Source organism: Pistacia vera, unplaced genomic scaffold (assembly GCF_008641045.1).
Source record: "Pistacia vera cultivar Batoury unplaced genomic scaffold, PisVer_v2 Contig412, whole genome shotgun sequence".
In the NCBI taxonomy this organism is placed as follows: Eukaryota; Viridiplantae; Streptophyta; class Magnoliopsida; order Sapindales; family Anacardiaceae; genus Pistacia; species Pistacia vera.
In genome coordinates this window covers 591,163-733,534 of record NW_022196238.1, presented here as the reverse complement: position 1 = coordinate 733,534, position 142,372 = coordinate 591,163, and the positions used below count along the sequence as shown (strand labels likewise).

General features: G+C 35.2%; 12 protein-coding genes and 2 pseudogenes across 19 annotated transcripts in view; 8 read left to right on the top strand and 6 right to left on the bottom strand.

Moving 5' to 3' along the window:
* Window positions 1-11,150, bottom strand: part of LOC116142537 (probable inactive ATP-dependent zinc metalloprotease FTSHI 5, chloroplastic) — a 13,281-nt gene extending 2,131 nt beyond the window's left edge. Inside the window, exons 1-16 of the mRNA XM_031427969.1 lie at window positions 10,065-11,150; window positions 9,089-9,560; window positions 8,567-8,767; window positions 8,195-8,488; window positions 7,809-8,078; window positions 5,710-5,799; window positions 5,488-5,619; window positions 4,984-5,157; window positions 4,484-4,605; window positions 3,535-3,736; window positions 2,892-3,020; window positions 1,815-1,997; window positions 1,591-1,710; window positions 498-683; window positions 334-408; window positions 31-90 (exon numbers count right to left, since the gene is read on the bottom strand). Coding sequence (XP_031283829.1) covers window positions 31-90; window positions 334-408; window positions 498-683; window positions 1,591-1,710; window positions 1,815-1,997; window positions 2,892-3,020; window positions 3,535-3,736; window positions 4,484-4,605; window positions 4,984-5,157; window positions 5,488-5,619; window positions 5,710-5,799; window positions 7,809-8,078; window positions 8,195-8,488; window positions 8,567-8,767; window positions 9,089-9,560; window positions 10,065-10,996 — 3,642 coding nt within the window. The 5' untranslated portion in view covers window positions 10,997-11,150. The remainder of the gene's footprint in view (window positions 1-30; window positions 91-333; window positions 409-497; window positions 684-1,590; window positions 1,711-1,814; window positions 1,998-2,891; window positions 3,021-3,534; window positions 3,737-4,483; window positions 4,606-4,983; window positions 5,158-5,487; window positions 5,620-5,709; window positions 5,800-7,808; window positions 8,079-8,194; window positions 8,489-8,566; window positions 8,768-9,088; window positions 9,561-10,064) is intronic.
* A 1,293-nt stretch (window positions 11,151-12,443) lies between these two features.
* LOC116142581 (probable inactive ATP-dependent zinc metalloprotease FTSHI 5, chloroplastic) lies at window positions 12,444-15,820 on the bottom strand. Its single transcript, XM_031428015.1, has 5 exons — window positions 14,721-15,820; window positions 13,751-14,222; window positions 13,229-13,429; window positions 12,857-13,150; window positions 12,444-12,740 (listed from the first exon to the last, which is right to left on the bottom strand). The coding sequence occupies exons 1-5, from the start codon at window positions 15,650-15,652 to the stop codon at window positions 12,444-12,446; spliced, it is 2,196 nt and encodes a 731-aa protein (XP_031283875.1). The 5' UTR covers window positions 15,653-15,820.
* A 9,398-nt stretch (window positions 15,821-25,218) lies between these two features.
* LOC116142536 (protein CHROMATIN REMODELING 20) lies at window positions 25,219-44,746 on the top strand. Of its 3 annotated transcripts, none has more exons than XM_031427968.1 (27): window positions 25,219-25,349; window positions 27,161-27,297; window positions 29,510-29,677; window positions 29,844-29,906; window positions 29,981-30,076; window positions 30,154-30,246; window positions 31,005-31,195; window positions 31,276-31,519; window positions 31,958-32,071; window positions 32,573-32,656; window positions 33,151-33,720; window positions 34,873-35,162; window positions 35,417-35,507; window positions 35,591-35,806; window positions 36,232-36,351; window positions 37,129-37,295; window positions 38,972-39,113; window positions 40,136-40,285; window positions 40,376-40,431; window positions 40,520-40,820; window positions 41,421-41,538; window positions 42,270-42,331; window positions 42,502-42,728; window positions 42,834-43,037; window positions 43,141-43,219; window positions 43,289-43,557; window positions 43,989-44,746. In XM_031427968.1, the coding sequence occupies exons 3-27, from the start codon at window positions 29,558-29,560 to the stop codon at window positions 44,380-44,382; spliced, it is 4,461 nt and encodes a 1,486-aa protein (XP_031283828.1). In that variant the 5' UTR covers window positions 25,219-25,349; window positions 27,161-27,297; window positions 29,510-29,557; the 3' UTR covers window positions 44,383-44,746. The 3 variants fall into 3 exon arrangements, with proteins under 3 accessions (XP_031283828.1, XP_031283826.1, XP_031283827.1); XM_031427966.1 differs by having other exon boundaries at window positions 34,870-35,162; XM_031427967.1 differs by lacking the exons at window positions 25,219-25,349; window positions 27,161-27,297 and adding an exon at window positions 27,927-28,039 and having other exon boundaries at window positions 34,870-35,162.
* Window positions 44,747-44,856: 110 nt separating this feature from the next.
* On the bottom strand, window positions 44,857-48,837 carry LOC116142535. The gene is made up of 2 exons (XM_031427965.1): window positions 48,363-48,837; window positions 44,857-47,020 (listed from the first exon to the last, which is right to left on the bottom strand). Exons 1-2 carry the CDS (start codon window positions 48,469-48,471, stop codon window positions 45,420-45,422), a joined length of 1,710 nt encoding a protein of 569 aa, XP_031283825.1. The 5' UTR covers window positions 48,472-48,837; the 3' UTR covers window positions 44,857-45,419.
* An 18,885-nt stretch (window positions 48,838-67,722) lies between these two features.
* On the bottom strand, window positions 67,723-68,886 carry LOC116142580. The gene has a single exon (XM_031428014.1). The coding sequence runs from the start codon at window positions 68,884-68,886 to the stop codon at window positions 67,723-67,725; it is 1,164 nt and encodes a 387-aa protein (XP_031283874.1).
* Window positions 68,887-70,217: 1,331 nt separating this feature from the next.
* LOC116142530 (plasmodesmata-located protein 3-like) lies at window positions 70,218-71,530 on the top strand. Of its 2 annotated transcripts, none has more exons than XM_031427962.1 (3): window positions 70,218-71,022; window positions 71,158-71,275; window positions 71,369-71,530. In XM_031427962.1, coding segments are annotated over exons 1-3 (885 nt in total). In that variant the 5' UTR covers window positions 70,218-70,256; the 3' UTR covers window positions 71,370-71,530. The 2 variants fall into 2 exon arrangements, with proteins under 2 accessions (XP_031283822.1, XP_031283821.1); XM_031427961.1 differs by having other exon boundaries at window positions 71,149-71,275.
* Window positions 71,531-73,895: 2,365 nt separating this feature from the next.
* LOC116142556 (histone-lysine N-methyltransferase SUVR4-like) lies at window positions 73,896-83,060 on the top strand. 5 transcript variants are annotated; one of them, XM_031427995.1, is made up of 9 exons: window positions 73,896-73,946; window positions 76,224-76,494; window positions 76,672-77,155; window positions 77,864-78,864; window positions 79,213-79,478; window positions 80,170-80,236; window positions 80,344-80,394; window positions 81,389-81,530; window positions 81,855-83,060. In XM_031427995.1, exons 2-8 carry the CDS (start codon window positions 76,309-76,311, stop codon window positions 81,485-81,487), a joined length of 2,154 nt encoding a protein of 717 aa, XP_031283855.1. In that variant the 5' UTR covers window positions 73,896-73,946; window positions 76,224-76,308; the 3' UTR covers window positions 81,488-81,530; window positions 81,855-83,060. The 5 variants fall into 5 exon arrangements, with proteins under 5 accessions (XP_031283855.1, XP_031283853.1, XP_031283852.1 ...); XM_031427993.1 differs by lacking the exon at window positions 73,896-73,946 and adding an exon at window positions 74,478-74,806 and having other exon boundaries at window positions 81,858-83,060; XM_031427992.1 differs by lacking the exon at window positions 73,896-73,946 and adding an exon at window positions 74,478-74,806.
* A 6,423-nt stretch (window positions 83,061-89,483) lies between these two features.
* Window positions 89,484-89,989, top strand: LOC116142579 (serine/threonine-protein phosphatase PP1 isozyme 7-like). The gene is made up of 2 exons (XM_031428013.1): window positions 89,484-89,678; window positions 89,820-89,989. Exons 1-2 carry the CDS (start codon window positions 89,504-89,506, stop codon window positions 89,987-89,989), a joined length of 345 nt encoding a protein of 114 aa, XP_031283873.1. The 5' UTR covers window positions 89,484-89,503.
* Window positions 89,990-99,043: 9,054 nt separating this feature from the next.
* LOC116142578 (serine/threonine-protein phosphatase PP1-like) lies at window positions 99,044-101,399 on the top strand. The gene is made up of 5 exons (XM_031428012.1): window positions 99,044-99,374; window positions 99,517-100,079; window positions 100,170-100,358; window positions 101,043-101,279; window positions 101,394-101,399. Exons 1-5 carry the CDS (start codon window positions 99,200-99,202, stop codon window positions 101,397-101,399), a joined length of 1,170 nt encoding a protein of 389 aa, XP_031283872.1. The 5' UTR covers window positions 99,044-99,199.
* A 4,430-nt stretch (window positions 101,400-105,829) lies between these two features.
* On the top strand, window positions 105,830-107,424 carry LOC116142558 (serine/threonine-protein phosphatase PP1 isozyme 1-like). Its single transcript, XM_031427999.1, has 3 exons — window positions 105,830-106,166; window positions 106,322-106,884; window positions 106,970-107,424. Exons 1-3 carry the CDS (start codon window positions 105,992-105,994, stop codon window positions 107,132-107,134), a joined length of 903 nt encoding a protein of 300 aa, XP_031283859.1. The 5' UTR covers window positions 105,830-105,991; the 3' UTR covers window positions 107,135-107,424.
* Window positions 107,425-119,352: 11,928 nt separating this feature from the next.
* On the bottom strand, window positions 119,353-121,045 carry LOC116142552 (annotated as a pseudogene).
* Window positions 121,046-128,076: 7,031 nt separating this feature from the next.
* LOC116142553 (salicylate carboxymethyltransferase-like) lies at window positions 128,077-130,173 on the bottom strand. The gene is made up of 4 exons (XM_031427990.1): window positions 130,075-130,173; window positions 129,573-129,977; window positions 129,239-129,496; window positions 128,077-128,694 (listed from the first exon to the last, which is right to left on the bottom strand). The coding sequence occupies exons 1-4, from the start codon at window positions 130,141-130,143 to the stop codon at window positions 128,335-128,337; spliced, it is 1,092 nt and encodes a 363-aa protein (XP_031283850.1). The 5' UTR covers window positions 130,144-130,173; the 3' UTR covers window positions 128,077-128,334.
* Window positions 130,174-134,521: 4,348 nt separating this feature from the next.
* LOC116142543 lies at window positions 134,522-137,402 on the top strand. Its single transcript, XM_031427979.1, has 3 exons — window positions 134,522-135,625; window positions 136,059-136,491; window positions 136,699-137,402. The coding sequence occupies exons 1-2, from the start codon at window positions 134,561-134,563 to the stop codon at window positions 136,275-136,277; spliced, it is 1,284 nt and encodes a 427-aa protein (XP_031283839.1). The 5' UTR covers window positions 134,522-134,560; the 3' UTR covers window positions 136,278-136,491; window positions 136,699-137,402.
* A 1,290-nt stretch (window positions 137,403-138,692) lies between these two features.
* On the top strand, window positions 138,693-139,971 carry LOC116142577 (annotated as a pseudogene).
* The last annotated feature ends 2,401 nt before the right edge of the window (window positions 139,972-142,372 follow it).

Below are 142,372 nucleotides of genomic sequence, written 5' to 3'. Positions count from 1 at the left end.
AGTAAATATACCCTATCAAAATAAGGATACCTTTTCAACCTTGCAGGCCATCTCATACTCATGGTTGTTCCCCATGCTCATTGCTGAAACCTGTTTTAGAGAACAAAACTATCACTTGATTTGTATTTTTTAATAAGATAAATAATCATTTGATGATTTTCCTACAAACAGAAAGACATGCACATGTATGCACATTGTCTCTGAGCGATAATTACACACATATTACACTAGTAGGCAACCAACCAACAAACTAGACACCACAATATGATAATCGTAGAATAAATTCCTTTGTTGATCAACATGTTAACTAAACCAATAAAGAAAAGTAAATACCGCATTACTAGAGTAGTAAATTGCAGGGCTGTCATCAGGTCCCCACCCATACTGAAGCACCATCCGTGTAGCTATCTGTAGCAACTTGTAAATAAGTAATCATGCATGTATGCTAATAATTAAATTTTCTAAATTCTCTCTACCATGAGCAGGATGATACCAACCTCCTGAGCCTGCATTAATTCTGAAGAAGAAAGAAAATTTTCTTCAGCAAAAGGAAGTAGCAGTTGAGCCGCAATATATGAACCAAAGCAAAATACAAGTTTCTTTTCAAGATACGATCTTGATTCTGCATTCCCACTCACAAAACCTTCATTTTTCACCTTTGAAATTTTTGTGCAACCAATTCCCTGAAGGGCAAATAAGTAGTCAGTCAGCACTAATCTGTGGATAATTCCCCATAGCAATTTTATTTGAACTATGATTCCACAAAATTGATTTTCCACCAGCTTCTGGGAGCAATCAGTGTAATAAGCATATATATGGAAGTGCACCGGAACTAGAACCAGGCAAATGACCCAATATAAATATATATGTGAAAAATATCAGAATTGTGAATTTTAAAGGACTTTATGTAAATAACAGTGGCATTTTCCTATTCCCCGAAGCGATTTGATCTGACCTATGATTCCACAAAATTGATAACTGAAACGGCTTTGATGATTTCACTAGTTTCTGGAAGCAACAAATATGTATCTAGCATCTTAATTGTAAGTGTCACCGGAACGAGAATTGGACAAATGACCAAAACTAAATACATGCCAAAAGAAAATAGAGTAAAGGACAACCGTGAGCTCTCAGAGGCCTATGTATAGAAAAAAGTGTTATTTCCCCTCCAGGAAAAGAGGCCTAGACCTGAATTGATCATTAAGATTTTGTTAGAAGCCAAAAGAAAATTGTGTGAATGACAACTGTGAGTTCTCAGAGGCCTATGCATAGAGAAAAGTGGTATCTCCCCTCCAGGAAAAGAGGCCTGGGCCTGAATTGATCATTAAGATTTTGTTAGAAGCCACCGGAATCTGCCAGGGTTGTTTCACAAGTATCTCTACTATAATCACTTGAGAGAGTAATATACACAAGATATCCTCCCTCCAGGAAAAGAGGCCTGGGCCTGAATTGATCATTAAGATTTTGTTAGAAGCCACCGGAATCTGCCAGGGTTGTTTCACAAGTATCTCTACTATAATCACTTGAGAGAGTAATATACACAAGATATCCTGTAGAAGTATAAAACCTGAAGATATGGCAATGACTAACCTCCCATGAACATGGCTCAAGCCATAAGTTATCTACTACATCAAAGTTTGGTAACAGAAGTGCAATGAGACCACGACCAGCAGCCCAAACAGCATGTGGGAACTTAGTCTCCCTTGTCCACTGGCAGGAAAAAAAAAACTATTAATTGAGTCAAATTTACAAAATAAAAGAATCAGAGAACCTTAGGCATCAGAACAAAGAACCATCATGGAATGGTTTCTTACATCAAGTGGAGGATTTAAAAGTTCTACTCCATTGCTTATCTGACCATATGGTTCCATAAGATCAACCACATTCTGCAGATCCTCTTTAGTCAACGTTAATCCAAGATGATCCACTAGCACTCGGCTTATCTTCCTCACAATTTTAGTTTTCCGCACCCAGTTGGGGACAATACAACCAAATGTCTATGCATAAACAATAACAATCTCAAAATGCAGATAATTAATCATTTGGTCAAATCAAACTTCTAAGTACTGGCATTTGAATATCGATCTTGCACAGTTAACAGCATAATAAAAATTCAAGCAAAATTCGAAAGAAAGTTCAGTCAATTAGTTTCCTAGGACTTGAAAAGGGTTAATCATATTTATATTTTCCACGCAGGATGCCATAATATTTGAATGGGCTATGTATCCAGCTCTTAGGTGAGGTTCAAGATTCCCTTCTTTATTAAATTTTTTATATTTATTCCACCCAAGAAACCAAAAATTTACAATTCTCATAGCCCACACCAAAGGAGAAGGAGAATATAAAATCAACCAAACCAGGATCCCAAATTGTATAAAAATACCTATCTTCTTTGTCTTCTTTTTGTCATTTGCTTTCACTTAATTATTACTACAATTATAGCTTTCTATAGGATTCCAACTCATAAAACAGCCCAGCCCTAGCATTTGGTAATTTGGTTGTTTATCAAAGCAATATTACCATATTCTCCAAGCCACACCAACAGTCTTCTTCTGACTGTAGTTAATGAAAATATAATGGACCTGACACAGGACCACAAACTCGCTCCATATCTAATACCTAGTTGATGCCACTAATTCAACCAAATAACTAAACCTACAGTTCTTTTTCTTTTTCCTCTTTTTCAATTTTTATAAGAAACTATGAGTTTGTATTAACAGTAAATAAAGGGAGATCTACAAAAGCAAACAAGATCTGGCCATAAAAAGGGCTAGCCTGTTAAATCAAAAAGATGTGAACATAAAAAGGACTAGCCAGTTAAATCACAAAGATCTGGCCACTCCTGAACCTCAGTATCTAAATGGCCAAAGAAATTTTCTGTAATTTCTTACCGCAAACCAACTAGTATAACTCATAAGTTCATCTGTATCAAGAAATTTGCTCCTGAAAGCACTGCCTTCTAAGGCAACAGGAACAAGTTTTAATTCTACAGGCCGTAAAAGAGATGTCTTCTCAGCAACCTGAAGGGTCAATGCACAAAGAGAACATTAGTATAGAGTAAATTTGAACACAATAATCATAATAATTAATGATAACAGGAGAGGAAAACAGTAATGCACAATTGGTCGAGAATTTGGTCTAAAATAAACCGCTTTCAGAGTATAATGATGGGAAATTTTTTTTTTTTTTTTTTTTTGGTATAGTAATTGGCCACCTCTTGGTACAACTCGAACTCAAGACTGAGGGGCGCTTTCAACCATGCGCCCCTCTATCCATCTGGCCACAAGTGGGTGGTTATGATGGGAAATTCTAGATGGCAAAAGAGAGCACAAACATTCTGTAAATAAGCACATAAAAACAATAGTTAATGATGAAGAGATAACATCTGAAGTTCAAGCAACCAAAAACCACATGATTAACAACAGATTAATAACATAGCATTTAAACATACATTAACAATTGTGCAGATATCTACTGTACGGCCATCAAGTTCAGATCTGAATAATAATTACATTCACACATGTATGGAATTACCTTTCTCCAGTCTACTAAATCAATAAGCTCATCATCCATGGTTTCTTTAGCAGCAAGGCGTAATATGCTCTCCCTTTCTCTTTGAGTTGGACTTTGGAGATGAAATACTCTATCCATTCGACCAGGCCGCTGTAATGCCTCATCAATTTGCTTGATATTTTTTGTAGTAGCCATCAAAACAACCCCATCTTGTTTCTCAAACCTGCAAAAAAGTATAAGGTAAACTGGGAGATAGACATCAACTGAATGCTTAATTACTCAACGTCAGAAGGACAAGAGTTGTGAAAGGTATGACAATCAAATCATAAGAATAGATAAACTGATGAAACCTTGTGATAATAAGTTAAAGAGTACATGCAAAAAAAAATTAAGAAACCCAGGTTAAAGTGCAAATTTTATCTTTTGTTTTTTGAACTATATTAAATTATAATTAAAATTAAAAAAAATAACCAGCTGCTGTGAGAAGCACATAAATGACAGCCACAGCGCCAAAGGAACAACAACTAGCACTTCACTGTCACTCAATTGCCAGCGACAGCACCAAGACACAAACCAATTTGCGCTGTCACTGTCACACCATTGACAGCGACAGCGACAGCAGGGGCAACGATGAGACGCTGTCACTGCCAAGGCAGCGACTGATTTTAGAAGCCAAACATGAGCTCTGCCAACGATAGGCACGTCACTGTCAAGGCAGCAACAGCACCAAGACCCCAACAGTAGTGCACTGTAGCTGCCACATAGACGACAGCAACAGTGCCAAGATATTACGCTATGTTTGCTGTCACTGTCACATATATGAAGGGACCGCCAACAATGGGCGCTGTCACTGTTGAACTGCCGTATTATATGTTATATACTTCATTATAATATTACACCAAGGCATGCTAAGCAATTTGCTCAAAGCCAGCAGGTATGCCAATGAATAACAAGAGAAGATGAGTATTACCCATCAAGTTCCACAAGAAGTTGATTAATGAAGGATTCATGATCCTGCTGTTTAGTATGAATAAATTGGCCACGAACACCAGCAAAGAGGTCAAAATCTTCCACAAATATAATCACAGGTGCCTGCAAATTCAAATATACAACACTCAAAAAATATTGGTCGCCACACAACTAATTTAATTCACTTCTTGTTTCAACATCAAATAAGACATTTTTCAGTCAACTTATATTTAATGTCAGACTTTAGATACATTAATTACTTCCTCTCATTTCAATTAACAAACCTTCACTTCAATTCAAGTTCTCTAAAGTAAAAACTGTTGACCGACTAACAGAAGTAAATTTATCTACATATTAGTACCCAAGTTACGAACCCTATAGAAAACTTTCGGTTCAGTCTCAGCTATCTTGGATCTAAGCAGAAGAGTCATATAAATACTTAATTTCTGGTATTGAAATAAATTTGACGGGAAAAAAATAGAGAAAGAAGCTTATATATACCAAATCCCTAGCTGTTTGAAACAGCTCCCTAACATTTGATGCACTTTGGCCAACCCACAGTCCAGCTTCCAGCTCTTGAGCATTAACATTCACAACAGGCACCCTAGCTTCTGCAGCTATAGCCAGTGCTAGAGATGTCTTTCCAGTACCCCTCTCACCAACAATAAGAACTCCCTGCAAAATAGAATAAGCTACCTCAAAAACCAACCATACCACATTAAACATAAAAATCTAGACCAGGAGTGCAATACTTTTTTTCTGAAAACATGTAAGTAGTTACACTGTACAGCATAAGCTACCAGCTGAACTGGCATCAAAACCAATTTTGCAAAACCAGCTGTAGCAGATTAGACAACAACTTTTTCAGATCCTGTTTGTTCTAGTTAAAGAGCCTCAGCAAACATATAAGACATGAGGACAGATATTAAGAGAACAAATCATACCAAATATAATTAGGTAAAGGAAACACAATCATATCCATATAAGAACTTCAGAATAACATACCCGAGGGGCACGGGCACCCATTTCTTGGAATGCACCGGGATTCTGTAGAAATGCCACAACTTCATTGATTTCCTCTCTCATAGACTCAATACTAGAAAAGTCCTTCAAAGGGATTGGAGGATTCTTCACTCTCTGCAGACCAGCCATGATTGTGAAATTTGTTTGATCAAATAATTTAAATATTATAAATATATATTAAGAGACCTAGAGTGTAGTATGAACCTTCATTCGGTCAAAAGCAGTTCTTATGGGATCAATGCCAGCCTTTTTCTTCCGTTTGATTCTTCGCACCCTAAACTTAAAGTAGGCTTTCTGCAAGACAGAAACGATATCTATAATCAGTCAGCTGCACCTAAAAAAAAGACTGATCAATAGAATGCACTATGATGCAATTAAGCTAACCAAAAAAAAAAAAAAAACCAAGATCCACTTAAAGATCACAACAAACACACTTCCTCACTCACTAAAAGGTAGGGAGTCATCCCTTCAAACACCAAAGGTTATGTTCCATGAGCAGTAAGGATCATTTAATGAATTCAATTAGTAATATACAAGCAATATAATCTCTTTCCATGCAGTTAATCCACATGAGAAACATCCAGACAAATGTTGCTTAAGTTATACTGTTATGAAACCGTTGCTTAAAAAAATCAGTTTATCATTTTACTAAAAATAAATTTAGGATGAATTTGCTGGGATGTGGAAGGTTCTTTGGCATTCATCTTGGGCAAATCTCCATTTCACCATAATTACTGCATGATTACTCAGGTTGATTAAGAACTTCAGAAACAAACATTCCCTGGTGAGAAAAATAACTTCAATTTTTTTATACAGATGTCAGTCAGAGAAAGGTTTTAAACATCAAAACTTTAGGAACTCTCCAGAATAAAACAAACCATCCTCCAATCTTACAGATCATGCATCACAAAAACTCTACCATAACCAATACACCTATTAGTCAATATTAGAATAAGTCTTTAGATGAAGAAAAAACAGAGTAGTACCAATCTGCGAAATTTCCGCATGTTTGGATTTCTACGCAAAGGTCCAAAACCAAGAAGTATTGGAATTTTTCTCTTCATGAACCGCAAGACATGAAACACAACAAATCCATATGTAGCACTTCTAATGAGGAACCAAAGAAACCACTTAAATTCATCTGTCTTTCTAGAGTTAAAGTTAATTTCGGCTTTAGATTGCCATTCCAAGTACCATGTTGAGCCAACAGATTGATCAATATACTCTGGCCATGCCATCCCCAACCGCATCCTCAACTGTAATTTGAATGGCAATAACAATCAGAAAAATAGATAAAGAAAGAAATATAAGGAACAAATAAGATTAAAAGCTAAGTACGTGTCTAAGTGAGGAACCATATAATGAGTTATACCGGGTAAGGAATGATAAGCTCAAGGAGAGGAAACACAATCAACATCATTAAGTCATCATTTGTATTTCTAATATTCTCAGAAATCCAATGTCTCCAAGTTGATACAGTTCTTGACTTCCGAACTCCATTAAAGCACTGATGAACCAGCCTCACTGCCAACATGAACTGTTGACCAAAATCCAACTCTGATAAGGGAATCCACATCAGCTGAATGCTAGTTGGAATATTACAGGCAAGCATTTTCATGTAGAGTCCATCAAACCCGCCAAAATTCTCAAATAGCATTTCAAACTCCTGCAATAAGAATTATATTAGAAACATAAGAATGATAGCTCATAAGGTGATATAGAGCAGATAATATACAAGTACAACCTTAAGGTCAACATATAATTCCTTATCATCCCCTTTTAGTGCAATATACATGGCACCCCAGTCATGCCTGATTCTGGCATTGTCTACTAGCTTTTTGGACACAGCATAAGGAACAGCCATTGGATCCATTTCCCACCTGTCTTTCTCTTCATTGTACCATGTATTTGAGACCACTCTATCTCGATCCAGAAGAATACGTTCCTGGAATGACAAAATAGTAAATGGTTAATAAAATAAAACCACCAAAAGAAATTAATATCAGACACAAATGAATGCTTTTGACATTAGCCCAAAAAACAGTCAACAGGAAAAAAAAAAAAAACTGTCTGACTGAATACTATGAATAAGCTAAAGAGAAAACATAAAGCAGCTATTATCATTACTACTTTAAGAAACCATGGGCAAAATCTCTACGTGAGTTGCAGACGCTTCAAGTAAATTGGACTTAATTTGTTCGTCCAAATTGGCATTCCTTCGTGGCAAACTAGGTCATATAACATAGANACCTATTAGTCAATATTAGAATAAGTCTTTAGATGAAGAAAAAACAGAGTAGTACCAATCTGCGAAATTTCCGCATGTTTGGATTTCTACGCAAAGGTCCAAAACCAAGAAGTATTGGAATTTTTCTCTTCATGAACCGCAAGACATGAAACACAACAAATCCATATGTAGCACTTCTAATGAGGAACCAAAGAAACCACTTAAATTCATCTGTCTTTCTAGAGTTAAAGTTAATTTCGGCTTTAGATTGCCATTCCAAGTACCATGTTGAGCCAACAGATTGATCAATATACTCTGGCCATGCCATCCCCAACCGCATCCTCAACTGTAATTTGAATGGCAACAACAATCAGAAAAATAGATAAAGAAAGAAATATAAGGAACAAATAAGATTAAAAGCTAAGTACGTGTCTAAGTGAGGAACCATATAATGAGTTATACCGGGTAAGGAATGATAAGCTCAAGGAGAGGAAACACAATCAACATCATTAAGTCATCATTTGTATTTCTAATATTCTCAGAAATCCAATGTCTCCAAGTTGATACAGTTCTTGACTTCCGAACTCCATTAAAGCACTGATGAACCAGCCTCACTGCCAACATGAACTGTTGACCAAAATCCAACTCTGATAAGGGAATCCACATCAGCTGAATGCTAGTTGGAATATTACAGGCAAGCATTTTCATGTAGAGTCCATCAAACCCGCCAAAATTCTCAAATAGCATTTCAAACTCCTGCAATAAGAATTATATTAGAAACATAAGAATGATAGCTCATAAGGTGATATAGAGCAGATAATATACAAGTACAACCTTAAGGTCAACATATAATTCCTTATCATCCCCTTTTAGTGCAATATACATGGCACCCCAGTCATGCCTGATTCTGGCATTGTCTACTAGCTTTTTGGACACAGCATAAGGAACAGCCATTGGATCCATTTCCCACCTGTCTTTCTCTTCATTGTACCATGTATTTGAGACCACTCTATCTCGATCCAGAAGAATACGTTCCTGGAATGACAAAATAGTAAATGGTTAATAAAATAAAACCACCAAAAGAAATTAATATCAGACACAAATGAATGCTTTTGACATTAGCCCAAAAAACAGTCAACAGGAAAAAAAAAAAAAACTGTCTGACTGAATACTATGAATAAGCTAAAGAGAAAACATAAAGCAGCTATTATCATTACTACTTTAAGAAACCATGGGCAAAATCTCTACGTGAGTTGCAGACGCTTCAAGTAAATTGGACTTAATTTGTTCGTCCAAATTGGCATTCCTTCGTGGCAAACTAGGTCATATAACATAGAAAATTTCATTACTGTTTACCTGTCTTTGGGCCACATACTGTTTACCAAATTCAACATTTTCTAATAAGCTCCTTTTTAGGTCTGCTTTAGCCTCTTCACGCCATGTCTTCCAACCATGGTACAAATGAAGGCCAATGGCTTTAGGAACCACAATTTCTTTATCACCAAACATCCATTTCAACTCAACTTCTGGAAATCCCTTCACAACCTCATCTTCAGGTGTTTTTACAACAGAACGATTTTCATTGCCAAATTTTTTCATATCTCTTCTTATTCGAGCCTCCAGATCCCTCTGCAGCTCCCTTGAATCTTCAAGACACTGTTTAATACGAAGAGCAAAATCAGTTGAATCCTGATCAAATAAAGGTCCAATATCTTCAATTTCGACAACACTAGGCAAAATCACTTGCTCCAAGTGTTTTCTTTGTGCAGTCTCCAATTCTTTCTGAATTTCAGACCTTGAAAGCTTTGTAAAAGAGTTCTTCTCCTGACTGAAACCACATAAACCATGCTCACATAAGGAAAAGAAACTCCAGAAAGCACTAGAGGAGATACACATATAGCTGTATACCCTGATTTTCAATCAAGCAAGACTCTAGAAGGACTAATAAACTGATACCAGTTCATGATGATCGAAGTCCAATACTGAAAAATAACAAAAGATAAATAAATAAAGTCTTCAGTTTCACAATATTCACAGAGTCATTCATGATATAAAAATTCCAAATGCAAGAAACACACAAAGATACCATAAATTAAAACATAAAGCAATGTAAACTCCCTAGAACACATACTGATCAGAGTTTACAGCTCAAAATCGCTCAATCTCATTTTAACCATTACAAATGCTCCATCTCATTAATAGAACTACAACACAATCAAGCCAAATGGAAACCTATGAGGCCATAATTATATTTCATACAAATATATCTTAAACAACGCCACTAAAAGAAAAACCCCTCGAAAGCAAAATACTGAATATCATCAAATTTTACCTTTCAATGCTCTTTCTCCTCATTTCACGAATAAACCTCTCAACTAAATCCACACACTCTCTCTCAATAAAACTAATCTCCCTCACCCCAACACTGAATGCTAATGTCTCTCTCCTCAAAATCGCATCCTCTATCTCGCCAATTCTCTCCCATGCGTCCCCATACTCCCTGTCCATCCTCCCAATTCTCTCCAACTTCTCTGCCCTTTTCTCCCCTTTTGCCTTCTCAGCCTCTCTCTGAACCTTCGAAACTTCATCCACAATCTCCTCTGTTCGCTTCATTAACTCTTCCTTCTCGCTTTTGAGTTCCCTCAATTCCTTATACAATCCACCCATAATCTCATCTTGCAATTCATCTTTTCTCACCTTCACCGCCTTCAACGCCAATTTCGCACCTTCTATGCCCCCATTTCCTCTTCTAACCTCCTCTATAACCCTCAACAAACTCGATACCGTCTCCAACAATCTTCTCGTACAGTCTGAGTACTCATGATCCTTTGATTTCAACACCACCGCAATTTCCTTCCCTTTATCTTTTTTATTCAAAATCTTTTCAGTCGCTACCGGGGCAGCAACTGCCGGAACCTTAAATGAAACAACCGGAGAGAAACTAACAGCAATACAAAATATCGTATACACTATACACTTGGTAACAGAAACAACTGATTCTGCGCTTCCATTTGAAGTTCTGGAGGCTTCTAGACTCTTTATTTCCTTTCCCTGGCAACATTGCGGGGCTCTGGATGTCTCCGGAGAGCTGAATCTGAAGAAACTACGGGCAAATGGAAAGAATTGAGGGGTTTTGCATGAAAAAATTCGGACTTTGGAGCGCAGTTTCGGGGAGAGTTGGCGAAATGTGGGGGTTGGCTGCGGCGGAGAGAAGTGGGAAGCGAACGGAGAGGGAAGTGAGGAAGAAATGAAAATAGAGTCCATGGGAGAAGGAAGCTAGGGGAGGCGCATGGATAAAAAGGTGAGGGGAAAGTTGGGGATCATTTTAGAAATTTGGTGAAGATTTTCGCGGGGAAGACTGAAACGGAGAAGTTCTGAGAATTAGGGAGGTTTAGGAGTGAAGATGAAGAGTGAGTGATGATGGGTCAGGTTTTGAACTGGACCGGATAATACGAAGTTGGGTATGTTCGGGTACTAGGACAATCCTTACTGGCCCGGTAACCGTAGTGCACAGTAGGTTATAAACCGGTAGTTTTTTTGTTTTTTTTTTTTTTTTTAAAAATGAAGAAGAGTGGCATCCCAGCTTACGTACACCTCAATTAATATCTAAAACCTTAAAATTATCGATCAAGTAATCAAGAAGATACTCAAACTTAATACATTTTAAGTGAAAAATTCTCATCAAAATACTCAATCATCCAAAGATAGTTACGATCCGTTACTTTATCATTCCATTATCTTTCGTTATTAATCCCTACTTTTATATTTTATTTTTGTAATAAGTTTTTTATGTAAACCCCCATTTGTTTAAGCTTTTGTGAGGCACCCGTTTGTTTCAAAAATTCAATTTTAATCCCTATGAGTTTCGCTCTTTTAGTGAGTACCAATTACTTTTGAAAATCCACCTAACACCCATTTTTTTAACGAATCATTAGGTTATTCTATTTAACTTTGAAGGAAATAACGTTTACACTATTCACCCAAATTTGATTAATCTAACATTCAAATACGTCAACAATGTTGAAAGGTTAACATATTTTTTAGAGGTTGGATTAATGAAATATTTGATAAATTTAAAGGTTAAATTGATTATATTTTTGAAATCAGTAGGTTATCACTATAAAAAAAAAAAAAAAAAAAAAAAAAAAAAATTAATATGTATTTTAATATTTTTTATATTTAAAAATGTGTTTGATATAAAATTTAAAAACTGTTTTAAGATTAAAAACTATAGAAACTTTGAAAACATCTTTTAATCGTTTTCTAATTTTACATTAGTTTTTATTCGAAAACTGTTTTTGAAAAACATTTTTACTCATTTTTATAAAACACATTTTCATAAAATTTGTTATATCCCTCGTTTTCAAAAACAAAAACAAAAAAATTATATTTAAATTCTATATCAAACAGATCATTGGTGTTCCTAATATAAGAAACCAAGTTAGGATTCTAACTTTGTATCCCAAACTATGTGTAATGATTAAGTTAGATCTCCTTGATTATAAATTGATGAGATATGTTCAACTTACGACGTGTTTGGGAGCCTTTGTACAAACAAGTATTTTATGGAGAACCGACAAAGGAATTCAATTAATAACTTGCTATTTTGATTATTTAAAGCAACTCGATGAATTTTGTAAATCTTTTTAGGAAAACACAATGCCCATAGATTTAACTTATCAAACTTTTACAATATAACACAACCAACAGTTTAGATGAAGAAAAAACAGAGTAGTACCAATCTGCGAAATTTCCGCATGTTTGGATTTCTACGCAAAGGTCCAAAACCAAGAAGTATTGGAATTTTTCTCTTCATGAACCGCAAGACATGAAACACAACAAATCCATATGTAGCACTTCTAATGAGGAACCAAAGAAACCACTTAAATTCATCTGTCTTTCTAGAGTTAAAGTTAATTTCGGCTTTAGATTGCCATTCCAAGTACCATGTTGAGCCAACAGATTGATCAATATACTCTGGCCATGCCATCCCCAACCGCATCCTCAACTGTAATTTGAATGGCAACAACAATCAGAAAAATAGATAAAGAAAGAAATATAAGGAACAAATAAGATTAAAAGCTAAGTACGTGTCTAAGTGAGGAACCATATAATGAGTTATACCGGGTAAGGAATGATAAGCTCAAGGAGAGGAAACACAATCAACATCATTAAGTCATCATTTGTATTTCTAATATTCTCAGAAATCCAATGTCTCCAAGTTGATACAGTTCTTGACTTCCGAACTCCATTAAAGCACTGATGAACCAGCCTCACTGCCAACATGAACTGTTGACCAAAATCCAACTCTGATAAGGGAATCCACATCAGCTGAATGCTAGTTGGAATATTACAGGCAAGCATTTTCATGTAGAGTCCATCAAACCCGCCAAAATTCTCAAATAGCATTTCAAACTCCTGCAATAAGAATTATATTAGAAACATAAGAATGATAGCTCATAAGGTGATATAGAGCAGATAATATACAAGTACAACCTTAAGGTCAACATATAATTCCTTATCATCCCCTTTTAGTGCAATATACATGGCACCCCAGTCATGCCTGATTCTGGCATTGTCTACTAGCTTTTTGGACACAGCATAAGGAACAGCCATTGGATCCATTTCCCACCTGTCTTTCTCTTCATTGTACCATGTATTTGAGACCACTCTATCTCGATCCAGAAGAATACGTTCCTGGAATGACAAAATAGTAAATGGTTAATAAAATAAAACCACCAAAAGAAATTAATATCAGACACAAATGAATGCTTTTGACATTAGCCCAAAAAACAGTCAACAGGAAAAAAAAAAAAAACTGTCTGACTGAATACTATGAATAAGCTAAAGAGAAAACATAAAGCAGCTATTATCATTACTACTTTAAGAAACCATGGGCAAAATCTCTACGTGAGTTGCAGACGCTTCAAGTAAATTGGACTTAATTTGTTCGTCCAAATTGGCATTCCTTCGTGGCAAACTAGGTCATATAACATAGAAAATTTCATTACTGTTTACCTGTCTTTGGGCCACATACTGTTTACCAAATTCAACATTTTCTAATAAGCTCCTTTTTAGGTCTGCTTTAGCCTCTTCACGCCATGTCTTCCAACCATGGTACAAATGAAGGCCAATGGCTTTAGGAACCACAATTTCTTTATCACCAAACATCCATTTCAACTCAACTTCTGGAAATCCCTTCACAACCTCATCTTCAGGTGTTTTTACAACAGAACGATTTTCATTGCCAAATTTTTTCATATCTCTTCTTATTCGAGCCTCCAGATCCCTCTGCAGCTCCCTTGAGTCTTCAAGACACTGTTTAATACGAACAGCAAAATCAGTTGAATCCTGATCAAATAAAGGTCCAATATCTTCAATTTCGACAACACTAGGCAAAATCATTTGCTCCAAGTGTTTTCTTTGTGCAGTCTCCAATTCTTTCTGAATTTCAGACCTTGAAAGCTTTGTAAAAGAGTTCTTCTCCTGACTGAAACCACATAAACCATGCTCACATAAGGAAAAGAAACTCCAGAAAGCACTAGAGGAGATACACATATATACCCTGATTTTCAATCAAGCAAGACTCTAGAAGGACTAATACACTGATACCAGTTCATGATGATCGAAGTCCAATACTGAAAAATAACAAAAGATAAATAAATAAAGTCTTCAGTTTCACAATATTCACAGAGTCATTCATGATATAAAAATTCCAAATGCAAGAAACACACAAAGATACCATAAATTAAAACATAAAGCAATGTAAACTCCCTAGAACACATACTGATCAGAGTTTACAGCTCAAAATCGCTCAATCTCATTTTAACCATTACAAATGCTCCATCTCATTAATAGAACTACAACACAATCAAGCCAAATGGAAACCTATGAGGCCATAATTATATTTCATACAAATATATCTTAAACAACGCCACTAAAAGAAAAACCCCTCGAAAGCAAAATACTGAATATCATCAAATTTTACCTTTCAATGCTCTTTCTCCTCATTTCACGAATAAACCTCTCAACTAAATCCACACACTCTCTCTCAATAAAACTAATCTCCCTCACCCCAACACTGAATGCTAATGTCTCTCTCCTCAAAATCGCATCCTCTATCTCGCCAATTCTCTCCCATGCGTCCCCATACTCCCTGTCCATCCTCCCAATTCTCTCCAACTTCTCTGCCCTTTTCTCCCCTTTTGCCTTCTCAGCCTCTCTCTGAACCTTCGAAACTTCATCCACAATCTCCTCTGTTCGCTTCATTAACTCTTCCTTCTCGCTTTTGAGTTCCCTCAATTCCTTATACAATCCACCCATAATCTCATCTTGCAATTCATCTTTTCTCACCTTCACCGCCTTCAACGCCAATTTCGCACCTTCTATGCCCCCATTTCCTCTTCTAACCTCCTCTATAACCCTCAACAAACTCGATACCGTCTCCAACAATCTTCTCGTACAGTCTGAGTACTCATGATCCTTTGATTTCAACACCACCGCAATTTCCTTCCCTTTATCTTTTTTATTCAAAATCTTTTCAGTCGCTACCGGGGCAGCAACTGCCGGAACCTTAAATGAAACAACCGGAGAGAAACTAACAGCAATACAAAATATCGTATACACTATACACTTGGTAACAGAAACAACTGATTCTGCGCTTCCATTTGAAGTTCTGGAGGCTTCTAGACTCTTTATTTCCTTTCCATGGCAACATTGCGGGGCTCTGGATGTCTCCGGAGAGCTGAATTTGAAGAAACTACGGGCAAATGGAAAGAATTGAGGGGTTTTGCATGAAAAAATTCGGACTTTGGAGCGCAGTTTCGGGGAGAGTTGGCGAAATGTGGGGGTTGGCTGCGGCGGAGAGAAGTGGGAAGCGAACGGAGAGGGAAGTGAGGAAGAAATGAAAATAGAGTCCATGGGAGAAGGAAGCTAGGGGAGGCGCGTGGATAAAAAGGTGAGGGGAAAGTTGGGGGTCATTTTAGAAATTTGGTGAAGATTTTCGCGGGGAAGAATGAAACGGAGAAGTTCTGAGAATTAGGGAGGTTTAGGAGTGAAGATGAAGAGTGACTGATGATGGGTCAGGTTTTGAACTGGACCGGATAATACGAAGTTGGGCATGTTCAGGTACTGGGACAATCCTTACTGGCCCGGTAACCCTAGTGCACAGTAAGTTATAAACCGGTAGTTTTATTATTTTTTTTTTTTTAAATGAAGAGGAGTGGTCATCTTAGCTTACACACAACTCAATTAATCCCTAAAACCTTAAAATTATCGATCAAGTAATCAATAAGAGACTCGAACTCAAGACTTTTTAAGTGAAAAATTCACATCAAAATACTCAATTATCCAAAGATAATTATGATTCGTTGCCTTACCGTTCCATTATCTTTCGTTATTAATCCTTATTTTTATATTTTATTTTTGTAATAAGTTTTTTATGTAAACCCCCATTTGTTTAAGCTTTTGTGAGCACCCGCTTGTTTCATAAATGAAATTTTAATCCATATGAGTTTAGCGATCTATTTTGAGAATAGGATTGAGAATATGGATAATAATGGGTGCGTTTGGCAGGATATTTTTATCCATATTTTGAAATAAATTTTGGAAATAGCGTTTGTTTCATTATTTGGACGATGGAATCTTTAAAATCTTATCCTGCCACTTTTCTGACGGCTTTTAATGCATGGACAGTAAAGAGAGAAGAAACCCAAATGCTTTACTAAAATTTTCTCTAAGTTTGTGACCATGAAATTGTATAATTTTCATAATATTTATTTTGTTAGATGAAAAGAAACCCGAGAAAGTTTAATATCAAATGAATCTACATAATCTAAAAACCCATAGTACCCATCTATTATCAATACGCAATCATTACCTATCCTAATTTAGTCCAACTTCATTAAAAATGTATTTAAATTATTAAAAAATGATTATAAGGGTTAATAATTAGTACTTTTGTCATATATATATATATATTAATGTGATGTTTTTAAATAGTTAGATTAGTACTTGAAATTAATTTGAGTTTTTATTTTTTAATATTTACGAGTGACAAAATTACTAATAAAATGTTTAATATTATTAAAATGTAAATTGATAAGTTATATATATAATAATACCTTATTTTAACAAAATGCAACAAAATATTATATCAATAAATCATTTATAAAAAAACATATTAATCAAATATTCAACACAAATATCAAGGTCAAAGTACTCTACCAAACACATATTCTGTAAATCATATTCTCGTAATCATAACGTCTTGATCTAAATCTTTTGCTAAAATAAAGGTACTTTTAATACAAAAATTTTGTATACAAATATGGGCCTTGGATAATTTATAATTAATGTATTGTTGACTATTTGCTCCGTATATCTCTCTTTTGTTTTTTCATAATATTGGTTGGAATTAATCCTTCTCTTATCCAGTTTTGATCTGCTTCAGTGTCTACTAGGGCTTGTGTAATAATATTAACTCATGATTAATTGATCCTAATTAACATGTCATTTTTGAAATTGAATTCTAGAATTTCATTAATAATGCTTCTTCAGTTTCTTTAATCTGTAATCCTGATTTTGAGGTTGATGGTTGTCCTCCAGTTTCTTTGGAGGCTTTTAAACATAATAAACCTGTCTTGATTTCAATTTATCGTTTTGTAATTCTTTAACTTGATTTTTCAGAATATTGATTTCTTCTTGTAAATCACTTAATGACTTGTGTGGGTTTATCAAATCTTTTTAATATGTCTTTTAAGTTATAAGAATCTACATCTTTTTGTTTTTTGTCTGATAAAATTAATTCTTTGAGTTTTAATAAATATTCTCTTTTAATTCTTCGTCCTATTTTGTCAATAATTCTATAAAATTCTTTTGATTTGGTAATAACATTTATTGACTTAGATTTAGATTTTGATATCTATTTATTGATTTCATTGCGATACTATTATGCAATTTTGTAAAGACTGGCTCTATATATCTAAGGGTTTCCTACTAAAGAATTATTGATGTTTGTGTCAGAATTATCTTGACTTAGGCTTATAATTGAGGGGTAAAACGTCGTTGAGTGGTAGTAGTTCAAGGATACTTTGGTGTGAGATTATGTTGGGATTCTAATGTCAAGTTTTTACTTTGTTTTTAGTGGGACATTTAAAAGCACGTGTCCTACTTGTTTACATTCCAACATTTTTTATTCTTTTATTTTTTTATTATAATAAGAAAGTTTTCTTTTTTTATACCTTTGTTCTTTATTGGGTTGATTTGAAAGGCCATTAATGTTTGATTTGGAAGATGATAATTCACTAAGTTTTTACTATTATTTCTAAAATATTATGTGTGATTATTAAATTTAATAATTTCCTCTTTGGAATGTCAAAGGGTTCAAAAAATGGTTTAACATATTTTTGTGAATAAAGGGGTGTTGAAGTTGATGTAAAGTTGATGTGATTCCAAAGTTGGTGAATTTGTTGAATTTTCTATATCTCCTTCCGGGGGTTTTTGAAATTTTTGTAATTATTGGGGATATTATATCTATTCTATTCATTTGTTGACTAATGGTGTGGAGAATTTGATTAAGTAATTGTTTTGATGTTGAATATTTTAATGTCTCTAAAGTTGGTTGCTTTTGATCATCATCAATTCTATTAATTTTTTTAAATGGTGATGCTATTATTTTTCTGCTTGTTGATGTTCATTTTAATTTCTTCTAAGGATAGATGATAGATGTAATAGTTTTATTTGTTGTTGTTTGCCAATTTTTTTGTTGCATTAGTGGTAAAAAAATAGTTTTCTTTTCACTTAAATCTTGATAACATTTTCTATTTCTAACCAATTAAAGAAATAAATATTTGTTTTAATTTTTCTTGTGTATTGTACCATCAGATCTAAGTTATTTTGTTCTTTTGGACTAAATTTTGTAAAGAATATTTGTCGTTTTTCTTTATTTAATCTTGTAAGAATTCTTTTTAATAATTCTTTGTCAATTCAAGGTTTGTTATTGTGTTATTTGATTATAGTTTCCTAATACTTCTGATTGTGTTGGTGACCTGAGTAGACTGATTGTGTTTTCGTATGCAGGTTTTGGTACAGGAGTGGATAATTTACTCCTACTAATTCACTTTGTGAAGTTGTTTGACGAAAGGCTAGGTGTTGTAATTTCTTCAATCCTAGGGTTGTGGTGATTTTTTTAGTAACTATGGGTTGATTTTGTTCTAGGATGTTTCTCTAAATTTTAATTTTATTGTACCGTCTGTTCTTGTATTTTGTTGTATTTCAGATTCATTTCGATCATGTAAAGGTTTTGGAGGGCATAATTTTTCTAGTTTCCAATCTTTTGTTTAATAATTTCATCCCAAGTTAATCTTTTTGGTGTAAAGTTTTATGTTTTGTTTTATCGCTCCATAATAACAGTGTTGTCCTGGTGGGGACATCCTAAGGCTCTTGGATTTATTGTGGTATTCATAACTTTGTAATAATCCTATATATAATGCTACTATGTTGGGCTTTATCTTGATAAGTAAGATTAGAAGCTTTTAATTAAGTTTAATGAAGATAGTATTGTGGGATCATGTAAACCTACTGTAAAGTTTGGGTAACATAAAAATAAACGGGACCACTTTCTAAATTAGAATTTAATACTGCTAATAAGATTATTGAAGTTTAAATTCTCTGCGTCCTAATATTACTAATATTGGAATGTTTTTGTCCTAATCTAAATATGGTTTTACTGCTACTGTACTAATCCTATGTGTAAAATTTATAGTTGTTTTGTCTATGTCTGTGTATTGCTTCTTCAGAAAGAAGTTGAATTTCTTCAACCCTTTCTTCGGTTATCATTATTGTATCTTCTGTTGTTTTAATAGAGTAATCTGACATAAATTCAAAACTACCTATTTGATATATTGTCTTTTTTAACTGGTGGTATCCAGAATTTTGGAGGAGGAGGAGTATTGATTGAAATTGCCAACTCATTCGGAAATTAAGAAATTCTGGAAAAAGCTAGCAAGGGTCTTCACTGTTGTTGAAATTTTTTGTAAATAAGTGATATCTTTCCAAGACCGAAGGTGGAAAGATTTTTTTCATTTAAACCAAAAAATTAAACCATTGTTGAAACCATTTTGGAAATGTTTTTGGACAAGTTTTTTCAAAAATGAAAACTAGAGTGTGTTGTATGAGTTAAACAAAAAAATTCAACACCAATTCAAAAATCACAGAAAATTTCAGTGAAAAGAAAACTATCTAATTATGTAGCAAGATTTTTTCCAAGACCTTAGAAAATTAGGTGAACCATTATACCAAATAGTTAGAAAATCAAATCCAAAATTAAATTTCTTCCTTGTCTTAGTATATTGAATCCACAGCCTATCCTATTTAGAAACTGATGCCTCTGATATAGGTTATGGCGGAATATTAAACAAAATTAGAAATAAAAAGTCTAGTTAGGTTCCTTCTGGAGTCTGGCTCGGTGCTTAAAAAAATTATTCAACCATAAAAAAGGAAGTTTTATCAATTGTTTATTGCATTACAAAATTTCAAGATGATTTGGTTAATAAAGATTTTTATTCGACAGATTCTTCTGCATCAAAATTTATTTTGAAAAGATGTAAAAAATTTAGTTTTCAAAACAAATTTTCGCCAGATGGCAAGCAATACTGTCTTGTTTTGACTTTGAAATGAACACATCAAGGACACAATAATTCTTACCTGATTTTCTTTTTCCGTGAATTCTACAGGGAAAGAAAAAGTTGAGTGATAAGAGAGTGAGTGACGAAAGTAATTAGTGAAAGGCACTCCCATCAAAGTTATAATTCTCAAAGAGAAAAACCCTTAACAATTTTCAAAAATCAAAAAATGTTTTTACTATTGTCCAAAATCGTCATCTTTCTCAAAAGAAAAACAATCACAGAAAATTTCAAAAAATGTTTTTACTATTCTTCATGACTCCCAATTGATGATTTTTTGGCATTATCTCAATATCTTAAAACCAACACCAATTCAATTAGCCGAAGCCTTACCCATTTCTTCAAAAGCCATTGACAAAATAATTCTTGAAACCGAAATTCGTGCCAAAAAGGTCCTCATGAAATATAAGACGCACATCCACAGAATCATTTAGTTTGTGGGCTTCTTCTCTTTTTATAACCTTCAACATCAACATCAGAAAACAATAATTATATTCAACAATTAATCACAGCTGAAAGAGGCAGCTGAATTAGTCGAGGCCGATGATTACGAAGGAGAGATGATTTTTAGTTCTTAAGTTCGAGACAATTCTCAACACTTTGAAGACAGTGATTCAGATAATTTTCTTTCGGGCAATTCTCAAGAGTCTCATTTTGAGGATTCTCAATTTAAAGATGACTAAGAGGCATGACTCAGCATTGCCTTTGTCCAATTTTCAACATTTGCAAGATTTTTTTTAGACTATCTTTATGAAATGTTCAAAGTTTTATCACGTAGCTTCTGCAATAATTTCATATCTCAAAATTCAAAAATTTCGGCGTTGACAATTCTTCCCCAGTCAACTTTATCTCTTGCCCAGAAGCAAATTAGTCAAGATTTTCTGCAAAAATTAAAAGACATCAAGACTTCTTCAAAACAAATCCTTTCACGTGGCTTTTGCAAAGATTTTCAACAATTTCAAGACATATTTTGTCAAGCTCCCCTGACAACAAGCAAGACTTTCAAGATATCTTTTAATGAGCCTTATCAGTTTGTCTACCATTTTCAGAGTAGATCATCAATAATTCAAGACACGTATCCAAGACAGCTCATCACTTATCAACAACTTTATCTTTTTCCTGTATTGCATTAATGTAACGGATTCAAATGTTTTTGAAATCCGATCGTTTGTAGTATAAATATTGATCACTTCCGTTGTAAGTGTCAAGTTTTTTGGAAAGTTTTTAGGAAGTTTTTTAAAAGTTTTTTAGAAGTCACAAAAAGTCATTAAGTTTTAGAAGTTTTCAAACACTTGAGAGAGAAAGTTTCCTCTCGTGTACAAACTATCAAAGCAATAAAGTTGTAAGTTTCTTCAACATTTTACTTGACTTATTTTTCTTTGCATTTATTTACAATAGTCTTTGCATTTACTTTGTTTTTATTAACTTGACTTCAATTTATTTTAATTCATTCATTTACTTTTCTTTCAATTACGTTGTTTTTTAAAGATCCTGTTATAAATGGTATCAGAGCCAAGTAGTGTCAATAGAAGTTCTGAAACCAATTAATACTCACTTAAAAGGATCAAACAAATAAGTGTTGATGTTGCATTTTCAAGACCAACGGGTGCTCACTAAAAAGGCCAAACATACAAGGTTTTATTAAAAAAAATAAAAATAACTTTTTTAAATATAAATAAATTAAAAGAGAAATTCAGGGAGGGTGAAATGTAATAATATATTGAAAGAGGGATTGAAGTGATCTAAAAGAAGAAGAAAGGGGCCTGTTTATGATTCAAAAACTATAATACTATTCAAAATTTTAATATGTATTTTAATATTTTTTATATTTAAAAATGTATTTGATATAAAATTTAAAAAGTGTTTTAAGATTAAAGACTATAGAAACTTTGAAAACATCTTTTAATCATTTTCTAATTTTACATTAGTTTTTATTTGAAAACTGTTTTTGAAAAACATTTTTACTCATTTTTATAAAACACATTTTCATAAAATTTGTTATATCCCCCGTTTTCAAAAACAAAAAAAACAAAAAATTATATTTAAATTCTATATCAAACAGATCATTGGTGTTCCTAATATAAGAAACCAAGTTAGGATTCTAACTTTGTATCTCAAACCACGTGTAATGATTAGGCCAGGTCTCCTTGATTATAAACGATGAGATATCTTTAGCTTACGACGTGTTTGGGAGCCTTTGTACAAACAAGTATTTTATGGAGAACCAAAAAAGGAATTCAATTAATAACTTGCTATTTTGATTATTTAAAGCAACTCGATGAATTTTGTAAATCTTTTTAGGAAAACACAATGCCCATAGATTTAACTTATCAAACTTTTACTTGGTCATGGATTAGTTGTACCTACCATTTCTTTTTTGGGGTCAATATCAGCAATGCAATTTGTCCAACAATAAACCTAATATGAATTAGAGAGCCATGACACAAATCAAACCTAAACAAACAAAATGTTGAATTGAATCGTACAAGTCTCTACGGGGGGAGTTGTTACTCATTTTCGTCCGTTTTATTTTCCAATTATTTCTTCCCCACAATTTCAAAGACACTAATACCATATCAAAGCAAATTATCATACCACAATGGTCTATGTTATTTCTAAAACCTTAGGGGAGATTTCTGTATTATATCATAGTTCAATGGTCTATGTCTTTAACGTTAATATAATTATTGCATAAGCTATTCATATTAAACAAAAATAAATGTCAACATGAAAATTTCAAGAATAGCGGGATGAAGACCCATTTTTAGGTAAAAGGCCATAGTAATAGTTATTTATTTTGTTATTTTAAATTGGTTAAAATGTAATTGTTATGATAAGTAACATGTTATATAGATTAAGGATGTCACATTTTACATTATAACATGGACGTGCACATCACATATAGTGATTTTAATTAATCTAAAAAGTTAGATAAGTCGGTAAAAATAAAATAAATTCTTTAGGTTTTAAAATGATTCAGTGGAAGAATGTCTGTAAGAAAAACCTAAAATTTTCATTATTGATCTATTTTAAGCTATCGTGTGCCCTCAACTTGGTCGTCATTTATTAACGAGCAAGCAATAATTGTTGTCTAAGATTTGATCTCTTCCAGTAAGTTGTGATCACATAGATTTAAGGTTAAAATTCAACTAAATAAATAAATTTTTGACATTTAGTTTACACATTTAACGGCCAAATTTGACATAAAGGGGTGTATGTGGTAGTTTTCGGAGTTAGTGGTGGTCAAGTGGGAGTTTGTGATGTTTTGGGAGTGAAAAATTACCCGATTAGATATTTGTAAAAGAGTAAACGACATGCTCCCACGCTAACAACTGCGAATCGCCAAATTCCACCCCTAATTTCATAAATTCCAAATTCCTACCCTTAATTTAACATAAAATTATTTAATATAACAGTCAAAGGATAAAATGATCATTTGTTGGGAGAGAAAGAAGAGGAAGGATCCAAAAAACTCCTTCAACTCAATCTCTTCACCTTTCGCTTTCCATCATCTTTGCCAACATCGTCGACCGTTTTCCGATCCTTTCCGGTGGTTGTGTCTGCCCAGCCACTGGTCGGACTTGCCTAGCCTAGATCTAGTCATGACTATCCATCTTCCTCTAGCATTTACCCATTTTTTTCTCTTCCCACGCGACTTTCACCTTTGTCATGAGTGCAGTGCACCAACCGCCTAATTCAGGCGTTGTTAGACAACCCCCATCACCACACACCAAATCCCCTCTCACCCCTACCCACGATAAACCCTCAATCGTCAGCCACTGCACATCTAAGGTTCACTTGATTTTGACATTTTTTGGTCGATTCCGGCAATAGAAATCCCTCCTATCATCGCCATTCACCTCACGAGTCTCCCCTCACAAAAACACCTTCCATCCCCTGACAAACGTCTGGTTGCCGGTCACCATCTGTCACTTCCCCATCTCTTTGCGCAACAGTTGGGTTTGGGTTGGTTTAGAGCCTTCATTTGGAGTTCGATTTGCTGGTTTTTTGTTGTGTTTTGGAGTGAATTTGATATGTTGATTGATTGTGGGTTTTTTCTATATGTTTTCCCGTCGCCAGCTGTTGATTTTCCTTATCACTATCGTTGCCTACAACCTACTTGACGTATTGTCCCAACCAACTCCCAGCTAGCTCTACGCGCAACTCTCCCCCTATGCGCACAACTAACCAAGGGTAATTAGGTAATAACACCCTCTAGTCATTGATGATGTTCGATTAAGGGTGGGAATATGAAATTTATGAAACTAGGGGTGGAAATTCCAATTCGTGATAGTTAGGGTGGGAGCATGTCGTTTACTCTTTATAAAATTAAAATCTTAATGAGGGTAGATGATATTTTATATTTTTTAAAGTTATTTAATAAGTTTATATTATAGAAAAAGGTTGAGCATGTGAAGTGCACTTAACATTATGTCAGCCTACTTTGTATTAAATTAAACTGCATTTGATAAGAACTTTTCTAAATTTGGAATTCAAATTAGATTTAAATAACCATAATCCATTAATCGAATGTCAAATAATATTAACTTAAAATTTCCATAAATAAGTATAATACAATTTTAAAAATATTACATAACTTTATATTGAAGAAAAAGCAAAAAATAGTTGATAATTTAAAAAAAGAAATTAATTTCCGTTAAAAAATAATAATCATATAATTAATAAATAAATGGAATTTAAATCTAAACTTAAAAAAAAAACAAAACAAAAACACTTGGAAAGAGTTACCAAAACCCGACCAAACAAACAAATACAAGAAAATCTTCGTTTTCTTAACAAAAATTTCTCTTTCCCAAGTTTTGTTCACTGTAAGAAAAATATTAAAAATAAAAATTTTCCCTCCTCTGACTTCTCAGCCGAGTCGACTCACTCTGCCTCGCTCAAATCCCTAGTCTCCTCTCTCTGTCTCTCCGGTGAGTTCATACTTTCAGTCAAACTCGCACTCCTATTTTCGGTATTTATTTACTTATTTATATATTTATTTATTTTAGTTGTAGTCCTCTTTTTGATTCATGTTTTTCGTACGGAGTTTAATTTCGTGTAGTTGAAGTCTATAAAACTGTCGTCTTATTCTTCTGATGGATTTGTTGCTGTGATTTTGTTTTATGTGGATCTGTTGAAGTTAATGTTAATGGTTTTAGCGGGAGCAAAGTGGAGTATATGGTAATTGGTGTTTTTTAATTAGGGTTTAGGAGGTAGTTTGTTATGCTTTTGAAAGCGGATTGGGGTTTTTTTCCAGAAGTGTGCATTGCTTTTGAAAGCAACAAGTGGGAAATTTTATTTACTAATAAAAGTGAATGGTTTCTGTTAGTAGCAGGAAAGTTGCTGGGATTGTGTTATTTTGACTAATAGAGATATGTATTTACTGTAGTTTAGTGGTTTATATATAGTTGCATTTTGTTTCGTGAAGTTTAGAGGCATTTCCATGTGTTTTCAGATTAAGTGTTGCAGTTTCTTTAATGAGTTGGTTCACGAATGTGTGAAGTTTAACTCGGATTTATTGGTTGGTCTGTTAAAACTTTAAAATTTCGTAGTTTTTTATGGTAGTGTTCATGAAAAATTTAAGAGTCAGTTAAACTAGCTGATATTGTCATGGCATTTTGGAATTGACATGGCTTGAGAATGTTTTCTTGTGCGTTATAAGCATTGTGGTTCTGTCTTTCACTTCTATGTCTTATCCACATTGACTAGTGTAGCTTTATCTGAGTGTCGCTAACAGTTTAGCCATGTAAAGGAGTAGCTTCACATCTTAGAACCTTAATTGACCAATCCAGAATGTGATTCACAAATTTTCTTGTTTCCTAGCTAAAAACAAAAAAGAAGCTTTCTGTAATTCTTAGAAACAGAAAAATGGCTTCAATTTGATTTACTAGTATAAGAAGACATACAAATGAACATGTGCTGGTTCATGGGGCTGGAATAAGATAATGATTAGCTTGCAGAATAAATCGGGTATGGCAAGGAGACCTACGGTGTCTAGTGACCTGGCTTGGACAGCCTAGGGATTCTCCAGCGAGTGGTTTCCAAGGATCAGGAAAATTATGGAAAAATGTGAACCTTCTGTACCTAGTTTGGGTATTGATTGAGATAGCACACCCTCATTTATCTATGTTTTAGAAATGATGGCTCATGAATCCTTGAATCCTCTTACAACAACGAGTAGGAGAGAAAGAGCAACTCATCTCATTGTGGGTGGACTACATATATCATAACCACTTTGCAAGGACCTTTATATTGAACAATAATAACTCATTGGAGGACCAATGACACAAATTAGTTCACCTTGTGATTAGAAACAAGGAAATTTGGGGAAAGGGGAGAACCGTGACATTTGAACATGTATGCCTTGAATTAATTGGCAGTGCCTTATACACTAGGCCTTTTTATTTTTCGTGTTCTTGGGCCTAATTTAACTAAAAAAGGGATAAAAATCCAGGTCTCGAATAATTTGGGACCTTCCTAGGTCTTACTCAGAATCAGACCTAGACCTAGACCTAGCATCCTTGCCCCACCTTAGGTGAACCTTGTGTTGGGTCTAATGATTAGCACTTGAGTTGTGGTTTTGTCCATTCCTAGTGGAATTCATTTTCATGCATAAACTTTGCTTCAGAAAGTGTAGAACGACATTTATCTTGGTTATGATAGAATTCACTCCCTTTGCCTTTTTTCCTTCAAAAAAGTGTTGTATTTTTATTTTATTTTTACTTTAAATAACTTCTCTCAGGAACATAAGAAAGGTAGCATTTTACATGATCCATTCCTTTGGATCCTGGCCATTGCTAATCCATCCTTCTTCCATACCCATCCAAGGGTGAGACATCAGCCAATGAGCACCAAAGTAGCTTGGAAAAACTACTCCAGGTATGAACGTGAAAATGCATTGAACTTTGAGGATTTTTTTTAAATTTTTTTTGAGAAGAAACAAATAAATATCATTTGATCGAAAATGAATTGAACTTTGAGTAAACAAGCAATTTGTCTATTCTTTATATGATGAGAAACTGAATTACTTGAGACGAAAGTTTACAAGAAAAAGTTGAACCATGATTCTATTTTTAAAACAGAAAGAAGACACTTACAAATACAATCAACTATTGTCAAAGATAAAAAAAAAATCATTTAAATGATAAAAAAAAAAAAAAATTTCTGAAAATAAAAACATGTCAAACTGGGAAAGTCACCTTAATAGGATTGTTTGGTACTTATAATACCTTAATATGATGGTAAAGCGTAAAATGGCTATTATCATTGTTTATATTTATAAGAAACTGAAAATGATTTAATTTGTAGCTAAGAGGCGTCTTAAAGTGTGCAAAGTGATGGTGAAATTTTTATGTAATAATGCTTTATGAGGTTTGGAGTAGTGGATGGCTTAGGAGTCAATATCAGGATCAAATTTACAAATAAAAAACATACAAAAGTCGAATTGATCTAATGTTGAGGGTGAATTCAATGGCGAACTTTAACTTGTCGTAATGCTAACACGTCAAGAGCAAAGTTTGTTTTGCAACTTGCTGGACCCACCTGCCTCATTAAATAAAAAGGACTTATTTTGGAAGGAAACAAAAAGCAACAGCATGAATCCACAGAAATACTGAAATTGGTGTGTAGCCTGACCTCATCTTAAGCGTTACTGATTCTCTTTTCCTTTTAAAACTTGCTTTTTGACATCATCCCGATTTTCAATTATTTTTTTTCCCTTGGAGTTGTTTGCTGTTCATCCAAATTCTATATTTTGTAGGTGAGTTATAGATCAAAGCAATTTACATCATAAGAATTTTCTCGTTCTTTGGTGAAATTTGATTTGTTTTGCTTGTAGAATATATTTGCTTCTAGAAATTTCCATTTATTTTTTTGATTGTCTTTTTTTTTTTTTTTCTCTATTTGAGGGTTGAGAGGGTTCATCTTGATGTTTTCCTTTTATCTATTTTTTGATAGGAAACATATAATTTTTTCTTGATTTATTAAATGTACCTTCTTAGGTGCCATTTATCGTTTTCATTTTTGAATTCTAAGATTTTGACATCATCAATACTCTTAATCGTATTGTTTTTTTTTTTTTTATGATTTTTTTATTAATTTTTTGATTTGATGAGGTTGAAGATGCCAATTTTTGTTTCATTTGATGATTATATATGCATTGCTTTCACCTGTCATCACGTGGAAGGCTTTGTTTTTTTCAACGAAATGCTTCTAACTTTTCACTTATATATATATATATATATATATATTAAAGAATTCTTATGTATGCTATCTTGGGTGGGTGCACTTGCCGCAAGTGGTGCCTAAAGCTAACTTTTATATTTTCATTTGGAAACTTTCTCAAATTACTATTTTAGGTTTAAAGAGTTCAATAATACACAATTTGATGGCTATTATAAATTCAAACACCTTTATTAATATTTTTGATGGCTACTATTGTTGGCCTTAAAATTTCAATATGATTTACAGCTTTTGTAAAATTAGTAAAGAATGTTGAATGTTTTATATTTAATTGAGTAAGTCGGATGGTAGGTGTAGCACTCAATTAACTATAATTTCTTTTCTGATATGGGAAATGTATAGATGATTCCCCTTTTCTCCTTTTGGTTTATTCATATATGCTAACATGTTCAGATGCAATTGGATTGTTAAAAGATGTAACATTTTGGCCTACATTTAAAATGATGCAATCTAAACTGTGGATATGGATATATATAGATGTAAAATATGGAATATAATCAACTGATTTAACTGAGGTGACTTAACATTTATTATCATATTTACATACTGTTGGTTAAGTAATAAAAAACGACGTTTGCAAGACGGATAGTAAATTGGAATTCGGTTATCCTTGTTAATTTATATTGTGTACATGTAGAAGAAATGGTCGTGTTGGTTTATATTTTTGGATGCTTTTTTTTTTTTTTTCCAAAGTCTAAATAAATGCTTCAATATTTATTTGTACAAATCGTGGCATTTTTTTAGTGTCCTTCAATCAATGTTATAATTGGTTTCATTTTGGTTGTCCTGTGTGTTTCATCTGACAAAGGATATTAAGTGATTAAGATATGCCTTTCTATTTTTTCGCCAGACACTGTTTGGAGGGTTGCTTCTTTTGTTGATGTGACTTGATTAAGAGATGGAGGACAAACATGAGGAAGTGGAGGATATCGAGAGTGCTTCTGGTGACTCTTTCATTGCTGACTCAGATGATGATGCACCATCAACTTCCGGACAAGATGATGAATTGCATATTGAGGCTAGTTGATAAATATGTTTTTTTTTTTCTTCATAGTTACACTTTTTATTTTTGTTTGGCAGATTATTAAGAACTATTGTTTATGTGATATATTGATGTTCTAATTCTGACTTGCTGTTGGACCTCTTTTTGCACTTTTGTTTTATTTTCCATCTTTTTTCTGCAGGAACATTTGACTGAGGAAGAAATAGAAGAGCTAGTTGCTGAGTTTTTGGAAGTTGAGAGTAAGGTATTATATATCATTGTTTGAATTTGACTTCTATTGGGTATTTTACTTTGATAGTTTTCTCATACTCTTTTTAGGCTGCAGAGGCTCAGGAAGCACTTGAACCCGAGTCCCTTGCCAAAGTGGAAGGTGAGGTTAGAGAGGAGTTGGCACAAAATCTCCATAAGGATGCTGTTAGTTTTCTTCCCCTATCTCCCTCTTTTGAATCTTGTGGCCAGGGCCTATTACTGACTTTTTTAGTTGACTACAGTTGGAGGTGGCCGTTGAAGATGAAATGACTGCCTATAGAGAGCAGTGGGAAGCAGTGCTGGACGAACTCGAAACAGAGAGTGCTCACTTGTTGGTCTGCTTCTTTCTTCAGTTTTGAGTAAAATTTTTGGTTCTCAATGTGTATTTTATGCTCGCATACATTTTGAGAAATTTTTTTAATTTTTTCTTGCAAATCAACATTTTGTTTAAATCTACTTTTGTTAACTAATAAGGCCCCAACTATGTGGCTTTCTGTTTCTTTTTTATTTCTTTTGAGGGAGTTGAAAAGGCGATTTTGAAGTTTGTTATGCACTATTTCTTATTCTATTGCTTCTTTTATGTTGAGTCAAGATTGTCTTTCCTCAAGAAACTTGGTTTGTTATTAGTCACTTGTTGGATTTTAAATTGTGGATTTGGTTAAGCTTAAAGTAAATCCTGCATTTTGCTTCATTTAAGTATTTCGGTCGCATTTTTTGTTTTTAATATGCCACAGATTCTTTTCTGAGGAAGGAATTTAGTCTTGCACTGGTTGATAGCTGCCATTTAGGACATTGAAATTTAACCAGAAATGTGCACAGATCTATTGAGTGTTTCAAATTTTTTTTGCTTAGCCTGTGTCCTCCAAGATGTCCAGGTTTGATGAGAAATATTCTTTTTTGCCCTTTTTGTCTCCATTTGTTTAGTGGCATACTTACTCGATGAATAGCTTATTTGGTCACACATTTAATGAAAATTATCATAGAAAGAGACATTCAAATGTTTCTGTTGCAATTTTTCTTTTTTTTTTTTAATGCTTTCCCTGTAGTCTTTGAAAATTGTAATTAAATTATAATTTGTTTTGCTTTTATGCAGGAACAACTTGATGGAGCTGGTATTGAGTTACCAAGCCTATATAAGTGGATCGAAAATCAGGCTCCTAATGGTTGCTGCACTGAAGCTTGGAAAAAAAGAGCACACTGGGTAGGATCTCAGGTGCCTAGTGAAATGAACAAGTCGATAACTGATGCCGAGGAGTATCTTCAAACCCAAAGGCCTGTAAGAAGGTATGATCGTACCTTGGCATTATGCATTGTTCAGGTGCATCTGTTTTCTTTTTCATATGAATATACATTTGTGGGTTCAGGCGACATGGTAAACTATTGGAGGAGGGTGCCAGTGGATTTTTACAGAAAAAACTTGCTAATGATGATAGCAAGGAGGCTGTAACAGAAACTAGAGACCTCGACTGGAGCTCTGTGAACAAAATATTTTCTGGTGATGTTTCTGATGAGTGTAAATTTGGTGGCAAGCATTGGGCTTCTGTGTACTTGGCCAGTAATCCACAGCAAGCTGCTGCAATGGGACTCAAATTTCCTGGAGTTGATGAGGTGACTGATTTTGGTTTTAATTGATCATTTGCAACCTTATGACATGATTGCCTTCTGCATTTTGGCCCAAACTTTGATGTTACTGCCAAATGTCATGACATCTTGGTTTTACCTACTTGTGACTACTCATTCAGCAAAGTTTATAATCTAACTTATTTTATAGACTGTTGTAGATTCCAGAGAGTGTGTTTAGTTTTGAACAATATTTGAAGTCAGTGAAGTCCCATAGCTGATGGTCAAGAGTCGATGGGAGTTATTTTGTGGCACCTAACTCTCATTGGTTGTTGCCCATGAATTAAGAAGTTTTCTGGTCCATGATTCTGCTACTAATGTTTATGAGTTTGTCTATCAAGCTTTTGGCCTTGTGGGTTTTGTGCAACTTGGTGCTATCGGTTTTAATGCTTTGTTTTAAGTCAGTTTGAAAAATGAATTTTTCAGGTGGAGGAGATCGAAGACATTGACGACAATTCCAATGATCCATTTGTTGCAGATGCCATAGCTAATGAAAGAGAATTGGTTCTTTCTGAAGAGCAAAGAAAAAATTTTAGAAAGGTATGTCAGTATCCATTCAACTAACGGTTTTATTTGCCGTTTCCTGAAAATTAAAAATATCAGTCATGGAAGTGTTGCTTCTGTCTCATTTGAGATCCATTTGGCTGAGAAATTCATCCATTTTTTGCTGCATGTTCAAAACCAAACACAAGTTCTGGAAAAAGTGGGATTTAAATCCACTATGAGTAAACTTCTTAAAATCGAGAGTTGTGTATGTGTCTATGTTTTTGGTTTTTGGTTGGGGGGGGGGGTGGTGCGTGGGGGTGGGGTTGTTGGGGGTTTGGTGGGTGATAGGAGTATATTAAGTGAAAATGTCATTTTTTAAATTAAGGCAGTTTTTATAAGAAACACAATGATGCAGTATCAAGACGATGTGAATGGAATAACTTTTTGGGTCTATTTATGATCACTCTCATAATAATTAATGGTTGAGTTTTCTGTTAACAACTGTTTAGACACAAGTTTTAAAGTTAATTTGACTGTATCTTTGTATATTTGAAGGTCAAAGAGGAAGATGATGCAAATATCGATCGCAAGCTTCAACTACATTTGAAACGAAGGCGGCATCGAAAAAGATCAAAACAGGTATAATGTCTCTACCCATTGGTTCTTTTGTTCTATACAATTGGTTTAGCCTTAGTTAATTTATAAGAAATTTGTGAACTATCGGTTTTCAATAAAATTTTGCTGCTCAGAAAAAAAAAAAAAAAAAAAGAAGAGGAAAAATTTGTATAGCAATCTTGTATAATCGCAAGAGTGATGCTGAGATAGGTTCTTAATTGATCTCTTTGTACATATATGTGACAGTTGTTTATCTTTCGTCATGTTGATGATTTTCAAGTTTTACAGTTTACAGTATTCAGACCAGTGGCACCTATTATGGATGTGTCATTTATTAAAGAGTTAAGGCCTTAAGTTGCATTGTTTAAGAGTGTCATACTTTATTACATGGGTTTCTCACATGCTGTGGACATGGATACGTTTCTCAATTAGAGGAGCTAATGTTAGGTGTCAAGCCTTGAATAACTTAACCTTCCTCCTTTGTGATATCTATGTACTTTTTTCTGTTACTGAATTAGGGAGCTACTCAGAAAGAAGTTTTCTCTGTTGATGGTGTGGTTGAAAGTAATTCAGATGAGGCCCGGCCTTTTGTTGATTCTTCTAATTGTCTTCCAAGCAATAAATCTCAAGAAGATGAGGAAGGCATGCCTGACAAAAACAATGAGGTTAAAAGTTCCGGAACTTCAGATAATTTTGACAAGGCAAGGCCAATTAGTAATGGCACTTCTTCAATGTCGGATTCTGCTTTGCCTGATTCCACTGAATTAAGAGGGTCCAAGCGTTCCAATGAGAGTGAGGAGCCAAATGATGATATAAAACGGATTCGGCCTATTATCATAGATTGTGATGAAGAAGCTAATGTGATGAATGATAAATCTGTTTGCATCAAATTGGAAGATCAATCTGTCTTGCATGAAAATGCTAACGTTTCTGTCACTGCTGACTCTCTTCCTTCCCAGATTTCGTATGAAAAATTCTTTTGTACTGCCTGTCAAAAGGTGGCCTCCGAAGTTCACTCGCATCCGCTTATGAAAGTAATCATTTGCAAGGATTGTAAAAGCCTATTGGAACAGAAGATGCATTTGAAGGTATGGACTTAGTAGTTTTTGTACTTCTTAGTAGATTGATTCCTATAGACTATAAATTTGGGTAGTGGAATAATAATTATGTTGGTAATTATTTCATTTTCGAAAATCCAACTTTGAAGGAAGCACCATTTAGGGCATTAGATTTTACTAGAAAAACGTAAGAAAAATCTCAGAATTAAACTCTATTCTCATTTTCTGATGCATCTACATCTTGTTATTAGGATCAAAAAAGGATAATTGAATAAAGTTTTTTGTATCTCTGTATGTGTGTATGTATGTGTACTGAGTATGTATCTGTGTATAGTTTTCAATGGAAGTTCGCACCTGTATGTGTCTGACCTAGTGACTAGTGTTAATATTACTATGACTAGTGACTAGTGTTAATATTACTATGTGTACACCATAACCTGATTACGTTTGATGATTTAGTGAGATAGAATTTCTTTTTGAAATTTTCTTTTGTGCGTTTATTCACCATGTGCTAAGGATAAAAGAAAAAATTTGCTGAGAAGCAATAAAATGCATGATAAATTTGCTTTTTTTCCTTTTTTTTTCTTTTTTAATGTACATTCTGCTTACTAGAATGGGTTTCTAAAATTTGATGTCATCAAGTGTATAGAATTGAAACAAACATGATGTTGCAGCAATGTATTAGTTGTTTAACTTTCTTTTGATATTCACGAAGATCTTTAAGCTGTTGTAATTAGTACTTACATCTAATTACAACAGTATTTGTTGATTATTGTTCTGCTTGCTTGTTCTCTGGAAATCTTATTCCAGATGACCACTCTCCCAAATTGGTTTTCCTCCTGAAGACCTGTTTGCATTCTCCATTAGTAGCGTCATGCAAGCCAAATTCACAGGTTGGGAATACTGCTGATTGGGGTTTGGAAGTGGTGAAATGATTGAGGGGGGTTGTATATGGTCTGGTCATGATCATAATAACCAAGTTCAGCATTTTGTTATTGCAATTTTTTTTAACTATTGTGGCCTTATTGTTTAGTTGTTTATTATTGTTGATAATTTTATTAGTATGACACCATCTGCCTAATCTACTGAGTTCTAAAAAGGTTCATTTGGAATGTTTTTATTTGATAATCTGAATTCAGTATTTCATGTTGAAATTTGTATTGAATTAATTGATTATAGCAGGATGCTGACTGCTCTGAGTGTTTCTGTGGATGGTGTGGACGAAGCAATGATTTAATAAATTGTAAGTCGTGCAAGGTATTGTTCTGTACCACTTGTGTGCAGAGGAATATTAGTGAAGCATGCTTGTCTGAGATTCAGGCCTCTTCCTGGCAATGTTGTTGCTGCTCTCCAAGTCTCCTGCAAAGATTGACCTTAGAATTTGAGAAAGCCATTGGTTCTGGAGACCTTACGGTTTCTAGCTCTGAAAGTGACTCAGAGAGTTCAGATGCCGACAATAATCTCACAGTAGGGTATGATGATATTCCTCTGTAAACTGAGATAAGGATGTAATCTTTAATTGGTTTCATTGATGGTTTTTGCTGACTGTATTTTGTATTGTTTTATGAAACTAAGATCAACTTTTAATTCCTTTGATTTTTCATTTATAACAAAATTGTTACACATGCTACTGAACTGACTCTTTGACTATTAATTTAGTAACAAAGTTCTTTCGTAATGGACTTCTATGGGCTCCCTCACTTATTTCTATCTCTCTCCCTCTCAGCCGTAAGAGAAAGCAAAAGAAGAAAATTCGGAGGATTCTAGATGATGCTGAATTAGGAGAAGAAACCAAAAGAAAAATTGCAATTGAAAAGGTACCTTTAAATTGCTAGATTTGTTTAGTCCATGCTGATTTTTTGCAGAACCAAATAACATATTGTGGTCAAAATTTTTGTAGGAGCGCCAAGAGCGTCTAAAATCTTTGCAAGTGCAGTTTTCTGCCACATCTAATATGACAACCGCGGCAAGTTTTGAACGGGACTTGCCTGCTGCTGCTAGTACTGAAGTGCTTGGTGATGCTATTACTGGGTATATAGTGAATGTTGTGCGGGAGAAAGGTGAAGAAGCTGTGAGAATTCCACCAAGCATATCAGCTAAACTGAAAGCTCATCAGGTTTTCCTTTTATGCTTGTAGAGTGTTTAATTATGAGCTTTTCTTTTATGCTTGTATATAATTTAACACGAAATAATTGTCTGGAAATTGCTGTTTGGCTGATTCTTTTCACTAATTGTATCATTATTTTGGGTAGGCCTCCTATCTCAAATTTTAATGATGTTACTGTATTATAGTTGTACTCTAGCTTTAGCACTGATGCTATATATAATGCATTTCGAACCTGCAAACTCTGGCAGTGTCTGTTTGTTAAAAAATTGAATTTGGGGCCGTTTGTGGGGGAAGTTTGAAGTTGGGATGTGAACCTTGAAGATATATAGCTTGTTTTTATTTTCTTGAAATTGTTGGCTGATGCTATCTGTTGCAATTATTTTATTTTATGACCTTGAAGGTGTTATGATGGAACTCTTTATTTATTATTGCAGGTAGTAGGGATAAGATTTATTTGGGAAAATATTGTACAGTCAATCAGAAAGGTGAAGTCTGGAGATAAAGGGCTTGGTTGCATTCTGGCTCATACAATGGGCCTTGGGAAAACATTCCAGGTATTACCTTTGGTATTTCTCTTGGATATTCTGTTTCTCTGCTCTCTATGAATAACTATATTTTCATTGTACAATGGACTTTGACATAACACTGTGTTCTCACCATTGTAGTATGAGCTAGATATGCAAGAAAGCAAATATTTTCTGGATAGCTTTAGCATCATGTGGTGCTCCACACATGTAGAACATTTTTGCTCTCTCAAAAAGGCAAAAACTTAGTGGAAGTGATATGTCCTCAGTTTTTTGTGGGTGATTTGGCAAGAAACTAATAGTTTATGTTTGAAGGAAAAGAGAGGAGGATATGAACTACCTATGGGATAGAATTTTCATATTTGCTTCTACATTGGCCTAGTTTTAAAGAATTTTCGAGCTTCTTTGTTTTTCATAATACATCTGGATTGGGATGGGATGTAAAGTATGTATTGGGTTCTCTTCCGTAATCTGTTACAGTGGTTTTGGGCTGATATAATATACCAAAAATGGAATTGTTTATGAGCTTTTGTTTTGCTATGTATACATATATGATACTCATTGAAGTGCTGTCTTGTTTTTAGTTTTGACCCTCTGGTTCACTCCTGTAAGCCTTGCACACTGTTCAAAATAATCTTTTCCAGTTTCCCAAAAGAAGAAAACAAAAAAAATAAAAGAGAGAAGTTAATAACTGTGCTTTTTGTATGTTTAAGTTTTGATAATAATTTGTAGCATCTTTATGTGGCTTCTACATATTTTAATAGCTTGATGGATGTGTTTGCCTGATTTGTCAAAATATTTTTTCAGGTCATAGCCTTCTTGTACACGGCAATCAGAAGTATTGACTTGGGATTAAGAACTGCACTTATTGTCACCCCTGTAAATGTACTTCATAATTGGAGGCAGGAATTCATGAAGTGGAGGCCTACAGAGGTGAAACCTCTCCGTGTCTTCATGTTGGAAGATGTATCAAGGTCTAATTATGATTTTTTTTGGTCATTTCTAACAAAAACTTGTATTGATCATGAGGGGCATTAGTTCCCTTTTCCAGGTTTACTGTTGAATTTCCAAATTCTGTGCATAGTGTTTCCCTTTTCCAGGTTTACTGTTGAATTTCCTAATTCTGTGTATAGTGTTGTCATATGATGCACATGTCCTGACTTTTATCTTTTCAAAATTTTGATTATACTCATTTTCTTATCAACTGGCCAAAGTTTTAATTTCCTCTATAAATATGGTTGCTGTTTTAGTAGCGTGTTATTTAATGCTATCAGGTTGAATTTTAATGTCAAAACTACTCTGCTTTCTGTGATGAGGAAAATTGTGTCCACCAATGCAGTTTGGAAACTCAGGTTGTCTAATAAATGGATACAAGAATTCTTTTGGTACTGACTTCTGGATAGTGGGTTGAGAAGGATTGACTTTATAGGTCTGTGCTCAATATCTAATGACTTGTCATCAAATTGGATGGTCAGTTTTCTTTGTTACCCGAAATCCCTTGATCTTACCTACATGCTCATTGAGTTCCAAACTGGGGGCTTGACTCTACAGCCTTTGTTGTCAAGAAACTTGTGGGATATAATTTCCCAAATAAGTGGCCCCAGGAAATTTGATTCATTTGAAACCTTGAACTCATTGTTGAAACCTAGGGCTTCTACTACTAAGCACAGTCCTTCAGGTTACTTGGGTGGTTTATGCAATAGTTATTTAAATACGTAGGTGGAATGGGATCAAATGCATTGTAGCAAATGGGTAAGATGTCTTGAAGTAGGATTCTTGGAAAAAGAAAATGCAGTTGAAATAGGATAGGTGTGAAATTTTTCTTGGATGTGCTTACAAAGCTATGTAGGCAGCAATATAGGAACATTCTTTTACTTTACTCTTTCTGGATTGTCCAGATTCTTTGAATTGTAAGAGAATTGTTGTCTTTGGTGGTTTTTGCAGTGAATTACAAATTCACTTGATCTGAACAGAAATAATGAAAAATGGAGGGATGTGATTTTGAGGATTAAAATTAGGAGATTTATGGGGTTGATCTGGTTTGTTTCGGATAATATGGTTGGGATCTTCTTATTGTTGGTTCTTTTGGTGGAGTGAGGTGCTAGCTGAGATGACTCCTTGCCTGTTGTGCATTATCTTGAGTTGTTATGGAGCACCATCAAGTATTTTGAGTAATGTGATATCATTTGTCATTGTGAACTTTGCAATGTTGATTTTTGAGTGGAAAATTAGACTAAAGGTTTTAGCTGGCTAGATATGTTGATGTTGGTGCTCTGGCCAATGTAGTGGTTTTCATATTTTTCCCTACCTGTGGATGAAGATCATTTCGTAATATTGTTCAATTACCTAATTTTAAACATTGTATGAGAGATGGAGAAGGATGTCACTTTGAAGTTCTGCTGGAAAGCAGGAACAGAAGAAGACAATATAAGCTTTTCATATTGATTTAAGATTTAACCGTTCCATTTATTTTCTTTTAGCTGTATGGAATACATAGTTTTTCTTGTCAAAAATTGGATTCTAGTTTGATAGACATTATGGATTTTTGTTCCTAAACAATTGTCTTGCATCTCACTGTTTTCACTTCTATTTTTTTTATTGTTGCTTACCCTCTTGTTGATATGCTTACTGCTGTTATTACATTTTCCAGGGAGAGAAGAGCAGAATTACTTGCAAAGTGGAGGGCCAAGGGTGGTGTATTTATAATTGGCTATGCTGCTTTCCGGAACTTGTCCTTTGGAAAGCATGTGAAGGATAGGCAGATGGCTAGAGAAATTTGTCATGCCTTGCAGGTTCTTTTCAGTTTATAATGTCTTAGATATAACATATTGATAATTTGATTCCAGGTAATTGGAGCTGAATTGACCTGTGTCTTCAGTTTAACTGTTACCAATAGAGGCACCTTTGGAATCTAAGATCTTGCTAAGTCTTTGATATAAACTAGTTTCTTTTTTTTTTTTTTTTTTTTTTTTTAACATTATCAGTAAGAAATTAATTATCTCATAAGAACTTCTGTTTGATATAAAATTATGATTTTGTCGTCTTGTCAGTGTTATATTTCAAATATTTTCAATTATTTGCCAATAATTTCATGGTTTAGAGAAATATAAATCACTGATTTCTTCAGTGCCCTATTTGCTTTATATTTGTGGCAAACATTGTTTCAATTAGCGAATTTTGCTTGTGTGATTCTAGAGTCTTGTGTTTCCTATAAAGAGAATTTAAATGTCTGTGGGGAAGAAAGAAGGTGAACATGTTGTGGAAATTTTGTGTTATGCCGTCTTTTTTATGTTCTTTGGTTGGAAAGGGATTCAATATTTTTTTTATGATGCTGGGGAGGAAGGTGCTGAATTTTATGGGATAGGGTTTATTTCCTTGCTTTCTTTAAGTGTTGGTTTCTAATGGTTTGAAGGATACTCCAGTTTCTTATTTAGGAAAGTTGAGAGGTTGTAGTAGATGTTTCTGTTTTGGGTTGTCTTTTCGTGAATGTAGTGGGTCTTTTTTAGTGGACTGCTGCTCTACCTTTCTGTAATTTTTTTTTTCTTTTATTATAGAACTTACTGTTTCTTATTGAAATTTAAAAAAAAAAAAAAAATGAATAAACATGATTCTCGTATGATTGGTAGTTGAGATGTTTGGATGCTTGTTAGTAGGAATTTTCTGTATCATAATTTGCTTTTTTATTTTTTATTTTTGGGGTTATTTTATCCATAGTTTCATGCAATTCTCAGACATCTTAAATATTTCTTATTTTGTGCCATGTGTTCTTTGTGATATTGCAATCCCTTAATAAAATTTTCTTTTCCTATTCTAGGATGGACCTGATATACTTGTTTGTGATGAGGCCCATATGATTAAGAACACCAGGGCTGACACAACTCAAGCCTTGAAACAAGTGAAATGCCAAAGAAGGATTGCCTTGACTGGATCACCTCTTCAAAACAATCTCATGGAATATTATTGCGTAAGTCTGCAATAAAGCTATGAATTCTGGTACATTAGTTTTTATTTCTTATTTCTTATTATGATTTTTATTGGATTTATTTTGGAACAGATGGTTGATTTTGTAAGGGAAGGTTTCCTTGGTAGCAGTCATGAGTTTAGGAACCGGCAAGATTTCGTCACTGAATATTATTCTGATTGCTATATACTTTTTACTTGGATCAGTTTACCTCAATCATGCTTTTCTTGTGTGCAGCTTTCAGAATCCTATCGAAAATGGTCAGCATACTAATTCAACATCTGAAGATGTTAAAATTATGAATCAGAGGTCTCATATCCTCTATGAACAATTAAAAGGATTTGTCCAGAGAATGGACATGAATGTGGTGAAGAAGGACTTGCCACCAAAAACTGTCTTTGTAATAACAGTGAAGCTCTCTCCACTACAGAGGAAACTATACAAGAGATTTCTTGATTTGCATGGGTTTGCAAATGACAAAGTCTCTAATGAAAAGATAAGGAAGAGCTTTTTTGCTGGGTATCAGGCCTTAGCTCAGGTATTTTTCAAGGCTTCATATTTATAAAGTTTTGCGCACCCACCTGTACATAGATATAAAAGGCAGGTGCATCTAAGCATATTTGTCTGAAGCATGTCATTGATCCATGCAACTAGTGTTATAGTTGGTAGCATTAGATTGTTATGGTTAAAAGTTTCGAGAGCCAATCTTAGTTTTAAGGAAGAAGAGAATGGAGAAGACAAATATATCCATGCTTTTCTGATAAAAGTTTTGGAAAACTGGGGTTGTTAAATGTTGGACTTGGTTCATGTCATGTTAATATTTATATTTATGGAAAGTTAGAAGTTAAAACAACTAGGCTGCTGCATACAGGCATATGCTATATTGAATTCGAGATGTGGTAAGTGTCTTGATAAGATATCCATGCGGATACTTCGCTTGTATGGATACCAGTACTAATAGAATGTGCATGCATCAGTATTGCAATTTGTCTGTGTTATTTAGATTTTGAAGAGCGCATGAAGATAATAAAATGAATCAATTACTTTTTGGTATAATCCACGTGACAATGCATTTCATATTATTTACATTTATCCTTCTTCATTTTCTTTTGATGGAAGTGTTTTTCATCCCTAGTAGATATGGAACCATCCTGGCATCTTACAATTGAAAAAAGAAGATAGGGGCTATCCGAGCCGGGAGGATGCTGAGGACAGTTCCAGCGATGAAAACCTAGATTATAATGTGGTGATAGGAGGTATTCTTCTAATTTTCCTTTGCTTTTATGTAAAAGTTATGTATCGATATTGTGCCTGGAATGCTTTAGCTTTTGGATTTATGGATTTGCTATATTTCATTGACGTGGAGCAATATTTGAAATTGATAACTGGGGTTACTTGGCAGTCACACTTGGTGACCTTTAGAGTAAACAAAGCCAGACGGGCTGATTTAGTAGTGTGAGCATGGTCTGTCATAAACTGTGCTTTAGAAGATGCTGTGAACTGTAAGGCTTCTTTTATGGTGAATAGAATTGATTTATGGGGTCATATAGAATAAAGAAAGTAAAGCAAACAAGTAAAGATGAAAAAAAGAGGATGGAAAATCAAAGAATCTCACAAAGTCCTCCCACAAGTCTTGCCAAGCATCTTACTGATATCATACCATTATGCAAAGAAAAATTACCCTTCAGTTTTCCAATACGTAGGCCATGTCTTACAGATGTGTTGAGGGCTTTAGCTGCTGATTTTTTGACCCGGATAATTGCTTAAGGGAACTATGGCATATTGTTTTCAAGAAGATTTAGACAACACACCTGTAGGCATCTGTAACCTAAATAATAATTCATATTGTCACTGATTTGGAATTTTTCCTTACATAATAATTTCTTGAGACTAATGTTTACAGTGCATGTAACCATTTGTCATATCTTCATTGTTACAGAAATGTTATTGATTTCATGTTTTAATATTAATGCTTCATGATTGACAGAGAAGCCAAGGAATACAAATGATGTTCTGCAGGGAAAGAACGACGATGGCTTTTTTCAGCAGGTTTGAGTTTGGACAAATTTGATCATCAATTGTTAATTTCCTGTTTTACTTGTTTTGGGGTGAATCATTCTGTAGGAAGTTTCTGGTACTATTGTTTGTAACAGTACCATTCTGTATGCTGCTGATATGTTATTTTTCTTTAAGGATAATGGATATTTATTTCTTAACAGGATTGGTGGAAAGATCTTCTGCGTGAACATACTTATAAAGAGCTCGACTACAGTGGCAAAATGGTTTTGCTGCTTGATATTCTAACCTCGTGTTCTGACATAGGTGATAAAGTATTGGTTTTTAGCCAGAGTATACCAACATTAGACCTCATAGAGCTGTATCTTTCAAAGTTAACTCGATCAGGCAAGCAAGGGAAGTTTTGGAAAAAGGGAAAGGATTGGTATAGGTGGGTATTTTTTTCTGCAGACTTTCACGCTGTATTCCATGTGGGAATGAAATTCTTTTGTAATTTTGATAAACCTTTTTTATTTTCTTGTAATCTGCTGGACAGGCTAGATGGGAGAACAGAGAGTTCTGAAAGGCAAAAGTTGGTAGAGAGATTTAATGAGCCCTTCAATAAAAGGGTGAAGTGTACATTAATTTCAACTAGAGCTGGATCTCTGGGGATAAATCTTCATGCTGCCAACCGGGTAATTATTGTTGATGGTTCCTGGAATCCGACATATGATCTTCAGGCCATATTTCGTGCTTGGAGGTATGTTTCGTTGTTTGTTGGGTATGCATTATGTGCTTGTGTATGGATTTTATTTAATTTGGTTTAGAACTTAGGACTCATTATGCTTTTTCTGCTTCTGCAGGTACGGGCAAAAAAAGCCAGTTTTTGCTTACCGATTGATGGCACATGGAACCATGGAGGAGAAGATATACAAACGTCAGGTAACAGAAGAAGATTTTTCTATTATATTATAAGATTTCTGTTGTCTCATGAGGAGAATGCTTAAATAGGTCACGAAGGAGGGGCTTGCCGCAAGGGTGGTTGACAGACAACAAGTACATAGGACTATCTCTAAAGAAGAAATGTTACATCTCTTTGAATTTGGTGATGATGAAAACCCTGATCCTCTACCTGAAGTCTGTCAAGAAAATGGACAAGAAAACAGTCAAACTACAACTTGCAAAATAGGAAATTCTCTGAAGCATAAGTTGCCTCTTTCTCATGGAAGCTGCCTTTCTGACAAGTTGATGGAAAGTTTACTTGGCAAGCATCATCCAAGGTAGTTTATTTCAAATGTAATTGACCCTGCATTTTTAATATTTCTTCAGCTTTTATTTGAAAGGTTTAATGTGTTATGTTACATTGTGATGGTTACTAGAGATGCACAGTCTAACTATTCTTTCTCATTTAACGCGATTCTTGGTGATCAAATTTAAGCAGTATGGACCAAGTAAATCACCTATATAATGATTCAAAACTGATTAGAAATTTCTTGTTTATTGTTTTACTTAACCAATATCACATTCGAAACAATGTCTTTTATTTTCAGAATCGAGAGTAACTCTAGGTTTTCGTTATCATTATTTATTAAGCAGTAATATTTTCTATTAGTAGGGTTATGGTCTACATACTGTCTGAATATGAGCATTTCATTCTTGGTATTTAAAAAATCCATGACATGTCACATTGTTCATTACTTTGTTTGCTTAGGTGGATTGCCAATTACCATGAACATGAGACCCTTTTGCAAGAGAATGAAGAGGAAAGGCTTTCAAAGGAGGAACAAGACTTGGCCTGGGAAGTGTACAGGAGATCATTAGAATGGGAGGAAGTACAACGTGTACCACTTGATGAATCAGGACCAGAGCGAAAACCTGCTGTCACGTCAAATGTGGTTCCTCCTGCACCAGGGACCAGTGACACCACAATGCAACCCAGAGGCATTCTGAGGAGTCGTGTGGTGCTACGGAAATGCACTAATCTTTCTCATTTGCTTACTCTTAGAAGTCAGGGCACAAAAGTTGGTTGCAGCACAGTATGTGGAGAATGTGCTCAGGAAATACGGTGGGAGGATCTAAATAGGGATGGCAAACCAGCTAGGTGAAAAAAAAAAAAAACAGGAGGCTTCCGCCAATTTGTTCATATTTTTGTTTTTAGCTGATGTAATTAGTTATTGATTGTACATTAAAGTTGCTGTAAGTTCAATATCCTTTTGAACAGAATACATTCTTTTTGGTAGGTCTGATCTCGTTGATACATAAGCATAGTGAATCATCATGTGTCAAGTCTTTTTCAATGAGAGGCAAGGAGAGAGGGATTTTCTCTTTTGTCATGGAGGGTTGAGGGATTTTGAGGGATTTTTTCTTTTGTCATTAAGGGTTGAGGGATTTTAAAATGGCAGAATTAGGCCTGTGTAAATTTGAATCATTCTAAGTTAATCAAGGAAAACGCATTTTTATTTGTTGTAATGTGATTTGAGTCAGGTTGATGGTTGTGCATCTCTCTTTTCATTCATGTCCATGCCAGAAGCTATGATAGTTTTAAAAAATTTCTGAGGAAATCCATACTCATTACTATAACTCATATTCATAGTACATATTACTTGACCAACATTTTTATGTACAGAATCAGATAAAGGACTGCAGAGCAAACAAATTTTATACAGTGAGACAGATGCAGACTGCATTTGACAAATTGAGGGAGAGAGCATTCGTATCTTTGATAATGCACTCTGTTTAATGTCTTCAATTCACCTGCAAATTCTATACCAGCACTGAACTCCGACCCCTGCCAAGGTTTAATTCTTCCAATCAACATCCTCCCGTTCGCACAAATGTAACAGAAGATTCTTTCATCCAGAAGTCGACGGCCAAATGTTTAAGGGAAGCACCTGCTACCGATGTAATTGTTGCCAGTTTGTGTTCTGGTCTACAGACACCTTAGATTATAACAGTAACAATCTTCTTACTCGTCTAAACGAAAAGCACCCTCCACATTGCGCTCAGTGCAATGTTCTAGACGACGACCCAGACTGAAACAAACTGTATAGCTAGGCCTAACCCTTGTACAGAATTACGATATACAGAAACGTGAGAAAGGTCCTCAAACATGAGAGCATTGATTGTATGCACGATGAAAGTGCTACCATCTTTCATCACCCACCCAATTATCCTTCTCTTTCGGTCCAGTTGGTCCTTCCTCACCATAAAGCTCCGTAGGAAACAAGTCAAAGAGGTTTTCCACTGAAAATCGAACAAAAAATGGAAGAAGATTGATTATCTTATCCAGCTCAGATCGTGAATCATACACAATGGTTGGACCCCACTCTCTCATATACTGTAACCAACATGGTTCAGTGACAGCTCCATCCCCAAGATACTCAGCTGCAATAATCTGATACTTAGCGCTTGAATCGATTGAAAATTTACTTCGAGCACAATCATTCTTCGCTCCTATCCCTAGCTTCGATGACCCTTGAATGTATGTTCCAGGATGTGGAAAACTAGCATGCCCATGTTTAGATGAATACACAATTGGTTTATTCCCTTCAATAAACTCCAAGTTAAAAGCATCCACCCATCCACCGCCACTGTGCTCTGAAAAGTACACTTTCCAGAGTTCTCCAGAGAAGTTGTTCACGCGAAGGGTGAAGTGTTCCCAGTCACTCACATGTTCCCCTATCTTGGTCATTTCAATAGTCATTAACCCAATTTTGAGGGTGGCTGGTCCATTGAAGGGGCAAAAGACCCACATTGCTATATCCGTAAATGTTCCTCCTAATATTGGTTTGACATGAACATAAAGTTCCGCGCTCTCTAAGTTTCCCTTCTTGAGATAATTACTTGCTTCATCTTCCTCTGGTAAATCTATCCAAAATGCACCATCATTTTCCCCACCACAAGGCAAGTTTGAGCCCCTATAATCAATTGGTTCGCCTTTCTTCTTCCCATCTTGGTATAAGACTGCTCCATTTTTGAAAAACCACAGTACTGATGAGGGCATATACTCCTCATCAGGATGAAAGAACACAGTTGGTCCATAGTGCTTGATGAGTGCATGAATCTGGTTCAAATTTGGCATTGCATGCAGTGTGGGGTCAAGATTCTTCAAACAAGCAATATCTAGCTGTTCTTCAGACCTTAAGTAGGTACCACAATAGAATGTCCCGACAGAAATACCTCCAGCAAACATTCCTCTTATGCAGGGTCTATGGCTCCAGACTTGAAACGGGAACTTGGAATAATTTGAATCCATGCTAAGTATCACATCACAAGTTTCACAACTGTCTGTAAGATCTTCCCTGACACACCTAACTTCCTCATGCTCAGGCTCCTCTGGCGTGTTGGTAACCACAATGCCCATAGCCTTATAACCAACTGGTGGGTTTGGTAGCCAAAAGTAACCACAATGACCATATTGTGGATCCGTAGTCCAAATTAATGAGTAGTTAACAGGCTTACTTAGAGCTGGAAGATCTAGTAGTGAATTATCCAAATAACCAGCTTCCGTCTTAGAGGCAGCAGCATCATGAGCCACAAGAAGAGACCCTCTCAAAGGCTGATCGTTGGGCTGGCAATAGTGACCAAGACAGTAAAAGCCATCTGGGATTCCTACAGGTTTATAAAATGTGACACCTTTTGCTTTTCCATGCAATAGATTGCAGCTCCAAATGCTCTCAAACTCAGTAACTTGGAAAACTTCCAACTCTCCTAAGTGTATTCTTCCAGTACCAAAACCTCGGCCTGTAAAGATGATAAATCATTATTTCCCAAAGTTAAAATATAGTCAGGACATTTACAGGACTATACTACAGGACGAAAAGCAAAACATTAGTTAAGAAATCAGTAGAAGGATATATTCCTGGATTCTGTAAGCAATTAAAAGAAATATATTCTAATGTTGCGTAAGATTGAAGTTCACATTGCTCATAAGAAACCTTATAAAATGTGGTACTTCCAAGAATTCAAAATAAGTATACGCAACAGAAATATAAAATTGATCATATATCACAAGCTCAAAAGCAATCAAAAGTCTTCAGCTACCTGTCGAAGGTCATAGACAATGCAATAGTAAGAAAAGTAAAAAGGCCTCTGTCTAATACCATCCCAACCAATTTCTATCCATTGAAAAGAGGAACTCAAAATAGGTACTAAATAGTTGAACAAACACCAAGCATAAACAATTCTCATTAAATTTTTGATTTATTCTATCAAGCAAAGAACAATTACTTTTCCATTTCTCATGCTCTAACCATAGAAAACTTCGAAAAAAAAAATAATAATTAGATGCCATCATAGATAAAAGAGTATCGTCATAGTGTAAATTCCCACATTTCATTCAAGCTTCAATTTTCTAGGTGTTCTAACTTTCTACTTGTCTACAATTTAACCAAGTTGATGGATATTGAACAAATTTTTCTTGATTTAACAAAAAGTTCACATTGATCCATACCCAACTAATTAAATAAATCGATATATTTCAAGTAAAATGCCCTTGATCCATTAAATTTCATGCTTTCTAGTAACATAACAAGAAACCATTTCAATTTCCAGAGGTGCAAACTCCAGCAGAATTCCATACTGCTTTTTATTATAAAGAAGCAAATTCATGAACCAGAGCGTCAACAGAATCCAAAATGTTTAAAAAAAACTGTGCCACTTTAAGGATAATTCAGCAGGATCCATTGATTTACACAAAACAAAAGCCCCAAGTCAGTCAGGTCGGGAGGGACCACCAATAAAATTTATATAAAAGAGAGAGAATGGATATCCACGGCATATTCTGATAAAAATTAATTTAAGGACCCATTCATCATCATCTTCATGATAATCATAACATCTCGAAAATGTAAAAACTAAAAAGAAAGATTATATGAAAATTAGAAGAATATCTGAAGATGAAAGAAACACTACCAGAAACCAATCCCCATATGAGCTATTTTCAAACAAAGATCATCATTTAAAATGTAACAAAATAAAAAATTTACAAATTAATAACCCCAAAAAAATTATATTTTTTTCAGATAAAAAGGGAAAATAATAAACCAAAATTTGTACTTTGAAATAGAGGGGTGCATGTGCAAACCTGGTGGCCACTTTGGAAGTGGGTTAGGCAAAGAGAAAGGCTCTGGCTCGGACGAGTTGTAATCAAACTCAGTGAGCCGGTTCCAGTAGAAGCACTCACAAGAAAACATTTTGATCACAAAAGCGTCTACAAAATTAGAAACCTAGCAAAACCCAGAAATTATTTTTCCAGAAGATGATATTTAACCAAGTCTCTCCAGCTCTATGCGCATACAACTCAACACAGAAGAGAGAGAGTTTTAAAGTTAAGTAAAGAAAAAAGAAACGAAAAAAGAAACCTCAACTCTCCCTCCAAAACTCTCACTCAACCAACATAAATTTGAGTGAAAGACAGAGAAAGACAGAGAGAGGGGAAGAAAGAATAAGCCTTTTATTGAAAGATCAGGAATGATTAGCAACAAATAGAAAAGGGTTTTTTAATTTATCATAATTGGTTTGCTTTTCACGTAAAGAGAGAGAGAGAGAGAGAGAAAGCAGAGATATTTTTGTTTTTTATGGTGTGAAAGAATGATGAAGAGAGAGATGGTTTGGTTTACTAGACTTTCTTAAAAGGAGGAGGACTGAAGGAGAAGGAGGGTTGAGTAAAAAGAGAGGAAAATGATCATCAATAAGTGAGGTAGATGAAGAGACCAAAGTAAAAGGTTTCTTCTACAACAATTCCCTCACTCCCTTTCTTTCAAGTTACAACCACGCTCTCATTTTGATTATTATTTTTCAATTATTGTATGAGTAAACTGCTTTTTTCCATCCAAAAAGTGTTGAAATACTACTTTTTCACCCAAAGTTTATATTCTGTTACTATCTAAAATGCATTTCACTTTTTCAACCGACGTTCAACGAGTTAACAAGAGTCAAGATGAGAGATGTTTTATTGATTCGAGGCAGGTGGATCGAATAGTAATAATCGATTGAATATTCACCGTTAGAATCAGTCAGAAATCAGCTAAGAACAAGAAATCTTAGTTTTGCGATTGTTGACAATCGGCGAGAAATCAGGTGCCGAAGTAAATAAAAATGGTTTTGAAGAGAGGAGACTGAAGATTTAAATGGTGGTAACAGAGAGAATTTTCGCCGTTGAAATCAGCTTTGGATAGTAACAGAATATAAACTTAAGGTGAGAAAGTGATATTTTGAAACGTTTTGGGTGAGAAAGTTATTAAGTCAAACCTTGGGTGGGACGTATACTATAATCCCCATTTTATTTAAAAAATAAAATAAAGTGGGTGTTGCCCATACTCTCATTAATATGTTGCATAACTTTTTCTTTACTCTTTAGACCCATTCTTTTTATTATTTTTTATTATTAAATGTTAATTAAATTGAGATGATGTCTAATCTTTATCCACCTTCAATTCTTATCATTGTGATGTATAATACAATAGTATTGGCACTATAATTAATTATAATGCAAAATATCAAAATTTTAATATAATAAGTTATTTTATTTAATATATAATAACGTTTCATGAATATCTATACTATGAATATAATGTATTGTATTTTATTTATTTATTTATTTAGGGTGAAAACGAATGACGTGCTTCTCACGCGCACGCCTCTCAATATAAACCATGCCTTTAATTTAAGTTAAGGATTTTGATTGAACTTTGAAGTCTAAAGAAAAGAAAGTGCCGTGGTTACCTTAGGGGTGAGCGGTTTCGGGTACCCTGCACTTTTCCAGAGAACCGGAACCGGAAACGCACGTACAGGTTCCCAAAAAAGGAACCGGAACGGAACCGCACAATACAGGTTCTTCAATTAAGGAAACGGAACCTAAAATGCAGGTTTCGGTTCCTTTCCAGGGTACCTATAAAAAATCAATTACCCCCTATTAGTTAAAAAATAACAAAAAAACCTTATAAGTTTACAAATACACCCCTAACAAATTTTCGTTATTCATTCATTTGTGTCCAATGGAACTATACCTGTAATCTCTAAGCAACACTTGAATCAATCAATCATCACAATCACTAATATTCGTCAATCAAAACAAAAAAACAAACAATTATTCATCACAATTCACATAAAATAACTTCACCAAAATCATTTAAATAAACAACAATTCTTATACTAATTACTAACATTGCCATTTGCCAGGGGTCTATTTGATAAGTTAATAATTATTAATGTTTATAAATTTATTAATTTAATGTTATAATTGGTTAATTGGTATTTATAATATACCAAATATAATTTAGTAAATTTAATATTAGAAACAAGTAAGTATAATAAATAAGTGATCATACTCAATGTAAATTGTAATGTTATATTAATTAAGTGATCATACTACAATGTAAATTGTAATGTTATAATTAAATAAGTAATATATTATTTAATTATAATGGAATATTATAATTAATTAAATTGTTAATCATTAATTAAGTATTATAATATTGTTTATAATAGAATGTTATAATTAATTAAATAATCATACAATAAATTTATAATATAATGTTATAATTAATAAAATTATAATAATTCGATTAAATATTGTGACAAAGTAAATTACTAATGTTTAAATATAATGTCATAATCAATTAGTAATCATTTAATTATGTAATGTTATATTAATTATATGATCATACTATAATAGTATAATGTAATGTGTATAATGAATTAAGTAATCATACTACAAAATATAATTTAATATTATAATAATTAAAATTTCAAATCATTTAATTAATATACTAATGTTTATAATGGAATGTTATAATTGATTAAGTAATCATATTACAAATATAAAAAGTATGTTATAATTAATTAAATTTTTAATCGTTTAATTAAGTAATGTAATAGTATAGTAGTTACTAATGTTTTAATGTAATGTTATAAATTCATAACTAATTAAGATTATGTAATCATTTAACTATATAATGTTATAATTAAGTAAGTGATCATAATATAATGTAATATAAATATTATAATTTAATTGAGTAATTATTTAACTATAATGTAATGCTTAATTAATGTTTATAAGGTAATGTTATAATTATTAAATTTCTTTCATTTAATAGTATTGTGCTAATGTTTATGTAGTAAATTAGTAATTACTAATGTTTAAAATATAATATCATAACTCATAATCAATTAAGTAATTATTTAATTATATAATGTTATATTAATTATATGATCATACTATAAATAGTATAATGTAATGTTATAATGAATTAAGAATCATACTACAAATCTATAATTTAATATTAATTATTAAATTTCAAATCATTTAATTAATATACTAATGTTATAATGGAATGTTATAATGATTAAGTAATCATATTCAAATATATAAAGTAAAGTTATATAATTAAATTTTTAATCGTTTTTATTAATAATGTAATAGTATAGTAAATTACAATGTTTATTGTAATGTTATAAATTAATAACTAATTAAGTAATATGTAATCATTTAACTATAATGTTATAATTAAGTAAGTAATCATAATATAAAGTAATTTATAATATTATAATTAATTGAGTAATTATTTAACTATATGTAATGCTAATTAATGTTTAAATGAAATTTATAAGATAATGTTATAATTAATTAAATTTTTTACATTCAATTAAGTATTGTGCTAATGTTTATATAGTAAATTATTAATTTAATGTTTAAAATATAATACAAACTCATAACAATTAAGTAATTATTTAATTATGTAATGTTATAACTTATATGATCATACTATAATAGTATAATGTAATGTTATAATGAATAAATAATTATACTATAAATCTATTATTAATATTATAATTAATTAAATTTCAATCATTTGATAATATACTAATGTTTATAATAGAATGTTATAATTGATTAAGTAATTATTATAAATATTAAGGAATGTTTTAATATTAAATTTTTAATCGTTTATTAAGTAATGAATTATAGTAATTAGTAAATTACTAATGTTTACAATGTAATGTTATAAATTCATAACTAATTATGTAATTATGTAATCATTTAACTATGTAATGCTATAATTAAGTAAGTGATCATAATATATAATGTATATTAATAATTTAATTAATGAGTAATTATTAACTATAATGTAATGTTTAATTAATGTTTATAATGAAATGTTTATAAGTAATGTTATAATAATTAAATTTTCTTATCATTCAATTAAGTATTGTGCTAATATTTATGTAGCAAATTGTAATTACTAATGTTTAAAACTAATATCATAACTCATAATCAAATAAGTAATTATTTAATTATGTAATGTATAATTAATTTATATATCATACTATAATGTAATGTTATAGTGAATTAACTATTAAATAATCATACTATAAATTTTTAATGTAATATTATAATTAATTAAATAATTTTTAATCATTTAATAAGTTTGTACTAATGTGTTATAATAAAGTCAATTAATTAAGTAGTATCAATTAATGTAATGCTATAATTATATACTATAAATCAATTAAGTAATGTTATAAAATATAATTAATTAAGTAATCATTTAACTATAATGTAATTTATAATTGATTAAGTATGATATAACTAGTAATTAAATTTATAATGTTTATCAATTTATCATATATAATTAATAATTACTAATTTATTTAGATATATTAGAACTTGATAATTGAAGTAAATAACTAAATATATATTACTCAATCAAATATACTATTTTATTCAAAAATAATTCTTTTATAACATTAAAAATGTAAAACACTTTTAATGGATCATAATTCCAATTATTCACTTAATTGATCAAAACTTTAATATATATATTATAATTATTAAAGCTTTTAATATGGTGTAATTATATGTAATAAGTATAATTGTATTCGTATATATTTATTTAATAGGTTATTCTAAAAATTTAATTTTTTCTATTTTAATTTTTTTATATGTAAAATAATAGAAACTCCCCCATTATTTACATTTCACAAATATTCATTATAGTCCAGGTTCCAAATAGGTTCTAAACAGGTTCCAAAAACAGGTTCCAATATAGGTTCCAAAACAGGTTCCAAAAGGTTCCAAAACAGGTTCCAACAGGTTCCAAAACAGGTTCCAAAACAGGTTCCAAAACAGGTTCCAAACAGGTTCCAAAACAGGTTCCAAACAGGGTACCCCCTACAGGTTCCAAACAGGGTACCCTTTTTACGGTTCCGGTTCCGGTTCCGGTTCCTTCGGGGGTAAGAACGGAACGGAACCGGAACCGCACAGTAGCGGTTCCAAAAAATTGGAACCGGAACCTACCCGCACAGTGCAGGTTCTGGGTAGGTTCCGGTTCCGGTTCCGGTTCTTACCCCCGGTTTCAGTTCTACCCACTACCCGTGCTCACCCCTAGTTACCTTGAGTAGAAATATACTGTATTGGCAATCCTACAATAACTACTCTACACCCCTACATCAACCAATAGAATAATTCCAAAGAAATACTAAATCCAATCTCTTTCTTATTCTCTTCGTCATGCTTATTGTTTTAATCTATTATTCAAAATCATATTAAAAAAAAAAAAAGGCTTATTTTTATGAGTACTAGCTCTTACAATCAGAATAAGCTGCTATTCATTTATTATAAATCAATGAAAAAGACTGAAAATTTTGTATATTTTTAATTATTATTCTTATACAAATTAGAATTTTTATTTTGATATAGATTTAATTTGAAAATATGACAATTTATGTCATGAGATTGATGATTTATTTTTTCAAATGTATATACGTACTTTCTTAGGAAGTAATTTTATAAGAATATATATCATATGTTGATGTATGTCGGATCCAAACACATGATAGGTAAATTACTAGAAGTATTGTCCGCTTTGAGCATCTTGAAACCGGTACGATTTTGTTTTGAAAATATGTCTCTGAATAGTGAGAGTGTCCTTATACTATATAAGCGACCAAAGCCGTTGTCTCCTAACCAATTAGACACATGTAAGTATTGTTCGCTTTAGGTCATGAGGCATACACGGTTTTGTCCTGAATACGCACTTCTGCATGATGAATGTGTCTTTGTACTATCTAAGCGACCAATATTCTCGTCTCCTAACCAATATGAGAATTTGGCACCAGCATCATATTTTAGGAAAAAAGTTAGCAAAACAATGGAATTAGTGAGAATGAAATAATCAAATAATTAGAAGCAAATAATAATAACTATAATAAGTTAAATATTGGAAAGTCGGCATATTCCAGGATAATTTACCAAACACGACACAACCCGACAAGTTTTTATCCGAATATCCGATTCCTTGGAAGAACCAAACAAATAAAAGCATAATAAATGTTAAATATTATATATTCATGAGAGTTGTTTTGAAAGGAGGTGGCTAATTTTGACTTATAATCTTCCGTAAATTAGGTTATCCTCCTATTAGAATTATTCTATTATTTATCCATCAAATTAAGCCGACTTTCCTACCAACTAATTAAATTATTCATCTGCCCATTAAAATATATATATGTTTAAACAATTGGGTATATATCATGAGATATTTTTTAAGATAAAGATATAAATTAATTGTGAGATGGTTCATAGTTATAAACTACAATATTTTTAAACTAGACTCGGGTCAAGGGGCCAATTCCCATGTTGACTGATCTGACTGGTTGGACCAACAGTTAATGTCATATAAAGCAAGTCTAGTAAACACACCCTTATGATCTGAGTAGAAAACCGCAAAGCAGATAGGTAATGGTGATGACAATCATAGGCCAATCAAAGTTTGGAATGATAGGGGATAGTTGGCGGCGACAACAATTAGTAGACAATCGGAGTTTGGGATGATGAGGGTTTTGATGTAGAGATGAAGGTGCTGCTGATGGTGGTGTCATATGGACTAGTTGGCGTTGGAATTGCTGATTTTTGGTGACTCAGTTTGTCATTGGACTGGTTGGACCGGCTGTTCGCTACTGTTCTGCCCGTCTAACCATAGGTCAAAGCAGGTTAACTGCTAAAAATAATTTTTCTGTTGTAACCAACCCGACTAAGCCCCCAGTTCCTAGTTCAACTGGGTCAGGTTTTAAAGCAATGATAAACTACAACGTAATAAAATCACATAAAATTTATACATGTACCGCTTTTTTTTCTTTTTATATTTAATATCAAATAAAAAGTCTACTTGTCCATATATATATATAAAATAGCATTTTCCAAGTCCATGAATACTGGTGTGATACAATGATCCACTAAGATGAAAATGATTGTTACATTTGTATTATATCTTTTTCTTCTTCTATGAATTGTCAATTGTAATGTTCATATTATATTAAATTGGATCCACAACTTCCCCACCATATTATGTGTTTCAATCTTGGATGGAAATGTCAATATCAACTATTAAGATGACCTTTGAGCTTTTGTGGGGGTGGGTTTATTTGTTTTGATTCAATGAAAGTTATAGAACCGCTCCATTGGACTTCAAAATTTGAACACTTTATGCTAAGGACAAATCCATCCACAAATGTAGAATAGTAATACTAGTATATCTTGTTTGGATGGCTAGAAAGTTTTTGTCGGTACCAAGAAAAAAATAGATACGTGGAGAAGAAATATGGTTTAAATGAATTAAAGGGCACGTTTTCCATGAATTATTTTGCAAAAATATAAGTGTTTGGTGAGAAATGGCCCAATAAAGGGTTGCTTGTAAGTTCTGTCCAAGTAGTTGATAAATTAAGTTGGCCTCTTTTCTAATACAAAAATATAAAAAATTTGTGAATTACAAGAATTCTATTTTAAATAAATTGTTGGTAGTGGAAATATTTTTATGGTTATTGACAAACATTTTCTAATAGTTGATAACAAAAACTTTAGGGTATGGTTTTCAGTTTCTTTGCTTTGAAAATTGGGAAATTTGCTTTGGTTTACATTTTGGTAAAATTCAATCCCCTGAAATGAGAGGAAAGAGAATATGGGCCTGAATAATCCCAAGGGGTTAGCTTGAGTCCTAACGGTTAAGAAAGTTTGCTCTCTTCATTGACTTCTTGGATTCAAACCATCTTAGTGTCATTTATTACATTTGCGACTTAGCTTGGAACATTGAGTTTTTTGGTGTTCAATGGACCCTAAGATTAGTCGAGATACTCGTAAGCTAGCTTGGACATCTTGGTCATCAAAGAAAAAAAAAAAATATGGGCCTGAATATTAAATATTTTATTTTATTTTATATATTATTTTTCTCTTTTTTAAAACAAAAACAAAATTGTTCTAAATCAAGATTTTTAATACAAAATTATAAACATAAACTAATATTTGACATATTTAAGACCAACTCTACGATATGAACAAAATAAGTAGTAATTTAAAGGGTTTCATCGATTTTGGAAGTGATAAATTTCGTATTTTTCATTATTATTTTTTTACGTTTTTAGGTGAGAGATGTTGAAAACGTTTTTATTGAACAATGCTATGCTTATAATTGAGTCATATAATCAGACATACAATTAGGCAAAAAACATAGGACATGATAGTCATTTTACATGAATTTTGTAAAATTTTTGTCTAGTTGTATGATTCAATTGTAAGCATAACATTATTTTTTTTATTTTTCACATTTTCAAATACTAAACTCGTCTTTATTTTTCTATTTTTTCAGTCATTTCCAAAAGATTTTTTTTTTTTTAATATAAAATTCATAGAAAAACACACACCAAGTGTATAAGCCCAAAATGAAGACAAATTATGAGGTACAAGTTAACTGATAAAGAAGGTGATAAGCCTTTAAATAATGGCGGACAAATTTTAGTTGGAAGGATTAGGAGAAGAAGGTTGGGACATAGCCATAGGAGGTTTCGATGAATTTTGCCTTTTTTCTGGAAAGAAATTGAATTTTCTGGTTGGGCAAACTTAATCAATACACAACAAAACAAAGAAGACAAGAGAAGAACAAACAAAAAGCACAAACCATTATTTCTAGCTAATGAACGTAAATTAAACACAACTTCAGCTCAAGAAGCTGAAGCTGCTCAACCGTGCGTATCATAAAAAATATATTAATCTTATTGTATGAATGTATGGATAACATGAAATGTGTAGGATATCAAGGTGATGAAGAAATTTGTTGATGCTTGATTTTGACACCAACGACTTGCACGTACAAAATGCTAAGCGGACTTAGAAATCACATGTGATAAGGAAACATGAAATGATACAATGAATAAGAAGCGATATTTAAAGTGATTCGGATTCTCAAAAGCGAATCCTACATCCATTGCAATTGTATTAATAAATGGGTAAAATCAGGTCACGTGTAATGACCTGAGTTATAATCTAGAGAGAATACAAAGAGAGAGAGAGAGAGAGAGAGAGTGTGTGTGTGTGTGTGTGTGTGTGTGTGTGTAAGCTATTTTAGACTAAGATTAACCAATCCCGCAAATGAGAGGGGTGTCCTCTATTTATAATGGGAGAGTTCAAGGTAATGATTACAAATTTGCAAGTGGGTAGGTGCCGTGCAAATCTTTCTTTGCGTCTCATTGGTGGTCTACATGAGAAATATCCTCAAATTGCATAAGGCTTGGGCAAGTGGCTAATTCCTAACCACTCACAAGCTTGGCACTTATCTACTACACTGACAAGAACCATACCCCTTGCGTCACTGCGCGACGTGGCAGTACCTGGACGACACAAAACCTTCCTGAACCCTGATTGGCTCTTGCTGACGAGAGTCCACGTCAGTCCTAACTTTTTAGGAATAACAGAAGTCCCCTAATTTTTATGGTTTAAGGATTGAACCTTGCGAACTTCATAATTATGCCACGACCTGATCTGTCCCGAATGACGCTTGGTTGAGCTGACCGAGCTGCAAGGAGGTCGCAGCACATGCCTCTATGAGCGACTTGAGGTGGCTTTCTTCCGCAAAGTCGATGACCTGGATTAGACCCTATTCAGTGCCGTACCGATGCGCTTCAAATCTCATCTGCGGTCTGTGACCTGATAATACTTATCATATTTTTACCAAAGACAAGGAATTGCATTGTCTCATAATCGATACGCGACGAAAAGTGTTATGCCCAAACGACCTCTTCAAATGTTATCCGTTGTGCTTGACAACTAATCCGTTTAATAAAATAATCTTTATTCTGATAGACGCGTCTAGTGCACAATAAGTGCCAGCCATGCACATTAAATATAAGTCATGCTGAAACGACATTCCCTTTCAAGGCATTAAATGAGGATGAGGGCGCATTTAATGTGGAGGAGGTAATCGAGTCGTCGCTTGGTTATTCCAATGGAGGGAAACATCGATTGACATTCTCGAAGCGTGGCGATTACTTCTTCTCGCAGATTGATGACACGTGGTCGCAATCAAGGGCGAGAAATGTATTCCGCCCAAGCATTGCTTAACTTAGGGAAAATCAATCGTCGCTTCCTCCCCCTATAAAACCCTAGGCTCTCCTCAAGCATTGTCACAAAACTTATATTTCCAGAGAAAGAACAAAGCTCTCACGAGTCCAGTCTCCTTATTTTCCAGTTGGTGCACACCTTTTGTTTACAGCAGGAAGTCCGTTCCCCACAACCAAGAGGTAAGGAGGATTTCTCCTTTACTTTTATTTTCTGCTCTGTAGATAGCTTGTCTTGATGATAATGATGGGTGTGAACTGTTTGGTAAACCTTTGTGGTGCGTGTTTATAGGCAGTGGTGAGGAGAAGGCTTTTTCTTTCATAAAGAGTAAGCATTTAGGGCACGAATCCTTGGGGGTGGTCCCCAAGGGTTTTTTTTTAAGGTTTTTCTAAGGTTTAAGGAAGGTACACTAGGGTTTCTTTTATTCTTCCACATCGTCGTACGAAATACTATACGAAGACTGAGTTATCTCTACGTGTCGGCCCTTTTTTAGACCGCAGGAGCAATGGATGCCTCAGCGACCAGAACAATCAAAGGGACGAGCTCGTAGGCATAGGATGCTCCAGCGGGTCCCGTGCAGGAGATCCTGTCAGTGGCCACCCGAGATGAAATACAGAAGGAAGTGGACCAATATGCACTTAGCGTGGACGTCTACCAACACAGAACGTATACAGCTCGGAATCCCTTAGAAGGAATGGATGTGATCTTCAAGGCGGTTTTCAAATGCGGGACATTGATACCCTCTCACCCCTTTATTAGGTCGATCCTTGATCACTTTGAGGTCGCATCACTGCAATTGATGCCCAATACGTATATGATAGTTATGGCTATGTATATCACATATGGCGAGAATAGCCTCGGCCAGTTGATTGTGCTGGAACTTGTATGCTCCTATTATCTGAAAAAGAGCAAGGACAAAGACTCTGTCTACCTCTTGAAGCGATCCACGATCGCGGTAAGCATATTTGGTTACCCCAGTAATGTCAGGGCCTAAGAAACTAAATTTTTCTTTTTTCAATATGATGGCGTCTACCAATTTAGGGAACCGAGTAGGTTTTCCCCTATTTTACTTTGCTAATTTTTTCTTTTCCTTCAGTCTTTGCTTTCTGACGAACTTTTCCGTCTCTTTGCAGGAAACAAGATGACTAGGTTGTCGGCGCTAACTGATTTCAACTGAATAGTAGCATTCGGTAATCTGCTTGAGTAGAGTCATGACACGAGACTGCTTGTGACAACTGCCAACCTGAGGAAATACAGTTTCTTCAATTCTAAAGCGTCTCTAGAACCTTTAGTTCGTAAGTGTTCGCGCACTGTAAAAGTTCTTTCTTTTGCATGCAATGACCTTTTTCACTAATCATACTTTCATGCAGCGACCATGCCACCTAGAGTCCTAAGACCGTATATAAAGGCCAGGGGGTTTGTTTTTCCCTGGGTCACCCCCACTAAGCTAGCTGAGGTGATCCCTGGCGATTTCCCTATCAGAGGGACACATGAGAGAGCGCGAACACCCACAAATTGACCAGGGGAAGCTTCCCGGCTTGCGCCCTTAGGTAGAAAACTATAGGACAGAAAACTAGGAAGAGAAAGCAGTTGCGAGCTGAGGAATCAGATTCTGAGCTAGAAGGTTAGGGGTGCAGCCCAGGAGGTCGCAGCCTTACCAGGCCTCTTGCTCGAGGGTGACCCTGAGGCCCGCACCTGACATTACAATAGTCCTAGAGCGCTCGCGTAGGGGATAGGGGGAGGCTGCGGTCCCTCGAAGGAGAGCGGGTAAAGAATTGGTTGGCGAGGTGCTAGCTCCTTCAGGGGCTGACACACCCATGCTGGACTTCATGGGACAACTTCTGGAACACTTGCAGTCTGTGGTGTACACCCTGCTGGAGTGCTAACTTGCTGCGGCTTTTGAAGAGTTCGTGGCCTCCCGACTTGTGGACTTGATTACTGCAGCGCTCCAGCTGTAAAGCCAGGTAATGCAGCCCGTCCTCGTCGAGGATTTTCCAATATCGATTGGTTTTTATGCCCTTTATGTTTTTTCAGAACAATAGAGTTTAACCCTTGTTTTCTTTCCCATGCAGTCCCTGCTCACCCTGCACTTGGCCCAATAGAAGACCGACCTAAACTCTGCTGGGGGGCTCTATGAGCTGAGGGAAGAAAATGTAAAGCTGAAGCAAGACCTAGTGGCTGTGGACACAAAGGCCAAGGCATATCACATCCAGGCGAACCAGTACCTGGTAGAAATGAACTCTGCCCTTCGTACAATAGAGTTCCAGAAGGCCGAGTTTGAGAAGAGATCAAAAAGCTTAAGAGGACAATGGCTAGACTCACCAAAAAGTGTGGCGAGAAAAAGCAAGAGCTACAAGCGAACTCCGAACGGGCTAAGAAGTAAGAGAAAGAAAGAGCTCGATTGTGGGAAAACACCGAGAAGCAGAAGAGAACACTGGAGGCGGATCTTGAATTTTCCCAAGGGCGAGTCACTTCATTAACTGATCAAATGAAGCGACAAAGCTTGGAAATTGAGAGGAAGGTCGCCGATTGGGCGATCCAGGCCATCTATAGCTTGCGGCCAAGGAACCCGGGGATGAACCTTTCCGACCTCTTGATCGAGTACCAGGACATCCTCACTTCCATGGCGGATGCTGATGATGACGTTGGGGAGAAAGAGGAACAAGAGCCTCCTCCAAAGGGCGATCAGCTGGAGGAATATGTCCTAGAGGACCCAGTAGCTGGCTGGGTGGTCGGCGACCAATCGAGGGATACCGAGGTCGCACCTTTAGGGTCTGGAGATGGACACCAGTGATCACTTCTTCTTGCTTATGCACAGCCTTGCTTTTAATCTCATTTCCGCATATCCTAATTTTTTCTGTACTGATCTCTATTACATAATAAAAGAAATATTTTTTTAGCCATTTGTGATAGCACTTATAATTTTGCGTACTCTACAAGACTAATGTTACATATGCGAATAGAAAGCTTGTAAAAACATTGCGACGAACAAGATCATATAAGATAAATTTGCTTAAGAGCGATCTTATTTACAAAGTTTACAAGGAAATTAAAAATTAAAAGCGAGTTCGGAATTACTGGTAATAAGGGCGAAGATGCTCAGCATTCCAAGCTCGCGGTACTTCGGAACCATTAAGTCTTTTAAGGTGATATGTTCCTAGCCGTATCACATTGGCGATGTGGTATGGGCCTTCCCAGTTTAGTCATAATACCCCTGCGCTCGGTTCCCTTGTACCGAGAATGACTTCTTTCAAAACTAGGTCACCGAATTGAAAGTCTCTTTTCCTGACTTTGGAGTCGAATAACCTTTTTGCATGCTGCTGGTAAGATGCTATCCTTAACTGAACCTTGTCGTGGAGTTCTTCAACTAAGTCCAGACTTGCACACAGAAGTGCTTCATTGTCTGTTTCATTGAATATGTCTCTCCAAAGTGAACCAGTCCCTACTTCTACTAGGATCATAGCCTCGTAACCATACGCTAGGGAGAATGGTGTTTCTGAAGTAGAGATTCTCGTAGTTGTTCTATATGCCCATATAACTTTTGGGAGGTCGTTGACCCAATTGCTTGTGTAATATATCGACCATTGGACTTTGCTTTCCTCTCGAATGAGAGCTGCACTGACCGCATGCTGAGAGACGGACAAGTTCAAGAGCAGAATTTCCTCGGGGAGAGGCTTGGACAAGAGAGGTGGTTTTCTGAGGTGCTTTTTTATGCTCTGAAAAGCCTGCTTACAGTCTAGGTCCATTCAAACTTTTTGTTGGCCCTGAGTATATTGAAAAATGACAAGCAGCGATATGTTGCCCTTGATATAAAGCGACTGAGAGCCGCTATTCTCCAATTGAGACTCTGAACTTGTTTTCGGTTGGTCGGGCTTTTCATATTAAGGAGAGCTTGGATCTTTTCGGGGTTTTTTTAATCCCCTTCTGGTTAACCATATACCCTATGAATTTTCCCGAGGATACTTCGAATGAGCACTTAAGAGGATTGAATTTCATTCTATACCTTTGGAGTACGCTGAACATCTTAGCAAGATGCGCTATGTGATCTGAAATGACATACGATTTGACAAGCATGTCATCAACATAAAATTCCATCGATTTTCTGATCTGCTCGGAAAACATTTGGTTAACCAGCCATTAGTAAATCGCCCTAGCATTTTTTAAGCCGAAGGGCATAACCTTGTAACAATACATTCCCCGATCTGTAACAAACGAGATATGCTCTTTGTCCGAGCGTACATTAGAATCTAATTATATCCCAAGTAGGTGTCCATAAAACTCAGCAGTTCATGCCCGGAGGTGGCATTGATGAGCTGGTTGATTCTTGGTAAGGGGAAGCTGTCCTTCGGATAGGCTTTGTTAAGGTCGGTGAAATCAACACATGTTCGCCACTTACCGCTAGGCTTTTTTACCAAGACTAGATTTACAACCCAGCTCGGGTAGAGCGCCTCTTGGATGGACCAGTTCAAAAGGAGCTTATCTACCTCAATTTTCAAGGCTGCATATCGTTTAGGGTCCATTGCTCTTCTCTCCTCACAAATCGACTTGACCACACTGTCAATATTCAGTGTATGGCATATGACATTCGGACTGACCCCGATCATGTCAACATGAGTCCATGCGAACACGTCGACATTTTCTCTAGGGAAACTTGTCAGGTCTTTGGCAAGCTGGGGGTTGAGATTACTTCTGATTCTCAACACTTGGGTCGGCTCATTTTGGTCAATCAAAACCTTCGATAAATCCTCGACCAGCCCACTGTGAGGGCATTCCTGGATACGAGGATCCATGTTATCCTCTATCGGATCGGGTTGTGGCTTGATCCTACTAATCGCCATTGCCTGTTCGGGGATGCCAACTGGTATTCCTCTTTCCTTGCATGCCATTTACACTGCTCTTATGTAGTAGACGCGAAATTCGCGTTAAGATCCGCTTACTTCCCCCATCCCTATCGGGGTGGGGACTTCATTTTCAGATGGTAGATGGAGGTGACTATCTTGAAATTCCTCAATAGAGGTCGTCCTAAAATTCCATTGAAGGAGGACGAACAGTCTACTACTAAAAATTTCGTTATTTTGGTCATTTCGTCGGTTTCTCCTAACGTGACCAGAAGCGAGATCGTTCCCCTAAGAATCAGATGATCCCTGGTAAAACCATAAAGAGGGATGGAGGTAGGCTTCAGGTCTGCCTCGTCCAATTGCATTTTCTCAAAAGCTCACTGAAACAGGATATTCACGGCGCTCCTATTGTCCACCAACATCTTGTGGATTTCGCACTAGCCTATTTCAGCATGATGATGAGAGCATCCTCATGGGGATGATGTAATCGCACCGCGTCTTTCTCAGAGAAAGTGATCTCCTCCTCTCTGCGAACCTTAGTGGGTCGCGACGCCGTGCTCATTACACTCACGAGGTCATGATGGGCTTCCCGAGCATACCTCTCCTAGGTACCTCGTGAATTCCCTGCGAGGTGTGGTCCTCCAAAGATGATTCCCACACAATAATGTCCTTTGCGGCCACAGTGCTTTTCCCCTTGTTCCTCTTGATCTTTCTCCCGAACGGGAGTTGGGCCATTAACATATTCTTCGAAGTGCCTCTACTTGATGAGGTCTTCGATTGCTTGCTTGAGAGCTCGACACTCATCGATGTGATGCCCATTATCTCTATGATAGTGGCAGTACTTTTTATTGTTTCTGATTGAGGGGGGATTTTTCATGGGATCTGGCTCTCCGAGCAAATTGGTCTCCTTTGACTTATCCAGAATGGCTAATATTGAGGCGTTCAGAAAGGTATACTGATTCTTGTCACGATCGCGACGAAGAACGGGGGCATAAGATTTCTTGGCTCAAACCGCTACTTCTTTCCTTTCCGCTAATCGTCATTAGCCCATCTGCGATCAGTCCTCCTATTCTCCCTCTAGTTGGGAGCACTGCTCGATGGACCAAGGTCGTGGCGATTGAGAGCAGCCATAGAATTTTCAATTTGGAGGTATTTTTTGGTAAGGTTGTAGAAGCGAGTAAGGGAAACATCGTCCTCGGATTGCAGTTCTTTCCACAAATCTGTCTGCGGGCGAACTCTTGCAATAATGAGAGTCCGAACGGACTCTTTGAGAGTATGAACCACTTTGTGGAGTCCCTGTGGAATCTGTCTATGTAAGATTGGAGGGATTCATCCCTCTTTTGTCGTATGTTGCTCAGATAGCTCAACGACATTGAGAACTTCCTATTCACCTAGAAGTGTCTCAGGAATTACGAGCTCATTTGGGGCCACAAGCTGACTGATGCCGTGGGAAACGACCTGAACCAGTGCTTGACATGGGCAGTTAGAGTTACTCCAAGCAACAACATTTTGCCAAGTTAGAGACTTGGTGGAGTTCCATGAGGTCGTTGACCTCGTATAGGTGATTCTGCGGGTCTGAATTCCTATCGAATGCTCGCATGTTGGGCATTCTGAATCTCAATGGGAGAGGAGCAGCTAACACTATTAGAGAAAAGGGAGACGTATCTACGACCTTCCCACGCTCATTCTATTGAGCCTTAAGCTGATCCAATGCTCGATGTAGTTCCTCAATCTGAGGCAGCGAAGCTGCCTGGGGATCACTTTCTGCAATATGGGTTCGACCCTCACAGTTGCAGTTGAGAAAAGACCAAAAATCGGGCTCTTCCTCGACTCGGTTGGAAGCTCCGGCAAACCTTGACACCGTTGGCTGGAGCCGTGTGACGGTATTGAGTGATTTGGGGAATTTTCCCGATCTCTGCGGTGGTCTGAACCGACCCACAAACGACAAGAATTTCCTGCATGACGACGGTCGAGGTCGTTATTTCGGCGATATTAGAAATCTCCTCGCCTTGCACTTTTGTGGGAATGCCCATGCGATGTGGCGTGGGATGACTTTTACTGTGACATGTCGCCGAGTCGTAGTGCCATGGGTATTCTACCCATGGCATGACTGATGTTTGCTGGTCTCTCGGAACCCTCCAATCCGGTGTTTGCCACTTGCTTTCCCTTTCTTTGACGCTCTGTAATGGGCGCTGTGTGGGCTTTCACCCTTTTCCATGCTTTCACGCGACTTGCAGATGTGTTTGGCAATAGCACCGCCTCATTAGATTCTGGTGGCACGACTCGATCCAAGCGGTCTAGCCTTTGGCTAACCATCTGGAGAGTATTATTGAACCTCTCCAGGTAACTCATGACGGTTGGGTCGAGCCGCGAGCTTAAAGAAATATCTGCCATGATACTCTGCTGGGCTGGCGGCACTTCGGGAGAAGTGTCTTCTTGTACCTGAGGGATTTCCTCATTGTCATAGTTGGTTCGCTCAGGTTCGAAACCACGAGCCATTTGTTGATTGGTAGGGCCGATTAGTCAGAGATTTCTAATGAAGAGCAGATACTAAATCACGCCCTCCTTCTAGCACCAAACTGTTGATGCTTGATTTTGACACCAATGACTCGCACGTGCAAAGTCCTAAGCGGACTTAGAAATCACACATGATAAGGACATGAAATGATACAATGAATAAGAAGCGATATTTAAAGTGGTTCAGATGCTCAAAAGAGAATCATACGTCCATTGTTATTGTATTAATAGATGGGTAAAATCAAGTCGCGTGCAACGAACTGAGTTATAATCTAGAGAGAATTCAAAGAGAGAGAAAGAGTATGTGTGTAAGCTATTTTAGACTAAGATTAGCCAATCCCACAAATGAGAGGGGTATCCTCTATTTATAGTGGGAGAGTTCAAGGTAATGATTACAAGTCTGCAAGTGGGTAGGTGTTGTGCAAATCTTTCTTTGCGTCCCATTGGTGGTCTGCATGAGAAATATCCTCAAATTGCGTAAGGCTTGGGCAGGTGGCTAATTCCTAACCACTCACAAGCTTGGCACTCACCTACTGCACTGACAAGAACCATACCCCTTGCGTCACTACGCGACGTGGTAGTGCCTAGATAGCACAAAACCTTCCTGAACCCTGTTTGGCTCTTGTTGACGAGAGTCCACGTCAGCCCTAACTTTTCAGACATAACAAAATTAAATATTTTCTACCTATACTATACATATTCATCTCACCCTTCATAGCATTTGAATTCAATTAATTGATATCAACGTTTAGATTATATTATTATTTCTATATAAAAACCATTGACCTATTTTTTGATTTAACAATCTTGATATGGAGTCATTGTAGTCACTTTTTCCATATTCAACTTGATGAAGGAATGGGTTAATTCATGGGTAAAGGGTAGACCTGGAACTAGGGGGTACCTAGACCGCCAGTTCTGAGTTCGGTTGGTTCCCTTACAGGGTATGTTTCGATTCTGGAAAATTGGAATCAGGAATTCCCGGGTTCGGTTCTGGTTCTTGCAATGTTGGAACCGGGAACTGGAATCAAAGACTACATTCGAGTACCTTGTTGAGAGCTGGTTTAGGAATTGAGGGTGTATGGGTGTTTGTGAACTATTGGGTGTATTTGTAGTTATTTAGGGTGTATTTGTAATTTATTAACTTAATAGGGGTAATTAAATTTTATAGGGTACCCAAAAAGAAACCTGAACCTACATTTCAGGTTTCGATTCTGTGAATCGAATAACTGAAACCAATTGGTTTCGATTCCGATTCCTTTTGCTAGGAACCGACCAGTTCCAATTTTGGTTCCAATTCCTAGCAATTTCGGCGAGTACCCAGAACCGCTTCCCATATAAGTGTTATATATGACTAAATAATTTTGGCAAGAAGAAAACAGAAACAGGAATTCCAGAGATCATATTTCTGATGAACAAAGAACAAACAAATATTATTAAATTAAATCTTGGCTATACATACAAGCAGTGTCAATGGATTGTATGTCTAAAAGGGTACATTGAAGTTCGTGCAACTAAATTAATCTAGCTACCAACCTCAATTCCTTACACCAAAAGACAGACACGACATAACTTAATACTATATCATCATCATGTTCTTCAACATGATTTAATTTAATTTAAATAACATTTAAAGAATATCTTATATAAAATCAATTCTTCATCTAAATTAATTAAATTTTAATTAATTCCTGACTCCCTCTCTAAAACCTCGCAACGTATGATTGAAGAATACTAATACTATCATCAACCGCGCTAAGGTGACATACCTTCCCATTTTGATACCTCTTTTTGGTGTTTCCCCCTCCTCCACCACAGGTAATCGAGATTTCACACCCAAATGCATTACCAAAACACGAAAACAACCCTCCGCCGTCCCTCCTCCGCCGCGCACGCCCACCGCGTTTACTATTAGCTCTCATTTTAGAATGATCATAAATTGGTTGAACCTCATTACGCCATCCATCAAGCCTAAATTTCAGGTTTTCTTCATTCTGCACCTTCCCCGTCCAACCATCAGTCAGCAACCCAATATTCCCTCCTTCATTTGCTGGCGCCGGCGCCGTCTTCGCCTGAGCCGGTGTCTTATACAACCCTTTCGCTATCGCTGCCGCCACCACCGACGCCGAAGGCCCCACGTCCGAGGAACATAACGACTCGTTTACCATGCTGCCATTGTTATTGTTTCCTTTCACCACCGAACCATTGCACATTGAGCCAACATTAACGACACCGTGTTTCGCGTAATCCTCGCTGGTTAAATCCGTCATGTCGCTTAAAGAACGACGTAGTTTCACGTTCTTTCTGGCTTTATTATTGATATTCAATTTCCCAAGTTCTAGATCATCCTTATTTAACTTCTTCGTTTTCGCATCGATCGAATTTCTTATCGATGAAATATCGCTAAAAGTTCCACCCATCGCGCACAGCTCGGTCAAAAGCGGCAAGCTCCGCATTGTGTTATCCAAAAGCGTGATGCCCATGTTAAGGATCCCCTGAGGCCGCCCCGACGGACGGCGAACCTGCAACGCGACAAACCGCGTGGCTGACGCGTTGTTCGAAAGAGAACCAAACAGGTGGCTGATGAGAACACGAACGGAGCCAATGAGGGCATCTTTCAACCAGGCTGCCGCGTAAATTTCGATCATAATAGCCGAAGTTTCATCGGCAAGGAACCTGTCATCTACCCGAAACACAAATTTTTCATTCCAATTCGGGTTATTAAGTCCACTTTGATCAACCCTCGTGGTGACCTTCCGGTCAGAATGGATCCATGCAGTTACGTAAGTTTTCATGCTTTTAGAAACGAAGGCCAAGTCATGGGCGGAAATTACACTGATTTCAAGAACGCGGGAAGGAGCCACCATTGTTTTTTAATATAATTGCAGTGGTAGTAGTGGTGTTAGACGTAGTAGCGGTGGTGTTGATGATGAATGCGGATAATGTGACTAAAATATAGCGCCGGCGGAGTTGGAACTGCTTGTGCGAGGGTTCCTACTCACGGCCTGGTACGCTGTTTGTGAGGGGGCTAAGGTTTTTGCCTGTGAGTTAAGAGTAAATTGAGGAGTGAAGAAATGGGAAATATTAGAGGTGAATTTGATGGGGATGTAGTTGGCGAAATGCAAGGGAGATCGGTTATATGAGAAGAGTTTTGGACCAAGAAATGGTTACATGGTTACTTTCCCAGTTCAAATATTTGTGTATTTTTGGGATTGGTCTTTTATTTTTAGAGGTTAGGAATGGATTAAATTTCAACGGGTAATAGTTTTTAACTACCTTTTCTTTTCCGAAGTTGGAAACAAGTAATAACTTGGGCACACATGTTTAACAACCAAATCCAGTTGGTCTTAAATCTTTTCACAAATATATTCAACTCATTATGTAGGTCAGAAATTGGTCTCAAGATAACATTTTAATAAAGAAAAATGTTTAATTATAGTAATGATATATATCTTAGTTTTTTGAGCGGATCAACTAACTTATAATAAATGAGAGTATATGACTTTAGAAACGAAATATGTTGATTAGATAGTTGAGTGATTTAACTCTATTTTTGGAGAAGAGTAAACGACTTTTTCCCACCCAAAGTTTGCCTTAATGACACTTTCTCACCCAAAGTTAATATTCTGTTACTATCCAAAACCAATTCTAGCTGATTCTGATTACGAAAATTATTTCTGTCATTACCATTTGAACCTCTGATCTCTTCTCTATAAAACCCCTCTTACTCTAACATTTGATTTCTTGTCGATTGTTGGCTACCGCAAAACTAGTGTTTTCTGTTTTTGGTTGATTTTCAGTTGATTTCGACAACGAATATTCAATCGGTCACCATCATTCAATCCACCTACCTTTACTATATAAAACCACTCTTACCTTGCCTTTTGGTAACTCGCCGAACACCGGTTGAGAAAGTGAAATATATTTTGGATAGTAACATAATATAAACTTTGGGTGAAAAAGTAGTATTTTGAAACTTTTTGGGCGAGAAAGTGTCATTAAGGCAAACCTTGGGTGGGAAAAAGTTCGTTTACTCTTTTGGGAATTAATAGGTGAAAATTTACGCTAAGTTGGTTAGAATTAGGCAAGAAACAAACCCAACTTCCCAAGAACTTTGTTTCCAATAGCTTTGTTTTATTCTTGCACTTAGAAATTAAAGTACATGATCTCTGAAACCGTAAGAATAAGTTGAACTGAATCAGCTATTCACTTCAACAAAAAACACCCTACCCTCCAAATGGATTCAACCATGAAACCATTCTCTCTTATTCTGCTTCTTCTGTTTAACCTCTTCTTGCCATTTGTCAAAAACAGTTCAGATTTTAACACTTTAGTCTTCAAGAATTGTTCAACCCAAACAATCACACACTCAACTGATGATGATGCTCACTCACAGACACTTTCTTCTCTTTTTCAACAATTGGTGCCTCACTCTTCTCATTATAAGTTCTTTAGAGCCACTGCAGGTCGTGATCTGGAGAATAATAACAATGGCGCCGGCGTCTCCGGTCTCTTTCAGTGCAGAAGGGATTTGAGCAACGATGATTGCTACAACTGCGTGAATTCCCTTCCGGAAATATCAAACACCTCGTGCAACAAAGCTGCAGCGGCAAGGATTCAGCTTCATGGCTGCTACTTCCGCTATCAGACTAATGAGTTAAGCATTCATCAGACTTCAAAATTCGAGGTTCTTCACAAGGTTTGCGGCGAAAAGGCGGAAGATGTCGGATTTGAAGACTTGAGAGACGAGGCCTTTGCAAAAATGGAGAATGGTATAATAGGTGGTGGAGGGTTTTACTCAGGAAGCCATGAGCATGTGCATGTCATGGCGCAATGCGAAGAAGATTTAGTGGGACATCGTCAGTGTGGTGCTTGTGTAAGTGATGCTGTGCAGATTATTCGCCAAGAATGTGGCAACACAATTTCAGGCCAAATTTATTTGGATAGATGCTTCATTAGCTATGGTTTCATTCCAAATGAAGAGCCAGGCAATTCATACAGAGGTAAGCTAAAAGAATTCATGGAAAGGGAAACACAAACATTGTGTAACATCCCATATCCACTTCTTTCATTGAAGCTCTGTCAGTGAACTTACTCACTTTTTCTAATATCGAAATTGTTGTGGTTAGAGCACGAAGGACGAAACAGCAGTACAGGAAAATTAGTAGCGATTGTTTTGGGAGGTGCAGTGGCTTTGGGATTAGGGTTAATCTTTCTGATGTTTCTCAAGTCATGTAGAAAGAAAGATGATATATGGTAATTGCTATAAACTTTGACAACTTATATGATTTGTTTTTTCATAAACTTATTGAGTTGATGCTTTTATGTTTGGATGTTTGCTTTGAGCAGATTTTCTGGATTGTGCCCATTGATGATCTCATGGTTTCTGGTGGGTTGGTGACTATTGGTGTCCGACATTAATATTTAACTCTTGCAAGAAATCATGTGCACTATACCTGGAGGGTGCATATTGGTGAAGGAAGTGGAATTGTTGGAAAAAGAAAATTGTATATGAATGTTAATTTTTACAGAATTAAAAGATTAATATATGTTTCTTCCCATATAATATTTTTGTTTTATAGGGATGATACTTTGAATATCAATTTGACATGTAGATATTATAGTGAAAGAATGTGGACCAAGAGTGGTTTTAACTTTTTGTTAATATTTTTTTTTTTGACCGAGGGTGTTCGGATCAGTTTGTGTATACATCAACTAATTTTTTGAGACATTAGAACTACCACCCTAAAACTACCGGCAGGGTAAGAGTTCCAATGGCCACCCCTATTAGGGGTGGTGGAGACTCGAACTCGAGAAACTATTTTAGATCCTTTTTTTGCTCTTTTACCATTAAGAAGACTCGAACTTGAGAGACTATGTTTGATCATCCTTTGCTCTTTTACCATCAGACCACTTAGTGTGGTTAACTGGTTATTATCATTTTTTTTAATATTCCTAAAATATTACAAGATAATCATAATATTTTTTGTTTTACACTAGAGAATGATTAATTATATACTTCTTTCATCAAATAAATTGGAAAAATATTACAACTTTTAATTAATGTTTGCTTTGTAGAGCTGAAACTTGAAACATATTAAAATAAATAAAATTAGGGCATTGAGAAGCTGACAAATATTCAAGTGACATCAAACTCAACGTATTTTATTCATAAAAACAATCAAAACTTGGATTTCTTATATTCTTTCTTTCTTTATTTTTTATGATCGGGGTGTCAATGGCTGCTTACGCATACCTTAATTAATTTTCTGAGACTCTGGAATTATTAGTTAGGTAAGAGTTTCTGTGGCTATCCCAATTAACAACTGAGAAATGACTCACAACATCTAAATTAATCCTTCTAAACCCTGAAAAGACTGACAGGGTAAGAATTCTAGTCACTACCTCTATTAACAATCGAGGAGGGGTTTAAAGTATCTCAACTAATGCTCCGAGACCTTGGAAATACTAGTAAGGTAAGAGTTCCAATGACTACCCTTATTTACAATCGAGGAAGGACTCGAATTCAAGACTTCTTGAGTAATACTCTCTCTGTTTCATTTTAATTGTCCTTTTTAGACAAAATATTTGTTTCAAATTATTTTGTCACTTTGTAAAATCGAGGAGACATTGAATACTTTTTTTTTACCAATTTTACCCTTATTCTATACTCAATAGTTGTCCACATGATCTAATAGTCAACCAATGTATTTTTTTCCTAAGTTCAATGAGTTCACGGTGGTGTTTAATATTCTTTTCCTTTCCAAAATTTATTAATGACAATAGTCCACATATACACTATAAATTCAGTTTCCAGAAAAAAACTTAACATTCAAGAATTATTACTTCTCTTATAGAACAACTTTTGGTGGGAAATCACAAATATTTGTAATTTTCAGATTGAAATTTTTGGTGAAAAAAGAATTGAAAATTGAAAGAAAAATGAAAACTATTCCAAGATTAATGGAGGGAGAGAATAAAAAGATAATTTAGTCATATGTATTAATTTTTTCCTAAAATTGATAAGTTTCTTAACCTGTCTGCATTAACTAAAAAGGATCGTTAAAATGAAATAGAGAGAGTATAAGATAAAAATTCCTATCAAACTATTTAACCATCCAAAGAAAATGAATTATTAATATGTCCCTTTGAATCAATTATGTGTCCTTTTAAATATGTGGAAGAGACTAATGTAAATGTGCCCCTCAATAGGGACACATATGACATACGCAGGCATTAAAGTTTACCCTTAATTAAAAAAATATATTAATATGTATAATTTCTGAATTTTGATATAGCTTGATAGAAATATTAATGAACAAAAATATTAATATGTAATAGTTTTTATTTTGTTTTACCTTAAAGAGAAATTTTTAGACTTGGACATATCCGAATAATAAATAATAAATTATGTATATAGTATATACCCTTCATTGTCTCCCACCTTTGACGAATCAGAAAAGCTCTTTTAACAGTGAGATGAGTCCATTTAGGTCCATGAGGTTTGAACTAACACTAAGAGCAGCAGAATGAGAAAACAGTGAGATGAGTCCATTTAGGTCCATGAGGTTTGAACTAAGACTAAGAGCAGCAGAATAAGAAAGTAAACAGCATGACCCTTGTCATGTCAACAGCATTTTCGTTAAACCCTAGAAACTTCTGAAAATTAAAAAATGCCAGTATTTTTTGTTTTACGTGATTTAATAAACTAGTTACAAGATTATAAACCAAATTTCGAAAAACAAAAATAACACATAAAAACCCAATCGCCTCACATTACCACCCCCTCGCATTCCTTGCTTCCACCCCGTCGCGGCTCCAATTTCCCCGGCTTCCACACCCCATTGCAAACCTTCCTTTCCACCCCAACGGACTTGGCTGCCCCACCCTCACCGTCGCATCACACAGCCAAGATGCCCACCTAATGGTGAGAGATTGGTTTTTTTTTTTTTTTTTTAGTCCTTTCTCTCTTTCCTCTTTTTTCCTTTGATTTTTGTTTTGTAGGGAATATGGATTTGGTGTTAACGACACTTTATCACCGACGGACTTATAAAATACCATTTTATTATCTAAATTTATATTCAACTGAATAAAGATCAAAGTCGTTTAGACTGTCGGGAACGATCGATGAGTTTTTGGTGGTGAAATATTAGATTTTAATGATTAAAATTGATAGAAAATTGACTTGAAAGCGGTGATTGTGTAAACCCTAATTGTTTGATTGCTGTCGATTAACGGGGTCAACGAGAATAGAGTTTGAGGAGTTTTGACGAATGATAATCGAAGAAGATCGAAGAAGAGAATAATGATAACATGAAGTCGCAATAATATCGAAATCAGAAATAAAATATAAATTTAGATGCGAAAATAATATTTAAAAATTTATGAGTGAAAAAGTATTATTAACCCATTATTTAAGTGGGAAAAAAGTCTTCGCTCTCTTTTTGGCTGTGAAGCTTTGTTGGATAATCACAGTGGTTGATAAGGTTTGTGATGGAGGAAGGGTTTTTATACTTTTTGAACAGGGAAAAATAAAATAAACCCTGAAAATTATACGAGGGAAAAATGGTTTTGCTCAAAAAGTCTTGTGGGTAGAAGTTTGTTTTTCATAACGTCTGTCAAAAAATGTGGACAGTTTTACTACTTAATGAAATGTTTGGGTGTCTTTGTACTTTTGTTACCCTGGAGGAGGTATTTGTTATTGACTCCTGCCAGTGTAAAACTAACTAAGGCAGTTTTCTTTTGGTGTGTTGTGAAGAAGAGAATCCTCTGTTCCGTTACTAATCCGTACGTCTCTCTATTCATTTTCAGCTGTGTTTATGTTAACATATTTCGTCTGCATTTGTGTTTTTCAAATTTGTTTCAGTTTTTGAAACGCTGGTCTTCCGTTCTGCCGTTTGCTTGGTGGGTAAGTAAGTTTACAGGGCATTGAACGGTGATTGTTTTATATTTTAATTTAAGGGTGTTTGGTTGCTGGGAAAACAGATGAAAGTTTTTGATAGTGTTAGGGTAGGTCGTGTTACGGCTTTGATTCTGACGTAGACTCATTTTTTTTTCTTTTTTAACTTTTTCCAGAGTTCTATTTTCTTCGGACCAGAAAATCAAGAACTTTTAAAAATAAAAGTAATTGATTCTGTTTAGGTTGAAAGTGAAGGATGTTGTTTATTTAACGATTTAATCTTGTTAGTTTCTTTAGTTATTTATGGGTTGAATTTGTTTAGTCGACTTCATATATATATATATATATATTGAAATAGAATCATTTGATGATCGATTGTTGGGGTAACTATAATTCTCTATGGTGAAAACAATTGAAGTGAAGAGATGTCTGATTCTGATTTGTGATGTGTGTGTGTTTTTAATGAATTTGGTGGGTCCAATTTTTGGGCATCAGTATTTAATTATGTGATTACTTGGGTTTGATTTGTGATGGGTTGAAATTAGTCAAGGAATTTAGTTGGTAACTGTTTGGGTTTGTTGTCGACAGAACATAGAAATAGAGTTTTGAGTTTCACTGTTTTGTGTTGTTTTGCTTTCCAAAGTTCGAAAGTTTCACCTCATCTAAGCTGAATAAATTGGTTAGGTTCTACTTGGTTGATGCTTCACCTTCCTAGCTGCCAAAGAGTAAATTTTGCTTTGTTCTAGAGTAAAAGGTGGTAAAGGTCCTTGCTATAGTGATAGTAGAAGTTGTTATGGCAGAGTCGTTCTGTTGAAATTTGTGCTGGTGGGTGTGCTGAAGGGTTTTTAAAGGCACATGTGGCTACTTCATTGTAATGCCATAGGTGGAGCTGGTGCTAGGACAGACATTGTTAGAAGAATTTTCCAATTAAGTGAATCAGTAAATGTATGTTGTGTTGTTGGAATGGCACATACAGTTCCATTCATGAAATCAATAATAATTTTTTGTGTTCTGTGGGGCATTTTCAATGCCTACTATTTTGATTTCCTTCTTTTAGCTTTGCTGTAGTTCTATCAAAGAGAATTTGATAATTATGGAAGTTATTTCTCTTGGACCCAATATGTATGCATAAATGCTGGTAGTTTTATCTATGGAACAATGGTGAAAGGTAATTGTGCCTTCAAATGCTGCGGTCTGAGGGAAAGGTCATTTTATCTGACATTCAGATTTCAGATCCCCATTGTAAAATATGTTGGATTATATCATATGTATTTTATGCTTATCTGACATTTCCTGTTAATGCAGATTATATTTTGCTATGAAGTAGAAGAATAGGTGGTCACGGAGTCCAGAACAAGGTTTTTCCAAACTTTATTCATTGTTGAAGGCCATGAAAGACAGAGAAAGACAAGTCAGAGCTTTTGGTGCAATGAAGGCCTTAGGTATTCCAAATAAAGAGTTGAAACCAGTGTTGTTGGACCTTTTGGAAGTGTTTGAATGGAACTGGGAACCTCTAGAAGCAGAAGATTACCGAGCACTAAAAGATGCATACTTTGAGCTCAAGGAAAATCAGAATGTCTGTTCTTAAATCTTTTAATGCACTTTTACACGTCTTTTATTTTGTTCTTGTGTGATTTGTCTTTATATTCTTTCTAGAATATGATGTTAATGGCTTGAGTGACTATAAGTTATTGTTTAAGATTTTTTTCTTTAACTATTGAATGGATTTTTTATTCTAACTTTTTGTCAGTAGGGATTAGAAGACAAAAACGTAGGTGTTGTGGAGCATGATGAGTCCGATGTACCTCCTAAAAAGTTGCATTTGGGACAGCAGGAAGATAAAGCTTCATTAGCAATGGTTAACTCTAGTCAAACATTACCTCTAGAGGAGGATGAAATGCCTAAAACTAATTCCAGACATGGAATTATGGAGTCACCGTGGGCACATTTAATGAACAGAAGAACTGCATCTAAATCTGTAGTTCCGAATACACAGCTCAGTTGCAAAAGGAAGGAGCGAAGTTCTTCACTTGTGGTCCTTAGAGATAGAAAATCAACTCAGAATGGGGAGTCTGCAATTTGTTCTAAACAGCCATTGGATGCACATGGTTGTTCTCATAGATTGAGAGAAATTACACCCGATTCTCATTGTGTAAAAAAATTGATAAAGCCAAAAACTGATCTACCTGTTGGTAAGATGGCACATGTTTCAGAACCTATTCCAGTTGTCCATCCAGGTACTTGTATACTCTACTATGTGGTAATATCTTCTGTTTTGATAATATTCCTGTATTTTAGTGCCAGAATTTGTTGCATTGCATGGGCTAAAGCATTAATTTTGTCCAATATCAACTGTCACCAAATGTCTTTTCTTCTTTTCATTCTTAGACATGGAAATGGAAGCGGAAAATCAAGCATTAAATAAAATCTTTCAATGTTTGCAATATGATATCTACATCAAAGCTCCTGTAGAAGAGGAGGCAAAATAATTGGTTACATATCATGAAACTTGGAGCTGTGAATGGGAACCTCTTGCCTGTCTTGCAATTATGCAACTGCTAAATAGTCATTGTTGACCATCCTCCGAAATAAGTATAGGTGCCGTTCCACCACTAGGAAAATTTAAACATTACTGTCTCGAATTTCTGTAATGTCACACACATTGGTAACAGCTGACCATCCCCCAACATGTTTAAAGAGGTTGATAATGATCCCTTAGACCATGATCCAAGGGTAGCTAAGGGGTAACATTAACTCCCCAGTGTTGTAGTAATATCTTCGTTTCTGCTTCTGTGAGGAAATCCATACCTGTAGGTGTCAGATTGTGTTGTTACTCTGGGAATTAAATGTTGAATTTTTTGTCAGCTGCATTTACATATAGTAAGTGTTCTACTCGATCATCTTTTTATTTGCTAACTATGTTTCTTTGGCTCTTCTGGACACAGTGATGGGCTCTTCAACAGGGAATCACAATGAAGACGATACTTCAGCATGCAGTGGCAGTACAAGTTGCAAGAGAAATCTTGAAATTGCTTCATCAGCTATGGGAGAGGTGAAGTTATCTCTGAACTATAATTTTCCCCCTGGTGAGGGAAACTCCAGGGGTCCAAATATTGATGCAGTTCTGAAACACTTGGAGCATAAATACCTCAGATTAGACAAAATCGTGGGGCCTCAATTTTCTGTGAAGAAGTTACTGAAAGATTTGTGTGATAGTTTTTCGGAAGTGCATAATAAATTCACTAGTGGTTCTGGTATAAAACATTCTTCTCATGAGGTGTATAGAAATGTTGGGGATCATTGTTCTGCTACAGGGAAGAAGAAAAAAGGTTCTAAAATTGTTCGTTCTGAAACTGATCTAAGTAAGAAGGTTTTAAATTGTTCTGGGTCTTCGAATTCATCCAATCTGGCAAATCAGCAGCTTCCTGTCAGCCGTGACAAGAAGAAGCCCATCCAAAGCATCAGTGACATAACAAAAGGTGCAGAAAATGTGAAAATTTCATTGGTAGATGATACTGGGAATGAGAATTTGCCAAAATTTACATACATCCCACACAATATAGTCTACCAAAATGCTTATGTACACATCTCACTAGCCAGAATTGCGGATGAGGATTGTTGTTCAAGTTGTTCAGGAGATTGCCTCTCATTTTCAATACCATGTGCATGTGCACGTGAAACTGGTGGAGAGTTTGCTTACACACCACAAGGTCTGCTGAAAGAGGAATTTCTAAGAGCTTGTATGCAAATGGAAAAGGGACCTCTTGAACAACATCTTGTTTATTGTCAAGACTGCCCTATAGAGAGGTCTAAGAATGAACACTTTCCTGAAAAATGCAAGGGCCATATTGTCAGAAAGTTTATCAAAGAATGTTGGAGAAAATGCGGTTGCAGTATGCAGTGTGGAAATCGAGTTGTACAGCGAGGTATTACATGCAAATTGCAGGTATTATCTACTTGAAATTCCTTGCTGTTGCTTTGCACAAGTTTTCTTTTGTCATTATTTCTTTTTTCATCATTTTTTTAGTTAGTACTTGATTTATTTTCGTTGTTGCAATTTTTGGAATATGGTATTCACGTATAATCTGTTGGTCTTTCTGAATTGTACACTGAATCAGTTGCAAGATCCATGCTATCTAAGAAAAGTCGTTCTACACATTGTAGAAATTTTTTCACTAAAGTGTCTTGTGTCTTTTAAGTTAGCTTTGTCTACTATTTGGTGTGATTTAATCATATTTATTTATTGTTTGATTTCTTCATAATTCACAGATGGTTATTATGCTTTATGCTTCAGGTGTTTTTGACTGACAAAGAAAAAGGATGGGGTGTTAGAACACTTCAGAATTTGCCTAAAGGAGCCTTTGTCTGTGAGTATGTTGGGGAAGTAGTGACCAACACAGAATTATATGAACGGAATATGCAAAGTGACGGCAATGAGAGACATACATATCCAGTTACATTAGATGCTGACTGGGGTTCTGAGAGAGTTTTACAGGATGAAGAGGCACTTTGTTTAGATGCAACATTTCGTGGTAATGTTGCAAGGTTTATAAATCATAGGTAATTCTTTTTTACTTGCATGTTTAGTTGGTTTATAATCTCTGCATGTGTTCATTTAACAGGATCTTTTATTTCCCATTTATCTATCTAGTGTGGCAATAAATTTCCTTTTGTTATCTTATTTTTTCTGTGAGAAACTTTCATAGTATTTTAATGCCATTTTAACTGATTGTTAAGTTGGATAAATCCTAGTTAAGTTGCATTGAAAAATAAGATTATTGAGTGGTAATATTGTGGCTCACATTTTTGTGGCAACCCTTGTTACCACAAAAACAGAGGAGCATTTTTACATAGCCTCTTAAAAAGAACACATTCAAGAAGTCTCTTTGCTTAATAAGATTGACTTCGATGACTTCCTAATTTGACTTTGACAATAAGAATTATTTGGGGCTTCAAATGACACTGAGGTATACTACATTCTCTGAAAATCAAACTTTACAAATACAAAGCTGATTTCTTTACTTTTATGTTTTTGATTCCTTATAATAAAGAAATAGTAGTATATTGCTTTTTGTATAGTCTTCCGCATGTTTCATAGTTATTTTGATAGTTTGCCTAACTTTTCTCTTCAAAGATTATACTATTTTCAGTGATTCTAAAAATGATCCGTGCACTCCATGCCTCTTTTCCTTCCATGATTTTCCTCTTTCACTGCTCTTTGCCAATATAATGTTCTTGTTAATATTTTTAGATGTTTTGATGCCAACTTGATTGATATTCCGGTCGAAGTGGAGACTCCTGATCGTCACTATTATCATGTATGAATCCGAACACTTTTTCTTTTTGGGCATTTTATACATGCTTACAACCAGAGATTTTTTTGAAAAGTGCATCTATAAAACCTGCATGTCTCCCATGTATGCAGCTTGCCCTTTTTACAACAAGAGAAGTGAGTGCTTTAGAAGAACTGACCTGGGTAAGTGTGTTTAATGCAAGTTCTCATCTATGCTTATTAAAAAATTATTTTTTGGGCACAAATTAATGTGTGCGATTTTGTATTTGTAGCAATATGAGATTTGTCTAATTGAATATTGCAACTGTGGTGCTGCTTTAACGTTCTTCGATTAGCAATTCATGGTTGTTCATCTTTACTTTTTATAGAGCATCAGCTTTACATGGTTTTTTTAGTTATTTCTTTTATTATTGTTTTGTTGAGGTTACACCTTGCAAAACTAATAAAATAGTTTTTTAATTAAAATATGTTTTATTATAGGATACAGTAGAAGATATTTTTGCTTTTTTATGAAAAGGGTTGAAGAATAAGGCAAAAAAGAAATAGAAATATCACAACTTGAAATTTATAGTACTTTTCAATGAACTTTTTCTAGTTATATATTCTTATGGTCTGGAGCCCCCATTAATGCACTTGTAGAGATCTATACACAATTAGTTATATTCACTGAAGTTGTTAAAGACCGGGTTAAACATGGGATGATTGTTGGGTGCATATTCACCTATTCTTGCAGTGTGAGAGTGCCATTGCCTCTTAATAAGTTCTCTCTACTTAACAGATTAATAAACAACAAAAGAAATTGATGGATGTTAGGTTGCAGGTTCATTATATTTTACAGGGAGGTATCAATACAGGAGGATATGGATCATTTGGATGAAGTATCCTCATCCTTAAGTCCTTATTCTATCCTAGGTATTATAGAGACCCATCTCAGTATTTCCCAATATATGATAGAGACTTCCTAAGTTCTAAGCCACGGTCTGGATATTTTTAATTACTTTATTCATTTTTTGGTAATACCTTTTTAAGGTATAGCACTTCCCACTACCTGTAATTGTACTTTCTCGGGGCAACAAACATATAAAAATTTTCTTGTAGCTGATTAAATACTTTTTGATTGAGTTGAGATTTGGAAAAGAAATCTATATGCATTTGCTCATTGTTTAGATGGTTGCAGGATTATGGTATTGACTTCAGTGATCATGATCATCCTATAAAGGCATTCCAGTGTTGTTGCGGAAGTGCATTCTGCCGAGATATAACACAAAATAGTTAGTGTATAATTGTTTTGGTGCTGGGCTACTATCATTTTGGTGGAGGTAATAGACATCATCCTTTTTTTTAGTATAATTGTTTTGGTGCTGGGCTACTGGCTTCGTCCCTGAGACCAATTTTAAAGACAATATTAACATTGATCAAAGAAATGTTGATGCCAATAAACGGCTTCTTCACATCATCTGAAAGTGAAGAAGAAAAATGCCTCTTCCAATGCAAATAGTGTACAAAAAGAGAAGTGAAGGTTTTAGTCTTTCAAAATAAGCCATAATATTAATATTTAGTGCTTGGATCCTGTATTTAAATTTACAGTTTCTTATGTTTTTTGCACTTTTGTTGGTGCTAACTGTTGCTATTTTCTGGTTCAGTAGGTTAATTACTTTCTTCAAAATGCTGGGATGAACTGACTTATTGAGTAGAAAAACTTTGCACAGACTGCCGATTCTTGTACAATACTCCCTTGCTGTACAAAATCCGAGAAATTTAAACACAACGGTGACTATTCCATTACTCCTTGCACACGTCTGACTACACAAGGATTTTGGAAGTATTTTGCTTAGGAGATTAGTTTCTTGTTGAAGTTCTTAAACAGCAATTTGTTTAAATGAATGTTTTTCTGTTACTTAAATAGAAGGCAAATTTCCATGAGGGAAATTATTATGGGGTGAGCTAAATTTTCGGGTGGACCTGAAACCGAGGGGTACCCGATGTTTCGATTTCGGTTCTTATCCGAAACTGACACTGTGCGGGTTGGTTTTGGTTCTCAAATGTATGGAGCCGGTATTGTGTGGTTCTGGTATCGGTTCCACCAATTCAAGAAATCAAAACTGAGATCTGGGTACTCGTGTTGGAACCGATTTAAGAATTGGGACTTAACTAATATTTTTAGGATATTTGATGGACTTAATTAATATTTTAAGATATTGCATTCGGATTCTCACTCTTCTCCTCCTCTTCCACCTTAGTATCTGCTTTTGCTTGCTTTTTCTTCTTCTTATCGGATTTCAAATTCACAGGCTCTCCTAATTCTGAGCTCGTTTCACTTCTTTCTTCGTCATCTTCTTCCATAACCTTTAGCTTCTTGCTCTCTTTCTTCTTAGACCTTTCAGAGTCATCCACCTTATTCTTCGACTCTTTTTTTTTTCTTCGGTCAAAAACTTAGTTTTGTCTAAGCTTTGAAGAGTTATTTTCTTTATCTTCTTCTCTTCTTTCATTCTATTAACATCAAAGAGTGCTAAAGAAGGCATGTGGAGAGAGGTATAGAGAGTTTCTCCTGTTTCACAAAATTGTGGAAATGAGTCGTAAAAGTAGTATATGGAGAGAGAGGAAGAATAAGAGTCAGGGTTTGAGTTTTTAATGTTTGGGGGTAGAGCTATTTTGGGTTGTTGGATGCGAAACCCTATTTGTGTTTGGATATTTACTGTTAGATTTAATTTGAAGATTTGCAACGGAACACTCGTTCTACATCAAGGAATGCTTGTTCCTCTATCCTCCAAGCTGTTCTAGGCAGGAACGACATTGTTCCTCTAGTCGTTCATCATTATGTCAAGTTTGTAACTTTAATTATATGAACAATTTAGGGTACTCGGAACCGGAACCGGAACCAGAAGAACTTATTTTGGTTCCGGTTCCGATTCCAAGATTTAGAAATCGCATAGTACTAGTTTCGGTTTTAGTTCCTAAAACCTAGGAATTGAGATTGCGGTTTTGGTTCCTTAATTTTAAGTCGGCTGCTTGAAATTTTCTAGCCTTCTTTTGATTGGTAGATTGATTCAAGGTTTACCATTGAAGAAAATAGATTTTAGTATAGCACATTTCCTATATTTTTTATATTTTGATTTCTCATTCATGGAAATGAGTTTCATTGGGTGATTTAGTTACACTACTTATTAAATTAATCATATTGCTAGTTTTTGGGGTTTTATTATTATTATAAGATCTCTCTTAAAAGATTTCTTTGTAATTTCACTTGACAATTATTAAGCTACCCTTCATTGGACAGAAAAAGGAAAAATATTGCAAGTTTTCAAGAAATTTTTATAAGAAATCTTTCCAATGAGTACTTTTTTTTATTGGTAGCCGTTCATTTTCCATAAAGAGATGGCATCAAGAGATCCACGAGGCCAACTAATATATGTAATCTCTAATGCGAACGGCTTCAAGTTTTTAATATACGGATCAAAGGCTAAAGACTAAATTTTTTTTTTTATTTTCATTGTTCTCTTATATATATAAAAATTAAACATAGTTTAAATAGGGTTAATCATAATTTCCTAAACAAGAACAAATAATTAGAATGTTCATTATTATTTTATTTCCCTTTTTTGAATCCATCTTCAAAAATGTATTAATCATGATTAGAGGTGGGAAATTTGGCTTTGGCCCAAAAAACGGAGTCAGGACTGGTCCTATAAGGCTCGGGCCAAAACCCGATCCCTCCGGGCCAAAACTCGGTCCCTCCGGGCCCAAACCCCCTCCCCAATTTTATTTAAACTCCTAACAAATATCAATAACCTCCTATGTTATATGAAATTAACAATAAATAAAAGGATTAAAATGAAATTTTACAAAAAACAAAAAAAGAAATTAAACCGTTGCCTTAGTGGTCAGCGTCAACGGTCAAAATGGAAGTGAAGGTTTGTTTTCTTTCACTTTCCCTCCGGACCTAAACTATAAATACTCCTTGTGTCCACCCATTTCCTCACAACTCTCAACTCTAATTCTCAAACTCTCTTCAATTTATATTTATATTTATTTATCTATTATTTATATTTTTCAATTTCTTCTATTTTTCAATTTCATCTATTATTCATATTATTATTTATATTATTTAATTTCTTCAATTTTAGTTATTTATTATTTTATTATAAATTTATAATGAATTCCCAAATTCTACGTTCGGAGGATCGTCATTCCCAAATGGGTATTATGTTATAGTTTCTCCATCCATTGAAGAAATGGAAGGGTTCTATCCATTTTTACCTTTTCCAAAAGCATCAATTCCACAACTAGAAACGACCGAGATTACGTTCAGTTAAACATAAGCGAGCTGCGACACCATGGGAAGATCCTCAAAGAGGGCCGTGTCTGGGGTGTGGCAATTCTTCATAAAATCAAAACGGGCAAAGCCATATGGCTAGGGGGAAGAGATATGTGGGGTATGTAATTTTTGTCCAACCATTATCGACTTTGAGCACAAGACTTCGACGATGCGGTGACACTTGGAGAAGAAGCACCCCCAATATAAGCAGTTCGATTCAACTTTAACCAGACCCGATAAGCAAATTCAATCTCAACTTAATTTTAATCTACAATCTTTAACTCTCTCAACCTGGCAATATAATGCACTCCATGCACGAGAGAAAATAGTAAAATACATAGTTGCTATGAACTCTCCCATTTCTTTATCTAAAAATCTTTTCTTTGTTGATATGATTAAAACAGCTTTTTGTCCACAATATAGTCTTGTTAGTAGAGGTACAAATAAAAGAGACATACTAAAACTTTATACTAAAATAAGAGATTTACTTATAAAAGAATTTGAAAATTTTAGGAATATATCTATTGCACTTACTTCAGACATATGGTTGTTAGATCAAAAATAGATTTTTTGAGTATCACAATGCATTACCTAGATCATAGTGGGTGTTTACAACAAAAATTGATGGATTTTAAACCATTATATGCTAAACATAGTGTTGAGACTATTTATTATACAATTATTGAAGTTTTGTAAGATGATTTATTAATTGAGAGAGTTGTGGCGTTAACGCCTAATAATGCAGTTGCTAACATCATGATAATTTCTTTATTTGAAAAGAGATTGGATCCGCTTGATGAAGACGAATTTTTTCACTAGATATGTGCTTGCCACATCATCAATTTGATTGTTAAAATAGGTTTAGAAGTTATACATGCGAAGATTGAAAGGGTGCACACAACTATCGGGTTCATCGTTGGTAGCAATACAAGATGAAATGAGTAAGTAAAATATTGTCGTCAAGAGGAGCCGCCGGTTCGACCAAAGAATTTATGTTGTGACACGCTTGTCTGTTGGAACTCCACATACTTAATGTTGCAAAGAGCTATGCCAATCACAACACAAATTATAGAGTTCGTCAACTAGAAGAACTATTCGGACGATGTTGTCAATGATGGTGATTGGATGGTTTGTAGTATTTTTCATTAATTTCTTAAAGTTTTTTATGATTCCACTAATATATTAAGTGGTATGTATTATCCTACTACTAAATTAGCGTTAGATATTTTACTTCAAATTTCTAAAACTTTTGTTAAACATAGATTTAATCCAGACTTAATGGATATTGTTTCAGACATGGAAACAAAATATCGAAAATATTGGTTAGATATTTTATTCTTATATGGATTAGGTCTTGTTGTAGATCTTAGGTTTAAATTAAACGTATTTAATTGTATGGTTATTGAGATAGACCAGCATTTAGGACATAACTATAATTCTTATTTGATAAAATTTAATAGAAAATTGGAAAGCCTTTTTTCTTTATATTAGACTAGGTACAGTGGAAAGCCCAACAGGGACGACTAATAGGAACTTGATGAAGACATTTATCAACAAGGATTGAGCATGTGGACGTATATGAAACTTAGTAGCGGTGGTGGTCGAAGTAGTAGCTCTAGCTTGTACAGACATGGACCAAATGAGTTGCAGCGGTACCTACAAATGGACATGTCCTACATGACCAAGAAGGAGAAGTGCGAGATGGATCTACTTCAATTGTGGAACCAAAATTCAAGTCGATTTCCCATTGTAGCCTAAATGGCACGTGTCATTTTATCTATGTCAGTTTCGACAATTGCATCCTAGTGAACATTCTAATTAGTGGCCGCATTATTGAAGATAGAAGATGCTCTTTAGCTAATGAGATGGTTGAAGTCATAACATATTTATGAGATTGGATTCATGCAGACAGAAGAGTACAATAGCATCCTGAAGATTTCGAACTCTTCAAAAACATAGATTTGGACGATGTAAATTAATAATTTAATGAAAATAAATTTATTTAGTTGTTTATTTGTTTAAGTTTAAATTAAATTTGTATATTGTAAAGTGTGAATATTATATTTATGTTAAAATTAAAACCATATAAATTTATAACCAGTTAACCATTCATTTATATTTAGTTGCTAATTAATTAAAAAATTTACAAACCACCCTTGAAAAATTACATAAATAAGTAAATAACCCCACATAATTTTCAATTAGGGCGCTAAATATAATTTTTTAGGCCCATAGGATCGGCCCTATGGGCCCATGACTAGTCTTAGGGACCGGTTTGGGCCTTGACAATTTTCATGGGCCTGGGGCGATCCCAGCCTAATTGGGACCGATCCTTGAATTTGGGACCAATCCTATTGGGCCTAGACCTGGGCTCGACTGCCTCCAGGCCTTGCCCACATTTAATCATGACAATATAATTTCCAAACAAAGGATTCAAATTACAGTTTTTAGAAGAAAAAAAAAAAAATGAAGGGTTAAGATATTAAGAAAAAAAGTTATTTAATACATGAGGTGTAATAAAATTATAAATACCCTTCTTGGTAATTACTAGTTTAAAAATATATATTATTTGAAAAATATTATTAGAGCTAGAAAAAGACTTAATAACTTCATAATTTGGACGTTTTGAAATTTTTAGTATGTAGACTAAAGATTAGCATCTCTTCAATAAAGATTAGTTCACAACTCAATATTACAAAATTCTCCCACAACCTCAATGTGACAGTTCGCAACTGGTCAACTTGCATTGGACAAGTGAGATCTATTGCAAGCAAGCGGAACCTATTTGAGAGCTGATCAATTGAGAGATGTCACGTTGGGGTTGTAAGAGAAAGTTTATAAGATTGAATTATAAGTGTAGTATTGCCCACATCTCTTTGGTAACTTTTTGATTTTAGGGTGTTGAATCCAAAAGATGCATAGTCAATATGATTGAGAGAGAAAGAAATTACTCAACAATCGATCACTCTTTCAAGAGAGTTAGCCAATACCTGTGTCTGAGAAATGTAGAATTTACTTTGTTTTTGTTTTTCTAAATTTGTAGCTCCTGATATTCAATTAATCAAATCGCCATGACTTTAATTTAAATAATTGTCCACTCATTCCAGAGGATTAATTGTTACAGAAAGTGCCCATGTTAAAATCTTTAAGTAATGCTGAGCAGACTTAAAAATTTCATCCCTGTATATATCAATGTCAACTTGTCAAAGTAGGAGGGAATTAGCGTGTCCTCACATAATAAATAAATAAATCAAAAGAATATTGGCAGTAGTGTTGTCATGCCCTTGCTGGCATATAAATGAATCAGTGACTAAGAAATTAATAACTAAGAGTAAAAGACATTTTCCCACCCAAGGTTGGCCTAAATGAAACTTTCCCACCCAAAAAGTTTCAAAATGCCACTTTTCCACCCAAAGTTAATATTCTGTTATTAACCAAAGCCGATTCTGGCCAATTCCAACGGTGAAAATTCTCCCCATCACCACCATTTGAACCTCCAGTCTCCTTTCTAAAAATCCCTCTAACTCTGACACCTGATCTCTCTTTGATTACCGGCCATCGCAAAATTAGAGTTTCTTATTCTTAGCTGATTTCCAGTTGATTTCGGTGGTGAATATTCAATAAGTCACCACCATTAAATCCATCGTCCTCCACTCTACAAAACTCCTCTTACCTTGGCTCTTGGTAACTCATCAAACACTGAATGAGAAAGTAAAGTGAATTTTGAGTATTAACGGAATATAAACTTTGGGCGAAAAAGTGGTATTTTGAAACTTTTTGGGTGGGAAAAGTGTTATTAATACAAACCTTGGACAGGAAAAAATTGTTTACTCTAAGGGGTCGTTTGGTTAGCGGTAATGGAAGATTACGCTGGTAATCTATCTCAAAAATGGGATATTATCATGTTTGGTTTTAGGAAATCAAAGATTAAGGTAATCTTTCAATGCCAACAATGTTTACTGCACGCTATATTGGGGGTAATTTGATTACCGAGTGAAAGGCTGTTATTTTAAGATTACCAAGGTAATCAAATTTTTATTCTCATTTTACCCTTAGTTAATTAACATTTCAAACACAAATGTCCTTATGTCTGTCAAATAACAATTAGTCTAATTGTGCAAAATAAATTTTGTAACCCCTTACATTTGAGAATTTTCTAAAACACCCTAGTCACAATAAAAGTTTAAAATTTTAAAAAATACCCCCACCCATCTAAGACGATTGTCGACCGTCGTTGGTAGTTGCCAGAATGACGCACGTCCGGCCAGATCTGACCAGTCGTGTGCCGTTCAGGCCATTTTCGACGGCGGTCGATGACCGAAGTCGCTTGGGTGATTAGAGATATTTTGTTAAATTTTAAAATTCTATTATGGTTGGGGTGTTTTAGCCTAATTCTCAAATGTTAGGGGGTAAAATAATAATCTAAATAATAAAATAATATTATGATAATATTTTAAAAAAGGGCAATTTAGTAAAAAGGTCTTCTAGAATTCTTTGATTCCTCCTCACTCAAACATATTAATTATTTATACATATCAATCTAATCAAACATATATTATAAAACATTTCCTTTAATCTTCAAGATAATCTATCTCATCAGTAATCATATTTTTTCAGTAATACAATATTCTCTAGACAAAACTGTTACTAAGAACTAATTAATTAATTAGAGTTGGTGGTATGTGCTACTCATTAATATAAAAAGACCAAGGAGGTTCTATTAATGTGAGTCTCAACCTGTTCTCTTTTTAATGTTTAAGTTCAATCATATTCCCGCAGCCATACTTTAATAATCCATTTCTATACTGGGGGATGGTTTCTTGGTATGAATAAGGTTAAATCTTCTTCTCTCTTTCATCAAAGAATCTTCAACAACCAAAAACTGAACTCAGACTTGTTCCTCATCTCGGCTATCTCACCTGATACAAAATCGACGTTCTCTTTGATTGGTCTCGATTGTTGTAAAAGCTGAAGAGAATGGAGCAAGGACTTGTTGATGATATAATCAATCGGCTATTAAACTTTCGGGACAGACCCGGAAAGTACATTCCATTATTGGAGTTTGAGATTTGGCAACTGTGTTTGGTTTCTAGTGGGATTTTCCTGGAACAGCCTACTTTGTTAGAGCTTAAAACACCCATCAAGATTTGTGGTACTTTCTATTTTCCATTTGATCTTTAGAGTAATTTATGTGTGCGTTTGATTGTATTGCTTAATTCATTGAGTCGAATTGGTTGCTCATGTCGATATTTGTCCTGATTCCTGATGATGATAACTTCTTTATGAAATTCAGGCGACATCCATGGTCAATTTTCTGATCTCTTAAGGCTTTTTGAGAACGGTGGTTATCCTCCAACAGCTAACTACTTATTTCTGGGCGATTATGTGGACCGTGGCGAGCAAGGAATCGAGACAATGTGTCTTCTTCTTGCCTACAAGATAAAATATCCTGACAAAAACTAGATTTTTTGAGTGTCACAATACATTATTAGATCATAGTTGGTGTTTCAACAAAAGTTGATGGATTTTAAACCATTATATGCTAACATAATGCTGAGACTATTTATTATACAATTTTGAGTTTTGTAAGTTATTTATTAATTGAGAGAGTTGTGGCACTAACGCCTATAATGCATTGCTAATATGCGACAATTTCTTTATTTGAAAAGAGATTGATCCGCTTGGTGAAGGCGATTTTTTCACTAGATATGTGCTTGCCAGATCATCAATTTGATTATTAAAATAAGTTTAGAAGCTATACATGCGAAGATTGAAAGGGTGTGTGCGACTATCGGGTTCATCGTCGGTAGCAATACAAGATGAAATGAGTACGTAAATATTGTCGTCAAGAGGAGCCGCCGCTCGACCAAAGAATTTATGTTGTGACACGCTTGTCTGTTGGAACTCCACATACTTAATGTTGCAAAGAGCTATGCCAATCGCAACACAAATTATAGAGTTCGTCACCTAAGAAACTATTCAGACGATGTCGTCAATGATGATGATTGGATGGTTTGTAGTATTTTTCATTAATTTCTTAAAGTTTTTTACGATTCCACTAATTTATTAAGTGGTATGTATTATCCTACTATTAAATTAGCGTTAGATATTTTACTTCAAATTTCTAAAATTTTTGCTAACATATTTAATCCAGAATTAATGGATATTGTTTCAGACTGGAAATAAAATATCGAAATATTGGTTAGATATTTCATTCTTATATGGATTAGGTTTTTGTTGTAGATCATAGGTTTAGATTAAACGTATTTAATTGTATGTTATTGAGATAGGCCAATATTTAGGATTGACTGTAATTCTTATTTGATAAAATTTAATAGAAAATTGGAAAGCCTTTTTTCTTATATCAGACTAGGTACAGTGAAAGCCCAACAGAGAAACTAGCAGAACTTGATGAAGACATTTATCAACAAGGATTGAGTATGTGACGTATATGAACTTTAGCGATGGTGTTCGAAGTAGCGTTCTAGTTGACAAACATGGACCAAATAAGTTGTAGCGGTATCTATAAATGGACATGTCTTACATGACCAAGAAGGAGAAGTGCAAGATGAATCTACTTCAATTGTGGAACCAAAATTTAAGTCAATTTCCATTGTAGCCTAAATGAACTTGACATTTTATCTATGTCAGTTTCGACAATTGCATCTGAGTCAACATTCTCATTAGTGGCCGCATTATTGAAGATAGAAGATACTCTTTAGCCAATGAGATAGTTGAAGTCATAACATATTTACGAGATTGGTCATACAGACAAAAGATTACAATAGCATCCTGAAAATTTGAACTACGACTCTTAAAAAACAGATTTGGACGATGTAAATTAATAATTTAATGAAAATAAATTTATTTAATTGTTTATTTGTTTAAGTTTAAATTAAATTTGCACATTGTAAGTGTAAACATTATTTTATGTTAAAATTAAAACCATATAAATTTATAACCAGTTAACCATTCATTTATATTTATTTGCTAATTAATTAAAAAATTTACAAACCACCCTTGAAAAATTACATAAATAACCCTACATAATTTTCAATTAGGGTCTAAATGTAATTTTTCAGGCCCATAGGATCGGCCCATGGGCCCATCACTAGTCTTAGGACCGGTTTGCCCCTTGACAATTTTCATGGGCCGGGGCGATCCCTAGCCATTGGACCGATCCTTGAATTTGGGACCAATCCTATTGGGCCTAGACCTGGGTTCGCCCAGGCCTTGCCCACATTTATCATGACAACATAATTTCCAAACAAAGGATTCAAATTACAGTTTTTAGAAGAAAAAAAAAAAATGAAGGGTTAAGATATTGAGAAAAAAAGTTATTTAATACATGAGTGTAATAAAATTATAATCCCCTTCTTGGTAATTACTAGTTTAAAAATATATATTATTTGAAAAATATTATTAGAGCTAGAAAAGACTTAATACTTCATAATTTGGACGTTTTGAAATTTTTAGTATGTAGACTAAAGATTAGCATCTCTTCAATAAAGATTAGTTCACAACTCAATGTTACAAACTTCTCCCACAACCTCACTGTGACAGTTCGCAACGGTCAACTTGCGTTGGACAGGTGAATCTATTGCAAGCAGGTGAACCTATTTGTGAGCTGATCAATTGTGTTTTTCACGTTGGGTGTAAGAGAAAGTTTATGAGATTGAATTATAAGTGTAGTATTGCCCACATCTCTTTGGTAACTTTTTGATTTTAGGGTGTTCAATCCAAAGATGCATAGTCAATATGATTGAGAGAGAAAGAAATTACTCAACATCAAAATATAATACAAAACTAAATAAATGCATAAGTTATATCAAAATGTTCACGGTAAAAAACTAAATAAATGTATAAATTATATAAAAATCGTTATTAACCTGAACAAATCTCTCTAATCTCCCTTTGAACAAATCTCTGTAATCTCCCTTTCCTGTATCTCTCTTTCGACTGTAAAAAATTAGCTAAATGAAGTTTGATGCAATGAAGTTTGATGAAATAAACACATGATAGCTTTTGTTATTCACACGGTACCTGGAAAATAAGGAGAAAACCTTTGCTGCGGGAAGAAATGGCTGAGGAATGCAGACGCTGAGACGAGGAACAGACGGCAACGATGAAGCAGGGACGACGAATTTTGGCGCTGGTTTTCTTTCGCTTTAGCTCTTGTAATTGGAGAAGCGTATTGGAGAAGCTAATATAAACAAAAAAAACAATTTATTACTGAAACGCGAAAATTTTTTTTTTTAAAAATTTTTAATAACATTATGGACGGGCGTCCATAAGTAATGGACGCTCGTCCACAATTAATGGACGGCCATCCACAAGTTAGGGACGACCGTCCAGTGTTAAAATTAATTAAATTAATTTTTTTTTACGAATTACTTTTGGACGGGCGTCCATTACTTATGGACGCCCGTCCACAATAAAAGGACGACCATCCAAAATTTATGGACGGCCGTCCATAATGGAAATTTATTTTATTTTCATATTTGGGTGAAGGACGGGCGTCCATTATTTGTGGACGCCCATCCAAAATTAATGGACGGCCGTCCATAATGGATGGACGGCCGTCCCTAAGCTTTTACAAATTTTTTTATTTTATTTTAATAGGGACGGGCGTCCATATTTGTGGACGGGCGTCCAAAATGGATGGACGGCCGTCCATAATGGATGGACGGCCGTCCCTAAACTTTTACAAATTTTTTTATTTTATTTTAATAGGGACGGGCGTCCATATTATATGGACGGCTGTCCCTCGCATATGGACGCCCGTCCATATTTGTGGACGGGCGTCCAAAATGGATGGACGCCCGTCCATCAAATATGGACGGCCGTCCCTAAACTTTTACAAATTTTTTTATTTTATTTTAATAGGGACGGGCGTCCATATTATATGGACGGCTGTCCCTCGCATATGGACGCCTGTCCATATTTGATGGACGGACGTCCATGTGAGTGAACGGCCGTCCAAATTTGATGGACGGCTGTTCACTAGAAAAAAATTATAAAGAAATGGGAGAACGCGTTCCACGTCGGCTGGTACAAAAAATCGGTGTAAAAATTTCGGTGTCCGTAATGTTATTGGTCAGGACTGGTTCTATAAGGCTCGGGCCAAAACCCAGTCCCTCCGGGCCCAAACCCCCTCCCCAATTTTATTTAAACTCCTAACAAATATCAATAACCTCCTATGTTATATGAAATTAACAATAAATAAAAAGGTTAAAATAAAATTTTACAAAAAACAAAAAAAGAAATTAGACCGTTGCCTTAGTGGCCAGCATCAACAGTCAAAATGAAAGTGAAGGTTTGTTTTCTTTCACTTTCCCTTCAAACCTAAACTATAAATACTCCTTGTGTCCACCCATTTCCTCACAACTCTCAACTCAAATTCTCAAACTCTCTTCAATTTATATTTATATTTATTTATCTATTATTTATATTATTTAATTTCTTCTATTTTTCAATTTCATCTATTATTCATATTATTATTTATATTATTCAATTTCTTCAATTTCTTCAATTTTAGTTATTTATTATTTTATTATAAATTTATAATGAATTCCCAAATTATGCGTTTGGAGGATCATCATTCCCAAATGGGTATTATGTTAAAGTTCCTCCATCCATTGAAAAAATGGAAGGGCTCGATCCATTTTTACCTATTCCAAAGGCAGCAATTCCACAACTAGAAACGGCTGAGATTACGTCCAACTAAACACAAGTGAGCTGCAACACCACGGGAAGACCGTTGAAGAAGGCCGTGTCTGGGATGTGGCAATTCTTCACAAAATCAAAACGAGCAAAGCCAAATGGGCAGGGGGAAGAGATGTGTGGGGTACGTAATTTTTGTCCAACCATTATCGGCGTTGAGCACAGGACTTCGATGATGAGACAACACCTGGAGAAGAAGCACCCCCAATATATGCAGTCCGATTCAACTTTAACCAGACCCGATAATCAAATTTAAACTCAACTTAATTTTAATCTACAATCCTTAACTCTCTCAACTTGGCAATATAATGCACTTCATGCACGAGAGGAAATAGTAAAATACATAGTTGCTATGAACTCTCCCCTTTCTTTTTCTAAAAATCTTTTCTTTGTTGATATGATTAAAACTGCTTCTTGTCCACAATATAGTCTTGTTAGTAGAGGTACAAGTAAAAGGGACATACAAAAACTTTATACTAAAATAAGAGATCTACTTATAAAAGAATTTGAAAATTTTAGGAATATATCTATTGCACTTACTTCAGACATATGAGTTGTTAGATTAAAAATAGATTTTTTGAGTGTCACAATACATTATCTAGATCATAGTTGGTGTTTACAACAAAAGTTGATGGATTTTAAACCATTATATGCTAAACATAATGCTGAGACTATTTATTATACAATTATTGAAGTTTTGTAAGATTATTTATTAATTGAGAGAGTTGTGGCACTAACGCCTAATAATGCAGTTGCTAATATAGCGACAATTTCTTTATTTGAAAAGAGATTGGATCCGCTTGGTGAAGGCGGATTTTTTCACTAGATATGTGCTTGCCAGATCATCAATTTGATTATTAAAATAAGTTTAGAAGCTATACATGCGAAGATTGAAAGGGTGTGTGCGACTATCGGGTTCATCGTCGGTAGCAATACAAGATGAAATGAGTACGTAAAATATTGTCGTCAAGAGGAGCCGCCAGCTCGACCAAAGAATTTATGTTGTGACACGCTTGTCTGTTGGAACTCCACATACTTAATGTTGCAAAGAGCTATGCCAATCGCAACACAAATTATAGAGTTCGTCAACTAGAAGAACTATTCAGACGATGTCGTCAATGATGATGATTGGATGGTTTGTAGTATTTTTCATTAATTTCTTAAAGTTTTTTACGATTCCACTAATTTATTAAGTGGTATGTATTATCCTACTATTAAATTAGCGTTAGATATTTTACTTCAAATTTCTAAAATTTTTGCTAAACATAGATTTAATCCAGAATTAATGGATATTGTTTCAGACATGGAAATAAAATATCGAAAATATTGGTTAGATATTTCATTCTTATATGGATTAGGTTTTGTTGTAGATCATAGGTTTAGATTAAACGTATTTAATTGTATAGTTATTGAGATAGGCCAATATTTAGGATATGACTGTAATTCTTATTTGATAAAATTTAATAGAAAATTGGAAAGCCTTTTTTCTTTATATCAGACTAGGTACAGTGGAAAGCCCAACAGAGACAACTAGCAGGAACTTGATGAAGACATTTATCAACAAGGATTGAGTATGTGGACGTATATGAAACTTAGTAGCGATGGTGGTCGAAGTAGCAGTTCTAGCTTGTACAAACATGGACCAAATAAGTTGTAGCGGTATCTATAAATGGACATGTCTTACATGACCAAGAAGGAGAAGTGCAAGATGAATCTACTTCAATTGTGGAACCAAAATTTAAGTCAATTTCCCATTGTAGCCTAAATGACACGTGACATTTTATCTATGTCAGTTTCGACAATTGCATCTGAGTCAACATTCTCATTAGTGGCCGCATTATTGAAGATAGAAGATACTCTTTAGCCAATGAGATAGTTGAAGTCATAACATATTTACGAGATTGGACTCATACAGACAAAAGAGTACAATAGCATCCTGAAAATTTTGAACTACTCGAACTCTTAAAAAACACAGATTTGGACGATGTAAATTAATAATTTAATGAAAATAAATTTATTTAATTGTTTATTTGTTTAAGTTTAAATTAAATTTGCACATTGTAAAGTGTAAACATTATATTTATGTTAAAATTAAAACCATATAAATTTATAACCAGTTAACCATTCATTTATATTTATTTGCTAATTAATTAAAAAATTTACAAACCACCCTTGAAAAATTACATAAATAACCCTACATAATTTTCAATTAGGGTGCTAAATGTAATTTTTCAGGCCCATAGGATCGGCCCATGGGCCCATCACTAGTCTTAGGGACCGGTTTGGCCCTTGACAATTTTCATGGGCCTGGGGCGATCCTAGCCAAATTGGGACCGATCCTTGAATTTGGGACCAATCCTATTGGGCCTAGACCTGGGTTCGCCCAGGCCTTGCCCACATTTAATCATGACAACATAATTTCCAAACAAAGGATTCAAATTACAGTTTTTAGAAGAAAAAAAAAAAAATGAAGGGTTAAGATATTGAGAAAAAAAGTTATTTAATACATGAGGTGTAATAAAATTATAAATACCCTTCTTGGTAATTACTAGTTTAAAAATATATATTATTTGAAAAATATTATTAGAGCTAGAAAAAGACTTAATAACTTCATAATTTGGACGTTTTGAAATTTTTAGTATGTAGACTAAAGATTAGCATCTCTTCAATAAAGATTAGTTCACAACTCAATGTTACAAAATTCTCCCACAACCTCAATGTGACAGTTCGCAACTGGTCAACTTGCATTGGACAAGTGAGATCTATTGCAAGCAAGAGGAACCTATTTGAGAGCTGATCAATTGTGAGTTGTCACGTTGGGGTTGTAAGAGAAAGTTTATGAGATTGAATTATAAGTGTAGTATTGCCCACATCTCTTTGGTAACTTTTTGATTTTAGGGTGTTCAATCCAAAAGATGCATAGTCAATATGATTGAGAGAGAAAGAAATTACTCAACATTCGATCTCTCTTTCAAGAGAGTTAGCCAATACCTGTGTCTGAGAAATGTAGAATTTACTTTGTTTTTGTTTTTCTAAATTTGTAGCTCCTGATATTCAATTAATCAAATCGCCATGACTTTAATTTAAATAATTGTCCACTCATTCCAGAGGATTAATTGTTACAGAAAGTGCCCATATTAAAATCTTTAAGTAATGCTGAGCAGACTTACAAATTTCATCCCTGTATATATCAATGCCAACTTGCCAAAGTAGGAGGGAATTAGGGTGTCCTCACATAATAAATAAATAAATCAAAAGAATATTGGCAGTAGTGTTGTCATGCCCTTGCTGGCATATAAATGAATTAGTGACTAAGAAATTAATAACTAAGAGTAAAAGACATTTTCCCACCCAAGGTTGGCCTTAATGAAACTTTCCCACCCAAAAAGTTTCAAAATGCCACTTTTCCACCCAAAGTTAATATTCTGTTATTAACCAAAGCCGATTCTGGCCAATTCCAACGGTGAAAATTCTCCCCATCACCACCATTTGAACCTCCAGTCTCCTTTCTAAAAATCCCTCTAACTCTGACACCTGATCTCTCTTTGATTACCGGCCATCGCAAAATTAGAGTTTCTTATTCTTAGCTGATTTCCAGTTGATTTCGGTGGTGAATATTCAATAAGTCACCACCATTAAATCCATCGTCCTCCACTCTACAAAACTCCTCTTACCTTGGCTCTTGGTAACTCATCAAACACTGAATGAGAAAGTAAAGTGAATTTTGAGTATTAACGGAATATAAACTTTGGGCGAAAAAGTGGTATTTTGAAACTTTTTGGGTGGGAAAAGTGTTATTAATACAAACCTTGGACGGGAAAAAATTGTTTACTCTAAGGGGTCGTTTGGTTAGCGGTAATGGAAGATTACGCTGGTAATCTATCTCAAAAATGGGATATTATCATGTTTGGTTTTAGGAAATCAAAGATTAAGGTAATCTTTCAATGCCAACAATGTTTACTGCACGCTATATTGGGGGTAATTTGATTACCGAGTGAAAGGCTGTTATTTTAAGATTACCAAGGTAATCAAATTTTTATTCTCATTTTACCCTTAGTTAATTAACATATCAGACACAAATGTCCTTGTATGTCTGTCAAATAACAATTAGTCTAATTGTGCAAAATAAATTTTGTAACCTCTTACACTTGAGAATTTTCTAAAACACCTCAGCCACAATAAAAGTTTAAAATTTTAAAAAATAACCTCACCCATCTAAGACGATTGTCAACCGTCGTCGGTAGTTGCCAGAATGACGCACGTTCGGCCAGATCTGACCATTCGTGTGCCATTCAGGCCACTTTCGACGGCAGTCGATGACTGAAGTCGCTTGGGTGATTGGAGATGTTTTGTTAAATTTTAAAATTCTATTATGGTTGGGGTGTTTTAGCTAAATTCTTAAATGTTAGGGGGTAAAATAATAATCTAAATAATAAAATAATATTATGATAATATTTTTAAAAAAAGGCAATTTAGTAAAAAGGTCTTCTAGAATTCTTTGATTCCTCCTCACTCAAATATATTAATTATTTATATACATCAATTTACCCAAACATATATTATAAAATATTTCTTTTAATCTTCAAGATAATCTATCTCTTTAATAATCATAATTTTTTAATAATACAATAATCGCACGACAAAACTGTTAGCAAGAACTAATTATTAATATAAAAAGACCAAGGAAGTTCTATTAGCGTGAGTCTCAACCTGTACTTTTTTTAATGTTTAAGTTCAATCATATTCCCGCAGCCATATTTTAATAATCCATTTCTATACTAGGGGATGGTTTCTTGGTATGAATAAGGTCAAATCTTCTTCTCTCTTTCATCAAAGAATCTTCAACAACCAAAAACTGAACTCAGACTTGTTCCTCATCTCGGCTATCTCACCTGATACAAAATCGACGTTCTCTTTGATTAGTCTCGATTGTTGTAAAAGCTGAAGAGAATGGAGCAAGGACTTGTTGATGATATAATCAATCGGCTATTAAACTTTCGGGACAGACCCGGAAAGTACATTCCATTATTGGAGTTTGAGATTTGGCAACTGTGTTTGGTTTCTAGTGGGATTTTCCTGGAACAGCCTAATTTGTTAGAGCTTAAAACACCCATCAAGATTTGTGGTACTTTCTATTTTTCCATTTGATCTTTAGAGTAATTTATGTGTGCGTTTGATTGTATTGCTTAATTCATTGAGTCGAATTGGTTGCTCATGTCGATATTTGTCCTGATTCCTGATGATGATAATTTCTTTATGAAATTCAGGCGACATCCATGGTCAATTTTCTGATCTCTTAAGGCTTTTTGAGAACGGTGGTTATCCTCCAACAGCTAACTACTTATTTCTGGGCGATTATGTGGACCGTGGCGAGCAAGGAATCGAGACAATGTGTCTTCTTCTTGCCTACAAGATAAAATATCCTGACAAAATTTTCCTCCTGAGAGGAAACCACGAATGTGCATCTACAAATATCAACTATGGCTTTTACGAAGAGTGCAAGAGAAGATTCAATGTTAAGCTATGGTACACATTCATAGAATGTTTTAACTGTCTACCAGTAGCAGCCATAGTCGGTGAAAAGATTTTCTGCGTGCACGGTGGCATTTCTCCAGAGCTAAAAAATTTGGATCAAATCAGAAAAATACAACGCCCCGTTGATGAACCCAGATCGGGTTTACTCTGTGATCTTCTGTGGTCAGATCCCAGTGAAGATATTCAAGGTTGGGGACAAAATACAAACAGAAATATTTCGGTTATTTTCGGTGCTGACAAAGTTACAGAGTTTCTGCAGAAGCATGATCTGGATCTCATCTGTCGCGCTCACAGTGTATTAAACTGTTAATATTTTGTGTAATGCAGAGATAATTCTTTCAAAATTCACCTAAAATATTGATTAATTGATGATGATTTGACACAGGTTGTGGATGACGGATATCAGTTCTTTGCCAGGCGACAGCTTATAACAATATTTTCTGCAGCTGGGTATCGTGGGGGGAATAATTCTGGTGCGGTGTTGAATGTTGGTCATGATTTAGTATGCACTTTTCAAATACTGGAGCCTTCTGGTTCTGGAAGCACAGCCACAAACATGCCTACAAAATTCCGGGTAAATGCTAAACTTCCTTCTGAAACATGACAGTAATGCTTGTTTCCCATGTTTAATGTGATTCCAAGAATTTGAGTAGTGTTAAATATGGAAGCTGAAACAACATCGTTTAAGTAACAATAATACGACGTCATTTTAGGCATATTAACTGAGACAAATTCAGATCACAGGATGCACTCCAGATCTAACGGCCAGGATCAACCACGAAGTCAAACCATATATAAGCGCACTTTCGTTCAGATTTGGGAAGAGAGAAACAGACGTTAGGGTTCTCTGGGTTTGCACTTCTCTGTGTTAGGGTTGAGATTATTTCTTCCAGATTGTGAGTTAAAATTAGTTGAGTGATAAGGGGGTTTAATCATTCAGGTGAGAGTGTGTCTCGGCGGTTAGGGATATTCAAGAGAGTATCTTGTAAGGCTGGTTGCTGTTGTAATGGGTAGATCTGATGAGTGTTGAATTGTGTAATCTTGACTGTTTCTGATAATCGAAGTGCAACGAGCTCATACCGTCTTGAGCTCAACGGGATGTAGCTTATCCATAAAAGGATAAGTAAATCACGGTAAATCGTGCTTGTCTGGTGTTTGATTTTGTGGTGGTTTCTTGGTTCTTGGTGTGATTGTTTGTGTGGGTGTATAAATAGTAAAGTTTCAGTTATAACAAATAGTTTATTGATTTGATGATCAGGAAGAACAGGGAGGGTTACCCTTGGTTAATTATCAATCTCTGGATGATGGGAACAGCCAAGAAATCGAAGAACTTAAGGATGAGGTTGGGGAATTAGCTGTAAAGGTAGATGACTTGTCAACAAGATTAGAGCAGCTCGAATGGAACGTACAAGGAGATATACTGATTGGAGAAAAGAAAGGATTTGCATCAAGAAAAATGGTGGTGAGTGCTTTCGAGAGAAATGTGACAGTATCTGTATCTGAGATATGCAAATTTAACTGTTATTTACATTTCCAAAAGCTTGCAGGTCATAAAATTCAATTATTCATCACCGGTTTTATTTTAAATCATAATGTTCCACTTTTTCAGAACTAATTGTTCTCTCATTCCAGAAGACAAATACCTGCAAAAAAAATAAAATATTTCTTCTCAGCAAAAACATTTTCTTGAGAGAAAAATTATTGTGGTTAATTGGATGATGATTGATGTTTCGATAATAATTCTTGGATATATTATTCAGATGTTAGAGTTTAATTCTCTCTTCGATGTTAATAAAATAATAACGATAGTTTTGATCATGTCATAACTTTAGAGTTTCAAAAGTAATAAAATACTTATAAATATTTCGAAAAATTTTGATTAACTTAGAATTATAGAATACTATTCCGTATATCATTTATTTATTAATTTATTATTATTATTGCAATCTCCCAGAGTTCAGGCCATGCATTTGGGATATAATATGCCTTGGTTAGAGGGATTTCATGATAAAAAATAAAATAAAAAATCCACATTTCCACTTCAATCAAAAATTTTATTGTTTCCTGAGCCATTTCATTGCTCCTGCATTGAGTTTGAATATGGAGACAATTCATCACCAGAGCACGGCCACGAGTTGACTTTACAGGAGGAGAATTTTTACCACTACTGCGATGGTTGCTGCAGTGGGTGCTTTGAAGCCATCAGCGACGGTTCTCCGGCCTAGTTTGTGAAGCTTGCAGGTTTGGTCTTCACAACCATGCGCCGAATTGCCCACCGAGATTTCGCATCCTCTTCACTCTCAACACCCTTTGACCTTACTTTCCCACCCCTACCCTCCTCTCTGTGTTCGATGTAAGAGTTTGTACTGCAACTTCGGTTTCAGTTGCAGCCTCTGCTCTTTCAATCTTGATTTAAAGTGCGCTTTGTTAAAGAGATTCTCTTTCCCATGAGGTCCTGGAGAGATAAAAGACCCATCAGACATTTCTGCCACAGCAATGAGCTGAAGCTCTGCAATGTATCGGGATGCAGTTCGAGTTGCATTGTTGCGAATATGGCATTCTGATTCGGCATATTATTGTCGTGATTGTGAGTTCACGATTCAGAATCTTGTTCGGAGATTCCTCAATGTGTTGAACAACACCCACTTCATCCCCAACCCGACTTCGCTTTTGTGATTTTATGAGGAATTTCAAGAAAAGCACAACCCTTGTGATGCTTGTGGTTATTTGATTCAGGGATTCAGCCTAATGTGCGGACTTGTCAAGTTTCTTTCATGTTCCTTGCGGTTGAGCAACTCCACGCTCATTGAAACATAAGTGCCACAGCATAATCTGTTTTATTTCAAGGAGTGAATGCGGAAACATGGTTTTGTGATTGCTGTAACTTTATTTATCGGGTCTTATTATGGCTGTGTGAGTTGTGGGATCAGGCTACATCTCCAATGCGTACCTATACCCAAATTGTGGAGCATAAATGTCATCGGATCCCTCACACTTGTAGATTCAATTGTAGAAGATGATTATTCAAAGGCTGTTATTGTGATGTTTGTAATAGACCACTGTATCTGAAGCATCATGTTATAATGTAGAAATGCCGCTTTTGCTCATATTGAATGCATCGCTCTGAGGTAAGTTTGCAATCCTCCCATTTAGAAGAATTGTGATCATGTCAAATAATGTAAAACATGATTGCATTTGTTATATAAATTTAATTGTGGCTGGAATGCATCAATTTTTATGTTTTTTCTTGTGCTTGTGAGTGTTTGATCAATTCTAGTATAATTGACTTGTTCTGGTTTGTTGATGGTGTTTTTAACTGAAATATTGGGTTGCTTCAGACATGCCAAATGTTTGATAAATTGCCACATTGATTTTTAAGGTTTGAATTAAGATATTTGAAAATTAGTCCAACAATACAAAGAATCAATCTCTCACAAATTTGCGATTGATAATTCTATACTTTTGTGTAGATGGCAAAATTATGTAAATAATGTGTTCCCTCTCTGAACTTGATAAGTATTTGTCTATCAGGATGACACTTCATTGGAGATATGTCATCTAATCTTGGGTTTGAAGGTAAAGCAGAGCAATGAATGATAGAAAGGAGAATATTGATGACACAGATGGAAACAGGATGTGGCAATTGAGGACGAGAGTGAAAAACAGAAGAGAGTGAGGAAGTGCAGGAGGAGATGCAGATCGAAAAGGAACTTAATGTGATGCAAAAGACTGTAGCCTAGGCCTAGCTGTATTCGACAAAAGAATATATGCAAAAGACTGGAGGGTTTAGGTTTTAGCTTAATGGAAGTTTCAAAAGATGGAGGCATTAGCTTCAGAATTGGGGCTGCAAGAAAAGATGTTCCATCAAGTTGAGACCTCTATCTGAGTTCTGGGAAGAAGATTCATGCATCAAATTACTTCACACTTGGTTTATGGCACTGTCCGGTAAGTGAACAAGTTTATTTATTATAATTCTTTGAGAATTTGGGAACAAATTTTTACTTTTTTGCCTGCTTAACCTTCAATACATATTCTTTGAAAAATTATGGGAGGTTCACTAATTATAACCCAAGAAGAAGAAATTCAAGGACATGCAAGTGACAAATTAACCTGATAGATTGGTACATTTTGTCATGCTACAGGGGATCTCACCAGGACAGGAGAAATGGGAAGTGCCGAAATAAAGCTCCTAACCTCAATTTCTATTGTTTATTTGATTAGTTGGTTCCTTCACTTTGACATGGGTAGTTGTCCTTATATTGCTATGTTGGATGAGTAATCTCTGAGGTAAGACTATATTGACAGCCATATGGAATGCTAGAATGAATATGATCTAAAGCAAAATTTGTGATACCTGTTCTTCTTGAGCACATATTTCCAGATTTCATTCTCTAAACTGGTTCAGTTTGTTCCATCTTGGATGACAATTCACTGGAGATAACAAGCAGAGTAACGACAAATACAAAGCAGGTAACATATTTGTAATGTGGCTGGATAATGCAACTGCGGATGCGGGAGATGAAGCGCAAGAGTCTGGTGCAGAAGAATGTAGTGACTGAATTAGATGAAAGTATCATAAATTTTGGGAAAAGATGGAGGTACTAGCTTTATATCTCAGGGAGCCTACAGCAAAAACGTGCCACAAGCTACTTCCTTGATCTGATTTGGTATTAAATTTTCTTGGAGCTACTTCTGCATCAATTTATTCACATTTGGATATGTGTTGAGTATACTCTGATGTTGAATGAATTTATTATTTGAGTTCATATCTTCAAATTTTGGTGATATAGAACAGTACTGCTTCAATTCTGCCCTTGAAAAACAGCCAGAGATAAGTTGAAAACTTGTTCTGATTACTTCAAACTAAGCAAATCATGACTTGCATAGATTTATAAGGACAGGAAAGGCCCTTGTCATATGAATTGTGGTAAAGAATTTCAAGTAGTTTTTCATCTATTTTTTTTTATTATGAATTGGTCTATCTTGACAAGTTGTCATAGCTGTTAGAGGAGTGCAAAAAAATCCGATATCCGATCCGAAAAACCGGATATCCGGAAATTCAGATCGGATTTGGATATCAATTTTTGGAAGATTTGGATTTTTGGACCAGATAGCAGATTGGCTCTGCAAAGAAACCGGATATCCGGATTTGATCCAGTTTTGTCCATAACTACAAGTTTTAAGAAGTTACTTCGGGGTCCTAGGGAAAAGTGATAAAGTATGTGGACTGTTCTAAAATATAATGACAACTTTGGAGGTCAAAAAATGCGCAATGTTGATGTGGCAGGGTGTACTAAAAAATTTTGCAAAATTTCAGGGGGAAAAATATTTTCCATGCAAATTCGGATCAAAACCGGATCATACTAAATCCAGATTGAATTCATATTAGCTTTCATTCCGATTAGATCAGAAAAATTATAAAATAAAATCATGCCTCACCAAAACTGTGCAATGTATATCTGTGGCGACTTGTCAAGCTGGGTTCCAACTTACTATTAATATATTACTACCAAGAAGTCAGTCAATGGAATAAAGTATTTAATATAAATTTGTTCTGTTTTTAATTACCCATGTTCTATCATATTCTGCCAACCAAAATCATTTTAGCAACACAAAATATGAAACAACTTAGATCAAGAAGCAACAAACAATTAGTAATTTATTAAACTACCTTTAGGTGGTCACATGGTTCGATAGAGACTCTTGGGTGTATTACTTAAGAGATCTTGAATTTGAGTCATTTCTCAATTGTTAATACGGGTAGTCATTGGAGTTCTTATCCGACTGGTAATTCCAGAATCCTAAGATATTAGTTAAGGTGCGCGTAAACTGACCTCAACCGGTCATAAAAAAGAAAAAAGAAATTTTATTAATTTATTATATTATTGCTAATCTAAGAAGAACTACTAGAACATTGACAGAGAGGAAGAAAAAATATTCCGGGAAAATTTACCATTCTCCCTTCTTTATCTAGTCAACTCTACTTCTCTCTTTGAACAAATAAAAATAATATTCAACTCTTTAAATCTCAGCACAATGTCTGAAGTTCTCATCTACCTTCTGATGAAGACATCAGCTTCATCATTCTCCTTCTCAATCTCTCTCCCCCACCACCATCTTCATGTGGGCAACTCTCTTCTGTAGCTGATATAAATAATCATCGACTTTCTCTTTGTTGTGGAAATTATCGAATAAGCTGAAAAAAAGATGGAGCAAGGACATATTGATGATATAATTAATAGATTATTGCAGCTTCGGGATGGATCCGGAAAGCATATCCCATTGTGCGAGTTCGAGATCCGGCAACTGTGTATGGTGTCTCAAAAGATTTTCTTGAAACAGCCCAGTTTGTTAGAGCTTGAAGCACCCATCAAGATTTGTGGTACTTTTTACCATTATATTCATCTTTTCAGTAATTTATATATTGCATTTGGTTGATTGCTTGATTTCGATTATTCACCCATGCGGACCATGTCCATAGTTTTCTTGAACACGCAAGGTTGCATATTTTCAAGAGTTCTGTTTTCTGAAATGCAGGTGACATCCATGGTCAATATCCTGATCTCTTGAGACTTTTTGATCTTGGTGGTTACCCTCCAAATACCAACTACTTATTTTTGGGCGATTATGAGGACCGTGGCAAGCAAAACCTGGAAACAATATGTCTTCTCCTTGCATATAAAATTAAGTATCCTAAAAAATTTTTCCTCTTGAGAGGAAACCACGAAACTGCTTCTATAAGCAAAGACTATGGTTTTAGAAAAGAGTGTATCAGAAGATTCAATTCTCGACTATGGGACACATTCATAGTTTGTTTTGACTGTCTACCAGTTGCAGCCTTAATTGATGAGAAAATCCTCTGCATGCATGGAGGCATATCTGAAGAGTTGGATGATTTGGATCAAATTAGAGAAATACAACGTCCGACTGATGTACCATATTCAGGTTTGGTCTGTGATCTTCTGTGGTCAGATCCCAGTCAAGATTTTCAAGGTTGGAGGTTTAATAATGGCAGGGGAGCCGGGCAAACGTTTGGTTCAGATCAAGTGACAGAATTTCTGCAGAAACATGATCTAGATCTCATTTGTCGAGCTCACGAGGTCTTACCTGTTATATAGCTGTGTCATTTTAGTCAGTGTCTACGTTATTATATATATTCATCCCTTTTTCATTTATTTTCTGCAGGTTGTGGAGGATGGATACGAGTTCTTTGCCAGCAAGCAGCTTGTAACTATATTTTCGGCACCCAATTATATGGGAGAGTGCAACAATGCTGGTGCCATCTTAAATGTCGATGAAAATCTGATGTGCTCTCTACAAATACTAGAGCCTGATCAGCTCAGCTCGTAAACGCCACAAAACTTAATTCCCATGAATTGATTTTATGAAGATCGATTGACTAGGTATATTTTCCCATTTGTATGTGCAAATCTTATGTACTTTGTTTAATTTTTCCAGCTTTTGCGACTCAATCAAATTTGTAAAACTGTAATGAGGAAAAACTTAACTCGAATGGAAAGGCAAGGGAATTAATCTCGAGGTGCCAAATCAACATGATGGCTAAGAGGTTTTCTAAAGTTCCTCTAAAGTTGAAATGACCCTTCTTCTATGTGATGAGAAGTATTTTCATCCATTTTGAAATCCAAATTATGCAAATACTTGTAAAATTTTCAACCCGAACTTTGTGAAAACAAAGAAAGCTATTTTGGTGTCTACTAGTTGTCTAAGATGAAAAATATTCACATGTCTTGTGTTACAACACAACCAACCAATGAGAAAGTAAACTATGTTATACTAACACTAATGTTATAAACTCTCATTGACTGAGTGGTATTGCAACAGAATGCATGTCTAAAACTTTCTCAAAAAAGAGAGCAAGAGCGATTATAGCGAGTTAGCATAACAAGAAGGCTAACACTCGATTATACCTTTAGAATTGATAAACAAGTCTCAATCTTGGAAACTTAGGTCATAAAGTTTGAAATCAAATCTGAATAATCATTGAATGTCTTAAAAAGAGTGAACAAAATATTTATATAGGGTGGTGACTAGGGATGAAAATCAAGTCGAACCACTCGCAAGCGGCTTGAGCTCAGCTCGATGTTGGCTCAAACTCGACTCGACATTAGTTGAGTCAAGTTCGATCACAGTAGAACTCGACTCAAAGTATTCACGAGTATTTCCAAGCTTGATGGTTAAGTTGATAGTTTTTAAAGTAATAGAGGTCATATGTAATTTAAAATTTACAAAGCAATAGTTCGAACTCGATTAAAACTCGAATAAAACTCAACTAAAACTAAAAAAAAACTTGATTATACGAACTCGAATTCTAATTTCAAGCACCGAGTTCAAGTTCGAACTTGATTTCTCAAGCTCAATCAGGCTCGAACTCGGTACTATAGCACTTGAGTCGAGTTCGATTTACCAGTTACTCGACTTGACTTGATTTCACCCTTAGTGGTGACAGCAACCCTAACAAGGAAATAAAATCCAAATTATTTTAAAAAAAAAAAAAACTCCTAAAATAAAATAGGAAATACGCGCATAAAACTTAAATAGCCCCGAAACACGCTGAAACTGTAGATTTTGGGCTCGAAAACATCCTCCAACCGGCGAACCAAGTTAATGCATTGTAGGGCTCAAAACGAGCTTTTCGTTGATATATTATGGGCCGTGTAACTCCTTCTAGATCAAAAGTTATGACTGTTTAAAATTGGTCTTCTCACGTCTGGGCTTTAGACACTTGACCTCATAAAGGAATTCAGCTACTAGACATTTTACATCAAATTAGCTCTCCATCTTTACTAACTTGCTAGGCCTGTGTCATTGCTCTACAACGACTAGCGTGTAGTGGTGCAAGATTGATACAGAAAAGTTGAAGGGCCTCATAATTAAGTAGAATTAGAGGTGCATACGAGCCGAGCTGAGCCTAGTAGTGGCTGGCTCGAGCTCAAGGAGCTCTGGCTCACGAGATTGAGCTCGACTTATTTAAGAAAATGGATGGCTCGAGCTCGGCTCGGCTTGGATATTTGTTAGCCAAGCCGAGCCGAATTTGAGCCAATATTAAAAAAACAAAAAATTATAGCATGCAGTATGCCTTCTGCCTTCTGTGCAGTTTAAATTGAATTCACCAAAATCGCATGATTCAAAGCAAAAAACCTAAAAAAATTCAAATTCTATTCAATCAACTTCACCTAAATCTCAGAATTCAAACATGGGAAATGAAGCCTTCATCCAAAAATCAACATTGTAAAAAAAATAAGCTCCAAATTAAACAAACATTCATCCAAATAACATCCAAAGCAAAACACAAACTATAAATTTAACAATCCTTAATCCAAAAACAACATTCAAAGCAAAACACAAAATAAAAGCAAACATTAAGCATATGGAATTCAGTCTATGGGAAACAAAAAGCATTCTATTTTCTTCTGCCGAATCATGTCAACAACAAGATCAGCAGTTTCTCTTCTCTTGCATCCACCTGACCCATGAAGCTTCTCTTCTCTTGCATCAACAAAACCAGTAGCCAAAGATATTGCAGTTCCATTTGGCTACCAAATAGCAAAAAAAGAAAAAAATGCATTAGAGATTCCTTTAAGTTAACATCACTTTAAGCAGCAAACTTATTTGCAGTGTGACCCAAAACAGCAAACTTACATATTCGACATTGTAGCAGCTTCGATTGAAAGGCAAATGAAGGTTGGACGACGGTAGATGAATGAAGGCTGGATGAAGGCTACCAACAGTGGTGTCTCAGACTTTGCATTGTGAAGAAACCCAAGCTCAATAAAGGTCTTAAATAGAAGGGTGAACGGTGGTAGCTAAACAACGGTGGCGTGGCTGGCATCTCAGATTTGTAGTCTAAAGAAGTGAAGACGACAATGACGAAGGTGAAATAAGTTTGAAGGGTAGGGATTTTGTCAGAAATTGAAGAAAAGGAATAAGAAGATGAAGATGGAGAGAGTAGATGAGTGTTTGCCAAAGTTTGCCAAAAAGAAAGAGAAGAATTATAGAATCAATGTCTGTATTTTTTCTATTGTATGTGTATATCTCATATGCTTTGTACAACTCCTATTTATACAAGTGTAATATGACAATAAAGGAAAGCAGTAATTATGCTAGGATATCTCAATCACATGAAATCCGGGCAATATAAGAAAAGAATATTTACACATTAAAACATATATTTGCATTCCATATCTCAACACTCCCCCTCAAGCTCGTGGTTGGTAAATGTCGTAAACACCAAGCTTGCGTAATAGATATGAAGGCTATCAGCTGCATAGTGGTTTTGTGAAGATGTCTGATGGTTGTTCTGCAGTGCCAATGTGCATGGTTTTAATGATTCCTTCCTAAATTTTCCCTCTTATGAAGTGACAGTCAATCTCTATGTGTTTCGTTCTCTCATGAAACACTGGATTTGGTGCAATGTCGTTGGCTACTTTGTTGTCACAAAATAAACAAACAAGGCCTTTTACTTGTACATCGAGATCTTCTAACAATCCAAGTATCCAAGTGAACTTGTAGGTGGTTTTAGTCATAACTCTATACTCGGCTTCTGCTGATGAGAGAGATATAGTGGACTGTTTTTTTGTTTTCCAAGAAATTAATGCTCTCCAAGTTTTATACAAAACCCTGTGAGAGACTGTCTCGTCATTAGACACGTACCCCAATCTGAGTCACAATAAGCTATCATATCTAGGCTTTCATTTCGAGACTAGTCCTAATCCAGTACATCCTTTCAAATACTTGATTACCTTTATTGCTGCATCCATGTGAGACTGTTTGGGCCTATGCATGGACTGAGTGAGGATGTGGACGACATAACTGATGTCTGGGCATGTCATAGTGAGATAGATAAGACGACCTACAAGTCTTTGATAATGTGATGCATCTTCTAATGGTAGGTCTATTTCTGAGGATGATACTACCTGGTCATATTCTTGAGTGGTGAGTTTGGAGTTTTGCTCAACAGGAATGACACTTGGTTTACATGTTGATAATCCAGAATCAGATACAAGTTCTAGAACATATTTCCTTTGACTAAGGGAAATCCTAGTTGGAGATCTAGCAAATTTCAATTCCAAGGAAGTACTTTGGTCCCCCCAGATTTTTGATACGAAAATATTTCTTGAGATGTTGTTTTAGAGTCTTGATGGTTGATTCATCATTTCTTGTGATCAGGATGTCATCTACGTATATAATAAGAGCAATAAAAGTGTTATCTCTTCGTTTTGAGAAGAAAACATAATCATATTTGGATTGGGAAAATCCAAGGCTCTTAAGTGCATTTGTAAATTTTTCATTCCACTGTCGAGAAGCCTGATTTAAACCATATAGGGACTTTTGAAGATGACATACTTGATTCTACCTCTGTCGTTGAAGTCCCAACGAAACATCCATATAAATCTCTTCATGAAGATCTCCATGTAGAAAAGTATTGTGGATGCCCATTTGATGCAAGGTCCAATCACGAACAGAAGCCACAGTAAAAAAAGCTCGGACAGTGACATGTTTTGCCACTAGGGAAAAAGTCTCAACATAATCGAACCATTCACGTTGAGTGAACACTTTAGCAACTAACCAAGCTTTGTATCTTTCAATAGACCCATCAGATATGTTTTTGATTTTATAGACCCACTTGCAGCCAATAGGTTTCCTGTGAGACGGACGAGGTACTAAATCCCATGTGTGATTTAGAGCAAGAGCAGATAATTCTTCAACCATGGCTTGACACCAGTGTGCATGGGAAATAGCTTTAGAATAACTAAAAGGTTCTTGTTCCGCAAATATCTAGCTAATACAGACACTGTGGGAATGAGATAATCTATCATAGCTCACATAGTTGGATGTTGGATAAGGAATACCTGTACATGTCTGTATAGTGGGGCAATCATAATCAGTAGCCCAAATAGGAGGTCAAGTTGTGCAGCTAGAGCAGCGTGTAGGAGGACCAGGGATTCTATCAGGTGATACAGGAAACAGGAAGTGTCGGAGGAGATGCTACTTTTGTAAGAATAGGAGACCCAAGATCAACTGTAGTGTTAGGAGCATTTGGAACAAGTATCAGTTCACAAGAAGGATGTGAGGGAAGCTCATCTTCCAGAAATGGTGTCATCTGAAGTGGATTTGAATTGGAAACGACATCTTGATAAGGAAACTAGTCTTTGTGAAATGAAACATTATGGGAGACTGAAAATCTTTTAGTTGCTGGATCATAAATTATGTACCATTTTTGCAGCATAGGGTAGCCTATGAAGATGCAAGGAGTAGCCCGTGGTCGGAATTTGTCATGTGATCCCAAAACTTTTGAATAACAGAGGCATCTAAACACTTGGAGGAGGTTTACCAATAAGTAACTCATATGGTGTTTTGCCTCCAAGCACACGAGTTGGCATGCGATTGATTAAATAGCCGGCTGTGACCACACATTCACCCCAAAAACAAGTAGGGAAGGTGGTTTGGTGTTTCAGGGCACAGGCGACTTCTAGTAAATGCCTATGTTTATGCTCAACTACCTCATTTTGTTGGAGAGTATAGGTGCAGGAGCTCTCATGTAGGATCCCAAGAGACGAAAACAGTGAGGAAAGGTTGTGGTTAAAGAAATCCCTGGCATTGTTAGATTGAACCCATTGGACTGAAGTTTTGAATTGGGTACTGACCATAGCTAAAAAACTCTTAATGTGGGTAAATGTTTGATCTTTTGACAGCATTAAAAAAACCCAAGTCCCTCGGGAAAAATCATCTATAATGGTAAAAAAAACCTAGACCCATCATGGTTTGGAGTGATAGGGTCCCCAAATGTCAAGGTGTATAAGGGCAAAAGGATGTGTGATGATTGATGTGCTATGGGAAAATGTGTGTCGAGTTTGTTTTGCAAGTGGACAGGTTGGATATTTTGGTTGGGGAATAGAATCACTGTGACCTAGTCTTTGATGTAAAATATAGGATGCTTTATTAATGTTTGTATTACAAAATGAAAGCTTATTGGTAATACAATTAGGAAAAACAGGAGAAAAAACATCAGTTGCCCAGTAATAAAGACCATTATTCATTCTACTCAAGCCCATCAGTGTCCCAGTCGAAGGGTCCTAAAATTCACATTTATCAGGGAAAAATCGTAAAAGATAGTTATTATCTTGACATATCTTAGATACTGAGATGAGGTTTAGGTGAAATGCAGGGACAAACAGCACATTTTTTAGGACTAAGGTTTTGCTAAGTTGGACAATTCCTATGTGTGTGGCTGGGGTAATATTTCCATTGGGCATGAGAACAGAGGTACTGGATGTGTTTGTTGTATGATGGAAATATTTAGGGTTACAAATAATGTGGTCACTAGCCCTTGAATCAATTATTCAGATATCATCTTTAATTAAATTAGAACACAAAGAAGTACCTACATATGATGCTGTTGGAGTCTGTGGAACATTGTTCAGCACTTGCAAAAGTTGAGCATATTGTTCAGGGGTGAGTTATGTGACTGATACTGAATCTCCAGATGTACTGGAAACTTGATAACTAGAAGGCTTGGCATTTTTATCCTTGGATGGATACCATGCAACCAGCATTTATATTTTGTGTGGTTACGCAGCCTGCAATAATCATAGTAGAATTTGGACCTGCCTTACTTGAATTGCCCTGGCCTATTGTGCCAATTTTGTTGACTAGGCCCAATTTGCCAATTGGACCCATTGCTGGCTGTTGGGCCATTATTTGGAACTTGGTCCATATTGACATGAGATCCATTGGGGGCGGGTGGATTTAAAATTGGGCCCATTCTAGTATTTGGCCCATTTGCATTTGACAATAAAAAGAGCAACTCAGAGCCGTCAGATGTAGGGTTTGCATCTGGGCCATTGCTTGGCTCAGATAAAAAAAAGCCCTTTCCATTTGTAAACCCTAGCAGCCTTTTCAATTGAGATAATAAAAAATTAAGAGAGGGTTATGGGTTTACCAGTTTAGCACTGACGAAGGCCTTGACGTCTCTTTGCTAGGGGCCATCCACAAGTAGTTGCCGTTGGCTCTCGCCTTAGATGGCAAGTTGAAAGGCGCAACGTAAGGTTGGTGGTGGTATGGTGACGAGGATCTGTGTCCGAAAGGGCACAAATCCGTCATTTGGGCCAATAAGGAAGTGGCTTAGGCTACCGTGGTCTCGGATTTGCTGAAATTGTCAGAGTATTTTAGGTGGAGCATCAATTTGTTCTTCGGCGACATCTAGGGCATTCCATGCCGCCGAGAGTCTGTTGAAATATGTGGTTACATTGATGTTTGTTTGTTTGATTTCAGCGAGATGTTGCCTGAGGGTGAAGGTTTAGGCAAGATCTAACTTGTTGTACATTTGTTTGATGTGCGCCCAAGTTTCGATCGCAATGTTGGTTGGTGGTAATCTGGCAACCACTTTTGGTGATAAGCAATTGCCGATCCATGAACGAACGAGCATATTGCATCTGTGCCATTGTTGGAGAAGTTGGGTTCTGTGGGTGTGGGAATGGTGTTGTCGATGAGAACCCTCCTTGTCTTTGGTGATGAGAGCTCGACGGAAATCTTTAGCCCATATGGCATAGTTTTCTGCTCTGGTCAAGATTATTTTGATAAGGTTTATTTCTGGGCCATCAAACGCTAGAGTATACAAAACGTCGCCTGGTTCAAGGTGGCGGGTGATGGTTGGTATCATGTGAAATGTGAAAGGTTGCTGTGTTGGGTAGAGTTCTGGACCCGTTTGGGCATTTTGATCCATGGGGTAACCCAAAAATGTAAACAGGTATGAAAAAGGGATTAGGCCAGATTGGTTTGTAGGAAATGGTCCAAGTTCCATTTGTGGGTTGGGGCCCATTTGTGTTGGTGGATTTTGGGTTGATTGATGTTATGGTGTTTGGGCTTATCGGTATATTTGGGTTGGCTGCAGTAGTGTGGGCTTGGTTGTTTGGATCTTGGGCCATTAAAAAAATTGAAAAATAATATAAGTAATGAAGGGATTCTTACTGCGCTTTTGTTTGTATTGCAGGGACAAAAGAAGAGGTTGGTTGAGCGAAGCTATTAATTGATCTGCTCTGATACCATGTTAAAACTGAAGAAAGGAATAAGAAGAAGAGATGGCGAGAGTAGCAAGTGTCTGCCAAAGATTGCCAAAAAAAAGAAAAGAATTACAAAATCAATGCTATTTTTTCTATTGTATTTGTATATCTCATATGCTTTGTACAACTCCTATTGTACGTGTAATAGACTAGACTGGCAAAACGGGTGGTGGGGCCGGTACGGGCCGGTAAAACGGTACGGGTCCAAAACGGGTGATATATACGGGTCTAATGTTTTGGACCCGTGCCCTACCCATACGGGTACGGGTGGCCCGCGGGTGGACCGTTTTTTCTCTCTCCAGCTTTCGGTTTTGACAGTTTCACCCCTAACAGTTTTCAATTATGCCAATTACACCCCCAAAATTCCTGCAGTTTTAATTTTTTACATTCATCACCCCCTAAATCAACTACTCTAATTCAATCAATTAAATATAAACAATTGAACCAAAAAAAACAATAACACATAAACAAACAATAACATATAATACAAAACTACAAATACCAACCAAAACAAACAATACAAAATCACTAATACACATTACACATAAACAAACCAATAAGTCAATAAACTATAAATACCAATTAAAATAACAAAATCTAATCCAATATTCAAAAAAAAATTCTTAAGACAGCAAATGTCTCTCCACAGTGGGCGTGATAGAGTCTCTTGATTCCACGGTCTCGATCAGTCAATGGCACATCAAGATCATCATCCGAATCATCTTTCACCCATTATCTACAAAACAATGATCAACTACAAATTTAATAATATAAATAATAAAATACGAATATTATGTTAACATTTTACCTTCAAACTCATATCCATATAGCCAAGTTCGAGTGCATATCAAAGATTCTGCATTTTTTGGTCGAAGTGAGCTTCAATATTTGTTGGCACTTTACTACCAATACTAAAAGCGGACTCTGAGCCAACGGATGTTATTGGTATTGCCATGATATCACGAGCCATCATGGTAATACCGATAACGATCACGATTATTCTTCCAATGATCGGGATATCCAAATCTGATATTTGACGCGATCAACCTCATCCTTCCAAATAAAGATCTAACTCGATTTCTAGTGGAAATGAAACACTCTCATAGCTGTCAAAATCCTACATCATTTAAACAGTTAAGTGTCAAAAGTTAAAATTAAACAATAAACAATACTTTATTTTCATAAGAATATAAAAACTAAAAAGTATAGTGACTTACAGAAGAATGATCTACACGCCTACTAGAAGTAAACTACTCGCAGGAGAAAACTGAAGGTGAGGCAGGAACTTCTTTACAACATTTAGCCTCGTAAGCTTGAAAAAGCTTTTGCAAGTTATTCTTACAGTCTCCAACTTCAGTACGGCGTATTTGAATCATAAACTTTGTTGAAAGCGTACTCCACAACTGAAACTTGAGACGTGGGTCAAGATAGTTGCATCGTCAACACAAAACTATAAGAATCCCAATATTTTGTAAATTTTGGGATCATTTTTTTTTGCCATGCTCTTAACAACTTCATCCTCACTCGTACTCTCTTCAATTAAACGCAATTGAATTTCCCACACACATTTCAGTACAAGTTTGCTGTAGGATATTTAGAACCTGAGATAAAGTCGTAATATCATTAAATGGTTCCAAGAACTTGCATATCCTCCCCCCCTATCCCTTTCTTCATTGATGGACAAAATTTATAACTAGGATCTATGTTGACAAAGCCACAAACACGGGACGAAATATTAACGCTTATCAAGCATTAAAATGTCGAATTCCATCTAGTGGAAACATCCATCTCAACCCCATTGAGCTTTTCACTCCCATTTGTACAGCAAGTTCTCCAAACTTGATTCTCCTAGCCTCAGTTGCTTTAATAATTTCACACTATCTCGAATCTTATTCAAAGCAACACTAGCGCTCTTAACCCTCTTGAACAATAAGATTCAAGATATGTGCAGAACACGCACATGGAAAAATTCACCTTTACATAACAAAGCATTCTGCACACAAAGCGGTTCCTCAAGATATCCTCCATCCTATCATTACTACTTGCATTATCCAAAGTAATTGAGAAAATTTTCTTTTCAATACCCCACTCTTGCAAGAAATTCATGATATTTTCTGCCAAAAACACCCTGAGTGTGGAGGAGGAATATGACAAAAGTTCATATTTTTATTCTGTAACTCCCAATCCTCATCTATATAATGAGCTGTCAAAGAAATATATCCCTCAGTTGTACCGAAGTCCAAACATCAGAAGTTAAGCATATTCTACTTGTCAGCCTCCCTAATTCAAACTTAGTTTTTTTCTTCATCCTTTCAATATTTTTAAGCAATCCGCCTTAGCGTTCCTAGAATAATGCACAAGCTCATTACACATCTTGAAAGACTCTCCTAGTTCCTTATTCTCCAATAGAATATGGATATTTTATATTGAAATTGATAAGGCCATATTTCACGAAAAGTCTCTTGACTAATCTTCTACTTTGCAATCTATATTTGATCAATCAATAATTGCCCTACATCATGGTTGGCACGTTTTGGACAATTCTTGTATTGACCTTCATATTTTTAGTCCCATGTGTGGCACTACCATATGCATAATTTACTGCATGCCTTACACCTAGTCCTTTCAGTGTTATTTCCAACATATATCTCAAAATAATTCCAAACTTCTAGATGTTTACGTTTATTCTAGAACTAGTTGTAGGAATACTAGAACTAAAGGAGGAGGCATTACCCTAGAATCCTCGTCACTTGCTCTCACGTTAACCATATCTGTATCTATAGTTTCTGAATCCGCCATGTCAATGCTTGAGACTACAAAAAAAAAATGGGTATAATCCGCCATTTTGCAAAAACGGGTACCCGCGGGTGCCCGCGGGTTCACCCTTTTAACCCGTCAGTTATACGGGTTGGACCGGGTACGGGTCCAAAAAAATGGGTATAATTTATTAGACCCGTACCCTATATTTTTTACCTGGGTACGGGCCGACCCGCGGGTACCCACCCGTTTTGCCAGGTCTAAATATGACAATAAAGGAAAGCAGCAATTATGCTAGGATTTCTCAATCACATGAAATCCGGGCAATATAAGGAAAGAATATTTACACATTAATTTGTGTTCCATATCTCAACAGATTTTGCAGTGTGAAGAACCCAAGCTCAATGAAGGTCTCAAATTGAACAATGGTGGCGTGACAGGCATCTCAGTTTTACAGTCTGAAGAACTGAAGACGACGATGGCGGAGGTGAAATGAGTTTGAAGGGTACAGATTTTGCGGCCGTTTGTCTTTGTTTTAAGGTAATTGCGATTTACGTGATCTAAAATTCGTAATCGAGCTCACGAGCTGCTGCCACTCGAATGGCGACGCGAGCAATTTCAAGCTCGGAAGCAGATCGAATTGAGCCTAAAAAAGGTTGACAGCTTTCACGAGCTTGAATAGGAGCTCGAACTCGCGAACTGCTCGTCTTTTCGCAAGTCAAATCTGAGTTCGTCATGAGTCAAGCCCGAGTAGCTCACGAGCTACTCGTTTCGACTACACATTGTCTGTAGAAGGTGAACAGGGACTTTTACAAGAAATTGGAAGCATATCGGTTGCTTGTACAACTTCTAGCCACATGATTGGAGAGTCCATAAAAGTTTTATTCTTGACTGGTTTGGTGAATTCCGGAGAAACAATAAATGGTAGACTAAGGAAGAGGATGGTGAGCATAAATTACGTACCAGTCTTGTAACTAACTTAACTAGAAGGAAATATTTTGTTTAAAGCAACACAAATGTTTATTTAAGGTTATTGTACGGTATGATGTTTTTCCAGATTTCATTGACTATTGAATTATATTATCTCTAAATTGGCTGGTAACATGACGTAAAATGTTTAGTAGATGAATTCCTGGAGAAGGCTCAAGCATCATAAGCCCAAACACGGACATGCTAACTTAGAACAGTCATAACTTTAGATCCAGGAGAAGTTATGAGGCCCATAAGATATCAACAGGAAGCTCGTTTTGAATCCGACAACTTACTATTTGATTCCTCAGTTAGGGGTTGTTTTCTAGACCAGAATCCACTGTTTCGACGTGTTTCAGAGCAATTTTAGTTTTTTGCATGTTTTTCCTATTTTATTTAGAGTCATTTCTTATTTTATAATTAGTCAACAGTTAGGATTTCTTTTTTTTTTTAATTAATTTAGATTTTATTTCCTTGTTTATCGGGAGTCTTGTTAGGGTTGGCTGTTACCACCATATATAAACATATTATTCATTTTTTTAAGATATAGAATGATTATTCATATTTTCCCTTAACTTTATGAATTAAGTTTCTATGATTGAGACTTCTTTATCAACCCTAAAAGTATAGTCGTGTACTAACCTTGTTTTTACGCTAGTTCGCTGCGTTATAACATGTAAATTTTACAAATTATTGTTCTAGTGCATCATGTTTAAAAGACAAAGCAGCCTATTAAGAACTGCGATTGCTGTTCTCAAAGCAACTGGTTAAATTAATAGGCTTTTGTTCTCAACTAATTCATGAATTTGTTCAGGTTACTATTACAACAATGTGTTTCCATGGAACTTGTACAATGAAGCTTTAGGCCTCTTCCTTCTTCCCGCTGTACTTTAATTAAAAAAATACAAAGCAAGAACACAATAGAGAGAGCTCTTTAATTATATTTATTCAAGATGCAACAATAAATAATGAATGCATAATCGTTCCAGGCTTCAGCTAGCTCTTCTTTGTCAAGGAGATAACCAAATTAATATACTTGCATTTATATGTTTCCATATAATCGACGACATCATCTTTGAACCTCCTAAATAAATCATCCATAATCGCTTCGCCGAACTGACTAGACAAAATGGGCTCACCAACTGCTCTAATACCAGTGGCCATAACTGCTGCTCTCGCTTGCTTATCCAGGTTATTATTGGCTTTTCTGATATAAGCGTCCCAATCCATTGCAAAAGTTTCAAGTCTTTGCAGCTTAAAAGATCCTTCTTCCTCTATCACTTTCTTCACTTCCTCATTTGTTGGAGCATAGTATGATAAATTAAAGGCGTCCAGTTTCTCCTCTTCAATCAAGCCCTGTGAAGTAATTTATATTATTTAGATATCTGATGTAATTGTAGACAAATTGAAGAGATGTATAATCTATACACCAAAGTTCTCAGATGCGGACATCCTAGATAATACACACCTCTAAGACCATGTCGTTGAGCTTTAATCCTACAAATTCCCAGATGGTGAGAGGATCATCACTGCTGAAGCTGGCCATGGTGGTCAGCACCATTCGCCCTCCAGGGACAAGCTCTTCAGCCCGTGACTTCAGAAACATACTGAAATCTCTATTGAATTGCTGGTTGTATGCTTTAAACACTGCAGGAGGGCTTGTTTTTGCAACGCAAATATTCCCTATGTTGATTAATTCTGGTTTGCTCCCCATTGCTTTTGGCGCCTGCAATTATAAATATTTGTATCTCTTCGTCAATACATACATATGGACAAAACTAACATTAGAGATAATACAGTAATGGAGAAGATCGATTTGAACCTCGGAGAGCCACATAAGAGCGTATGAAGAGTGAACAAAGTGCAACGACTTGTTATGAAAAAGCCTCCCATAGAAAGACCCTGGAACTCCTGCAATGAAACACGGCTCAAACTTGCTACCCTTTTCTTCCTCCAGCTTCTTACAGAAGCTTGGCAAAGACCTGAAAACAGTGTTGAATCGCTTCCAGGGAGATCGTTTAAGAACACTTGAAACGAGGGCAACTTGTGGTTCGATTTCTCGCTTGCAGCTTCAATGCAATCCAGGATCTCTGATACCACGAGGAGAGTGTTGGGGCCTGCTGAGCAACCCAAATCTGCAATGTTCAAGCACTTAGGCAACAAGGAGCCATAAAGCTCCAGTATGCTCTCTTCCAGTATGGGCTTCACCATTGATATCACCGTCCTCTGGAAAAACAAAACAAACATAAAATGTTAAGAAACAAGATGAAAATTTGATTCAAGTACTAAGGTCCTTTAAATATATGCGCGACAGAAACAAAGAGTTAATCACTTGAAGTAATGAATTGCTAGCATAGCTAGTTTCTCCAACACCCTCATTCATGTGTAAGATGAGTTCCTCAATCGCCATCTTCAGTTCTTGTCGATCTTATTGCTCTTGATGTAGTGAATTTGCTTGTCTATCTTTGCGTGGAAAAGTAATATAATATATATAGAGGGAGAAGGGAAGAGGTCCAGCGTTAAGAGCCCAGCTTCCAGGCAACTTTCGCACAATTTTTTTTTTTTTTTAAAATAATAATAATAATCCCTGTGGGGCTACCGACTGTGTATCTTATTGTGATATTAAAAGGAGTAAACGACTTTTTCCCACCCTAGGTTTACCCCAATGACACTTTTCCACCCAAAAAATTTTAAAATACCATTTTTTCACCCAAAGTTAATATTCCATTACTATAAAAAGCTGATTCCGATGGCAAAAATTGTGTCATTCACCACCATTTTTTAACCTCGAGTCTCTTCTCTACAAAACTCCTCTCACTCCAACACTTTATTTTTTGCTGATTACTTGCCACTGCAAAGTTAGGATTTCTCATTCTTAGCTTATCTCTGGCCGATTCCGATGTTGAATATTATTTAATTAGTCACCATAATTCGATCTACTAGCTTCCACTCTATAAAACCCCTCTTACTCTGACTCCTGGTAACTCGTCGAACGTCGACTGAGAAAGTGAAGTGTATTTTAGGTATTAACATAATGTAAACTTTGCGAAGGAATGTGGTATGTTTTGAAACTTTTTGGGTAGGAAAGTGTTGTTAAAGCAAACCTTGGGCGGAAAAAGTGGTTTAATCTATTAAGAGAGAAACATATAAGGGCTTGGAAGATGTTTTAACAACTTGCAATACCACTTGCATTATACTATTTCGCAATTAACTTGTTACACGTATTGTTACATAATCGGTGTGACACCATATATATATATGCAACACATGTTGTTTTATCTAATTTTGTTTTGTTTTGTTCTGTACCGGTCTCATATTGCTACCCAGAGGAATATTCCAAACTCCAAAACATTGAATCCTGGTTTTAGATTCTTGTCCACATGAATTAATCAGTTCATATTACCTTTCTAATAATCCACCACCATGTGAAGTGTACAAAATAAAATAATACTTGGGGATAAATCAAATAAAGAGTTCGGTCGATCATGTGAAGTGTTTCTAGAGGATATACAAGTTTTTAGATCAATTAAATGAAACACTAACGCTCATCTATTTATTTGGATAATGATAATAATAACAATATAAGACTTTTAGTATAAGTTTTTAATAAAAACTTATATATATAATCAGGGGTGTCTAGGTGAACTTATACGTATCTCAACTAATCCCTCAAGACCCTAAAAGTATCGACCGGATAAGAACTCCAGTGGTCACCTTTATTAGCAACTGAGGAGGGATTCTAGAATTACCAGCTGAATAAGAGCTCTAGTAGCCCCCATATTAGCAACCAATGAGAGATTCGAACTCAAGACCTCTTGAGTCATACACCCAAAAGTCTCTATCGAATTACTCAACCACCCGGGGGCTTATATTGCTTTCAATGAAAACTTATATTGTGTCAATGTTGCTTGATCCGTTAGCACCACACATCTAGTTTACTAATCCATTGGCATCACACATCTTAATCTACACAATCACATAATCCATTTATAATTTGAATGACTCCCAAAATTACCACCCATACGGAATTATGAAATATGCATGTCAGATTTGATTTAATCTGAATGGCTACTGAAATCTGTCTGTTTCTGTTTTAAAGATTTATCATTTGAACGACTTCCACGGGCCAATATGTCAAATGATGCCTTGTTAGATCGATGAACCTCCTTGCCTTTTTAAACAAGGGTGTTTGTTTTTCCCACTATTGTAATATCTTTAACCATTCTTTGTTGGGATTGTCGATTACTTCAACATTAGTAGGTTATACAGACATATTCGGGAGTCCCGTTCCCATAGGCGGTTTATGTCTTTTCCATGTAAGATTTCTTTAAGTTATTAATTTCTTATTGGGTTAGGCTTAAGAATATGAATCCTTGTAAAATTAGGTTTTGTCACTTAAACCTAGTATATAAACATTTTTTTTTCTTGTTATGAGTGTGATAGCAAATCATAGGGTAATTTATTCATTGTAAATGAGAGAAAAGAGAGGAAATATTACAATAATATTGACTCGACTGGACGTAGCCCATATTAGATAAACCAGAGTAAATCTGCAGTAGGTGTCTTCATTTTATTGCCAACACAGTTGCGTAATAGCATAGTGTGTGAACTCAGACGTCGAGAAGCGGCAATGGAGTACGCAAAAAAACAAAGAAGACAAAAGATTTAAGAGTGGAATCTGATATTTCAAAATATTATTAAGATAATAATTAAATTCGCCCACATCTATATAATATAAGTGTATGTGTTGATAAAATGATAATAAATAATTGAGTAATTTCTCCACGTTTCATTAGACTTATAATTAATTAATTAGTCCTATGTTGTTGCCAACCACCAATAAAGCCTTCAAAATCAATAATATATAGTCATTAATAAAGTATGAACACGATATTGATACTGTATGGGTGATCCCACGTTATCGAACATATGTTACATGTGCAAATTGTGATTTAAATTATTTCCACGTGAAGATTGTTTGTATTCAAGAATCAGTACCTGTACATGGCATTTTAATGAATTTAATTAAAATAAATAAATTGTATTGGGATATAATATGCGGCACTGATTCGTTTTCCAGAAGCGAGAAAGGTCAAAGTAATTCTCATATTGTAGGGTTGAGCATGGGTAACTGGTAAACCTGGAATTGGTGGGTACCCACCCATCAGTTATGGGTAAGAACCAAAATCGGCTCACACAGGGTCGGTTTTGGTTCCAAATTTGGTGGAACCAGTCCTGTCTGATTCCACCACTTCAAGAACCAAACTTGGAATCGAGATTCAGGTACCCGAGGTGGCACCAACGGGTACTCAAGGTGTATTGATAATTTTTATAAATTTTTTGGAGTGTATTGGTAATTTTTAGGAGTATTTTTGTTAGTATTTAGAATATCATGAGGGAATAGAAATTTACAGGGTACCCGGAACCAGAACCTGTGTTTTATGTTCCAATTTTGGGTACCCAAGAACTAGAACGGATCGATTCTGGTTCTGATTCCAAATTCAAGAAACCGATCAATTCTAGTTTTGGTTCTGGTTTCTTGGAATTGGGTTGGGTATACCCACTCCGCCCTACTCATGTGCATGATTCTTGAACCAAATTAAGTTCATCCTTTAGATTTTTTTTTTTTTTAATTAAAAAGCTTTAGATATTAATAATTTTTTTAGAGACTTTGATGTTAATGGTAAGGGTTATTTATTTCTTCTTTTAATATTAAATTTTATTATAGATTAAATTTTGATGTAAATATACAACGTGGACTGTATATTGCATTATTACTATATTACTTCATAATAGGAAGTGATCGTTAGTCTCACATATATTATGATTAACTCTTCCTCAATTTAAAAAGGGTCAAAAATGTCATTTTAATTTGTCTTTGTATAAGGTTTCTAAACCATGATACTCCTGAAAAAAAAAAATTCTTAATTGAATAACCCTTAAGTGAAAGTAAATATTTATATTTAGAATAAAAGTTAATATTTTAGTATGAAAAGTAAAACTTGATATCAAAATTCATGTTTGATGCATTAATCGAGCTAGTCATTGAGGTTCTCATCCGATCAATAGTTTCACGGTCTCGATAAATTAATTGAAGTAAGCACAAACTAACCTAAACACCTGTAATGATTAAAAAAAAAAAAAATTAATGTTTGATCAATCAAAATAAACAAAATTTCAAAGAAAATCTTAGGCTCGAGGGAGTTACAATTTCAAGCATGATAAAGAAATACCCAAATTGTAAAACTCTAAAATATTTTTCTTCTAAAATTTGAATTAACACCCTTTCAAAATCTTTAAAAGTCTAATTAAAATACTCAAAGTTTTAATAAAATTTTATGGGTAAGATCAATGGTGTAAAAATAGTGATTGGAAGAATGAATGAATGAAAGTAGCTAAATAGGAGGAAGTGAGCAAGTGTTGAAAATTTCGTCTTCAAGTGAGCAAGGCACCTTGGTTGGAAAGTCAGCAAGTTTTAAAACCCTAGTTTTCAAGTGGCAAGAGTCTTGCCGCAAGACACCATGAATTATTTGACTGGTAGTAGGAGACTCCTGATATTGACAAAAAGAAGAGCATTCTAATTGGTAATGATAAAAGGTAGCGGTCAAAGGTTTGTTCCCTTCATTAACTTCCAGAGTTCGAACCTTGAAGTTACCTACTATAATATTTATGACTTACTTTGAAACATTGAGTTTGTAGGGTATTCAATAAACTTCAGCAATTAATCAAGGTGCGCGTAAACTGGTCCAGATACAACAGTCATTAAAAAAAAAAAAGGTAAGTTAAAGCTATTTTATTGTGTTATATTTATATTACAATTTTATCTTTTAATTGGGGTTAATGATCAAATAAATGGGGTCTAAAAGATCCAAGATCACTTCCCCTTTATTATTGTATTAATTATATTTATATGTCGATTTAAGGAATGAGATATCATTTGAAATGAATGAAAAATTGAAGATAAAACTTAGGATGCCATTTTTATTACCATTTTCGCTTTTGTTTTAATTCTCTTTTTATTCTTTATTTTACGTTTAGAAAATGCAAATATTCTGTACTTATTCATTTATCATTTTTCTACTAAAAAATAAAGAATCATACTAATAATAAACATCGATCTGCAAAACCTTGCTATAAAATATTTAGCCGAAATTCATAGAGTTAATAACATGAAGAACTGATCATTTAGACAACTTAAATATTGTTGGAATTAAACAACGCTCTGAAAATAATATTTGGAATCAACTGCTACGTACCATCGACAGACTAATTTTTTTTTTTTTTTATGACTCTTCAAGTATTTTAATTAACCACTTACAATTTTATATTACAGTACAAGTTATTTGACATCACCGGCAGAACACATTACATAAAATATGACCAATGCCAGTCCGGCTTAATTTTTCTTTCTTTTAAAATATGTGTTCCATTGGGTGAGTTTTGAATATAAATTGACTTTTAATCATAGGATTAGTCTTTTTTTTTTTTTTTTTTTTTTTTGGTTGTGGGGGGTGAGGGGATTAATTAAAGGATTATGAACAAGATGATGTATATCTTTAAAAAGGTAAAGTAAAAAAGAAAAAAAAAAAACCTTTAATTTTATTAATACAAATTTAATAACTTCTGTAATAAAAAAAAAATCAAAATTTAAAAATTTGATTGCCTTTATTTGTTAAACTTTCCTTTTCATAGCTGCCAAATATACTTTTCAAGCTTCCCCCTTATTTAGTAGGGTTATATATAGCACAACTCAACAAACTAAATTCATATTAATAGATAGTCAATTAATCAATTAATTTCGAGAAATTATATAAAATGGCACTATTTTGGGTAGGAAATTGAAAACTGGCACTTTTTTGAAAACCTTTTCAACAAATAGCACAATCCAATTAATATTACGGGAATTTGAAGGACAAAAATGCTCTCATATATAAACAAACCTTAAACATTCACTCATCTTCTTCAAACTCATCCTAACCATTGCCTCCATCGAAGACTTTGAAAACCCAGCCTATAAACCAATTTTGCTATTCGATTTGGTCATGGATTTCAGTCGATTTGACTTGCAATTAAGATTTTGTTGTATTGTTTTAGATTTAGGGTTTTGATGGAGTTGTTGGTTTAGGAAGAGAAATTGGGTTGATTGTTGTTTGATGGTGCGAATTTAGGTGGTTTTAATGGCTGTCAATTGTAGAAATGATTAGGGGATCTGTGTTTTTTGGATGATAGGGGTATAACCGGATTTAGCCGTTTGGGTAGCTTAAGGTTGAAGATGACTAAAAATGACCGAAACTTGTCGATAGGGAGTATCATACACTTTTCATACCTATAAGGGGTATATGTAATTTTTACAAAGAATAATTTTATATTGTCTGAATGGGTTGTCTTCCAAGTAAAATTACAAATATCCCTATATTAGCAAGAAAAGTGTCTAATACCCCCATATCGACTGGTATGGGAGTTCTCTTCAACCTTAGAATACCTAAACAGTCAAATCCAGCTGATAAACAGTCTCAGACTTTGTCTAAAACATCAAAATCCTTCAATTTTCAACATCCCCATCTAAATATTAACCCGAACAACCAATATTAACCACCTATCTACATAAATATTCTTCGATTTAGTAGGGATTGTAGTTATTAGGGGTGTTCGGTTCGGGTACCCTGCATTTTTTGAAGGAACCGGAATCGGAACCGACGGTTTCTTGAGATTTGGAATCGGAACCGACGGTTCCGATTCCTAAGTACCCAGAACTAGAACCTGTAACAATGGTTTCGGTTCTGGGTACCTTGTAAAATTACTGACCCACCAAAAGTTTTTAAAATTGCAAAAAAACCCCTTAAAAACTTACAAATACCCCCCACCTGGCACTTGTTAACAAAAATAAAATTATAAATTCAAAATTAAAAACTCCATTACTTTGTAAAGGTAGATTCTCAAAATTCAATTCAACTTACTTTAAAAGTTATGAAATATAAATATAAATGTATTCACGTTACTTTTTCTACAAAAGTTTTTATTAACCCCCGTAATCTTTAATTTTATTTTATATTAGTCTTGGTTCCTGGTTCTTGATTTCGGTTTCGGTTCCAAAAATTTGGAACCAGAACCTACCCATTGACGATTGGTTCTGGATAGGAAACGAAACCAAACCCAGGGTACCCGCCGGTTCTGGTTCCAACCGGTTCTTTTGAACACCTCTAGTAGTTATAGAGAATGGGTTTGACGGGTTTTAAGGGTTGAAGAATAAGTCAAAATGGGCATTTCCGTCCATAAAATGGAATTATGCTATATTGTAAAAGACTTTCCAATAAGTACTAGTTTTCAACTTGGACCTCAAATTAGTGCTATTTATTATAATTTCTCATTAATTTCGTCAATGATTTGAATTATCTGCCTCAATCTTATTATTTTGGTTACTGCTATTTCATGCATATTAATAGATAGCCAAGTTAATAATCAATTAATTTGATTTATATGTAGAAGTACTCAAACGGGTGGGTTACACAATTATAACAAGAGAATTTTGATGATAAATAAAGACTTGAGGAGGTGCTGATTTTTTCTATATTACTACTATGCAGCCCTTGAGCAATCAAACTTGATTTCTTTCCTCATAATTAACATTGGCCGGCAAGCCATCGAGAAATTATTTTCACATATTTCTTATTCTAACTCATTAACCAGTGTGATTGCTGTTCTCAATTCCATGATATAGATCAATGAAGAGATTCAAAACATTGTTTAGGTCTTCCTAGTCAAGGAGATAACCAGATTGATGAACTTGCATTCATGTGCTTCCATATAGCCGAAAACATCCCGTTTGAATCTCATAAATAAATCATCCATGATGGATTCTCCAAACTGACTTGACAAAATGGGCTCGCCGACTGCTCTCATGTCAGTGGCCAAAATTGCTGCTCTTTCTTCCGTATCGAGGCTACAATCGGCTTTACTTATATAAGTGTCCCAATCCACCATGAAAGTTTCAAGTCTTTCCAGAGTAAAAGACCCTTCATCTTCTATCACCTTCTTTACTTCCTCTGCAGTAGGAGCATAGTATGATAAATTGAAAGAGTCCAGGCTCTTCTCTTCGATCAAGCCCTGAATATTAATCAGTATTAGTGGTTGAAAAATAATTAATGAGATTCGGATAAATATAGCACTAGTTAAAGGTTTTATTTGAAGGACAAATTTTGTCGTAAAATCAAGTGACTTAATAACTACATCTATAATGAAGTAACAAAAAATATGTTCAGTAGGATGTCTTTGTAGGAATGATGTTGTGTATAGTTGATTTTAGTCTTATTTAAGTTTTTTTTTTTTTTTTTTAGGGGGGGGGGGGGGGGGGGGGAATCATATCCCGAGACATGTCTTGTGGTACGATGTCTTTGTCTTTGTATTCTTTTGCTTGCTTGTTTTCTCTTATCTCATATATTTTACGTGTTTAAGATAGACAAAGATGAGGAGATTTGGTTCACAGTATATTAAGTTTTTGTTTTTGTTTTTATCTCAGGACCTATCCTGAGGTAGGATAACTGGTTTTTTATTGTCTCTCTGTACATTATTACTCTCTTTTAATGATGTACTAGTTACCAAAAAAAAAATGTTTAGTAACACATATAACGTCGGGCTATGTTATACCTACCTCTAAGACCATGTCGTTGAGTTTTAATCCAACAAACTCCCAAATGGTAAGAGGATCATCACTTCTTAAGTTGCCCATGGTTGTTAGCATCATTCGCCCTCCAGGAACTACCTCTTCACCGCGTGACTTCAAAAACATACTGAAATCTCTGTTGAACTGCTCATAGTACGCTTTAAACACGGCAGGTGTGCTTGTTTTTGCAATGCAAATATTCCCTTTGTTAAGTGCCTCTGGTTTAATCACCAAAGCTTTTGGTGGCTGCAATAAATTAACATACATAAGAAGACAAAACTAATTAAAGATACATAGAGAAATGGAGAAGATGAATTTGAACCTCGGAGAGCCACATTAGAGCGTATGAAGAGTGAACAAAGTGCAATGACTTGTTATGAAAAAGCCTCCCATAAAAAGACCCTGGAACTCCTGCTATGAAACACGGCTCCAACTTACTGCCCCTTTCTTCCTCCAACTTCTTACAGAAACCTGGCAACGACCTGAAAACAGTGTTGAAATCGTTTCCAGGGAGATCGTTTAAGAACACTTGAAACAACGGCAACTTAAGGTTCGATTTCTGGCTCGCAGCTTCAATGGACTCCAGGATCTCTGATATCACAAGAAGAGTGTTAGGGCCTGTGGAGCATCCCAAATCAGCAACGTTCAAGCACTCAGGCAACAAGGTGCCATAAAGCTCCAGGATGCTCTCTTCTAGTATAGGCTTTACCATCGATATCACTGTCCTCTGAAAGAAAACAAATATAAATTAATGAATGTTTGGAACTTAAGTAAATGATTATTTCTCTTTTTCTCACTTTCTCCGTGAAGAAATATAGAGAGACCTGAAGGAGGGAATTGGTAGCATAGCTTGTTTCTCCAACTCCACCATTCATGTGCAAGATTTCTTCCATGCTCGTACTCTTGAGATTTAATTTCTTTCTCTTTCTCTTGCAATTTACTGTATCTATATCCATCTGTGCAGCAAGTATATATAGAAAAATTCTAACCTGGATACATCGATCTTAACCACAACTTGCCCTGGGTAAAAATAAACTAGAAATATCTCTACCTATAATTTGTCCTCTTTCTGATGTTCTATAATGATATATCTTATCTCTATGTCAAAGTTCTTTAGGGTTTTGAAGTGTTCAAAAGTTTAACTACGTAGATTATAAGTTATTATATATAGACTTCATTAATTGACTAAATTTTGAATGTTTTGATATACTATATCAAGAACATGCTTAAGTTCTTTGAACAATTTTTCATCTTAAAACTTCTTTAGGACAAATAGGAATAATATAAGTTTACCTTGAGTCACTGTCCTAATAAATAAAAAGTAAAATCAATAATGCAAGCTATTTTATTGTTTGGTTGACACAAATTAAATAATCAAGAAAGAAAGAAAGAACTACCACATGTAACGAGTGGGAATTAATAAATATTCCAACTCAAAATTCATTAATTAACCAGGTTCACATTAGTTTAGGGTTTAGGGTTTGGGTTTTTTTTTTTTTTTTTTTTTTGTTTTAGGGTTTTAGGGTTTAGGGTTTAGGGTTTTTAGGGTTTTAGGGTTTTAGTGTTTTAGGGCTTTTAGTGTTTTTGGATGATCGGAGTATCCAAGCCAGCTTATACCCATTTTAACTAATCCTTGAAATCCATTAAACACCTTACCTTACGAGCCTAATTTCAACTCAAAAATCATTCATTAACTAGGTTCACATTAACTCAAAAGTAATCATTTATTCACGAGAATATTCTATTATTTTTTGTCATACTTACTACTGTAAATTTATTGGCATGTTAATGTTAATTAACCAATCAAATCAAGAAGCAATTTTTATATAGTTACTTCCAAAGCCTCGTTAAAATGTGATTAGTCGTAGCCACACTATAACATATGGGTTCAATTGAACCCACTCAAACTTAAAAAGAAAATAAAAAAATAAAATAAAAAAGCTTCATATTTTATAATATTTACAATTTTGACCCATTTAAATTCATATTGAATCAACTCAAACTTTGAAAAAAATAAAAAATGGTTTTATATTTTATAATGTTTACATTTTTTACCGCATTTAAATTCATATAGACATCACAAAATTTTATTGTAAATTTATCAATTTAAATGTTTTGAACTCACTCACTAAAGATCCTGATTACGTCTGTGATCGTAGCTATATATTTAACCAAATTTGTGGAAGATATATAGTGAAAGCTTAATATTTGAAATATATTCGAGGGCCATCTGTATAATGACATAGAATGATGATGCATGCCATAATACGTTGGATGGATGTAATTAATATTAGAAAATAAAACTAAAAATTTAAACAATGTTTTTCATGAGATGAGCTGATTGACAACGAATCTAACTATAGTCTTCTTCTTTTAATATCAAATTCAATCAATAATTGACTAATTGTTTTCCATGGACTTGGAATCACTTCGTTAACTACTACCCCAATGTGGGTTTATTCCAATTTGTCTAAACTAATTGCCCACAATTACCAACCAATGTTGTGTTCATATTAGGAAAACCTACATCATCATATACGTAGTAATGATGTATAAGTATATGCAATAAAAGATTAGTAATCTTAGTTTTTTTTTTTTTTTTTTTTTTTTTTTACTATTAAAGGATAAATTTAACCGCAAAAAATCTGCACAAGGGTGAAACCAATATTTTATTTTGAGTAATATTAGACGTACAAACAAATCCTACAATGATTTTTATACAAATTGATGTGGCAGAAATGATTGGAAGAGTAAATATGATGAGTTTGACTTTTTGTATTCACTCTTTTATTCATTTTTTGTCACATCAGTTTGTATACAAATCTTTATTTTTTTATCTGTACATAACATTATTGTTTTATTTAATCACCACGGGGTGGCCTGATAGTAAAAGAGCTAAGAAGAATATAACATGGTCTCCTAAGTTCGAGTTCCCTTGATGATAAAAAAGTAAGAGGATGATCTAACATGATCTCCTAAGAAAATGATCTAACATGGTTTTCTAAGTTAAAGTCCCCTTGAGGATAAAAGAACAAGAGAATGATCTAATATGATTTCCTGAGTTCGAGTTCTCACAGTTGCTAATAGGGGTGTCATTGGTGCTCGTACCTGACCGGTAGTTCTAAGGTCTCGGAAGATTAGTTGAGGTGCGTATAAGCTAGGGGTGTATACGAGCCGAGCCGAGTTGAGTCTCTGGATACTCAAGCTCGGTTTATGATGAACAGTGTTGAGTTCGAGTTTGAGCTAAACTCGTTTAAGCTTGAATTCTTGGGCTCGAGCTCGAGTTCGCGAGTATGGGTGGGTGCTCGAGCTCGAGCTTCGAGTTTATTGTGAGAATGGAGTTGTTTGTCATTTTAAAAACTTGAAAATAAAAAAATTACAAAACTTGCGATTTGGCCCTTCGAGGGTGATGAGGCTTGCGAGCCTATCGAGTTGTGCTTCGCCCAGATCGAACTTGGCTCGACCCCTTAAATGAGCCACCTGAGCTCGAGCTCAACTCGATTGACTTCGAATCGAGTTCAAGCTTTTCACGAGCCGAGCTCGAGTAGCTCGTAAACTGCTCGACTCGCTTCTTATTCCTAATGTAAGCTGGTCTGGATACGTCCGGTCATTAAAAAAAAAACATTACTTTTTTATTTTGGGGAGGGTTGAATTTTTTTTAAATAATATTTTACATATATATATTATAGAAAAGTTTTTTTGATATAGAAAAGAATCATAAAGGAAAACAAACTTTCAAGATGAAATTTTCTATCAAAGATAATTTTTTTAAGAGGGTTGATGTGAAAGAGCTAGAGATCATCATAGTTGCTTGTCATATAGTAATTAAGATTTTTTTTTTTTTTTTTTTTTTTTTGTGGAGATAATGGAATAGAAAGAAATTCTATTAATTTAAGAATGATGAAATAAAAGAAATTATTTTAATAGGATTGATATACAAATTGTGATTTTCTTGCAATAAACGGAATATAAATCTTTTTTGACATGGAATGATGAAAAAGAAGAGATTTTTTTTTTTTTTTTTTCAAGTAAGTGTAGATATGTGATAGGTAAAGAAATATATAAATAAACTGACTTTGTTATTAAGATTTTGTTAAGTTGTTTTAACGGCCCAATACTATGTTCCTACCCAAACTTTGCCTTAAAGACAATCTAGTACCCAAAAGTTTGGAAATGACAAATACCCACTTTTGTACTATTTGTTAGTGAATTCCGTCTATGATCATGGAAAAGACTAAAAGCCGTTTTCCTTCTCCTCCTCTTTTCTTCTACCATTTTCTTCTCCGCGGCTTTATACACCTCCTTCTCCAAGATTATCTCTCTCTCTCTCTCTCTCTCTCTCTCTCTCTCTTAATATCTTAATCATCAATTCCCGTTCAAAATCACCATCTTTTTTTTTTTTTTTTTTTTTTTTTTAACACTTTACTTGGCAATGAAGAAGGTCGGTTATGGTGTGTGGATATAGTGGGGGAGACCGATTGGCCGTCAGCAGGTGACTCGAACCAATCGGATTCAAATTTACAAAACGCGTTGTGGTATTTAACAAATGTTTTTTTGTTACAATTTTATCCCTTATTATAAAAATTTTGGACAATTACCCCTACTTTAAAACAAATTTACATTAATATCCTATTTCAATTTTACCTTTGTTTAATTAAAATTTTAGACATAATACCCTTATATTTAAAATAATTTACAAACCACCACTGCCACTAAGCCACCACCACCACACCACCTAGCCACCACCGCCGACAGCGGGTCAACCACCACGACCACCGCTGGAAAATGCCAGAGTCCCTAAAAACACTGGAATTTGTGGAGGCTCCGGAGGCTTCGATATGACCGTTTTCGGCCATATTCTGGCGATTTTCCGGCGGTTGTTCGCGGTGGCGGCAGGTGGTGGCAGGAGTGGGGGGATTTCGTCATGAATTAAAGTTTTTTTTAAAGCGGGGGTGTTTTAGCCAAATCTGAAATATTGGGGGTTAAAAATTATTTAAAAATTAATAATAAATATATTATATTAATATTTAAAAGAGGGTCAATTTAGTAATTTAAATAACATACCCACCAATTTATTCCCATAACCAAACATATTAATATAACATACCCACACTAACCAAACATATTTTCTTAAAGATTCTCAGTAATCTTCCAGGTAATCTATCTTTCCAATGTCCAATATTCACGTAATCTAACATTCCTGAACCAAACGCCCCCAATGGGTAGTAATTTAGAATAAATAAAACCGGGATACCAACTGGCCATTTTGCTACCATGGCCATTTCAGTGTCTCCTGCATGAGTTTTGAATATGGAGACAATTCATCACCAGAGCCACGGCCACGAGTTGACTTTACAGGAGGAGAATTTTTACCACTACTGCGATGGTTGCTGCAGTGGGTGCTTTGAAGCCATCAGCGACGGTTCTCCGGCCTATGTTTGTGAAGCTTGCAGGTTTGGTCTTCACAAACCATGCGCCGAATTGCCCACCGAGATTTCGCATCCTCTTCACTCTCAACACCCTTTGACCTTACTTTCCCACCCCTACCCTCCTCTCCTCTGTGTTCGATGTAGAGATTTGTACTGCAACTTCGGTTTCAGTTGCAGCCTCTGCTCTTTCAATCTTGATTTAAAGTGCGCTTTGTTAAAAGATGATTCTCTTTCCCCTCATGAGGTCCTGGAGAGAGATAAAAAAGCCACCATCAGACATTTCTGCCACAAGCATGAGCTGAAGCTCTGCAATGTATCGGGATGCAGTTCGAGTTGCCATTGTTGCGAATATGGCATTTCTGATTCGGCATATTATTGTCGTGATTGTGAGTTCACGATTCATGAATCTTGTTCGGAGATTCCTCAATGTGTTGAACAACACCCACTTCATCCCCAACACCGACTTCGCTTTTGTGATATTTATGAGGAATTTCAAGAAAAGCACAACCCTTGTGATGCTTGTGGTTATTTGATTCAGGGATTCAGCCTAATGTGCGGATCTTGTCAATGTTTCTTTCATGTTCCTTGCGTTGAAGCAACTCCACGCTCATTGAAACATAAGTGCCACAGGCATAATCTGTTTTATTTCAAGGATGTGAATGCGGAAACATGGTTTTGTGATTGCTGTAACCTTTATTTATCTGGGTCTTATTATGGCTGTGTGAGTTGTGGGATCAGGCTACATCTCCAATGCGTACCTATACCCAAAATTGTGGAGCATAAATGTCACTGGCATCCCCTTACACTTGTAGATTCAATTGTAGAAGATGATTATTCAAAAGGCTGTTATTGTGATGTTTGTAATAGACCACTGTATCTGAAGCATCATGTTTATAGATGTGAGAAATGCCGCTTTTTTGCTCATATTGAATGCATCGTCTCTGAGGTAAGTTTGCAATCCCTCCCATTTAGAAGAATTGTGATCTTCCATAGTCAAATTTATATGTAAAACATGATTTGCATTTGTTATTATAAATTTAATTGTGGTTGAACTGCATCAATTTTTATGTTTTTTCTTGTGCTTGTGAGTGTTTGATCCATTCTATGTTATAATTTGACTCTGTTCTGGTTTGTTGATGGTTGTTTTTAACTTGAAATTATTGGGTTGCTTCAGACATGCCAAATGTTTGATAAATTGCCACACTTGATTTTTAAGGTTTGAATTAAGATATTTGAAAATTAGTCCAACAATATACAAAGAATCAATCTCTCATCAAATTTTGGCGATTGCATAATGTCTATACTTTTGCTGTAGATGGCAAAATTATGTAAATAATTGTGTTCCCTTCTCTGAACTTGATAAGTATTTGCTCTATCAGGATGACACTTCATTGGAGATACTGTCATCCTTAAATCTTGGGTTTGAAGATAAAGCAGAGCAATGTAATGATAGAAAGGAGAATATTGATGACACAGATGGAAACAGGATTGTGGCAATTGAGGACGAGAGTGATAAAACAGAAGAGAGTGAGGAAGTGCAGGAGGCAGATGCAGATGCAGAAAAGGAACTTAATGTGATGCAAAAGACTGTAGCCTAGGCCTAGCTGTATTCGACAAAAGAATAATATGCAAAAGACTGGAGGTTTTAGGTTTTAGCTTAATGGAAAATGTTTCGATAAAGATGGAGGCATTAGCTTCAGAATTTGGGGCTGCAAGAAAAGATGTTCCATCAAGTTGAGACCTCTATCTTGATTCTGGGAAGAAGATTCATGCATCAAATTACTTCACACTTGGTTTACTGGCACTGTCCAGGTAAGTGAACAATGTTTATTTTATTATAATTCCCTTATGAGAATTTGGGAACAAATTTTTAACTTTTTTGCCTTGCTTAACCTTCAATACATATTCTTTTGAAAAATTATGGGAGGTTTCACTAATTATAACCCAAGAAGAAGAAATTCAAGGACATGCAAGTGCACAAATTAACCTGATAGATTGGTACATTTTGTCATGCTACAGGGGATCTCACCAGGACAGGAGAAATGGGAAGTGTCACGAAATAAAGCTCTCTAACCTCAATTTCTATTGTTTATTTGATTAGTTGGTTCCTTTCACTTTGACATGGGTAGTTGCTCCTTATATTGCTTATGTTGGATGAGTAATCTCTGAGGTAAGACTATATTGACAGCCACTATGGAATGCTAGAATGATATGACTCTAAAGCAAAATTTGTGAATTACCTGTTCTTCTTGAGCACATATTTCCCAGATTTCATTCTCTAAACTTGGTTCATGTTTGTTCCATCTCTGGATGACAATTCACTGGAGATAACAAGCAGATGTAACGACAAATACAAAGCAGAGTAACATATTTGTAATGTGGCTGCCGATAATGCAACTGCGGATGCGGGAGATGAAGCGCAAGAGTCTGGTGCAGAAGAATGTAGCTTGACTGAATTAGATGAAAGTATCATAAATTTTGGGAAAAGATGGAGGTACTAGCTTTATATCTCAAAGGAGCCTACAGCAAAAACGTGCCCACAAGCTACTTCCTTGATCTTGATTTTGGTATTAAATTTTCTTGGAGCTACTTCTGCATCAATTTTATTCACATTTGGAATATGTGTATGAATATACTCTTTATGTTGAATGAATTTATTATTTGAGTTCATATCTTCAAATTTTGGTGATATAGAACAGTACTGCTTCAATTCTGCCCTTGAAAAACAGCCAGAGATAAGTTGAAACTTGTTCTGATTACTTCAAACTAAGCAAATCATGACTTACATAGATTTATGAGGACAGGAAAGGCCCTTGTCATGTGAATTGTGGGAAAGAATTTCAAGTAGTTTTTCATCAATTTTTTTTATTATGAATTGGTCTATCTTGACAAGTTGCCATAGCCGTTAGGGGTGTACAAAAAAATCTGGATATCCGAAAATTCAGATCGGATTTGGATATCAATTTTTGGAAGATCCGATTTCCGGGTCAGATAGCAGATCGGTTCTACAAAGAAACCGGATATCCGGATTTGATCCAGTTTTGTCCATAACTACAAGTTTTAAGAAGTTACTTCGGGGTCCTAGGTGAAAAGTGATAAAGTATGTGGGCTGTTCTGAAAGAATGACAACTTTGGGGGTCAAAATAAAATGTTGATGTGGCGAGGGTACTAATTTTTTTTTCAAAATTTCAGGGGGGAATATATTTTCCACGCAAATTCGAATCAAAACCGGATCATATGAAATCCCGATCGGATTCATATTAGCTTTCATTCGGATCAGATCAGAAAAATATAAAACTGAATCGGATACCCAGCTTTGCACATCCCTAATAGCTGTCTTAACAGGTTGGTAATATAATATACAGTAGTTAATAGAACCAAGAACTACAGCAAAATTATAGAATAAAATCATGCCTCAGCAAAACTATGCAATGTATATCTGTGGCAACTTGTCAAGCTGGGTTCCAACTTACTATTAATATATTACTACCAAGAAGTCAGTCAATGGAAAAAAGTATTTAATATCAATTTGTTCTGTTTTTAATTACCCATGTTCTATCATATTCTGCCAGCCAAAATCATTTTAGTAACATAAAATCAAGAAACAACTTAGATCAAGAAGCAACAAACAATTAGTAATTTATTAAACTACCTCTAGCTGGTTCGATAGAGACTCTTCGGTGTATTACTCAAAAGATCTTGAATTTGAGTTCCTCCTCAGTTGCTAATATGGGTAGTCACTAGAGCTCATATCCGATTGATAGTTCTAGAATCTTAAGGGATTAGTTGAGGTGCGCGTAAACTGGCCCTAATACCTCATTCATCAAAAAAAAAAAAAAAAAAAAAATTATTAATTTATTATGTTATTGTTAATCTAAGAACTACTAGAACATTGACAGAGAAGAAGAAAAAATATTCCGGGAAAATTTACCATTCTCCTTTCTTCATCTAGTCAACTCTACTTCTCTCTTTGAACAAATAAAAATAATATTCACTCTTTAAATCTCAGCACAATGTCTGAAGTTCTCATCCTTCTGATGAAGACATCAGCTTCATCATTTCTCCTCTCTCTCCCCCACCACCATCTTCAGTGGGGCAACTCTCTTCTGTAGCTGATATAATAATATCGACTTTCTCTTTGTTGTGGAAGAAATTAAGCTGAAAAAAAGATGAGCAAGGACTATTGATGATATATTAATGATATTGCAGCTTCGGGATGGATCGGAAAGCATATCCCATTGTGCGAGTTCGAGATCCGGCAACTGTGTGTGGTGTCTCAAAAGATTTTCTTGAAACAGCCCAGTTTGTTAGAGCTTGAAGCACCCATCAAGATTTGTGGTACTTTTACCATATATACTTTTCAGTAATTTATATATTGCATTTGGTTGATTGCTTGATTTCGATTATTCACCCATGGGCCATGTCCATAGTTTTCTTGAACACCAAGGTTGCATATTTTCAAGAGTTCTGTTTTTGAAATGCAGGTGACATCCATGGTCAATATCCTGATCTCTTGAGACTTTTGATCCTGGTGGTTACCCTCCAAATACCAACACTTATTTTTGGGCGATTATGGACCGTGGCAAGCAAAACCTGGAAACAATATGTCTTCTCCTGCATATAAAATTAAGTATCCTAAAATTTTTCTCTTGAGAGGAAACCACGAAACTGCTTCTATAAGCAAAGACTATGGTTTTAGAAAGAGTGTATCAGAAGATTCAAGTCTCGACTATGGGACACATTCATAGTTTGTTTGACTGTCTCAGTTGCAGCCTTAATTGATGAGAAAATCCTCTGCATGCATGGAGGCATATCTGAAGAGTTGGATGATTTGGATCAAATTAGAGAAATACAAACGTCCGACTGATGTACCATATTCAGGTTTGGTCTGTGATCTTCTGTGGTCAGATCCCAGTCAAGATTTTCAAGGTTGGAGGTAATAATGGCAGGGGAGCCGGGCAAACGTTTGGTTCAGATCAAGTGACAGAATTTCTGCAGAAACATGATCTAGATCTCATTTGTCGAGCCACGAGGTCACCTGTTATATAGCTGTGTATTTTAGTCAGTGTCTACGTTATTATATATATTCATCCCTTTTTCTTTATTTTCTGCAGGTTGGGGAGGATGGATACGAGTTCTTTGCCAGCAAGCAGCTTGGAACTATATTTCGGCACCCAATTATATGGGAGAGTGCAACAATGTGGTGCCATCTTAAATGTCGATGAAAATCTGATGTGCTCTCTACAAATACTAGACCTGATCAGCTCAGCTCGTAAACGCCACAAAACTTAATTCCATGAATTGTTTTATGAAGATCGATTGACAGGTATATTTTCCCATTGTATGTGCAAATCTTATGTACTTTGTTAATTTTTCCAGCTTTGCGACTCAATCAAATTTGTAAAACTGTAATGAGGAAAAACTTAACTCGAATGGAAAGGCAAGGGAATTAATCTCGAGGTGCCAAATCAACATGATGGCAAGAGGTTTTCTAAAGTTCCTCTAAAGTTGAAATGACCCTTCTTCTATGTGATGAGAAGTATTTTCATCCATTTTGAAATCCAAATTATGCAAATACTTGTAAAATTTTCAACCCGAACTTTGTGAAAACAAAGAAGCTATTTGGTGTCTACTAGTTGTCTAAGATGAAAAATATTCACATGTCTTGTGTTACAACACAAAACAACAATGAGAAAGTAAACTATGTATATAACGTAATGTTTATAACTTCCATTGACTGAGTGGTATTGCAACAGAATGCATTGTCTAAAACTTTCTCAAAAAAAGAGACAAGAGCGATTATAGCGAGTTAGATAACAAGGCTAACAATCGATTATACCTTTAGAATTGATAAACAAGTCTCATCTTGGAAACTTAGGTCATAAAGTTTGAAATCAAATCTGAATAATCATTGAATGTCTTAAAAAGAGTGAACAAAATATTTATAGGGTGGTGACTAGGGAGAAAATCAAGTCGAACCACTCGCAAGCGGCTTGAGCTCAGCTCGATGTTGGCTCAAACTCGACTCGACATTGTTGAGTCAAGTTCGATCACAGTAGAACTCGACTCAAGTATTCACGAGTATTTCCAAGCTTGATGGTTAAGTTTATAGTTTTAAGTAATAGAGGTCATATGTAATTAAAATTTAAAAGAATAGTTCGAACTCGTTAAAACTCGAATAAAACTCACTAAACTAAAAAAAAACTGATTATAAACTCGAATTAATTTCAAGCACGAGTTCAAGTTCGAACTTGATTTCTCAGCTCAATCAGGCTCGAACTCGGTACTATAGCGCTTGAGTCTGAGTTCGATTTACCAGTTACTCGACTTGACTTGATTTCACCCTTAGTGGTGACAGCAACCCTAACAAGGAATAAAATCCAAATTATTTTAAAAAAAAAAAACTCCTAAATAAAATAGGAAATCACGCATAAAACTTAAATAGCCCCGAAACACGCGAACTGTAGATTTTGGGCTCGAAAAACATCCTCCAACGCGAACCAAGTTAATGCATGTAGGGCTCAAAACGAGCTTTTCGTTGATTATTATGGGGCCGTGTAACTCCTTCTAGATCAAAAGTTATGACTGTTTTAAAATTGGTCTTCTCACGTCTGGGCTTTGAAGCTTGACCTCATAAAGGAATTCAGCTCTAGACATTTTACATCAAATTAGCTCCATCTTTACTAACTTGCTAGGCCTGTGTCATTGCTCTACAACGACTAGCGTGTAGTGGTGCAAGATTGATACAGAAAAGTTGAAGGGCCTCATAATTAAGTAGAATTAGAGGTGCATACGAGCCGAGCTGAGCACGTAGTGGCTGGCTCGAGCTCAAGAGAGTCTGGCTCACGAGATTGAGCTCGACTTTTAAGAAATGGATGGCTCGAGCTCGGCTCGCTTGGATATTTGTTAGCCAAGCCGAGCCGAATTTGAGCCAATATTAAAAAAACAAAAAAATATAGCATGCAGTATGCCTTCTGCCTTCTGTGCAGTTTAAATTGAATTCACCAAAATCGCATGATTCAAAGCAAAAAACTCAAAAAAAACCAAAAATTCAATTATTCAATCAACTTCACCTAAATCAAATCCAATAAACATGGGAAATGAAGACCTTCATCCAAAAATCAACATTGTAAAAAAAATAAGCTCAAATTAAACAAACATTCATCCAAATAACATCCAAAGCAAAACACAAACTATAAATTAACAATCCTTAATCAAAAACAACATTCAAAGCAAAACACAAAATAAAAGCAACATTAAGCATATGGAATTCAGTCTATGGGAAACAAAGCATCCTATTTTCTTCTGCCGAATCATGTCAACAACAAGATCAGCAGTTTCTCTCTCTTGCATCCACCTGACCCATGAAGCTTCTCTTCTCTGCATCAACAAACCAGTAGCCAAAGATATTGCAGTTCCATTTGGCTACAAATAGCAAAAAAAGAAAAAAATGCATAGAGATTCCTTTAAGTTAACATCACTTTAAGCAGCAAACTTATTTGCAGTGTGACCCAAACAGCAAACTTACATATTCGACATTGTAGCAGCTTCGATTGAAAGGCAAATGAAGGTTGGAGACGGTAGATGAATGAAGGCTGGATGAAGGCTCCAACAGGGTGTCTCAGAATTTGCATTGTGAAGAAACCCAAGCTCAATAAGGTCTTAATAGAAGGTGAACGGTTGGTAGCTAAAA

What these genes read in the sequence shown, in the direction of transcription:
- LOC116142581 (XM_031428015.1), bottom strand. Translation starts at nt 15,652, where the DNA reads ATGGACTCTATTTTCATTTCTTCCTCACTTCCCTCTCCGTTCGCTTCC. An exon ending in AGTATGTGGCCCAAAGACAG is followed by an intron (nt 13,430 to 13,750) that starts GTAAACAGTAAT and finishes TTGTCATTCCAG; the next exon opens with GAACGTATTCTTCTGGATCG. An exon ending in AGCTTATCATTCCTTACCCG is followed by an intron (nt 12,741 to 12,856) that starts GTATAACTCATT and finishes TTCAAATTACAG; the next exon opens with TTGAGGATGCGGTTGGGGAT.
- LOC116142536 (XM_031427966.1), top strand. Translation starts at nt 29,558, where the DNA reads ATGGAGGACAAACATGAGGAAGTGGAGGATATCGAGAGTGCTTCTGGT. An exon ending in TTTTGGAAGTTGAGAGTAAG is followed by an intron (nt 29,907 to 29,980) that starts GTATTATATATC and finishes TACTCTTTTTAG; the next exon opens with GCTGCAGAGGCTCAGGAAGC. An exon ending in AAATTTGTCATGCCTTGCAG is followed by an intron (nt 39,114 to 40,135) that starts GTTCTTTTCAGT and finishes TTCCTATTCTAG; the next exon opens with GATGGACCTGATATACTTGT.
- LOC116142535 (XM_031427965.1), bottom strand. Translation starts at nt 48,471, where the DNA reads ATGTTTTCTTGTGAGTGCTTCTACTGGAACCGGCTCACTGAGTTTGAT. An exon ending in ACTTCCAAAGTGGCCACCAG is followed by an intron (nt 47,021 to 48,362) that starts GTTTGCACATGC and finishes TCATCTTTACAG; the next exon opens with GCCGAGGTTTTGGTACTGGA.
- LOC116142580 (XM_031428014.1), bottom strand. Translation starts at nt 68,886, where the DNA reads ATGGTGGCTCCTTCCCGCGTTCTTGAAATCAGTGTAATTTCCGCCCAT.
- LOC116142530 (XM_031427961.1), top strand. Translation starts at nt 70,257, where the DNA reads ATGGATTCAACCATGAAACCATTCTCTCTTATTCTGCTTCTTCTGTTT. An exon ending in GCCAGGCAATTCATACAGAG is followed by an intron (nt 71,023 to 71,148) that starts GTAAGCTAAAAG and finishes TGTTGTGGTTAG; the next exon opens with AGCACGAAGGACGAAACAGC.
- LOC116142556 (XM_031427995.1), top strand. Translation starts at nt 76,309, where the DNA reads ATGAAAGACAGAGAAAGACAAGTCAGAGCTTTTGGTGCAATGAAGGCC. An exon ending in GTATTACATGCAAATTGCAG is followed by an intron (nt 78,865 to 79,212) that starts GTATTATCTACT and finishes TTTATGCTTCAG; the next exon opens with GTGTTTTTGACTGACAAAGA. An exon ending in GCAAGGTTTATAAATCATAG is followed by an intron (nt 79,479 to 80,169) that starts GTAATTCTTTTT and finishes TAATATTTTTAG; the next exon opens with ATGTTTTGATGCCAACTTGA.
- LOC116142579 (XM_031428013.1), top strand. Translation starts at nt 89,504, where the DNA reads ATGGAGCAAGGACTTGTTGATGATATAATCAATCGGCTATTAAACTTT. An exon ending in AACACCCATCAAGATTTGTG is followed by an intron (nt 89,679 to 89,819) that starts GTACTTTCTATT and finishes TATGAAATTCAG; the next exon opens with GCGACATCCATGGTCAATTT.
- LOC116142578 (XM_031428012.1), top strand. Translation starts at nt 99,200, where the DNA reads ATGGAGCAAGGACTTGTTGATGATATAATCAATCGGCTATTAAACTTT. An exon ending in TCATCTGTCGCGCTCACAGT is followed by an intron (nt 100,080 to 100,169) that starts GTATTAAACTGT and finishes GATTTGACACAG; the next exon opens with GTTGTGGATGACGGATATCA. An exon ending in ACATGCCTACAAAATTCCGG is followed by an intron (nt 100,359 to 101,042) that starts GTAAATGCTAAA and finishes TTTGATGATCAG; the next exon opens with GAAGAACAGGGAGGGTTACC.
- LOC116142558 (XM_031427999.1), top strand. Translation starts at nt 105,992, where the DNA reads ATGGAGCAAGGACATATTGATGATATAATTAATAGATTATTGCAGCTT. An exon ending in AGCACCCATCAAGATTTGTG is followed by an intron (nt 106,167 to 106,321) that starts GTACTTTTTACC and finishes TCTGAAATGCAG; the next exon opens with GTGACATCCATGGTCAATAT. An exon ending in TCATTTGTCGAGCTCACGAG is followed by an intron (nt 106,885 to 106,969) that starts GTCTTACCTGTT and finishes TATTTTCTGCAG; the next exon opens with GTTGTGGAGGATGGATACGA.
- LOC116142553 (XM_031427990.1), bottom strand. Translation starts at nt 130,143, where the DNA reads ATGGAAGAAATCTTGCACATGAATGGTGGAGTTGGAGAAACAAGCTAT. An exon ending in CTACCAATTCCCTCCTTCAG is followed by an intron (nt 129,978 to 130,074) that starts GTCTCTCTATAT and finishes GTTTTCTTTCAG; the next exon opens with AGGACAGTGATATCGATGGT. An exon ending in CTCTAATGTGGCTCTCCGAG is followed by an intron (nt 129,497 to 129,572) that starts GTTCAAATTCAT and finishes AATTTATTGCAG; the next exon opens with CCACCAAAAGCTTTGGTGAT.
- LOC116142543 (XM_031427979.1), top strand. Translation starts at nt 134,561, where the DNA reads ATGGAGACAATTCATCACCAGAGCCACGGCCACGAGTTGACTTTACAG. An exon ending in TTGAATGCATCGTCTCTGAG is followed by an intron (nt 135,626 to 136,058) that starts GTAAGTTTGCAA and finishes TTGCTCTATCAG; the next exon opens with GATGACACTTCATTGGAGAT.